Source organism: Manis pentadactyla, chromosome 2, assembly GCF_030020395.1.
Source record: "Manis pentadactyla isolate mManPen7 chromosome 2, mManPen7.hap1, whole genome shotgun sequence".
Lineage (NCBI taxonomy): Eukaryota > Metazoa > Chordata > Mammalia > Pholidota > Manidae > Manis > Manis pentadactyla.
In genome coordinates, this window is record NC_080020.1 from 222308583 (window position 1) to 222452761 (window position 144179).

The 144179-nt window shown below is 40.9% G+C and overlaps 2 protein-coding genes, 1 long non-coding RNA gene and 1 other non-coding gene across 9 annotated transcripts; 3 read left to right on the forward strand and 1 right to left on the reverse strand.

Moving 5' to 3' along the window:
* Positions 1-20635: 20635 nt before the first annotated feature.
* LOC118910551 (uncharacterized) lies at positions 20636-68290 on the reverse strand. Of its 3 annotated transcripts, none has more exons than XR_005024029.2 (3): positions 68196-68290; positions 65178-65385; positions 20636-20861 (listed from the first exon to the last, which is right to left on the reverse strand). It is a non-coding gene; the product is annotated as an uncharacterized LOC118910551 (long non-coding RNA). The 3 variants fall into 3 exon arrangements; XR_008995944.1 differs by lacking the exons at positions 20636-20861; positions 68196-68290 and adding exons at positions 63342-63683; positions 67767-68187; XR_008995943.1 differs by lacking the exon at positions 20636-20861 and adding an exon at positions 63516-63683.
* NT5C1B (5'-nucleotidase, cytosolic IB) lies at positions 41109-65417 on the forward strand. Of its 4 annotated transcripts, none has more exons than XM_036881794.2 (10): positions 41109-41141; positions 44118-44207; positions 44546-44728; positions 45293-45434; positions 46649-47109; positions 47380-47547; positions 48648-48777; positions 51116-51238; positions 51636-51820; positions 65085-65417. In XM_036881794.2, exons 1-10 carry the CDS (start codon positions 41109-41111, stop codon positions 65415-65417), a joined length of 1848 nt encoding a protein of 615 aa, XP_036737689.2. The 4 variants fall into 4 exon arrangements, with proteins under 4 accessions (XP_036737689.2, XP_036737690.2, XP_036737691.2 ...); XM_036881795.2 differs by having other exon boundaries at positions 45293-45430; positions 46651-47109; XM_036881796.2 differs by having other exon boundaries at positions 44118-44206; positions 44596-44728; positions 45293-45430; positions 46651-47109.
* On the forward strand, positions 48178-48288 carry LOC118910638 (U6 spliceosomal RNA). Its single transcript, XR_005024084.1, has one exon. It is a non-coding gene; the product is annotated as a U6 spliceosomal RNA (small nuclear RNA).
* Positions 68291-68423: 133 nt separating the features above from the next.
* Positions 68424-73121, forward strand: RDH14 (retinol dehydrogenase 14). The gene is made up of 2 exons (XM_036881798.2): positions 68424-68821; positions 72079-73121. Exons 1-2 carry the CDS (start codon positions 68438-68440, stop codon positions 72694-72696), a joined length of 1002 nt encoding a protein of 333 aa, XP_036737693.1. The 5' UTR covers positions 68424-68437; the 3' UTR covers positions 72697-73121.
* Positions 73122-144179: the final 71058 nt, after the last annotated feature.

Sequence of the window (144179 nt, forward strand, 5' to 3'; positions counted from 1 at the left end):
TGTGTTGTTAATACTAGAATTTCGGGATTTCCTATCTAATTCAGAGGAATCAGAAGAGTTATCAAATACATTTCCTGATTCTGAAGCCTTGTGTGATATTCAGGTCTCACTTACAGCATAGTACAAAGCAGGACAATATAAAGTAATGGTGAGAACCCTAAATAATATGAAGTCACTGTTTCCTACAGTCCTGGGAATAAAAGGGAAAAGGAAACACAAGAACTTGAAGACTGTGCCAGAAATTCCATTTTAGAAGGAGGATACTGTCTTCAAAGCAGCCAGTGCCTCCCACTTTTTTCTCGTTTGATATACAGCCCATTACCAACTTTGCTGAAACTATTTCTTATCCCATACAAGAACAACGTAAGGATCAGACCCCACTACTTCTGGGGAAATGCCACATCTCCTAGGACAAGCGAGAAAAGGACCTTTCATTTATGGCAGCATGAGTAAAAATGTCATCTAAAGGAGCCTGGAGAAAAAAGATAGAGAAGCAAAATATTGTAAATGAATATTCCTTCTTCTTCAGTGTCTTAGAAGGAGAAGGAAAGAATTTGGGGCCAGATAAGGAACCCAAGCCAGAGCTAGTACAGCATTTTATAGCCTGAGGTCAACAGGAGAGGGACAAGGGGAGGCCAGGATAGAAGAGTAGAGCAAACGCTAGGCCAAGAAGTGTAGGGGAAATGTGTGGAGTTAGTCCTTGGAGGCTATGGAGTGAGAACAGGGAGAAAGAAATGGGGAAGCAGCCAGTGAAGGTGTTTGGGGCTGCTGGAGAATATCAGGTTTCTTTCTGAGAACAATTGGTCAACGTGCACAGTGACAGACTCTAAATCAAGAAGAAGCTAGAAACACTTGGCTAGCCCAGAGGGCCATTGCTACCAGGAGTCTTCTATCTTGAGGCAAGATCGGTTAGTTATGCCAGACTGTTCCATCCCTGGAAGGAAAGACATTTGTACATTCGGCATATATAAAGCAAAAAAATATCATATCATAATTCTAAATCTGGGAATTGATTGAAGAGTAGAAGTGTACAACTTCCAAGACTTGAAATGGTGGGGAGATGACATGAGTGGTTATGAAATTACAACTGAAGAGTTGTACCATTTATTCAGGAGTTGGTGAAAATTCCCAGGAGGGAACATGTGGTCAAGTTGGCTATGATGAGCCAGGACTGTATTAACCAATCTTGTGAGTGCAAGAGGAATTCAGAATATTCCAAGAAAAAGCATAATGAGGCTACAAACTGGGACCAGGGGACTCTATCAGATGCACATCTTTCACTAAATGTTCAAGGCATTGGAAGGCTTTTGAGTCTGCTTGTCTGTTTTTCTCATCTAGTTGAGAAAGCTGAAGTGTGTAGCATGACGGTTCTCCTACTATTAGGTTGAGAAGAATAAATAATCCTTTCCTCTCTCCTACTCCTGGGAATCAGGAAGTCTCTCTAGTTCTTTCAGCAACAAATTCTAGGATATCTTCATTGTTTACTTTCCAACTTTTCAGCTTTTTAAAATGGGTGCTCTCCCAGACCATCCAGAGACAGGTCTCTCTCTGAGTTTCCATTTCACGTGTCCTATTCACAAATTTGTAAGCCACAAGCATGGACATGGGTGCAGGCCTGGAACTGCTAGTGTGTATTCTAGTTACCTTCAAAAAGGTCCATCCCAGAGTTATAGGGATTGCTGGGTTCCTGAGGACCACAAGAATAACTTTAATAAAAATAATGAGAAAGTCAGCATTTATCAAGTATAAGACATCTAACACATAACCACTTTTCACCCCCACAGCAATCCTATGAGGTAGGTAGGTACATTTATTAGCCATATTTCATAAGCAAAACCAAAGCACAGTGAGTAAGCAGTTTGCCAAAGATCATATACTAAGATTTGTCCTCAAGTAGACCAGTGTGAGAATCAATTATATCACTATGTAATAACTTGCTGATTTATATCAAACACTATGTAATAAAGTGTGAAAGAGGGTGCTTTCAGGGTTGTGGAACAGTGTACTCTGTACTACAGAGGGGAAAGTCTTCCCTAATTTTGTAGTTATTTTCATTCATGGTAACAGACATTTCATCCACACAAACCCATTGTACATCCATACAATCATTTGCTCACATACGTTTGCTAGCCTGTGAGCTACCTAAAAGCAGTGACTATATCTCTCATCTTAGTATTCTCAAATCTAGCATAGGGCTGGGAACATCATAGATAGGTAGTCTATAACTTTTGTTAAAGGAGTAAGTTAAAGTCAAATTATTTTTCATTAAATATTTACTACATGCCTATTATGACCAGTCATCTATACATTCATCTATACAGGATAAAATCCACAGTCTGGTCTCAGCATGCTCCTATACTAAGCATAAGAATAACAAACTGAATTGGTCATAGTTCTTGTCTTCAAAATGCTCTCAATCTCACTGGAAAATCAGATGAATAGATGAAAAATTTCAAGAGAGAGTAAAAAACCCTTTGATATAGTAAAGTATATAGTATTATAGAAAAAGAAATAAAAAGCACAAACCTAGCCTGAGATTGTCAGTGAAGTTTTCCTTAAAGAGATTTTTTAATACTTCTGTGCATTATGCAGGCAGCAGGGATAGCCTGAGCACAAGCCAGAGAAAACATTCAGGCATTTGGGGACTTTGAAGTGATTGGACGTAGCATAGATGACGAGGAGTAGTCCATTGGAAAAGAATGCTAAGAGTACAAATAGAGGTCAGATTTAAAGGGCAAAAAATGTGAAAAATTGAATCCCCTGCAACCCTGCCGAAGATCACAGGCACTCGCTGGTGTGTGGCAAGCAAGCAATAGAGTGGTGCTAAAAAGAGATCAGTTCCATGTCAGGTGAGTCAGCAAGAAAGCTGGCACTTAAATGTTGGGAATAAACAAAGCAAATGGCCTGTCAGGAGTGGAGAGGTTACAGCACTGGCTAAGAAGTCGAGAGGTCAAGTGCTGGAAGAAAAGGGGCAGAGGTGGCCAAGGGCAGTAGCGGAAACAGCCAGGATGGTACTTGTATCTCAGTTCTTTCGTGGAGTGCTTGTATGACTTTGCAACTCTGGGTAAAATTGCAATATTTCCAGAAACTCTCGCCTGGCCTTAGTGCATCTCCATATCAATGGGTGGTTCCAAGAGGCGGAGAGAGGTAGTCTGTCACCATATCAACAGGCAATTACAAGGGCATGGTGATTAGACTGTAGTCTGTGACTCTTCTGTCAAATCAAGTCTTGGGCATTTCTTGTAGTCATGCCTACAATTGGCAAACTTAAAGTACCCAGTATACTGTCGCAGAACACGGTGAGTTCTAAAGACGCATATATATAAGAGAAGAAACTCCGGCCCTGATAGAATAGTTGGGCACTTTTACAAAATGCAGTTTGAAGTGGTAAAAGGTACAGCAGTAAAAAAAATGTCAAAACATTATGGGAACACCAAGTGAGAGCAAGTATAACACAGGTGCACAACTTCCTCAAATAATAAAGTAACACACTAAATGTTTTACTCCATTATCTCATTTAATTATCATAACAATACTATTACATAGATATTATCATTATTGAACCAATTGAGGACCAGAGCTTACGACTGTACATCCACCAGGCACATAAGAAAAGACTAGAGTATAAACTGCTGAATCTATGCAGTACCTAGATTAGATTTCAGGAAGGATACAGCAATACCTCACTACACACAGTCATCTAAATCTTCAAAAAGGAGGCAGAATGAACCTAGCAGATTCAGTGATCAGTTTTCCACCACCAGTCCCCAAATGACCTAGGAGTGTGTGTATGTAGTCTTCAGCTGGCTATGTCTCTGCTCTCCATGAATGCCCAGAGGTAAACGTTGGTGGACACATGAGGACTTATTCTGTAATTGGGAGTTCTCAGTATTCCAATCCCCATGACAGTCCATATGTGGCCACTAAGAGTTCATTAAACTTTCAGGTTGTTTCTCTTTATCCCTATATATGGTATCTTCATTGCTCCTTGTACCATTCCATCAGGGTCGAAAGCAGCCATGAGTCTCTTTTCTCCTTGGAAAAGCTTACTTCTTCCTGGAATTTAGCTCATTTACGGTTATTTGCATGCTTAACTCTTTTCTAGGCTTTAAAATAGCTGTGATTTTGTGACTTTTCTTTCTGTTAAGGTAAAAGTGGTTGTATCGTGCACATTTCTGCATCCTAATCAGAATCGAAAGTCTCCTCCCTAAATATTTGACTCTGCAAACTCAACCATCATCCACAGAGTGACCTTTTAAAATACATTTTACCATGCTATTATCTGATTAAACCTTTAAAGGGCTCTTTAGTGCTCATTAGCTCTTTAGCAAGGCTGGCAAAACTTCATAAATGAGATTTTGCTCTTCTTCTCTGCTTTATTTACTGATGTACATGTTATAGCCTAAAAATACAGAACTACTTCTAAAGTCCATTTATTCACCATGATGTTTCTATGCATATAATGCCCTTTTCCCATATTCTTCATGGAGTTAGCTCTTAATCGATGCTTAATACTCATATCAGACATCACCTTAACCAGGGAAAAATCCTAACACCTGCTAACCCCCAAGGAAGATCAGGTACCCCCCACTTCGGTGGCCAGAGAGCCCCATATTGACTGCAGCCATACTAGCTAATATGGGTTCATTTGATCATGTTCCTCTGCTTCACTAGAAGAGATTTCCATTGAGACAAGGGTAGAAACCCTACTTCATGCCCCATATATAATAGTTCACTGTGTATTTACTGAGAAAATAAATGAATGAAAATGAGAAAAATCAAGGTTTTTATCCCCAAACAATAATAATACCTGCCAGCAGGCACTGTCCTAGGCACTGAGTATTGTGTAAGCACATGATAAAATCCCTACTCTCACAGTTTTATAATACAGAAAAGAATTAAGAATATTGAACATCAGGACTTCTAGGTCAGGCCACTGATTTGACAGGATGCAATACAGGATAAAATCCACAGTCTGGTCTCAGCTTTACCATTCCTCAGAAGCCCACGCTCCAAGACCACCCTGGGCTAATCTACCAGTCATATTAAGTGACTCTCCACTATTTTCATGTGTACCCGCTTGGACCATGCATTACCTGTTCTCATTTTTCAGGCCCTTTCTGCCCCTAGTGAACCACTGACCATATTTTCAGAGAGTCTCGCCTCAAGCCACACTTCCTTTGATTGCCATCTTCCAAGTATAGGTACTCTTTTGGTCACTCAACCTGAATCACTTTTTGTAGATATCTGAATGCCAAGATAGAAATTTCACCGCAAACCTTAAGGCAATAGATATCAGACATCTTGGTGGGAAAAGAGTGTGGTTATAGCTGTGAGTGAACAGGAGGAGTGGGATAGGACTTTCTTCTTTCAGGTGGGGAAAGTCTTTCTGGAGGGGCCACATTTCACCTTAAACCAGAATTAAAGGAAAGCAAAACTATGGGAGGAACCATTTTAGGCAACAGAAGCAAGTGAAACAAACATAAGCTTGGTGACACGTTGAGGAACAGAAAGAGAAGAATGGTGCAAGATGAGATCAAAAGAGCAGGGTTAGAGCAGAAAGGACCTGACAGAGGAAGGAGGTAGAACTTTATTCAAATGTTTTGGATGCCACTGAAGAGTTTTGAGTAGAACATATAAAATATGTTCAAACTCACTAATAATCAGGGAATGTATGTTAAACAAGATGCTATTTTACAACAATCATATTGTCAAATGTGAAAAAGTTGGACAATACCAAGAATAGGTAGGTGTGCAAATTATTCCAGCCACCTTGGGCAATAATCTGGCAACATCTAGTGAAGTTAAAGACATATATATCCAGTAATTCTACTCCTAGTGCATGAAAGAATGCTGTTTCTCAAACTGGGGATGTTGGCCCTTTAATAGTACATGAAATAAATGTTGTAGATGAGGAATAACACTTTCATAAATTAGAATCACATTACATAGCATAACATAACACAACAAAGGATAAGAAATAATCACAAATCATCAGAAAGTAATCAGATAAGTATCATTTCATGAAATTTCAGTTTCAGTCATATAAAGACATATTATGAACACAAAACATAAAAGTTATCATTTTAAAAGTATGTCTTGCTGTAGTTACATTAAAAAATGATTAAAAATCTCTGCCTTAGAGAAATTCTTGCACATGTGCACAGGGAGATGTCCAAAATGGTCAATTATAACATTCTTCATATTGAGTAAAAATTTGAAAATGATCTCAACATTCATCAACTCAGAAAGTAACAAATAAAACTGCTATATGGACATACAGTGGAAAATTATACAGCAGTGAAATTTAAAAGCTAGAGCCAATGGCAAATCTTAAAAACAGGAAAGAGAACAATGAGGAAAGAAAAAACTACTTGATTCAAAAATTATAATACAATTTATACAGTTAACAACATGCAAAAAAATCTGTATCTTGTTTAATAATATAGTAAAAACATAAATACTTTTATGGAAACGACATTTACTATATTTTTAGAAAACAATGGTTGCTTTTAAGGCAGAGGATAAAAGGATAATGGCAGGACATTCAAGAGGTTTCACTCTTTTATTTCTAAAATTAGGCGATACATAGGTATTCATTACATTGTTCTTCACGATTTCTGTGTGCTCAATATGCTTCATAACAAAGAAGATAATTCTGCTTGCATGTGATGAGTATGTGGAGATAAAAGTGAGCAGGAAGCCCACACAAGGCCTATTAGTGGTCCAGAAGAGATATAATGAAGGTCTAGGGTTCAGGAGGCAGTATACAAGATGGAGAGAAAAGGAGATATTGAATCTAATTTGGAGGTAGAGTGAAAAGACTTGGTCATGAATTAGGTCGGGGAAAGGAGTGGGGAGAAAAATATAAAACCCAAGAATGACTCATGGTTTTCACCTTGAGTAGTTGGGATAGTGCTTATTGACATAGGGGGTGAAATAGACTTGGAGGGAGATACTAGAGTTCACGTAGGGACTTGTTCAGTTTGAATTGGCCATTCATCACCCAATGGAGAAGTTAAATAACAACTGGATGTATAAATTTATAAGTCAGGACAGAAAACTGCAGATTTCGAAGTTACAAGCACACAAATAAGGCAGTGGTCTGCATCATGCACCAGCATCCTGGATGGGCTAAGTTCCACTTATCTCAAGAAGACATTTCATGCACTTTGCATTTTTATTTTTGCCTTGAGCCTTAAGATTTTTAAAAATTGCTTTTTATCTTTAGTCTTTCATCTCAAAAAAGCTTTCAAACATACTTCAAGAATTTATCCACTGATAAACATTCTAATTCTAAAGGAATCTAGCAGCCATCAGCAATACTATGCTAAACAGCCACTACTGCTCTTCTATTCATTGTCACAAACATTTATGGAGCATGAGCATATTCTATGTACAAAGCACTCTACAAGTTGCCTTTGGGCATGACATTCTCTCCCACACAACCACTTCCTTGAGGACGTAAAACATAATGGGAAATAGAAGATACAGATAACAATCATCCAACAACATCCAGTTTCTGTTAAATATTTTGGAATTCCTAGTACATATCAGGTATTACTCTAGATCTGAAGATTAACAATGAGCATACAGCAAATAAAAATAAAGCTATAACTCTGACAGCAAATGTAAAGTGTATGAAAATAAGGAGTCTAATAATTAAAATAGTAGAATACTCTCTAGATCAAGGGTTAACACATTTTTTTCTATAAAGGTTCACACGATAAATATGTTAGGCTCTACAGGCTATACGGTCTGCTGCAATTACTGAATTTTGCCATGATACCACAAAAGCAGCCATAGACAACACGGAAAAAATAAAGCATGGATATGTATCAATAAAATATTTTTATGGACACTGAAATTTGAATTTCATGTAATTTTTACATGTCATGAAATACTAATCCTCTTTTGATTTTTTTCAGTTACATTAAACATAAAAACTATTCATAGCTCAGAGACCAAAGAAAAATAGGAGGTAGGCTGGATTTGGCCCAGGAGCCAATGCTTGCATACTCCTGCTCTAGAACAATTCACAATTCTACCTCAGCTATAAGGATAAGTTACATAATTTTCAGGGCCCATTGCAAAATGAGAATGTCAGATGTTGAAAAATTATTAAGAATTTCCAGACAGCTACAGCAGAGCATTAAACTATGTGTGAGGCCCTTCGAGGCACAGGACCTTGTGCGACTACACAGCCCATATGTCCGTGAAGCCAGCCTGTCATGTATTTATATCTTCATTGAATTTATTTCCTGGATATAAATTGACTGACATGGATAGCATTTTAATTATATGCTTCTAACACATAATTATGTGCTCCTAGTATTTACTTCTGCACCATTAGAACCTAACATAGTACTTGGCACATGGCAGGTATTTGAACCAAAGTTAGTAGGATGAATGTAGAATGAATAAATTACTAGAGTTAAGAGTTTTATACTTTCTGTTTCCTAAATTACACAGAAACAATGATAAGCTACTATCACCTAAGTTATAGTTCCCTTGAAAACCCACCTTGAGGTCTTCATACATGTATTTCTGGAATTTGCTTTTTAAATAAGCTTAATTTTTCCTTGCAGCATTAAGCTTTCCTGATCCAACCTCATCTCTTCCTTCTACTGCCTGGTACCGCATCCTCCAGACAGAATAACCCAAGTCAGTTCAAAGGTGCCATGTTCTCCCAGCTCCTGGAGTTTCTGCAAGCTGCTTCCCCTTCCTGGGGGGACCTCCACCACCTCCACCTGGATAAGCCTCGGCTTCCTTCAAAGCATCTTGTCTGGGAAGCCTTTTCTTCCACATGCTCCTGCAGGTTGGATTGGGTGCCCCTCCTCCATCTCCCTAACCTCCTATCCCTGTGCCAGAATGCTAATGGGGAAGGATTATGACTTTCCCTTCCCTTGCCTCCTCCAAAAGACCTGGGCCAGCTATTTGCAAGCAGGGACCCTAGGGTATTCACCTCTCTCTCTTAAGTACTTGGCATACAACAGGTGCTTAGTAAATGGCAGCTAAGTCAAGAAGTGAATGAGTGTGGATGGCAAAGCAGCGTGGCAAGTCTGGTCTGACCAGGTCTTTTAAAGAATCATTTCCCCTGGGCAAGCCGAACCAAGACAAAGGGCCTGAAGCCCTCCCCTCAGAAGAAAGACATGTACAGAGCTCTGCAGCAAGGTATGCCCTGCAAGGACTATGGCCCAAGAGGATGGCGAAGGCAGCTGTGGCCACCCAGTGGTCACTGTTACAGTTCTCAGCAAAGCCTCAGCAAATCAGAAGGAAATGCTCGGCATTTGCATCCCTCTCCTTTCATCACTGATCCATTCATTCAACAAATATTTACTAGGTCCCAGGCACTATTCTAGCATAGGAATATGTCAGTGAACCAAAAAAGTCCCCTTTCTTACTAAGCTTTCTCCTTAGTGGTAGAAACGGACAATAAACAAATAAGCACACTATATAGATCAGATGCTAACAAGGGCTAGGAAGCACAAAAAAGCAGTGACATGGGTGGGGGAGGTCAGGGAAGGCTGCTCCCCTTAGGTGACAACTGAGCAGAGACCTGAAGTAAGCGCAGGGTGAGTCAGCAGTGGGACTCCCCGGAAGAGGGACTGGAAGCTAGAGTCCTGGGGCAGGAAAAAGCAGCAAGCAGTCAAGAGCGGCTGGAGAGCGAGGGAAAGGGACCAGGGGTGACAGAAAAGAAGTCAAAATCTAGTCAAGGCGTGATCAGGAGGATCTCAAAGCCCACGCTGAGGACTTTGGATTTGTTCTTAATTCATTCAATTCCATTCCTTTTCTTTTTAAAATAATAATAATAACAATGCAGATTGGAGATCCCCCATGACTCCTTTGTCTACTTTGTCTACTTTGTATACTTACCTTCTTATCCTCAGATTTTCACAATTTTTAATCTTTGAAAGTACCAATTTGAGCTAAGTAAAAGAAAACATGCAATTTTCCCTGATGCTTTCTAGAGAACCTCTCAGTTAAGAACTCACAGATAAATTCTCCAAATACCTTTGGATAGCATCCATAACACAGCTGGTTATCTCATAGCCTTACAGGCAAACAGCCATATCATAGCCTGCAAGACTTATTTTCATGAAGTATGATTCATGTATGAATGGGGCTCTTCTAACCATGACCAGCATTAAGGACACCTCCTAGAAAAATCCTGGTGTACATTGTTATCGCCTGAAATAGAATAACATTCATGTTACGCATTTACATTCTAAAAATTCTATATTCAAATGTTAATCCTGTTGAGGGTCCAATCTCTGTCACACTGTGTTATTATGAGAACTGAAAGAGAGAAATGATCTTGTAAATCGTACAGCACGTCTCACTCTGCAAGCAGAACTGGGTTCAAGTTCCAGCCCCATGACTTCCTTACCTGGTATTCTCAGGCAAGCTTTATAATCTTTCTCCCTCAGTTGTGTCTGTAGAATGGGATGCTAATAATAGCACTCACTTCACTGGGTGACTGGGAGGGTCTGATGTGCCTACATCATAGGAGACATTACATAAATGGTATTATTAATGTTTAAAATAATGTATGATTATATGTTGAATTCTAAAATACTACTTATGAAAATTTAAAAGAATCAAGTCACTCATTTTCTCTAACTGAAATTAATCCCATTTTAAATACTTCCAAACCCCAAAACCAATACAATCATCCACTTCTCTAGACTGTTTCTCTACCCATAAATGAATAGTTCGGAATAAATGAAATCTAAGTACTCTTAAGTAAACAATTTTAAAATTTCTGTGATCAATCAGAGTAAATCTATCCCCTAACGTCCATATGATTTGGAGGGTTGAGGAGGTGGATGGGGAGTTTGGGTCGTCCCTGTGTATTTGCATGCCCCAGGCACCCCTGAGGAGGAGGAGGGGAGTAAGGAAAGTGCTGACTGGGTGCTATGAGATCCAGCACAGTCTGAGAATGTGACAGTCACAAAATCCAAGATCCTGTAGTCACACTGTCCCTATAACTGTTCAAAACTTACAGAGGGCTCTTGAAAGCAGATTCTGCTTTAAGAATACAGTGTGAAAATTAATTTTAATTCATTTGATATTTCTTCCTTATACAGTGACCTCAATAAATGTTAGGACAAGAGATCAGACTATTCTCTCCGGCTTTCTGCTAAGACTTTTTGAACCTGTGCAGGAGACTCTGAGCGCACCTCTCAAAGGCCTAACACAGACCACCTTTGCTCCCAGAGTCTTAGTACTAATGCAGAATCAGAATTCACTTTGAAGATAATGAACACCAACTACCTTGAAAGTTTGGAAGACAATGAATGGCCCCTAAGAGATCAGCATTTAGTAGTATGTCTGGGCTCAGGATCTTGTTGAGACACACAACTTTTAAGTGAGAATTCATAAATTCAGTGTGTCTTTTATTGAATACCAACTGCATGTTCATCGTGAAGACAATGCAGTTACAGAGATTAGAGAACAAGTAGAAAATATCTCTATGTATATGCACTCAACACACATTCCATTCATCAAGCTTCTACTCATTGCCACACACTCAACACTGTAGCAGTCATTCCCGGGATGATCAGACACACGGTATCTGTAGTCATCTTGCTTTTTTCTGTTTTCTCGTGTTTTGCCTATCTTGCCCCCACCGTGAGATCAAGGGCCATGTTTAGTATCCTTAACAGGCAGGACTGGGCAAACTACAGCCCACGGGTCAAATCCACTCCACCACTTATTTTTTGTAAGTAAAGTTGTATCAGAACACAAAGCAAACCTATTTGTTTATGAATTCTATTTTCAACTACAGCCCACAAAGCCTGAAATTCTATTTGGCCCTTTACAGCAAGAGTTTTCCAAGCATATAGTAGGTACTTATGAACATTTTTGTTTGGATTAATGAATGAATGAATGACTTTCTTTAATCTTCATGACAACTCAATTTCATATAAATTTTAAGTGATAGAGCTGAGATTTGAATGAGTTTATTGACCCACAAACCCATGCCTATTCCACTGAACCATAATATTTCCTTTCTAAAATAATTCCATATGTTGAGTACTTTACTATCTATGAGACATTGTTATACTATTTCATTTTTACATCAGTTGACAACCTCCTCAGAGAAGTTTCACCACTGCCATGCCCATTATTCAGATGAGGAAACAGGTTCAGAAAGGCAAACTACTTTGTCTAGCATCACTCATCTAACAGAAGGAGTCTGGACTGGGCCAAGTGCTACCCTTAGCCTTTACCATGTTTAGAAGCCTATTTATCTTCACTTATGATCTGTGCTCCTAAAGGGTGAGCATCTATCTTTATATACTCTACATCTAACATAGTTTGTGACTTACGGTGGACATCCCATAAATGGTTGGTAAATGAATGTAATTCATTTTCTTACTTGACAGAAGATAGCTAAGTCACATAACATTAATGTGTACAAGATTGACATAAGGGCAATCAGTATGAGGTTCATTGGCCAGGCTTGAAACCTGGCTGTATTCTAGTTCACAGATAACAACCTTCATAGGCTCTTCTCCCTAATTCCAAGTTTATTATTTATATAAGATAAAAAGCATGACTAAAGAGATTGCTTTCCAATCCAAAAATAACAAATATCACATAGATCTCCCTATTAATGTAGAATGATTTCCCTTTGGATTGCATATGCAGCATCTACTTCCGTTTTGAAAACTACACACCAATAGATCTACATTTCCTTAAATCATGCATGCACACCTTCCTTGAAGAAGGATGAGACATTCTTCAAACATTAAGATAACGGTAAGAGATGAAATGTTTACATAATCATTCTTTTTTGACAACTACCATAGAGTTTGCAGAAAACATAATTAATAGCATAAAAATTGCTTCTATCTTTGGCTAACTAGTATCCGGTAATGAATCAACTCATCACAACTGAAGATAATGTGTACTCTGTTCAAATTTCTTAAAGATGACATGATTGCCAGTGGAAATATTCCAAATCATGAAATATTTACACAGCAATGAAAACACAAGTTAAGACACAACGGGCAAGTAGGGACAGCATTGTTCTGGACCGAAAAATAGACATGAGAAATGTATGCTGACAGATGAACAGATTATGGGCCCTTCATAAGAGCCTAGGACCTCTCTCAAGATGGGCACGTCTTCTTTAGGAGGGACTTATTCAGAGTCCTTTTGTATTTCTGAGATGCAACAATCAAGTGATATTTGTTCTATGTTTTGGTTGCTAAATTGAGAAATAGCTAAATGCTAATGTGAGCAATAGCTGCTTTAGACATTGGTCAAGTGTCATTTAATGCATTTCTCTCTCTCACGTTCCTATCCTCCCTTGCTACCCATCCCCTCCTCCTGTCATATTTCCTCCTCGTCTTTCTCCTCCTTCCTCTCTCTCTCTTACATTGTCTCTACCTCTCTCTCTCTTCTACTCTCTGTCTCTCTCTCTCTTTACATTTTTCCTGTAATTGTAACTTTAGTAACTCAGGGATGAAAAATACATTAACAAATAATATTTAGGGATTATTTAAAAATATTATCAAACATAGAAGGAATAAATGATCAAACATGGACCAATTTCTACATACCCATTGTTACATTTGAACAATGTATTGTTACAGTGTCTAATCAACTTAAGACTCTAGGAACTGGTTCCAAGGTCCCACATTGAATTAATTATCAAAATTTGCACTGACCTAACTTCCCCTTCAGGGTATCCTCCCTTCCTTGTAGATTCCACTATCACTGAGCTAAAATAATCAAATTACTATTTTGTAGCAATAATCCTACTTTCTCACCAACACAGTTAATATAATTAAACAGAAAGAGAGCATTTGCAAACAGATATCAGGAGGCTGTTATCCGCATAAAATCTAGCCCAGAAAGTACTGGGTTTTCTTTGGTATAAGATGAACTGCGATATTTATTATTTTTTTAAAAAAACTTTCAACTGGAAATAGGATAACCTCCATTTTAGGATACCAGGTATCACTTGCCTTGAGTTTAAGAAGAATGGGTTATTTTTCTCCCATATTTCTATGACTCAGGAAATTCTTAATAACAGAAAAAACACACTACTGTATTTAATTATTGGAGTAAAATATAGGAAAAGATAAAAGTGTTTCTCTTACTGATATCCATCACTCTATAAAACTAGCTTATCCAGCCATGATCTTCCTTAAAAATAACAAATCTTGCACATATGCATGTTCTCCTAATGTTGATATCTCCTAACCTCTAAATATCATTACAGCCCTTTAAATAGGAGAACTGACAAATAGCAGTTGTCTGTAGGTTTAGGTTTATTCAAAAATTTTCAGTACTGATGTTAATGATTATTAATGCTATTACTGACATTAATCCCTTCCTTCAAGCTTCCATAGCTCACAGGCTAAACTGCACAATGCATTTACTCATATTTACCCAAAGGCAAAGAAATATAAATGACTTTCTGGTGACAAGAAGCATCAGATGCTATTCAGTGAAAGTCCATGCACTAGAACATCATGGTTCACTACTAAACACCAGCGGATGCTTCAGGGAAATTCCCTAAATCAGTCAATGGTGTGAGCAGGCTGTAGTCAAGGTACAGGTTGGCTACCTCCAAACTCAGTGTGTCTATTTGGCCCCAGCATTTACTGACTTTCACTAGAAACCAGTTATTTTCAGCTCCCCTAGGATGAATTCGCCTGTGGATGGGGTAGTTGTGAATGTGGCTGAAATTGTTCCCTTCGACTTATGTCAATATTGTTACCATTAAGAGTTACCATCTGTGATAAAATGCCTATATACGAGGCATTCCAGAAAGCACCTCAGGTATACTATCTCATTCAGTCCTTCAAACCACTAGACAGTTATAACCATTATCCCCATTTTACTGATAAGGAAACTGAGACAGAATTTAAAGCTTCAAGGTCACACAGCTCATAAGCATCAGATCAGTGTCTTAAATCCTAAGGTCTGTGGGACTCTATAGTCTAAGGTTTGTGGTATGTGTTTGTTTCCCCTAATTCTTTATTGCCAATAATATTTAGTACATAAACAATTATTAATATAGAAATAGAAAAAAGTGCACATAAAAGTCTTTTTCTCTAATGTAGTTAAAGTAGCCTTTGCACGAGCCCTCACCTTCATGTTGAGTTTATTAAAACTCTGCAGCAAAAACAGCGGGTCTGGAAGTGGGAAAAAGAATTCCTGGACTTGAATTTACCACCAACTTACTGTGTAATCTTGGGAAATCCATTTACCCTCTTTGGGCTTTAGCATGGAGATCTGCAAAATAATGGAATTGGATTACATCACCTCTAGGTTCACTCACCATTTTGAAATTCTGTCCATTAGTTGAGAAAACCTGGTCTTCATGAAAAGATATACTTTATCTCAACTGCATATACTTTATCTCAACTATTTTATCTCAACTCAAATGATCATGACATTTCTAATTAATGGGCTACTAAGAAATTATCTTCATCATAAAAAACTAAGTTACCCCCAAGAAAATTTGCCATCTGAACAGCTTAGTTCTGAAGATTGGAAACACCACACATTGTGGTCAATGCTTTCACTAATGCCTTATCAGTTCTGAGGTATGTCCCTCCTCCCAGTTTACAGAAAAGGAAGTTAAGGCTCAGAGAGCTAAGGTTTCTTGTCTGCAGTTAGAAAGTGGAACAGCAGTGGCTCAGACCCAGATCACACTCTGGACTCACAGACTGTCAGGGGTGGGAGGGGTTTTGAAGGTGCAGAGCCTAATGTTCTAAGTTGATACTGGGCTCCTCATGCCTATGAAGTAATTTAAAATCCTTTCTACTAGATAAAGATTTGAGATGTACACCCATGTTTTGTAAGAAGAGAGTAAGAAGAATAAAACTCATTTAAAAAATTGTGAAATGAAGGAAAATGCAAATTTAACACAGTGATTGAGAACTCAAGCCTTGCAGACTAACCTGGGTTCAGTCCTGACTCTGACACATAAGAGATAAGTGACAGACAGGCATTTACTTTAAACTCAATAAGCCTCAGCCTCCATGCCTGTGAAATGGGAAAACATTATCTGCTTCACAGCATCACTAGGAAGATTAAGTGGCACAATCCATGTTAAACTGCTTAGTTGAGTACCAGGCACAAACATAGAAGTGGGCTCAATTTATTCTTATTTCTCAATGAACTAAAGGGAAGAACATGGAATTATGGCCATTTATTAGCTCTGATCTTCAAGACAATCTGCCATTCACCCTCATCCCCCACTGCCATTATAAAAAAAAAAAATTACATTTCACTAAAGACAAATGGTGTTCATGGTTCAATAACTGACCTAAATGCTTTAACTAATCATTCCAGGTCTGAGCAGCAGTTGCATTAACAATAAAATATTTAAGAAAAAATCAGCAAATAAACCAGTACCACCTACCCCATGGAAGAGCTTCAACACCAATCTCAGCCTGCATGATGACATTATCAAAGACCTGGTAGCAACCTATGCAACCTCTAATCAAAAAATATTTGGCAAGAACTGAAAACATCAGAAAATGAGGAGGGAAGGAAGAGCATGAGGTAAGGAAAGTGCTTCAATCTCAAACACAAATAAGATGGATGGTGAGTAATAGGGCTGTGCCAGATACTGGTAGCATGGATGATTTGTCCTGGATGAGCTTGTCTAAAACAATAGTTCTTGTTTACATGCAACTTCTACAGTACTTTCCTTGGAAAATATGAAGGTTCTCAGCACAGTATCTTAAGTTCTTCCAAGGAACAATTAAAATAAATAGTTTTAGGGCTACAGAAAGGTTGGCGAGGAAAGGAATAATCAGAGAACAACCAGGACAGTGGGCAGCAAAGGGAGAAATGGCTCAGTAACAAAAACTCAGACAGCTGGAGGCATACAGGGAGGGCAATCACTCCAGTGGTGCTGACTTTTCCTCTCATTGCAGAAAGGACCTGGTTATTTCTAGATTCTACCCTCCAACCTTCTCTCTGTCACCTTTCCTTTTATGCTTCAAATTATGAGGGTCTGGAGGACAGAGATCACATCTTTCATCCACGTTGGTCTGACCATAGGAGCTCAGTAAATGCATGTTGAATGAATGACTGAAATCTGTGTAATGTACAAGCAGTGTACAAGTACCTAGTAGTGTCCAAGTACCTAGACACACAACACTCCATTTTCTTGCTTCTTAAGCTCCGTAATTACCATGTTCTACAAGTTAACATAGATAGCCGAGTCTCGCCTTTATTTTGTCTAGGAGTTGAAACAATTAAACAATGTGGTCAGGAATCTCTACTTGTGCTATAGAACCAAGTTCTCTGCTGCTAATGATCTCAGTGTCCTTGGGCTCAATATTTAGTCCTTCCTAACATCACTACAAATTAACCTGATTAAACTGTGAGAGAGAAAACATCTTTTATACCCCTTCCATTGAAAGATTCTGCCAAGCCCTTTGGAGTTTGGCTATTTTTTTAATTATGAAATTTGCATAAAACTATACATAAGATAGTTTTTTTGAATACAGGAAAGCAGTCTTGCCCAGAATCTAAAATGAAAACAAATGCTATAGGCAAGGTAACACGGTATATCAAAAAAGTCACGGAACAGGGAGATGAGACATCAGAATTCTGGTTCTGGCTCAGGTTTAACTTTTCATGTCATGTCAGACACATTATACACCTTTTCTGGATCTTTTTATCCCCATCTGTAGCTGAAAGGGTTAATGTAGGATAACCTCAAAGGGTTTTTCACAGCCTTAAAACTGAGAGTCTGGTGTTTTCACAGCCTTAAAAATGAGAGTCTGGTGTTTTCACAGCCTTAAAACTGAGAGCATTTTAAATACCAGACTGAGAGTCTGGTAATTATTTAATATGGAATCCAATTCACATCATACATATATGCAATGCTCCTGATTATAATAGCATAGAATGTGTGCTATTTAAAATGAGCAACTACACAAAAAATTCACTCTCATAGCTGGGCAAAGAGATGCCTTATGAAGTAACTTTACCAAGCAAGGAAATGAAAATGAATTTGGATCGGAAGAAGTAAATGAAGAAGGAAAAGATGTTAGTGACTTTCCAAAACTAAACTAAAGCCAAGTTGTTCAAATGAAAATTTAGCAATATTTATTCAAGATAAAAACTGCAGGACTTGAACAAATTGTTCTAATTTTAATACAAAATGAAGGCTTAAAACAGAAATTAATGCACGTACTCCCAGAAAATGAAGAAATCAAAAAAAATTGTAATTTTAAGCAAAACAGTGGTAAGTAACTTACAGAAGTATTTTAGCTACTTATGACTAAGAAACTGGTAAGTGTAATACATATATCAAAACTATTTCCTATAAGGCAATCTAAAAAGATAAAAATGCTTCACTTCTCAAAAAGAAAACCATATAAACATTTCCAAAATATTCTTAGTGAAATACACATTAAACAGTGCTCCTGAATTGTCTTGAAAATCTAATCAACTTTCACATAACACTGAATCCATGAGAAAATATTTTAGTTTCTAAATAAAGTGGAATTTAAAGTGAATTGTCTGATTATGGTCTCTTTAAAAGTTGAGCACTGTAAATCTCGAGAATAGCATCCTATAAATCCACAGAAGGGACCCACTAAAGGCATAAAATCTCCCCTATCTGTGTAAATCCTTAGGTCACCAATCCTACACTTCCCCTTCTGCCTACAGGCATGTTGGGTACAAAATAAAACAGAGCATGCACATTCTTTTTGCTCACTGTTTTAGTTCTAAATCACTCTTTCAGATACCTTTCTTGCAGTTGATTCAATAATGCCTTCCAACATCTGTCCACTAAACTTGCTGCCCACTTTCATCCTTACCTGACCTGCTCAATTTGTTGCTTATTTCCACTTTCCTAGCTTCAACCTTGGTTTTGCTCAATAACACTCCTCTGGTTATAATATGATTTCCTCTGACCACCGTGAAGGAACATCCTTGAAGAGTTCACTTGACCCAAGACTTCCTGTTCCACTGTACTCCACAGATGGGGCCACTATGAGCTCCGCCCAGCCCATTAGAGAAAACAAGACCGACATTTTTATAATATTCTAATAGTTAGGTTTTATAAACTGGTCAAAATCACATTACACTGAAATTGCCTTATCATTGCTTGAGCATTTGAAATACTGACTGAGCATACAGAAATAAGAAAATACTCATTTGGCAGTATCATACGTGGTTGTTTACTTGGTCAATAAATAATTATTAAGCACCTATGACATATCAAGCACTGTGCCAGGTATGGGGATCCGATGGTAAATGAGGTATACTCCATGACCATGGATAGTTTAAAACCCAGCAGGGATAAATTTTTGATAAGTAATTATAAATGAGATGAAGGTTATAAAGTAGAGGTGCAAATATTATAGAAACATATTTAAAAAAAGGACACCTAGTTTATTTTGGAATATTAAAGAAGTCTGGGTAAGGGAGGAAATCAGAGAAAGGACTTCATAAATTATTCCATCTAAACTCTCAGCTTACAAAGAAAGGCATTTCAAACAGGAAAAAGAAAGTGACCACCTTTCCCCATGAATTAAAGGCTAAATGGGTAGTGGCTAACTATATACCCTTATCTCTGTATCTTGCTACCTACTTTCTAAATAGAACCTTCCACAACAAGAAACAAGTTAAAAAGACTGCATTACAGAGATAAGTGCACCGTAGGCAGGCAATGAAAACTGTCATGGGAAATATTCACCAGTATTTAATTCAACTCAGTGAAATTATTAAGTAAAAGTAGACAGTGTGAAATAGCAAATATTATTATACACTGACAGTATAAGTATTCCTATTGGCACTTTAAACTCAGTTCATCTTTAAAGGCCCAACTGGTATTTTACATTCTCCAGAAGCCTTAGCCTGAGCCCAGGGAGGTCCTCAGAACTCCTGGCACATCTGGCTGGCTATACCACTGCTGTGGCAGTAGGGCCTCTTGCTGTGTCTTACCATTTTTTTTTTAGGCACTGTTTTAAGCTTCAGTATGACAGAAACTACGTATACAAGCTTTGTGCATAGTCCTTAGTGCTGAAGAGTAATCAAGGAATCATATCTGTGGTAGGCAGAAACATAAGACGGCCCTCCAAAATTCTCACCCCTGGCATATACACCATGTATAATCCCTCCCATTGACTTTGAGCAGGACCTTTGCATATGATGGATTCCAAAGGTAATGAGAGTTTCACAGATGTAATTAAGAACCTGAACCAGCTCTCATTGAATCAGTCAGAAAGATTACACAGGGTGGACATGACCTAATCAGATTTGGTCTGGAAAGAGACTAAAACTTTAAAAGAGACTGGAAACTTCAGAGATTCTCTGAGGAATTTGAAGGCGCCACCATGAAGTGTACGGCTGTAAGAACATGAATTCTGCCAAAATTCATGTGAGCTTGAAGAGCACTCTTAACCTCAGATGAGACTGCCATTCCAGCCAACACCTTGATTGCAGCTTTTGAGACTCTGAGCAGAGGCTCCAGCTAAGCTGTGCCCACCCTACTGACCCATGGAAACTGTGAGATCAGACATGGATGTTGTTTTAAGCCACAACATTTGTAGTAAATTGTTATGCACAGTAGAACACTAATATAATATCTGTGTTGACTGTGTGCACTTGTGCAAGATGATCTGGAAAGGGAGAAGCTGGTTTCTCCATGCAAACGGTGACAAATAGGGTATTTGTCAGCTTGGGCTGCCATAACAAAATACCACAGCCTGGGTGGTTTAAACAACAGAAATTTATTTTCTCATAGTCTGGCAGCTGAAAGTCTAAGATGAAGGAGCCAGCAGGGTTGGTTTTTGGTGAAGCCTCTGTCCTGGGTTTGTGGATGGTCAGCTCTCTGTCCTCACATGGCCTTTCCTCGGTGCCTGTGAAGGGAGGGAACAGAGAGACAAAGCTCTGGTGTCTCTTCCTCTTGCACGGATACCAGTCCCATCAGATGAGGGCCCTACCCTTATGACTTCTCCTAATCTTCCTGACCCTGTCTCCGGTGGTAAGGGCTTCAACATCTGAGTTCTGGGAGACACAGTTCAGTCCATAATGAACAGGTAGTGCAAATGGACAGCAGACGCAGGAATGGCTGGTGGTGGAAAAGGGAGAACGGGGTGGAGCCTGAAAAATGTATGAAGGAATCATTGGCAGGGCCTGATGCTTACTTGGATATTGAATATGAAAGGATCAACCCAAACTGAAGCAAAGTTTTCAGTCTTGGAGAAATCCACCAAAAAGGATTCAACTGAAAATGAATCATTATGCCTCAGGGGACTGTTATCCTTTTGTTTTTGAGGGAATTTTCAGGGTAAGGGGGCAGAAGCAGGGCAAGGCTTTGTTGAAATTAAGGAATCAGCAAGTTAGACCAACAGTTGTGTCTCCTAGACAAAAAGAAATACAAACTAAAAAGTAAATAAGAAGCTCACATTTTAGCCAAAAGAATTATTGATGTGTAAGTAGTTACAGAAAATCTTAATTAAAATTAGTGAAAAATCTTGTGAATTTTTTCTGTTTTTTAAAATATCACTCCATTATCTTGTTTCCCAATAAAGAATCAAACCTATTTTCTTTTGTTTGATACAGTTAAATGTAGAAGAGTGATGAAATATAAGTTCACTGAAACCTGAAACATTTCATACAGCAGTTCTAAAGCATGTTTTGTAAAACATAAACCTTACAAGGCAATCTATGACAAGAGCCTTGTGGTAATAAAAAGGGTATAAACTCTAAGCCTCTACAGAAATCCATGCTGCCCATTATCTTATGAAAGATTCTGCAATCGATGAGGATAATCACAAATTTGGTCACATAGTATCATCACTGAGGGATATTTATAAAAACGCAGATTAACAGGGTCCACCATAGGCTTACTAAATCAGATCTTGGTGCTGGACCTGGATACTTAGAAATTTTAATTGTCTTCAGAAAATCTGATGCATGGCTGGAGTATTGTTCTGGAACAGGTTAGCAAGACACTTCTCATGCTGATCTTGTGCTGTGCTTTCGTCATGATTAAGTAGGTAATGCATTTACAGGGTGTTATTAGCCTCATTAGACAAGGAGGAAGCTAAGGTTTAAAAGGTTAAGAAGTAACTCTTCCTATTTCTTGGTATACATGGTGCAGCCCAATCCAGGGCCTCTAACTCCAAAGCAGGCTCTTTCCACTATGCTAAGCTTCCTTCCAGTGTCTGAGAAATCTCATATTTCGTTCATAAATCTCTGAATGGATTCAATCAATATTTTCTTAGCATCTACACATTCAGCTACACTATACAACATGCTGAGGAGGTAGTCTGTAAGTTGCTTAAGGGTTAGTTCGGGGAAGGAGGCAGTAGTAAGTGGAGGGACAGAAAGAAAGGAGGGGAAATAGGGCAAATACAGATATGACTATGATGAAAGCAGCCATGGTCTCAGAGAGGTTCCCACAAATGCCAGGTCAGGAGGGTGGGGACAGAGGCTGAGGACTGGAGCAGGGTTAAGGTCTTAGCACATTTGATTGAGGGAGAGGGTAAAGAATGGCTTCATGGAGAAAAGGGAAGAGGTGTCTGACCTGGTTCTTTCAGGATGGGAAACAATATAATTAGAGTGCCCTCTACTCATCCTCTAGCTGCATGGGCCATTCTCTGAGGGTGCCTGGCACATAGCAGGTACTCAACATATGTTTGTTGAATAGAAATGACCTAAAAGAAAAACTTTTAAGAAGCAGAGCCTGTAAGAATATGATCTTGATCACTGCTATTTAAAAATCATTTTTATTTCAGACAAAGAGCTATCTTGAGGCTCAATTATGTGGCACCTACTTTCTGACAAGCATTGTGATAGCCCATAGTAATGACAGTTCATATTAATCAGACACAACCCAGGAGATAAAGGAACTTATAGTCTGGCAAAGGAGATGTTTGAGTGAATACTCACACTGTAATACGGTAAGTAGTAGGTAAGAATGAAACACAGAGCTAATGCTATAGGAATTCCAAAAAAGAAGTGCCTAACCCATTTGGGGGTGAGGAAGGGAGATGTGGGAAAGCAAGGGATGCTCAGGGATAGTGACAGTTGAGCTGGGACCAGAAGACTGGGCCTCCCCACTCTCACTGGAGATGACTGAACACACAGGCCTATATTGTTGATCTTAGCTCTCCCAGCAATGTTTATTTGAACAACTCAGCATTTCACTGAGTAGCAGGTGATTAAGCATGAATTTACAGAGAAGCGATCAGTAGGTGGCACAGTCAGAAAACAGCCACCGCCTGTAGTCAGTGGTTACCCCTACCAGGAATGAGATCTGAAAAGGCAGCAGGAGGGATGGTTACGATGAGTTTGTAACAGATTGGAATGCAAGTCAAGAAAGTACAAGACAGAGGACAAGGAGCTGCCCCTGACAGCTGTTCACAAGGAACCAACTCATCCTCAGAAAGGGCTCCTCAGGACACAGTGCTCTGCAGGCTCCAGATGCTCACGATGGCCCATTCTTCCTCCATACCTGGAATCTTGGAAGCTGCCCCATTCAGCATACAATCAATGGCCCCTCCTGCCTCTATCTCCTTGTATTAGTCAGCTAGGGCACCTATAACAAAACAGCACAGGCTGGGTAGCTTAAACACAAGAAACTCATTTTCTTACAGTTCTGGAGGCTGTAAGTCCAAGATTAAGGTGTCAGCAATGTTAGTTCCTTCTGAGACCTCCATTCTTGACCTGCAGATGGCTGCCTTCTCCCTGAGTCCTCACATGGTCTTCCCTCCATGTCTGTCTGCATCCTAATCTCCTTTTCTCATAAGGACACCAGTCATATTGGGTTAGGGCCCACCCATACGACCTCATTTTACACGCATTATCTCGTTAAAGGCCCTATCTCCAAGTGCACACCCCATCACACTTTCTAAGGCACTAGGTAGTTTGTAAGTTGCTTAAGGGTTAGTTTGGGGAAGGAGGCAGTAGTTAAGTGGAGGGACAGAAAGGAAGGAGGGGAAATAAGGCAAATACAGATATGACTATGATGAAAGTAGCAATGGTCTCAGAGAGGTTCCCACAAATGCCAGGCCTTCGTATGTAGGACTTCAACATACGAGTAAAGAAGAACCTCAGCTTGCAAACTCATCCTATAGCACCCAGTGACATGGGCACTTCTTTTCTGTGTCAGACTGTTTCTCTGTTTGTGAGGAATCTCAGAATTCTCAATGGGGAGAATCATCTCCCTGAGGTGTCAGCATCCCTTCAGAAGATATAAATTCTCTCCAAGATAATCAATGGAGCCTGGAAGGTCAGGTTTTGAGGAAGGCATAGATAAACTGATGAGGCTTAATAAAGCTTAGGCAGCAGGGCCTGCCATTTTGACCTCTGGGAGCCATGGAGTATTCTGGCAGGAGAGAAAAAGCAAGGCCACAATCAGGATGCATTCCTGTTAAATTGGCCAAGAGATTTCACAGAGAGAGATCTGGCTTTCCAAGCCTGTAGTAATGTGCTGTGATTATGTTTCATGTTCTTAATAAATATTTACTTTCATACCTAATTCTGTATTGACAATTTTGTATTCCTTCTCTTTCGTATTCTCACTCCCCTGAAAATTAGATCTGCCCTGTGGAGGAAGATGAACAGATGAAATTCCTTTCTCACAGCTTGGATATTGAAATGTCTAGAAATCTAAGATGGAGCTCCAGAGTTAGGGTGTTAAATATGTTGTTTACTAAGGAGAGACAGCAGAGAGGTGGGGAGTGAAAAGCTTCAGCAAAATGTGTTTTGTCTCTGGAATTCCAAAGATTGACACAGAGCGGACAGAACCCGCACACTGGTGCTGTCTATTCTTCGTGGAACGTAGCTACCTTTAAAATAATCATCCCTGGCCTGCTATCCATGTTCAAAAAGTCCTCTGTAGAGGGAGGGTAAAAAAAAAGCTTTCATCAGCAAATAGTTAAAAAGCCTATACACTGATTCTAAAATTATCTTTAACAAGATCTAAGAGACTTTTTTTCTTAGCAACCTAATCCCCATCTCATCCAAACCACACCTTTGCAAATCAGATCAAGGTAATACCCCGAGGACCACACAAGTCATGTCTGCCAGAGCTGGTGTGGCCCCAAGCATTAATAATCCCAGCTGCACAACTACAATAGACATGATGCCAACTGCCAAGCTTAAAGGCCAAAAACTGCAAGGCCCGTGCTTGGAAAGCGGGACCACCTCACGTTGGTGCTGGCGGTACAGGGCCTCTCATTCTCCTCTTGTTACTCTGGGCTCTAAGTGCCAGTGCCTCAAACTAGGCTCAATTATTCCTGGTCAATGAGCTTATATTTAGAGTTTTAACTTGTGATAATTAGGTATACCTCTCTCCCCAATTTGAGTTGGGGACTAGTTAAGAATTACACCCGGCCATTAGACAGATGAACACCAAACACCTGATGTACTACTTAAAATAACTGGATAGGAGGATGTTAATTAGATGAATCGTTACAGTGAACATTTTAATATTTCTGCCCAACTTCAATGTACCCATAAGCAATGTGGGCAACTAACTACAGGCATGGACAGCCAGCCAGTGCTGCCTTGGTAATCTGACCACATGGCAAAGAGAAGACCCAGAGGTGCCCTCTATCTGGGCAGCTACATCTGAAAGAAATTGAATCTAGGAGCTGAACCAAACTGCCTGCTTCCAAACTCACCCTATAGATAAGTCATGTCAGAAGGACTGAGCAGAGGCAGGAGGGCAGAAAAGCCCAGAAGGGTCCCTCTGGCCAGAACACTGAACCGTAAAGCCCAGGGAGTGTAGGCTTCCAGCCGTCAGCACTGGCAACAAATAGCTCATGTCCTAAAAATGTTTTCATCTGTAGATCAAGTAAGTGCATTTCCAAAAATATTTCCAAAGAAAATAATCAGAGATACAAACAAAGAGCTATGTACCAATATTCTCATTTTAACATGAGAGCAGGAAAAGAAATCAAAACACTAAGGAAAAAGACTAGGGTATCTCTATTAAAATGTTTTCTAAATGCTCCACAGCATCTTATGATGCTGATAGACAGTGGCTGCAATAGGGAAGGTGAGGACTTGATAATAACATTGAAGTCACAATGTTATTCATGTGAAACTTTCATAAGATTGTACATTTAATGATACTTTAAAAAAATTAATTAAATTAAATGTTTTCTAAACATTTTTCATAAAATGAAAAGAAATTCATGTTGAAATGGTGAATTTTAAAAAGGTAACAACATTGTATTGTAACATAATCCCAATGTGTTTCTGAACTGTTTCTACACAAAATATACGTAAGAAACACTACAGGTGTATTTTTCTTATATTATATGTAGTTTTTCTAAATGTCCTATAAAGAGCATATACATTAATGTAATCAAAGATTATCCTTTTTCAATTTCCCAGTATACCCAATCCAGAATATTTACTCTATATACTCATTTCATAAAATAAAAAAGAATTTCAAATTGAGGTATCACTCTTCAGTCATGAGTTACACAAAATCAAACCTAAACCTGGATAGCAAATTACTGTATCGATAACAAATATTCATATTTGTATGGATAGCCCCATATTTCTACAATTTAAAGAGAACATATGTTTTATCCTCACTGTAATTTACCTGGGAACAAACATCTAATATACCTATTGATCCTGATGGACCAATGATCGTATAAATTGTTATCTGTGAGCAAAATCAATATCAACTTTTAATTATTCATGTTTAGGATTTCCAAATAAAATAGTATGTTTAATCAAATTTGAATTGCAGATATGTAACTTTTTTATTATAAGTATGTCCATTGCAAGATCCAAATATTGCAATATTTGGAACACATTTATACTAAGAAATTATTCATTGTTTATCTGAAATACCGAGTTAACTGGCCACCCTGAATTTTTATTTCCTCAATCTGGCAACAGTATTCATGATGTCATTTCAGAAAGCCACATTCCCTGCTCTGAATATTCATTACTCTAATTCCTGCAGGGGCTAGAACAATTGAATTAACCACAAACCAGTCATCAAGCTAAAACTAGAGCTTTCTAATTCAAGGGGGAACGCTCCCAGGGAGGACACCTGAAGAGATTCCACGCTTATAAAACTTGCTGTGTAGACCGCACCATAATTGCCTTTGCAGACCTCTCCCTGGCCCCATCCCCATTACATAGTCCTAGATAAAACAGGAGCAGCAGGGAATCCAAGCACCCTCATTTCCAAAGTAATCTTAAAGAAAATATGCAGGAGCCCGGCAATCCTTCCCCTACTCTGAGAACAGCTGCAGAGGTGCGGCAGGTTTGGCAGGGGCCGGGCTGCATCAGCAGTGGTTCCTCTCTAAGGCACAGAACTCAGGAGAGCCAGGGGTTGCCATCATACCACCTGTCACCCCTGGAAGAAACAGGGAAGAAGTCATCTGGCTTCCTTCTTCTTATTCCAAAAACGGCTCTCTGTGACCTAAGTAAAATGGAGGCTGGACAAAGACAAGAAAGGCACCTGGACAATGGATGTGTTATTATCCTGGCTGTTATGCCATTGTGTGAACAATAAAGATATGCAGCAAAAGGTACAGTTACCCAAGCCCTCCACCTCACATACAGATGAGGATTCGATCTCCAAGACGTAGCCAGGTGGCCCTCTGGATCCTTTATTAAGTGCTGACCCAAACCCCAAAAGACATCTACTCGTTTGTTTGGTGCTTACTCTCAGGAAAGCTGTTTCAGCAGAAGATCAGCAATAACACTGAACTCTGAGAACCAGATCAGCAGGAGTAGGAGCGAATCCAGAAGAGGGCCTCAAAAGAGGGCATGTTCACTTGTCTGAGCTTTTAACCAGATGACCCACTATGTTAACAGAGTCTCACAAGAGCAGGATCAGGTTCCTTCCCTGTAACCTCTCCTCCCCTCAATTCTCCAAGACATACCCCATCCCAGCAAGGAGGTTTTATAGCCCAGTGGAGAAAGTGACAAATTGGTAAGTAGACAACAACATGGTTAACTCATGGTATTCAATCACAAGAATGACCCTGAGACTCAAGCTAATAAATCATACGCTTATCCCTGCAATTATACATGTATCACCTTGCAACTGTTCTGTCACCTGTCCCTGTCTTGCACACATAAAATAGGGATAAACACCACTGTCCACCAGCTTGAAATCTATACAATTAGCCCAATGCTGAGTAGATACAAGTAGAGATCATGCTTTCTGTATTCTGATTTTTGCAACTCAAATATCATTTGCTTTCAAAACTATTTGCACTTTTTTTTTGTATTTCACTGCAAAGCCAATATTATCTTGGTACATGTTTAGAGTATTTTGTTTTAGCTCCTTCCTTTACAATACTATATATACTTTAGCTATATATCACTAGTCTTAAGAGCCTGTGGAAACCTTGTTTCTAGTCCTCTTCAATCACTCTGCCTTCTCAATTGAAATTTTCTTACCTACCTTATCTTTTGAGGCTGATCATCTCCCATTGTCCTGTGGCTGGAATTTCCATTTAACCAAGCCAGACCAATAGTCCAAAGAAGCAGACACCTGAAAGGAATGACTCTAGCCATTAGAAATAAATTCTATTCCCATCTTTCCAATGTTTTTTACTGATACTAGCAAAGAAAGGCACTTTTCCATAAAGGGCAACAGCCAACTAGCTTTGAAAATCTTCAAGAAATTGAAAGATACTGTTTCCACCAACAGAATACTAATGACAGTTTGGAAAGCAAGCCTACTGTTAGAGAATATAAAAGTCTGGGCTCTCCAGGGCCTCAGGCATCCACCAGTTAGCTTCTTCCTCCCTGAATAAGGCTACTCTCCCTTCACATAAATGAAATCTGTGTTGATCTACGGTATATATTCATCACAAGAGTGAGACCGTTATTGCTGTACATCATAAAAGGACCAACTCCCTCCTGCAGCACAGTATTGGGGTGAGGGGTGGTCAGAGGCAGAAAGCCTGGTTCAATCCCAGGGCTTCTACTTGCTAGAAGTATTGTAAGAACACTGCACAAGGCTCAGATGAGTGTCAGCTTCCTCATCTATAACAGGAATGAAACCCTGCCTGCCTCCTAGGCCTACTGTAGGAAATGAATGAGATGATGTGATCGAAAATAGTTTACAGACTGTAATGACCTCAATAAAAGCAAATTCATAGTGTGTGAGCTCCAGCTACACAGGACTCAGCCTCTAGGGAGCCCACTCAAAGCATGAGCAAAACTTTAACTTGAAAATAATGCTTTTCTTTTCATGTAAGTGTGTTTTAAACAATATCTATCTGCACCAAACAGATATGTCACTCTGGGGGAAAAAATAGTATGCTGATATTTTCATTTTGTTTCTTTTCTACCACTCCTACAGAACAGCATAGCTCCTCTACCCATAAAAGCTTTTCCTGATCAATGTGTTTAACCTGAACATTAAAGAGGTTTTTAAATTAGCACATGATTCTCAAGTTCCTTCTTCCCAGAGAAGTTCCACAGAGTAACTTTCTAAATATTGCTTTTGTCTGGGCCAAATCAACTTGCCATGCCAAAAACACATTATTGCAAAGTTGCATTATAAGACAGTGCCATCAAAACAAAACGGTGAAAGCCAGAGCAGTTTTTATTAGTAACAGCAGAACCCAATTTCACGGGTTTTAATTTACCATTTTTACATTTTACTATGACATTATCCAGATATGAATTGTTATGATGAGAAGCTAGTCCCTAGGGACAAAAAAAGTTACAATTCTGCTTTTAAAAAAAGACTTTGCATATAACAGTGAAGGACACACTAATAAAGATTGGTCTGGAACATTTCTCTTTATGACGATTGACTTATCAGCAATAGTTATTGCAGCAGAGTTGGAAATTACATAATTGCCAGAAAGTGTAGATATTTGACTTGGCAAGAACCCTAGGTTTATCTGATTTATTTTTGTAAGAATTGGGCCCCGTGGATATTTAGAAATGTTTAAGGAAAGAACAGTAGAATATAAATGAAACAAGCAAAAAGCCTCTTTTCAAAGGCTGCATTTAACTCCATCGTCACTGTTGTGATAACACAAATAAACCAAAGACAAACCTTTGGTGATGGTGGTGGGTGAAAGCTCTACTCTAAATTAAAACATTACAAACTCCTAACATCTGGACATTCTCTCCCTCTTCGTAATCATTCTTGTCCATTCTCTGTCTACTGTTTATCAGTGGGCACTGCATACTGTGACACTGAGCCTTGGAACTTCTGCCCAGTAATAAGGAACACAGTATGTGAAGGGCCATATTCATGTACCAGCACGTTCTGACCTCTGTCTGCCCTGGGGGAAGAGGCCTTCCACTGCAGAGAGAGGGAGAGAGAAAAGGTTTTGCTAGCCCCAGACTCTTCTCTTGCTTTGGATCACAAGTGCCTGGCCCAGTGCTTGTTACAAAGCTGACCCTCACTGCTTTGTTGTTGAATTGAAGCAAATGAGAAAGATGCACTGACTAAGAGACAATGAAATAAAAGAAAGTAGCTAGATAAAGTAAGAAGAGATAGAATGAGAAGTCATGGTTCCTCGTCTGGGCTGCATCATCAACTTGCTGTGTGACTTAGGTAAGTTCTTTCTTCTTTCTAGGGCTCAGTTTCCTCCTTTGTAAAATGAGTTCATTTTTCTTGGTGGAATCTCAAATATCTACTTTCTTATCCATCATTTTTTTAAAGCCTATTGTCCCACGAGAGGGTCACACTTCCTCGTAATACAACAACCTGTTGTATTCACCAATGTATTTGCATGATGACTTCACTTACAAGGGGGATGCACCCTGCACAACAGAATTTCATCCATTAGCAAATGTTTCTCTTGGGTTTCTTCTTCATTTTCCTTCCTGGAATAGCTGAAATTATCCAAACTTTGGTGGGCACAGTCACACAGGGAAAAGAGTTCAAGCTTTGAAGTCCAACCAAACAGAGTCTGGATTTTGATTCCTCTATTTTCTCTGAAAGTTACTTAGCTTCTGTGAAACTTGCATCTGCAAAGCGAGATTCTTACTTCCTTCATCACTGAGTTGCTGTCAGGCTGAAATAAGATAAACACAGTCATCTGGCATCTAGCAGTTTCTCAGTATAGGTTTTTGCTTATAATCCATTTGTTGCCTCACAGGTCCTATTTCAGAATTGTATGTGTGCCCCTTCTTGTCTACACCTGAGCTTCACGCTGTGAGATCGGGCCTTGAAGCGAATGGTTTGAACAGAATGATGAAGCTAAAAATGCATCAACAGAAGCTAAAACTAGAGGTGAAAGTTTGATGAGGAATGGATATTAACACAGTCTCTCAATGCATCTCCTCACAATTACATATTACTACCAAGGGACAATTAGGAGAAATCTGTAGGACACAGAATTCAACCTGGTCATCAAATCAGTATCACTAATACTGGGGCCAAGTGACATGGTGATCCTCCTAATCAGAGGCACTGAGAATGACACAACATTGCTTCAGCAACATCACTGAATGCATAAGATATATAATCTGAATCTAACGATAAGGGACTGTCAAACAAACACAAATTGAGAGGTATTCTAGAAAATATTTTGCTAATCATTTTCCAAAAGGTCAAGGTCAAAAAGACAAAGAATGGTTGAAGAATAGTGCCAGAGATACAGGATGAAAGAGACATGAAAACTAATATAATGTGTGATCTTGGAGTTGATCCTGAGTAGACAAAACAATAAAAAGAACATTATATTGAGACAGTTACCAAATGTGAATATTGATTAGATAATATTACATCAATGCTAACTTTCCTGATCATAATAACTACACTATGGTTATAAAAGAGAATATTCTATCTTAGTAAGCAACACTGAAATGTTTAGTGGTATAAGGAACACAAGATATCCAACTCTGAAATTATAAAAAAAGAAAAAATCCATTATTACCTATCTGTCTACCTAGCTACCTATTTATCTACGTACCTATTAGGGAGAGGGAAAGAGAATTAAATGTAAATTAAACATAAACAAAAAGTGAATCTGAGTAAAGGGAATTCAAAAGTTCCTTCACTATTTACATGTCTACATTTCATATGACATAATTCCACAATATCACACATTTATTCAATAGAAACATTTCTTGCTCTCAATCAGTTCACAGTATAATAGGGAGTATCTAAACCAATATATGAAAAACTTTACATTGGTAGGGATTTTAAATGAGCACTGGGGTGACTCCAAATAAGAAGTGGTCACCTCTGCTTAGGGAAGTCAGTGACCCTACCTTGTTCAGAAGTTCCTAAAAGAAGTGATGAGAGCTGGAAGTAGACAGTGATGAGGAGGGGGGAACAGATTCAAGAGATGTTATGGAAATGTAATCAGCAGGACTCAGTGACCAAATGAACAGCAGAAGGTAGAGCTAGGAAACGTTTTGCGTGACTCTTGTGTTTCTTGTGTTTCAATGACCCTACAATCTCTTTTATAAATTATAGAAGAAAAATAATAACAATAAATCAGTGTGCTTAGTGCTTAGGATAGGGGCTGCACAGGGTGGTGTGGAAGGGACCAGGTATGACAGTGAACATGCAATGGGGGGACATGCCTGGTTTTGAAGGCTATTAAGGAAGTCAAGCCAAAAGATGCTAATGAGTGACAGGAAGTGATAGGAAGGAAGACATAGGGGTCTGAGATAAATCTGAGATTTCATGTGAGCTACCAGGACGATGGTAATGCCATTCATAAGGATAGGAATGCAGGAGTGGAAGTAAGCTTTTTTTGTGTTACTGGGGAGGAGGAAGTGGACAGCTGAGGGGACCCTAGAAAATAAAGGAAAGGCTGTCATCTCAAAGCCAAATTGCAAAAACTGAAAAATGTCACAAAAGCCAATTTTGTCCATATGCATTAGCAAAAATACAGAATCCAAGCTGGACTAGACTGAGGGTTGTACTTTGAGCAAAGCTGCACTGAGGGACATTCACTGCTGACCTACATTTTTCAACAATACCGGGGAGAGGGGCACCTCTAGAAACAAGCAGCTCGCTCCTCAAATAGCAAACACACATATTTTCTCACCACCAACAGGGCTGTTGCCAGGAAATCACACAGACCCCAAATAAAAAACAGGCCAAAGGAAAACAAAGAGACAAGACTCCTCATCTCCTGTTCATGGGGCATTGAAGTTCAGGGCAAAGCCCTCCCTAGGTGGCCATGGGGTCCAGAGAAAACCCTCCCCAGAGCCCCTGAAATGTGTTTATGCAGGTGAATTGGGAGGCAGGGGACCTGGGAAGAGGATGGTTGCTGAGTGCCTGTTCTGTGCCAGGCACTGTGCTTCATCCTTCACATTCCTGTTTCCTTTTTCGCTAGGAGGTCAGTGTTATTATCATTCCCATTTTAAAATGAGCAAGCAGGCTGTGAGGCTGAGCCACCTGCAGAGACCCCGAGGCAGTGGCAGTGCTCATGCTCAAAGCCAAGCCTGCAGACAAGAAAGCTGTTGCTTTTCTCAGCAGCATGTTGCCCCTCGAGTGGAGGTAAATGTCCGACCTGGCAGCTCCTGGTGCCTGGAAGTAAAGCACCTATAGATGCCACCTCCATGCAGGAAATATGCGACGATGCAAGACATGTAATAAACGTTTGTATGTGTGAACATCTCAACACTCTTTTTTGTTCTTTTTTTCCCTCCTGTTTTTAAAGCTACATAATAGAGAAAGCCCCTTACTTTGTCCCCGCAGTCCTTGCCAGAGTTCTCCAAGCAAGCTGATAAACTCCTAAAGGTCCCAGGCCAGGAGATATTTCCCTGCTTTGTTCTACTCAAGACTTGGCTCTGGAGAGCAGAAGCATCAGAACATCACCCGGGCCCAGACAGCTTAAAGACAGCCTCTGTGAAATCCAGGACACACGGTAGTCCCAGGTGCTGAGGCTCATGTGCGGTGAACATGAGGAGGGGACATTTAAGTCCTATTTAGCACTTGGTTCCTCTGGCTGGCATGCAGCAGGAAACTGGATGAGGCACAGTGAGCTGATTAATGATGTGAGGGAGAGTGAGCTAAGGAGGGGAGTTCTATAAATGTTTCTTTTAGGAGAGCCACAGCAGGCACTGGGAAAGAAAGGTGTGTATTGTAAGCGGGTGGCAGGCAGTGTTTGGCTAATTAGGGTTTGGTTAATGCTGGTGAGTGTCGAACATTCCTGCTAATGGCTGTTACTAATGGGAGAAATGGGATCATTTGTTAACTTTACTTAGGAAAGTAGGTGTTGAAGGGAGGGTGGAGAAAAAATGGTGAGCATGGACCACAGCGGCTGAGCCAAAGGAAGAGTGGAAAAACCACTTCATGATTTTCTTAAGAGAAGCAAGACCCCAATTTCACACTGGCACCAAGCTCCCTCACCTTTGTAAGAGGGTGGTTAGCAACTTCAACTTAGCCTGCCCAACTTTCAAGCCCTTTGGCCACCTTCTAACTGACCGTTTCTCCCTGTTCAACATGCTTTTTAAATGGAAGTCATCTTGGAGGCACGTGTTAAGATCTTATAGTGAATTGTGTTATGTGCTTTTACTCGCATGATTTCATTCAACAAAATTGTGACATGTACATATGCATTTAAGTCCTATTTTTCAGATGAAGAGATTGAAGCTCAAAGTCTTAATCCACACAATTAGCTGGCATTTTTGTTTTTCAAGGCCCTATATTACAGAGCATCTTTACCTGTAAGATCCCTCGGGATAATTTTTTAAATTTCCTTTCTAAAGTGCAAGTGTTCAACATTTTTAAAATTCTTTCCCAATCCATCTAACACATTCCATCCCAGTATCCCATAGAAAGACTCTCTTGGTCCCCTGAATCCATGGTAACCTGAGTCATGTTTGATAATCAAAAGAGACTGACTCAAGAAATACAAATTTCAAAAAATCACTTATTCTTCACTGGTGAATTCTGAATGGCATACTCTCCTCTCTGGATAACCTTCCCAGAACTTGTACTTTGCAGTCTTGACTTAAATGCTGACATAACCACCATGTGGGCAGAGCCTGGTATATGCATATTGGCTCCCAGTCAATATTCTGAACAGGAATTTCCACTTAGCAGCTTTTGACCTGAGTACTCTGCACATGCACCATGAGCCTTGCTGAGAGAAGCTGCTCCTTAACCACTCTCTGAGACTGACAGTCACAGTCAGGGCTTAGATTTAGAAACTGTGAAGACCTGTCTGATCCAATTCCTCAGACTATTCAACCAAATGTGTAAGATTCCAGACTGACCAGCTGTTAAGCTGTATGAAGAACCGGACATGGGAGCAGCTCCCTGAAAACGAAGTGCAATTAAACAAATAAAACCATTTTTGTAAGCTTCAGCAGCAGGTAGGATGGGGCTAGAATCTTAATCCTCCAATTGTCAATTTTGTGACTTTGGACAAGTTGTTTTACTTTGGTTGGCAGTTAAAAAGCAGTAAGTAGTATGAAATATATAAAGTGTCTAGTATACACTCAATAACATTAGTTCTCATTGTCCATCTTTTTCTCATTCATAAAGAGTTCAAACCATCCATATGGCAATAGCATCCCAACAGGGAAAAGGCAGTTACTGCAAGCCTTTGAAGGCCTGGGTTCCAGAACTTACACTATGTTACTTCCCCAGCATTATGACAGACAAAGCAAGTTATAGGCAGGGCTGAATTCAAGTAGTGAGAAACAGACTTCACCCCCTGATGGCAACCGCTGCACGTATTGTGCATGACTCAGCCACAGAACCAGATACTCTGGGCCATGCACATTATATGTATTACCCATGTATTCTCCCTAAAACACCCCCAACCTAGGTATCATACACCTATTACAGAATGAAAAACAAGGCTCACACACATTATGGACTATCTGAGGTTAACCAAGTGGTTCCTAGCAGGGCTGGCTTTAAAACTCAGGTATGACTCCAAACCAACACTGATACCTCAGATACATATTTTGAAGGCCAATCATGAGAGGTGCCTCCTTTTCCACAGGAAGGAACTAAGAAGGTTATATCATTTTATTCTCACATTTATTATTTACTATTTAGGACTAATCCCAAGAAAATATCTTGAGTGTATAAACTCTCTATTTAGGTGACAAGGTGCTCTTAGGTTTGTTCCGCATCTGCCTCAACAATCACAGACCTCAGAGGCTACACGGAAATGTCCACCACTTTTCACAAAATACCCGAGCACATGAATCTAAGGAACTTAATAACAGGCTCACACACCTCTTCATATATTATCTTTCCCAACCCATCCTCTGAGAAAACTAGGAAATTTCTTTATATTAAGTGCCCAGAGCAGCTCCGGTTAGCACATATTCCCTGAGATAGATGATGGTGGCCACCAATTTACAAACCTAGGTTTTATTCATTTAGCTTTCCATTTTGAAAGATCTCCAATGCCAAGCTAGTTAAATGAGTATTGTAGGCAAAATTCTAAGATGACTCCATAAAAGATCCTCATCCTTGAATAATTCCCTCCCCTACGAATACAATGGGACATCACTCCCATGATTATGTTACTGTACATGGCAAAAGGGACTTTGTAGCTATAATTAAGGTTACTCATCAACTGACTGAAAAGGAGTTTATTCAAGTGGACATAACCTAATCACATGGGCTCTTTAAAAACAAAGAGTTTCTCTATTTGGGAAGAGAAAAGAAAAGCAGCAAGATTCAAAGCATGAGAGGAATTCAATACAAGGGAAGTTCTCCTAATGAGATGGAGGGGAATAGGATAAGGATCTGAGAATGGCTGAGAACCTAAGAGTAGTAACTGGCCAATATCAAGTAATTGGACCTCAGCTTACTATCACAAGAAACTGTTTTCTACTGAGAACAGGAACAGGCTTGGAAGCAGATCCCTCCCCAGAGCTTCCAGGTAAGAGCCCACCAGCTTATACCTTGGCTTCAGCCTTAGGAGAACCCGAGCAGAGAATCCAGGTAAGCCCACCTAGATTTCTGGCCTGCAGAACTGTAAGATAATAAGCAGATATCATTTGAAGTTGCTAAATAAGTGGTTATTTATTATGCAGCAGTAGAAAATGAATCCAAGTGGCAGATGCAGGCAACAGAAAAACCTGAGCATTACTCCTTCTCCACAGCGCACTCTGTCATCTCAGAAAAGGTGCAGCTGTGTTGACTATTATTCCCCCAAACTACCTACCATGTAACATGGACAGTGTCCATGGTTCATATATTAAATATTCTAAAATAGCCTTGATTTGAAATATTTCATTAGACCACATATTCTCATTTTCAATGAGTTACCTTATCTAGTTGGTAAGGATTGGTCATAGAATCACAGCAATGCTCTTTGTAAAATTCTATGTTCATAATTCACAAAAACAAAATGATAATTAATACCCATTATTGTTAGGCATCTTATTATACAACCAGTAATCCCTATAGTTTCCCTGACAGGTAGATATAATTCCTATCTTGAGGGCAACAACACTGAAATCTGAATGGACTACAGGTCCAAAGACACTGAGTAGGACTGGAACCCTGGTCAATCTTACTCCCAAGTTCAAAGAACTCCAAAGTTCAAAACTCTACTTAAGGGTGGTACATAGGTCTGTAAAATGGGCTGTGAAGAAAGTAGATTAGTAATTACTGAGTGCCAGCCAGGACATGGGCAGATAGGGAGGTAATATCCAAAAGGTACTAGGTACTAGGTTTATGTTGCAGATGATGAAACATTCCAAAATTGACTGTGGTGATAGTTGCATAACTCTGTAAATATATTAAAAACCACTGAATCATACAATTTAAATGGATGAATTGCATGGTATGTTAATTATATCTCAAAGAGCCACTTTCTAAAGAAGACAGTGAGAAAGGTTTTGTAGGGGCAGCTGAAGTTATAAGGCTAGGGAAACAGGTAAGGAATGGATGTGACGCTAAGTCATGGAAAGCCTTGTATATCAGCCTATTCTGACCAGAATCTGTTCCTTCAAAAATAATGGTTCCCGTAAAGGGTTTTAAATAAGGGAGTGAAGATCCTCTTAGTTTTAGAAAGATGCCTGTAGTGGCTGTATAAGGATAGGTTTGAGAAGAACACAGTGCTGTAGACTAGGCCCGGTGAAGAGACTCTTGCTTAGCTCGTTCTAAAGATGAAGACGACCTAAGGCAAATGGAGAGGAAGGAGGCTTTGCGAAACAACGCTGAGAGAAAAGCGATGCACCTTGAAAAGAACCTGAAATAAGGGAGAGGTAGGAGTGAGAGAAGACTGGGGGTTCTAGCTTGAGAGTCCAGCTTTTTAAGGATGCTACTGCCCAGCCCCTCTGTAGAGTCTGGGGAACTGGACCCAAGGTAGTTGTGGGGAATGCAGGGGGCAGTTAGGTATCTAGAAATTCTATTTAGACCCTGGGCTCAGCCCTCCACCCCAACACAAATGATACTGATATGTGGGTCCTATACCCAGAGAGTCTGATTAAACCTGCCTTTGAGTATGGTCTGGGCAGTGGGATTTTTAAGAGCTCCTATGTCATTCTTGCACGCAGCCAAGGATGTGAACCTCCAGCTTGCACAGTTCTTTTCCAGTTGAGGCAGTCAGAAAAGTCAGAGTCACAGCTGTTGCTCATGAACTGCGTGAAGCCCGGCCATGCAGACTTGCTCCTGCTGAACAGAGGTGAGCCTCCATCATGAGCACCTGCAGTGTAATGGACCCGTCCCAGAGACAGTTTCACTGATGATGGGCTTCACTACAACTCATGAGATTTAAGATGAGGAAGAGACTATTTGAAACGGTTCCCATGGAATCAGTGGGCTAGCTAGCTCTCTCCTGTGAGTAGGAAGCATTCCCATTTGCTCTGGTTCACTGATCATCAATGTGTGGTCCTCAGGCCAGTATTATCAACTTCATCTGGGAAATCATTAGAAATTCAGATTTCTGGGCTCTAACCCTAACGTAATGATCAGAGACACTGGGATTGAGGCCAACAATCTGTGAGTATTTTTTTTAATTAATAAATTTCTTTTAAATTTTTGAAATAATTCTAGATGAACAGGCAATTATAAGAATACAGAACAAACCCATCACCCTTTGCCCAATTTATCTCAATGGCAATGTCTTGTAAAACTACAGTACAATATCACAGCCAGGATACTGACACTGATAAAACCAAATTAAAAACACAGATTATTTCCCCCACCAGAAGGATCTCTTGTGTTGCCTTCTTATAGTCACATCTACTTCCCTCTTGCCTCAGCCCTCCTTAGTCCCTAGCCACCACTGACTCAATTTCTATAATTTTGTCACCCAACAGTGTTATATAAATGGAATAATATAGCATATATTTCTGGGGAATTGGCTTTTTCACTCAATGTAATTCTCTGTAGAGTCATCCAGGGAAATATGTGACTCAGTAGTTTGTTTCCTTGTATTGCTGAGTAGTGTCCCACTGTATGGATGTGTCAACTTGTTTGACAATTCACTTCCTGCAATCTTGTTTTAATAAGCTATCCAGGTACTTCTGTTGCATGCTTTGAGAATCACTGATCTTTAGAAAAAGAATTTAAAATGATAGGAAAGAAATACAGCACTTTTCCAGTCCCACCTCCCACTCACTGACTCATGAGCCTTTTCAAAGACATGAGTAAATGACTTTTCATCTTCACCACTGCTGCTAACACAGTACTCTGTATCTTGCTTACCACTCCTATGCATTTTTTTTAAGGACTGATATACTCACTCAGCAAATATTTATTGTGGTACTTCCTAATATTCTAGGCACTAGGAATACAGCAGTGGAAGAGGTTTATAGGTCCTTGCTCATGAACAGCTTTCATGACAGCAAGACCAGAGGAGGCAAAAAACAAGTAAAGTTAGGTCAAAATAAATGCCAACTGCTTAAAGCCAAATCAAGCAGAATTCACCCTGATGAATGGAGGTGAGACTCCATCATGGAGTCTTGGGGTCTGATGGGCCCATCCAACTACACGTTTTAATGTACTAGTCATCGTGGAAAGATTTTGTACTGAGCAACTTATACTTTAGTTAAAGAAAGGAGATACTTGAAAATATTACTTATAATAGCAAAAACTCAGATACCCCAAATATTCACTAGAAGGGAAATAGATATACAAATTATAGTATGCCCCCTCTAGAGCATGATGGAGAGTCATTATGATTATTCAAACCAAGTAACAGCATAGAAAACACACGTTTAAAATTATACAGGAAAAATCAAGATACTGAATTATATATACTATATAATTCCAACAATACTGTACAAAAGAGAAAAGGTTAAACTTTAGACAAGTGAATGAAAAATTTTGCAAGACTATAATTCTAACTATCTTAGGATAATGAATTCATGAATACCTTCTTTGAACTCTCTAATTTCTACTAAGTTTCATTATTTTTGAGCCTATCTGTCTACATCTACACACTTTAAAACAGTAGTAAATGTAGTTGATGTTATGACATGTTTGTGACTTTTGTATCTTTCGACTTAGGGAAGAAAAGTTACAAAGGCAATAGAGCCACTTCCCACAATATTAATGTCATAGATCAGGATGCAGCAGGGTGGCCATAGTGTGGAAGAAGATTCCCTGGAGTCTTCCCAGGATGCTAGTTCCTAGCTGTATTACAGAATGAGTCCTACGTTATGAAAACCTCCTGGCTAAAGAGGAGTCTACTAGTGTTCCCAGAAATTTTGAATAATATCACAACTCCCCAAGAAAATAGGAAATAGCAGAAGAACAGCCAAGTAGGAATCATGTCCCATAAGTCACTCGGAATATCTTCTTAGCATTGTCAAGGTAATGAGTATATTACTCTCAGAAGCCTTGGCAAGAATCAAAACAGATTTGCTGCAGATAGACGGAGAATGCCTACTTAGACTTGCCCATTTTTACAGTGCTCTAAAATGTCTTTGAAGTCCTTTTATGGTTTTTTTTTTCTCACAACTAGAAGTGGCAATGATAATTTCATTATCAAAACCAACTTCGGGTGATATGGGAAAACTGCATAACAACAGCATAACTTCGTGGCATCTAGGAAGCTTGGCTTTCAAGAAAGATACTGCTTTTATTTTCTTCAGGCACATATTCAGAGTCTGTTTGTTACTATGGAATCACGTATGATGTCATAAATTTGACATTCTAAGTGCCAATAGACTGGGCCACAGAAGCAAAAGGAAATGGAGCTGAGGGGATGAAAATCTGCACAACAACAAAAGAAGTTCAATAATTAAAAGAAATGAGTCAAACATCTCTGAAACAGAAAAAGAAGGTGAGTGAATTGAATGACCTAGAATTTTGCCAAAGACCTGAGGAAATATAGATGTCAGTCCATCATTTACCTCAGGGATTGCTCTACAACAATCAAATAATTTCAGATAACAACGTGTTGAGAAAAGGGGAGGAAAAATAAAAGAAATGAAGAGTGGGGTGGAGAAGGAGAGTAAAGCATACAGTATAAAGCAATCCAGTAAGTCAGCATTTACTGAGCATTTGCTCATGTGCTGGTGGTAAGAGGTGAAAACACAGTTGCTGTCTTGGAAGAATGCACAGCCTAGTAGGAAAGGGAAAACAAAGTTCAACTCAGTGCTCAGTAAAAGTATGTATAAAAGACACAGGCAACACAGAGGAATGTTTAGCTTTGGGAACTTCTCCCAGGTCACGCTGAGCTGAATTTTTAAAGAACATTAGAGGGAAGAAGAGGTTACAAGGAAACAGAGTGGTATAGGCAAATACAAGTCATTTAGCAGAAGTAGAATACAGACATAAACTGTAGAGTGGAGGGCAAGTCGGAGGTAGACAGTATGCATCAAGAGACTCCTGGTCTAATTAAGTGAATGAAGAGTGTATCCAGAAGTGAAGCATATTTAGACTTATATTTTACAAATACTATGCTAAATAAATGGGTAGATGGATCTAGAAGCTGGGAGAATTTGAGGCCATGAAATCTAATCAAAAGGCTATATTCTAAGAATGAGGCTTATGATAATTTGAAGCCTGGAACAATGCAATGATAATAGGGATGGAAAGGAAGGACTGGATTTTAAATAGCTCTTAGAATTACATGGGAAGATTTTATGATGATGGCATGGGGGTGATGCAAGGATTTTAGGATTAGTTCCAGGACCACACAGCTATGCCATTCTCTGCAGTCCAGATGAAATCAACTGAATCAACTCACATGGATGAGATTTTTCCAGGGTGCAAGGCACACAGCATAAAGGGATGAACAGACTCCCCCTGAGCACCTTGGTCTAGACTAGAGGTTAAGCTCCTTAAACAGATAAGTAGCACTAATTTGATCACATTACAGCTACTGAATTAGCATGAAACAATACAAATAGTACTCCAACACAACAGTATTTCCTACAATTGAAAATGAAAACAAATACTTGGATAGGCGTCTGTGATGTTATTTTCTTGGCTCTCCTACATGGCCTTCTCTGTTAGTTTATTAATAGAAATCTCTTTTCACTCTAGATGCTATGAGTAATTAGATAATATGAACAGAAGATATGCCTTCAATAGATCTGTACAGGATTAAGGTCCTTGATTTTAAAAAACAGACTAATATTGTTGAGGCTTAGATCCACAGAAACTTGGAGCTACAGTTCACTAAGAAAACAAGCAAGAGATGCTTCAATTCTACATGGCAAAAGAAAAGTTCCATAAATAGCAATCTTCAGAGTAATGGAGAAAATTGAAAGTTATTTTGTGTGAGCAACTTTTTTTTTTACTAAGGTATCATTGATATACAATCTTATGCTCAGTTTTCACATGAGCAAAATTGTGGTTGCTACATTCCCCCCTATTATTAAGTCCCACCACATACCCCATTATAGTCACTGTTCATCAGCATAGTAAGATGCTATAGTTACTACTTGCCTTGTCTTCTCTTCTTTGTGCTAAACTGCCTTCCCCATGCCCTCCCCCCCATACTATGTGTGCTAATCAAAATACCCCTTAATGCCCTTCTCCCTCCTTCCCACCCACCCTCCCCAACCTCTTTCCCTTTGGTAACCACTAGTCCCTTCTTGGAGTCTGTAAGTCTACTGCTGTTTTGTTCCTTCAGTTTTTGCTTTGTTGTTATGCTCCACAGATGAGTGAAATCATTTGGTACTTGTCTTTCTCTGCCTGGCTTATTTCACTGAGCATAATATTCTCTAGCTCCACCCATGTTGTTGCAAATGGTAGGATTTTTCTTCTTATGGCTGAATAATATTCCATTATGTATATGTACCACCTCTTCTTTACCCATTCATCTACTGATGAACACTTAGGTTGCTCCATGTCTTGGCTATTGTAAATAGTGCTGCGATAAACACAGGGGTGCATATGTCTTTTTGAATCTGTGATCTTGTTTTCTTTGGGTAAATTCCTAGGAGTGGAATTATTGGGTGAAATGGTATTTCTGTTTTTAGTTTTTTGAGGAATCTCCATATTGCTTTCCACAATGGTTGAACTAGTTTACATTACCACCAACAGTGTAGAAGGGTTCCCCCTTTCTCTGCATCCTTGCCAGCATTTGTTGTTGCTTGTCTTTTGGATGTTGGCCATTCTAACTGGTGTGAGGTGATATCTCATTGTGGTTTTAATTTGCATTTCCCTGATGATTAGCGATGTGGAGCATCTTTTCATATGCCTGTTGGCCATCTGAATTTCTTCTTTGAAGAAGTGTCTGTTCAGATCCTCTGCCCATTTTTTAATCAGGCTATTTGCTGTTTGGGTGTTGAGGCGTGTGAGCTCTTTATATATTTTGGATGTTAACCCCTTGTCGGATCTGTCATTTACCAATATATTCTCCCATACTGTAGGATGCCTTTTTGTTCTGTTGGTGGTGTCCTTTGCTGGAAGAAGCTTTACAGCTTAATGTAGGCCCACTTGTTCATTTTTGCTTTTGTTCCCCTTGCCCAAGGAGGCAACTTCACTTTTAAATACAAGTCCTGCTGACCCCAGGAACTCCTCCCATGACATTTCCCGAGCTACCATTTTTTAAGTGATAAATGCCTCATTCCCCAAATCTATAAACCAGCAAATTTCTATGTTAAAGAATATTTATATAGTTCTCTGATGTGTTATTTTGTACTCATGCTTGTTAAAACAGGGGGAAAATGTCTAAAATTTATATGTTTTTCATATTGGCAAAAAGACAAGTTCTGATTTTTATTTATCCTTTTACTTCCAAACCTAAGGCTTGTAATGCACCTGAGATTAAAAATTAATAAACATTCTTGGTTTCCATATTAAGAATGAAACTACAACAAGGTACTCAAAAGACAGCCTTGAAGCAGAGAAAAGACGGGACTCCGGGAAATCAGGAGGTCGTCTCAGCACTCAGGTGAGCCGACCTCTTCAGAGCTCGTGAGAGAATTAAAGAGCAGAAAGCACATTAGGAAATATTAGGGGGCAGGGGAGTTCTTTGTGAGAAGACTGAGCTGTAAAGATCTGTATTAGGGGATACCTAATATCCTCAAGGAGAGGCTAAGGGAAAACTAGGAGAAGCTGGGCCCTGCCTTCCCCTCCAGTGCACATCCCCATGTTCACGCAGAACCTCTGGTGTAGAAACTACAGCCATCTCCTCTGCTCAGCCGATGGGAGTAGACTGGCCTTTGCTCAGATCCGGGAGGGAAGGGGAGTCTGACCATCACACTGACCATTTTCTGCACAATCTTCCAGATGAGGCGTGCAGTCAATCCGAATCACTCGCTGAGATGTTGTCCCACTCGGGGTCACTCGTCGTGTAGATGCTGCCTTTGTGCAGCTGAGGGAACAGTGCTTCTTGGCCCCTGCCGCACAATTCGTGTGTATATTCACATGTGCCTGTTGTGGCAGCAGGGCCAGCAGATCACCATGATCAGGGTGAGCACAAATTAAATTACTGATTTTGGAGGGGAGCCACAGGCTACCTGGGTGAGGGGAAGGACACGGGGAAGAGAAATTCACCCACTTGTCTCTCCACGATTTCCTCCACGCTTTTCCCCCTGAAAAGGAATGCCCAAGGGCTCTGTTCCTTGTGTAGGTGCCAGCTGCTCTCACCTTTGAAGTCTTATAAAAATTGGCAGATAGGTCTTTCTAGAATTTGCCAGCAGGCTTATCCTTAGGGAGAAAGGAGGAAAAATGGTCAACTCTACTTGTTGCCTATAAGAGCTCTGAGTCACATGTGAGATACGAGATTTGGATTTGTTTCGTGGTTTTGGATGCTCTTCTGGGTGGATCCCCACTTTGTTGTTCCTCAGAGAAGTCAGGTTTGGGCCAAAGCTAGAATACTACACAAGGGCCAAGGCTGAATTAAGGGACATAGAGGTCAGGGACCTTCTCTCTGGGCTTTGCTGTGGTTAGCCTGACATTGTTATTCTGTAGGCACACGCATGGAAAGAGTGGGTGGTGGGTATTACACTCTTGGGTCTCTTCTCTCCTCAAAAGGGAGCACAAGAATTATCCTTGCCAAAGGAAAACTCCAGAGGGCACCTTGGGCGAAATCAGTGGTCCCGAACTGCACAGAGCCCCTCCACCAGAGCTCCATCAGTAGACGAGCCAAAAAGCAGGAACACCAGTCTTAAGGTAGAGAAGAGATGAAGGGGAGGAGGACATAACAGAATAATAATAATAAACATTCATTAAGGCTTTTTATGTGCCAGGCCCTATTCTATGTACTTTATATGTTTTAGCTACTGTAGCCCTCACAAAAAAAGCCCTGTTAGCCCCATTTCACAGTTGAGAAAATTGAAACAAGAGTTATTTGCCTAGAACTTCACATTACTAGCACTAACAGAGCTAGATTAAAACCCAGGGGCTCTAGGTCTTTAAACTGCACACTTCATGTTCAAACTCTATGGTTCTCATTCCTTTTTTCATTTACTCAATAACTACTCATTGAGCACCCAAGACTCAGGAGGGGGCAGGGTAGAAAGATCAACAAAGGAGATAAATTGTTGAAGAGTGTTAGATTGTGCAGCACTTGGGGCTCTTAACTAGGTCTAGCCCCATAAATTTTGAGATTGAGTTTTTGGATACAGAGAGAATACAGACCCAGCCACTACCAACCCATCGGTCTCTGTGAGCTCATTAATCTAACCAAGAATATGCCTTTTGAAACAATTACAAAAACAAATAATATATGGACGCTTAATAATATATTGTACACTTCAGTAATGGAGTCCTTTCTCTAGAATGGTTTCTTCCTATTTATGAAGATGCTTCTCCCCATTTGAAATCCACTGGCACACAGAGCTCTGAAGGCAATGGGGAAACACTCAATACCCCAGCCTACCAACCTTCCCAGCAATCATTGTATTAAACACTAGGCAAATGTGGAAGGAGATGCCCCAAGGGGCTTTGTAGGAACATCTGGTCTGGTTGCTCATGGAGTTAACTGGAGGTCACAGGTGGAGAGAGTGGCTAGCAAGGTCCCTTACTTAACCTTTCTGTCCAAACTGAAGGTTCTAATCAAGCAGGTATACCAGAGGCAAGTGACAGAACTTTGCAAACTATGTGCCAGCTGTCTTTTAATGGCAAGGAAAAGGACCTGTGCTCTATCTACTCCAAGAAACAAACAAAAATGTGAGGTGCTGATAGAGATGCTAGGGGAAATGAAAGCAGACTGTCTCTGTCCACTTAACAGAAATGTTTAATACCTTGCAGCACAGAGCTGAGATTATCCAGGATCTATCTAAGGGCTAGGAATGAAACAGAAGGGGACAGGTCCTTGACTCCAGCTGATCAGAGATGGGGACAAACACCCCAGAGGAGCATCCAACTCAGTTGCCACTTTCTTGCTCCAGCTCCCCCCTAGCTCTGCAACCTCCCAGACTTCACCCACCTCCCCCAGCCAGCAAGAGTCACCCGGGGAACTGTCAGCAAAGCCATCGCTGCCCTCACCGCCCGCGTCCTCCATGCCTTTCTCACGTCCGCCCACGCCCCCGGATCACCAGTCCCAGGCGGGGTCCCGGCGCAGCACCAAGATGCACGACAATCCGGAATCCGGGGCTCACGGCATGGGGCAGGAGATCCGCGAGTCCCGGGACGCCAGGGACACGCATCCCCGGGAATACCCGCGCACGCCCCCCACAGAATGGAAGTCCTTTGCCCAACGCAGGGCGCTCAACCCGTCCCAGATGGACCGTGACTCCGTGTCCGACCAGACCCAGTGGCGGGAGGAAGAGGATGACTACGACGAAGCCTACTGGGCATCCGTGCGGACGCTGTATGAGAACATCCCAGGCTGCTCGCGCCCCGGGCCGGTAAGGCCGCCGCCCTGTGCCCCGGGCTCCCCTCGTGGAGCCCCGCGGCCTGGGCCTCTCCCAGCTGCCCCCTCCGGGTGGTGTGGGGAAGTCCGTCCCGGCTCCCCGCTTCTCCTCCCCAGACCTCCCACCTACGCTCTCAGGAGGGGCCCCGCCCTCGGCCCAGCAGCCCAGTGCTCAGCTGTTCTCTTTCCGCGCCCTCTTGGGATGAATCCTAGTCCCGATCCCTTCGGTCTGTGTGACTCCCGTCCCGGTGGCCCCTCGCTGCAGCCCAAGCCCAAGCATGCCATCACCGTCGCGGTGTCATCCTGGGCACTCTTCAACATGGCTGATGGAAGCAAGATCTACGAAGAGGAGGGTCTGGAAAAGTACATGGAGTACCAGCTTAACAACGAGAACGTCATCCTGACCCCCGGGCCCGCCTTCCGCTTCGTCAAGGTACCCTGCGAAGCCCTGGATGGCGAGGGAAGGCCCTGGGCAGGCCCTGGATCTCATCCGGGTCCCCTTATAATTCCTGGTCCGCCCTTACTGTTCTCGCCCTTTGAAAGTTGACCCCAGGGCAGTTTAAGCTTCCGTAGAGGCTCCAGACTGTTGAGGAAGGGACTCCAGCCCTAGATTTGCAATGCTGAGCTCTTCTAAGTGGAATCCTAACCACCAGACCTGGAACAGAAACCTCTGTTCTCTCCTTGGATGGAGCAGTAACCAGAAGCAATGAGTTTACAGTTCTGAGTAGTAGAAATGAAAGTCCTCGTTAAAATTAGATGAGATTTCACTTTAGCTTTTCATCCCCAAACACAGCATACTTAGAAAACCAAGATGCTTTTGGCACCTAGGATAATGATTTTAATACAGAAAGGAAGGTTTTTCTAACCTTATACTGAAATGTATAGCACTTAAAAGTCTGGTCCCGTATATAACTTATACAAATATTACACAATAACATCATAACCAGGCAGTAACAAATGATACCTCAACAAGTTGTGAGCAGAAATTACTTATGGGGCATGGTAACAGTATGGGAGGAAACGACAAACCTATTCCAAAGACTCATGTCTACAAGCAGACAAAGTGCTCGCTTTGGCAGCACACATACTAAAATTGGAACAATATGGAGACCATTAATTAGCATAGCCCCTGTGCAAGGATAACATGCAAATTCATGAATCATTCCCTATTTTTCACAAAATAATAATCAGATGATCGAGAGGCAGATTTTATAAAATCCTCCCCCTCAAAAAACAGAGCAAAAAGGGGTTAGCCTGATCTTTCTAACTACCCAGTAGAGATAATTCTAGTAAATCAAATGTTGTAACAATTTTCAATACATATTACCCATCTATTCAGTAAACATTAACTGAGGTCCTGTGTATCAGAGACTGCAAAAACAGATACTAATGGCATACCCTCCCATAAAGGAGCCATAACCTTTGAGTGAAGTCTTTAAAGCTTGAATTTGACACGGATGAGATCTTTTCTCTTGAGACCCAATGCCCACCTTGCCTGTAGTCTTCACACACATTTGTGTTTGTGACTCACAGGCACTGCAGCACGTCAATGCTAGACTCCGTGATCTGTATCCTGATGAACAGGACTTATTTGATATTGTGCTGATGACTAATAACCATGCCCAAGTGGGAGTGCGGCTTATAAACAGCGTCAATCACTATGGTAAGTAAAATAAATACCATGTGGAAGAACAGCTCGCTGCTCTGGAAGAGAGAAGCCATGTTATTTTGCTAACTGTGGCCTAACTAATGCAGTGTCTTTGATACTGAAACCCCCTTCTGCGTGAGGAATGTTTATTTGCCTATGTCAGAACAAGAGAGGCCATGCTCATTTTTAACTTCAGCACAGAGTTGGGCCCAAAGCTCTGGACTTAACTTGTCAAGTGTGAATTTCAAAGTCTTAATCCCAGATCCTGTAATATATTTCTCTGTTTTATGTTTTTCACTTCTGAACTTGACTTCAAGGAGCCGTCAACCCAGAGGCTTTCTCTGGGTGATCAAACTTCTTGTTCACCACAGATACACGTTAAAGGTTTAAAGTTTTTCATTCTTTCCTTTGCACTCTTAAAATATGATTCTCTCTCCACACGCATCAAATCCATATTCATGCCAGGAAAATTGTCTTTATTCCTTTACATGGAAAATTTGATTGACTCTTGTGTCTTCAGAGTGTATCCATCAGTGTGTTAGAGACTTAGTGTCAATTTTTCCTGTTAGGGAATTACCTGACTTCTTATCTGGAGACCTTTGGCCTATTTTCTAAGTGACATATATAGAAATGTCATGTCAAAATAAGGTTTAAATTTGGCATGTTTAAATTTATAATTTAATTTATAATTATACTTTAATATTTATTTTATATTTATATATATATCCATAAGTAATCAAGATATATTTGCAACTTACGAATTTTATATTATCCTAATTATAAGGCTGATGTCTTACTGAGACATACTTTTAAAAATGTTTGCACTTCAAAATGCAACCTTCATAGGATTATTACATGAAATGAGAGAATGTATATAAAAGCTTTAGCATAGAAGAGTGGCATAATCACTCAGTAAACAGCAGTAATTATTTTCACAACACATAGTCTTGTTCCATTTAGTAGGTGATTTACATCTATCTATCCTTCACAACACTAAGCCCAGCCAGGCTAGTAGTATAATGAATTAGTTATTTACGTGTTAATTCTGCTAATGAATGGACTGAGCCTAATTTTCTCACGCAGGCTTGCTCACAGAATAACAACCATTTACCTGAAAGACTTAGGTACTTCCCTCCTCAGGGTGCTGAAAATATTTTATAGTTCTCTCTTGTTACATAACAAGTATGTTTATATTCCTGGCCCTTCAATGAACTGTGATCTTGAGAAGACAGGTGATGTTTCAATCATTTCTGAAATAATTACTGATCATTAAATTAATATTATTTAAGAATTCGTACACTTTTGTGCCACTTATGCCTAATGTTGGCTTAAGTGAAAAAGTGAGACTATTCTGTTAATACCACAGCAAACACTCCCACCTTAACTGTTGATGGATACTATCTACTGTCTTGGTCCACATAGATAATAAACAACTGACTGGACTCAAAATTCTGCTTTCTTTCATGTGCTTTCTATCATAGGTCCTTGAATGGGTACGTAATGTCTTCTATGCATGTTATACTTTGACTGTTTTCACACTGTTGAACAATGTTTTGCTTTTATAAATAATCCTGCCCTAAGAACTTCTTACATAAATCTTTATCAAGAGTTTCAGATTTCTCCAGAATAAATTCCTTAAAAAAAGAATCCTAAGTCAAAAGGTATAAACCTGTTAAAAGCTCCTGATACATATTGTCAAATCACTTTCTAGATAACCTGTACCAATTTATACTGTCATCCATAAGGTTTGTGGGTGCCTGTTTTACAAACCTCTCATCTAGTGGGTTTTTTTTAACTGTTGTTGATTTGCAAGGCATTCAATGTGTATTATCAATGTTTAGTCTGCTAATAATTGCATTTAAAATTTCAAGTCAGGGAAGAGACGACTTTAGACCTTTTGCTGATTTTAGAACACAGTTTAAATCCCAGCATTATTTGTTATTAGTATTGTATTGTTATTGAAAAAATACAAAAATGGTACTTAAGATAGAGTTGCATTTTAACTGGTCCTTTTGACAAGTGAGGAGTTCTATTCTAGACAGTCAGTGTGAACCAGCGGACTTAGATATCCAAGTTTTTATGTCTCAGGTTCCTTTTTAGTAATGAGGATAAGAATGCCTGCCCTGCCTCTGTGAGAATAAAATGGCACAGTCTACATGGATGTACTTCAAAAGCTGTCATGCACACATCCACTGTCATAAAATATCTGAGACATTGTCCCATACTGAAACTTTGAAAGCAGCTCTAAAGCCTCAATAGGCACTGTTATTACTAAGGTGACTTTAATTTGTATTTACAGTAAGTATGTTGTCTTCGTCTCTGATATAGCAAAATCCTTCTTGCCCAATAATAGGCTTACTAATCGACCGCTTCTGTCTGACTGGTGGAAAAAGCCCCATTGGCTACTTGAAGGCATATCTTACCAACTTTTATCTCTCTGAGGATTCTGAAAAAGTACAAGAAGCAATACAAGAAGGTATTAGTTTGCTTTTACCCCTCTAGTTAATAAAGAAGTTTGTTGGTTTCCCTTCCGATGGGTTTCATATATAACTATGTGGCTTATGTCTTTGTTGAATTTTCCACAAGGGGTCTCCATGAGTGGCAGCCCTTGAGTTTGTCTTTTAGAGCTTTGACCCTCGTGGAGGTGGACACCCTCAGTCATTGTCCCACAACCCATTTTACACTTTCCCATCCCTTATAGAGACAGAAATAGTGTAGACAACTGTTTTGAGATGTGTGGTTGTGAAGAGGAATTTAGTCAGCAAGTAATAGCTAAAAAGGAAATGCAAGCTCTGGGAACTTTTCTTTTTAATGGTAGAAACTAAAACTCATGGCCCTGAGAAGAGTATTAATCAGTCCTCATGTTTGGCCAGGGATAGCCTCTGCAACAATGTTTGATGGAGTCAAAGACATGGCTTACTGTGACACCCAGCTCCGTGTGGCCTTTGATGGGGATGCCGTCCTCTTCTCTGATGAGTCTGAGCACATTGCCAAGGAGCATGAGCTAGACAAATTCTTTCAACATGAAATACTATTTGAGAATAAGCCTCTAGCTCAGGTAGGTTCAAAGAGCTCTAATTAATTTTGGTCTGCTTGCTTTCCTATATATATATATTCATTGTAATGGCTTCTACATTATTTTAGGAAGGCCACTCCTTACTTCACCTTTTCATTTTTCTCCTTCTTTCATAAACTCTTCGTTTTGAAGCATCTGCCGCTGACATTTTTTAAACTTCAGCATTCTTCTGTCTACTGTTTTGAAAATGTTTCTATGATCTTCTCGTGTAGTCCTCAAATTATGAGTAAGAGAGGTAATACAGCTTACCAGTAAGCCATTTGTCCATAGCAGGTTCTCAAAATAGTAAGGTCATTTCCAATAGGTCAGTAAATCTTTCTGTCCATAACCTCAAGCTCCATAACAGCATCACTTAATTGAAAAAATCTGCAAAACTGAGAGCTTAAACTAAATCAAATGAGCTTCAAACAAGTACAAACTATGAACACTTAATCAAAATGAAACTAAGTATTTAGGTGTTTGGGGAATCAATCCATGTATTAAAGTGTTGAAGTCATAGTCTGAAATGAACAAAACCTATAATTTCTTAACAAACAGAAATGGAAACCATCAAAATATTCTCCAAACTGAATTTGAACTGATAGATCATTCAGTTTTAACCTATGAATCATACCAAGGATTTAATCAGCCTTTTTCCGTCAGCTCTTCTTGAATTTAAGATCAACTTAAATATACTATTTTCACTTAAGAGCATGAATAGACTAATTGAAAGCTGAAAAGATTTACAAACTCGTCTCACATTACTGCAAGTGATATTTAAACTGTGTGTGTGTGTTTAACTTCATAGTTCCTTCCTAAATAGCTTCCTTAGAAGCTTTGATCTTGTGTCATGAAGTCATTCAGTGTTAACAAAGTTTTGTTATATTTTACATAAGTCTGTTTTACTGAAATTCAGAGCCCATTGTTTATTAGCCTTTATTATTGAAATGTGGAAAAGCTCCAAAAAAAAGAACAAGAAAAAAAAAAGAGTTACTTCAAGATAAGCTTCAATTAGCATTTTTTCATCTCAGGGAAACAATCCAAATATCTTTTTGATCTTGCATTTATCAGTTCCTTTTTCCAAATCTTCAATCATTTTTTTCCCAGTAAACAACTAAAATTGTGAAGCCTAACACTAGTTATTGCAGGTATAAATGACAAACTTCTATTCAGCATACTTGTTTTCATTACGCAGTACTTCTGGCAGTGGATAAAAATGCTGTTTTTTTACATTAAAAGGGTAGCTTTTCTGTAAAAATCAGATTTTTCCAGATGTGTTTCACTGATGAAAAAGAGGTTACGAGATACTATTCCTACCCAAGGCTTTCAAGTTTGTTGGTATGGGGCTTGTGGTTTGGTTATGACAGTGTCCCATTCGTCTCATATGGAGGAGCTCTGGAAGTCACCAGCAAAAGGGACAGCTGGAGAGGATTAATTTGGCTACTCTCAGCTGATAAACCTTCAGTGAGGTACCATGACTAGTAATGGATGTCTCTTGATTTGATACGAACCTAGTCCCACCATTCTGGAATAGTGGTCTCCAAGTGTATGTTAGTGAGTGGGTGTGCTTTAATCTGAGTTTTTGAGGTATAACTTACATATAGTAAAATTCATCATTTTTAGTGGAAATGCATAGTTGTGAAACCACAACCAACTTAAATACTCAACATATTCGCAAAATTCCTTCATGCCTGTTTGCAGTCATCCTAGCCTCCTGCCTCCAGGATCTATCAACCACTAACCTGATTTCTATCCCAAGAGTTTTACCTTTTTCAGATGTTATATAAATGGAACCACACAGGATGCAGTCTTTTGAATCTAACTTGCTATATTTAGCATAATGCCTTTGAGACTTATCTGTGTCATTCCATGTATCGGTAGTTTGTCCCTTTTTATTGCTGAGTAGTATTTTGTTGTATGGATGTACCATCTTTCTTTATTCATTTACCTACTGGAAGATATTTTGGTCTTTTTCAGTTTTTGGCATTAATACATAAAGCCACTTAGAGCATTTGCCTGTAAGCTTCTGTGTAAACATAAGATCTCATTTCTCTTGGCTGAATACCTAGGAAGACGATTACTAGGTCACATGGCAAGTCTATGTTTGACTTCAGAAGACACTGCCAAACTATTTTCCAAAGTGGCCATACAACTTTGCATTCCCAACAACACTGTATGAGAGAGTTTTTTTGTTCTGCATCTTTGCTAGTATTTGACATAATCAGTGGTTTTCTGTTTGTTAGTTTGCTTGTTTTAAGCTTTTCCAGTGGTTATATAATGGTTTCTTACTGTGGCTTTAGTTTGCATTTCCCTAATGACAAATGATATTGAGCATTTTATCAGGTGATTATTTGTCATGATATGTATGCTTTGGCAAAAACATCTGTTCAAATCTTTTGCTCATGTGTACTAGGTTTTTTTTATCATTGAGATTTGAAAATTCTTTACATATTCTGGATATAAGTTCTTTATCATTATCAGATATGCGTTGTGCAAATATTTTCTCTCTGTGCTGGTGTTTTCATTCTCTTAATATCCTTTAGTGTCTTTTGATGAGCAGAAACAATTTTGATGTTCAAGTTACGAATTTATTGTTATGAATTGTTTTTAATGTCATATCTAAGAACTCTTTGTCTAACCCAAAGTCACAAATTTTTCCCATGTTTTTGTACATAAGTTTTTTAATTTTAAGTTTTATCCTTTTAGTATTATGATTTAACTTAAGTTCATTTTTCAATTTGTACAAAGTATTGGTTGAAGTTCATTTTTACTAGTTATGGATATCCTTGTTGTTCCAACACTATTTGTGGAAAAGACTGGCTTTCCATTCCTTTAGTATTGGTATCTATCCTCTTACCAATATCACAGTCTCTTGTCTTGATTATCATAGTTTTATGGAAAATCTTGGGCAAGGTGGTATGAGCCCTCCAAATTTGTTATTTTCTAAAATTCTTCTGGATATTCTGATTCCTTTGCATTTCCTTATACATTTAACAATTAGCTTGTCTTCTTCTGGAGGAAAAAAGTATCCTGCTGGGATTTTTATTGTGATTGTGTGGAATGTATAGCTTAATCTTGGGAGAATAGATATCTTAACAATATCAAGCCTTTCAGTCCATGTGCACATATATCTCTCCATTTTACTCATCTTTGATTTCTTTCATCTGTATTTTGTAGGTTTCAGCATGCAGATATCACACTTATCTTTTTAGATTTATACCTCAGTATTTTATAATTCTTTGGTGCTATTAAAAATGATACTTTAGGACCATTGTCTAACCCCATATACAAAAGTAAACTCAAAATGGATCAAAGACCTGAATGTAAGTCATGAAACCATTAAACTCTTGGAAGAAAACATAGGCAAAAACCTCTTAGACATAAACATGAGTGACCTCTTCTTGAACATATCTCCCCGGGCAAGGAAAACAACAGCAAAAATGAATAAGTGGGACTATATTAAGCTGAAAAGCTTCTGTGCAGCAAAAGACACCATCAATAGAACAAAAAGGAACCCTACAGTATGGGAGAATATATTTGAAAATGACACATCCGATAAAGGCTTGACGTCCAGAATATATAAAGAGCTCACATGCCTCAACAAACAAAAAACAAATAACCCAATTAAAAAATGGGCAGAGGAACTGAACAGACAGTTCTCCAAAAAAGAAATACAGATGGCCAACAGACACAAGAAAAGATGCTCCACATTGCTAATTATCAGAGAAATGCAAATTAAAACTATAATGAGGTATCACCTCACACCAGTAAGGATGGCTGCCATCCAAAAGACAAACAACAACAAATGTTGGCGAGGCTGTGGAGAAAGGGGAACCCTCCTACACTGCTGGTGGGAATGTAAGTTAGTTCAACCATTGTGGAAAGCAGTATGGAGGTACATCAAAATGCTCAAAACAGACCTACCATTTGACCCAGGAATTGCACTCCTAGGAATTTACCCTAAGAATGCAGCAATCAAGTATGAGAAAGATCAGTGCACCCCTATGTTTATCGCAGCACTATTTACAATAGCCAAGAATTGGAAGCAACCTAAATGTCCATCGATAGATGAATGGATAAAGAAGATGTGGTACATATACACAATGGAATACTACTCAGCCATAAGAAAAGGGCAGATCCAACCATTTGCAGCAACATGGATGGAGCTGGAGGGTATTATGCTCAGTGAAACAAGCCAAGCGGAGAAAGAGAAATACCAAATGATTTCACTCATCTGTGGAATATAAGAACAAAGGAAAAACTGAAGGAACAAAACAGCAGCAAAATCACAGAACTCAAGAATGGACTAACAGGTACCAAAGGGAAAGGGACTGGGGAGGATGGGTGGGTAGGGAGGGATAAGGGGGGGAAGAAGGGGGATACTAAGATTAGCATGCATGGGGGGGTGAGAGAAAGGGGAGGGCTGTACAACACAGAGAAGGCAAGTAGTGATTCTACAACATTTTTGCTATGCTGATGGACAGTGACTGTAAAGGGGTTTATAGCAGGGACCTGGTATAGGGGAGAGCCTAGTAAACATAATATTCGTCATGTAAGTGTAGATTAATGATACAAAAAAAAAAAAAAAGGGAGTTCCTGTGTGGTGACCTCCAATGAGTTCTATACAAGGGTATAAAGGGCATATAAAAGTGTAGGCAAAGGGTCTGTTGTTGTTTATACAGAGGATCAAAGCCTAATTTGGCTACCCTGAAAATGAACTAAGATACGATATGAAAAAGAACTTCCAATATCAGCACTGTCTGGAAGACTCATGCCAGAAGATGATCATCAAAAAACCCCAACAAAGATCCACGCACTGCTACAGCTGTAGATGCACTCACCCCACCAGCTCCTGGACTTGCCATTGGAATGAAGAAGGAGATATCTAAGCTGGCCTGTGCATACAGTAAAACAACAAATTTGACTGGATCTATACTGTTGGAACTCAAACAAGAATTAGGAGAAGTGCAAATTGTAACGCTCCAAAATCTTACAACTACAGACTATTTACTATTAAAAGAACATAAGGGATGTGAACATTCCCCAGGAATGGGTTGTTTTAATTTGTCTGATTTCTCTCAGACTGTTCAAGTTCAGTCGGACAATATCCACCATGTCATAGATAAGTTTTCACAAATGCCTAAGGTGCCTAACTGGTTTTCTTGGTTTCACTGGAGATGGCTGGTAATTACAGGTATGCTTTGGTTATGTAACTATACTCCTATTATGTTAATGTGTGTGTGCAATTTAATTAGTAGTTTAAAACCTATACATGCTGAAGTTACTCTACAAGAAGATATGTCAAAGAAATAATCAATCTTCCCATGTTTTCTTCCGCCTGCTACTTCTATAGCTTTTCTTCTTCCTTCCTAATTACAACCCTTAAATAGAATTCGTGCCTCATATCAAATTTACAGAGTATCATAATTCTTCCAAGTGGTAAAGACACCTTAAAACAAATGCTGGGCATAGAAGCCACAGGGCATAAATATGCAAAGAAGTAAAAAGCTAACCTTTTCAAACAATAAGGCTTCTCTCTCACTTACCAACTTTACATTTCCCTGTATGGCCCCGGAAGATGACTGGTTAGCCAGAGACGGGTAAGATTCCTCAAGGGAGGAACAACCTAAGACAGGCACAGTCGCAGGGGGGCCATCAGGTGAGAAATTGGGGATCAACAGAGGTGAGGCTTAGAACCTCACCCCCCCCCTGTTCTGAGAGAAATCTTCTGCATACGTGGATGTTTTATTGCCCTTGTCTATCTTGGATTAACACATAGTCTACAGGCACACACCTGATCATCTACATTTGCTCTCTTACAACACTAAACTATGTTTTCTACCTTTATCTTGTATCTACCTACCACTTCAGCATTTTATTAAAAATAGTAATAATATAGAGAGAAATGTGGTATCCACATATAAATCAAGTATAAAAATCAAATGAGTATTCATATTTGAACTGACTGTTTATAGTTCATAATGCATGAGCAAACAGAAAGTTTCTGTGATGACTGCCCTTGTACTGTTCACCATGTAACTTATTCACTATGTAAGAATTTGTTCTCCATGTAAGAACTTGTTCGTTATGCTTCAGAAGATTGGAGACTGACGAAAATTAGGCTTGGGGTGGATTAATGATTGTGCATTGAGCATTGACTCCCCTATACAGAATTTTATTGTTGTTAACAACCATTTGATCAATAAATATGAGAGATGCCCTCACAAAAAATAAAATAAAATAAAATAAATAAATAAATCTAGGTAACAGCAAAAAAAAAAAAAATGATACTTTAAAATTTTTAACTTCCAATTTGTTTACTGCAAATATATAGAAACACAATTATTTTTACATAGTGACCTCATATACTGCAACTTCTTTGTTTAAGTCACTTGTTAGTCACAGTAAAATTATTGTAGATTATTTGGGACTTTCTACACAGGGAATGTTGACTGTGAATAAAAACACTTTCATTTTTTTCCATTCTTTATGTCTCTGATTCACCATTCTTGCCTTGTTACCCTTGTTAGTACACTCAGTACAATGTTCCACAAGAGTCATGAGAATGCACACCCTTGCCTTCCTTGGTCCCTGATCTTAGGGGAGATCTTTCAGTCTTTGGCTCTTAAGTACATAATCTATAGGTTTTTTCAAGATGCCATTTGCGAGGTTAAGGGAGTTGCCTTCTATTCCTATTCTTTGAAAATTTTTATAAGTGCATATTGACTTTTGTCAAATGGCTTTTCTGTATCCGTTAAGAAAATCATGTGGCTTCTCCAGTTTGTTGTTACATAAATTATATTGATGGATTGTAAAATGTCGAAGCAGCTTTGCATTGCAGGTAGAAATTCAAGTTGGTCATGTTGTGCTATTCTTTTCATATACTATTGGATCCAATTTGTTAAAATCCAGTTTAGAAACCTTTTGACTTTATATTCTGGAGAGATAATACTCTTTTAATATTTTACAGAATAATGCTGACCTAATAAAATGAGGTGGGAAGTATCTTTTCCCCATCCATTTTCTGGAAGACTTTGTGTATTATTTCTTCTTTAAATATGTGGTAATATTCTCTAGAGAAGCTATCTGGGCTTGGACTTCTCTATAAAGGAAGATTTTTAACTAAGAATTCAATTAGTTTTAATAGATATAAAACTACTATTCTGATTTTCTTTTTCTTCTCCTTCCTCTTCTGCCAATTTATGAGTTTGCATTTTTTTTTTCGGACCAAAAAAAGTGAATTTGTCCATATAAGTCATTGAATTTATAAGCATAAAGTTTTTCACAAATTATTGTGCTCTTACTATTTTTAGGATCTCAAGTGATGCATCTCTTTTCATTCCTGATATTAGAAATATTATTTGTCTTCTCTCTTTTTCCCCCGCATTGGTCAATTTGGGTAGACTTTAACAATTTTATTTATCTTTCCAATAACCAGCTCTTCTTAAGTTTTTAAAAGGTGTATACTTAAGGCCACTGATTTGAGGCTTTTCTCTTCTAAAATAAGCATTTAATACTTTAAAATTTTATCTAAATGTTGATGTAGTTGCATCCCACAAATTTTGATAGGTGGTTTGTAATTTTCATTCAATTTAAAGCCTTTTTAAAAATTTCTCTGTGATTACTTCTTTGATCTATATGTACTTTAAAATGTATTTGATTTACATGTATTTGTAAGTTGGGTAACTGTCAAGTATTTAGAATTTTCCCAGATAGCCTTCTGTTATTGATTACAAGTAGAATTCTCTGGTAGTCAGAGACTATATCTTCTATAACTTCAATTCTTTAAATATGTTGAGGAATGCTTTATGCCCAGAATATGTTTCATATATACTTGAAAAGAATGTTTATTCTGCTATTATTGAGTATTTAATAAATGTCGATTGATTAAGTAAATTGATAGTGTATTATTCAGGTCAGGCTGCCCACGTTTTTAATACTGTCAGTGACTGTCTACTTCTTCTATCTACTATTGAGGAGGTGGCATGGAAGTCTTCGATCATCCCTCCTTTCAATTGTATCAGTTTGCTTCATGTATTTTAATCTTTGTCATTCAGTGCCCAAATATTTAGGACAATTACACCTTCTTTGAAAAATTAATCCCTTTTCATTATTATAATGCCCCAAGATTCATATAACCACTTTTGCATTTTTTTCATTAATGTTTGTATATATTTTCTGTATTTTTTCTTTTAACCTATTTATTTTTACATTTTAGTTATCTCTATATTTAAAGTGTTTTTTTGTAGATATTACATACTTTGCGTTGCTTTTTTGTACAATATGACAGTACCTGTATTTTAATTGCTGTTTTTAGTCCATTTACATGTAATGTGATTATTACTTTGATTGGATTAAAATCTACCATCTTCCTACTTTTTTCTATATATTCCATCCATTCTTTCTTTTTCCCTTACCTTTTGCTTTTGAATTTATTGTATGTATTGTGTTTTTAGGATTCCATTTTATTTCTACTACTGACTTTTAACTGTTTTTTAGGGTTACCCTAGGAATTACAGTATACAACTTTAAATAATTACAGTCTTCTTTCTAACAGTATTATGTTGCATCATGGATAATGTGAGACCTTGCAACAGTATACTCTCAATCCCTCCCTCCCATATTCAGTGTTGTCATACATTTAACTTCCACCTGTACCATAAACTCACAATACCTGGCTATTATTTTTTATTTGGTGAAACAATTATCTTTAGAATAAATAAGAAAAAAATATGTCTTTTGTATTCATTTTCATTTTAACCATTTCTAGGGATCTTCACTTCTTTGTGTAGATCCAAGTTTCTCCATGGAATCATATTCCTTTTGCCAGAAGACCATCTTTTTTCTATTAGTAGAGTCACTGATCTACACTCTTATGAAGGTTTCACATGAACAACATTCTGATTTCCACATTCATGCATATTATCAATTCCTCACCTCCCATTCATTGCAGTCATTGCCAAAAGACCATCTTTTAACATTTCATGTGGAATTGATATGCTGTTGCCAAAAGGCTTTGCTTTTTCTTTTCCTGAAAATTTTTATTCTCCTTTATTTTTAAAATATACTTGATTTTGATTGGATATAGTTTTCTGAATTTACCATATTTTACTTTCAGCACTTTAAAGATACCCATCCACTGTCTTTTGATTTGCACAGATTCTGAAAACAAATGGTTTGAGATCCCTATCTTTGGATTTCTGTATAAAATGTATCTATTTTTCTCTGGCTGCCTTCAAGATTTTCTATATTTCTCTGTGTTTTAGCAGTTTAATATGGTGTGTCAGGGGGAAGGGGTTCCACAGGATTTCAATGCCCTGCTATTTTTTTCCCCCCACTATTTTTTCTATTTATTTTCCATTTAGGTAATTTCTGCTGACCTTTTTCAAGTTCATTGATTTCTTCCTCAGCATTGACTCTACTGATAAATCCATCAAAAGCATTTTTCATTTCTGTACTTTAATTTTTATTTCTAGCATTTCCATTCAATTCTTTTTTTCCATTTCTTTGCTGAAATTACTAGTCCCCTCATATGTTCTCCACATTCCAAAACAGTTATGATACCATTCAGTTCTCTGCAATTCCCTCTCTTGTGTTTACAACATCTAAGTAATCACTGAGTTTTCTTCTGTTAGTCACTTTCTTTTCAAGGTTGTTTGCTCTTTTTGTTTGTTTTATTGCAATGTCATAAAGCTTTAATTAATTTCCAATCATAGTGTGTAGACTGTAGATACTTGATAATTAGTTATTTTGCCTGATAATAGTTATGCCTCCTATTCTGCTACCAATTAGTATAAGGATTGAATTAATCAAATCAGGAGTTTGACTAAGTAGGCATTTTGTTGTTTCTGTTGTTACCTTCATTTCACCCCAGACTTCAAATTCCTCTGGTAGGGAGCAAGAGGGTTCTTCACAGTATTCCTCTTCTACTTTCAGTTTTAGGCCTTTCCTTTGTGTCCACACCTCACAGATGGTCTCCATGTTGTTATCCCTCTCTCAACTATTGCTTGTTGTCTCTGCAGAACAGTTTGGTGAGGTCATGGGGAAGGGCATTTTCTGTTGTCCTAGCTTAGCCTAAATCTCAGACAAACTGTATCTTCCTAGGTTTTAAGGAAGAAATTTTACATTGATCTTGCCTTTTCCCCAGTGACAGGAGATATCCACTGGGCTGGGTGTATAAGTCTCCTTTCCCTTTCCCAGTGGTTGAAGGTTTTCCCTTCCCTTACCGATAGTAGTAGATCTTTACCAGTGCCCTGGGGGTAACAGTGTCTGAAGCCCTTCTTCCAGCAGTTTAAGACTTTTGTTTTTTAGGAGATATGAGACAAAGTGGAGTTTTAGTCTTTTCACACAGCGGGTAGTTGCTTCCTCCCCTCCAAGCCTGCACCAAAGGTTGCATTCTTTCATCTCTCACCCTGCCTGCAGGGTTTCTTACAGAAAACTAGGGAAGTACATATAAGGGAAAAAGCCTGTATGGGAGTGTGTATTTGTTTTGTTTGTGGCTTCCAGGGTTTGTATTCTCATTAAACCATACTTGGACTTTACCAGTTGCTTTTAAAAATTACCTTAACTTTTTACTAGATTATCTGGCTTATTCTTATTGTTAGGAGTAAAATTCTTTCCAGCTTTCTACTTCCTAGGCAGATTCCACATATTTTATATCATACAGTTCCTCAAAAAGGTATTTGAATAACTCACCCTCATATTCCTATGTTTTATTGACAAATTATACTCTTGTACTACTGCACAGATACACAAATTATAAAACGTACTAAAAATGGAAGAAAGAAAGGATGATATGGATACCTGGTTTAAATATGGTGACATACACTGACCAGTCCCTAATTATTCCCTTTGGTAATTACTCAAAGCAAGATGAACTGTGTTCCTCTACGCTGTAAAGTCAAACTATGAGTGGAGTGCCTCCTGCTAACAGTCACTACGTTCCCTTTGCTGTTTTTGACAAAAAAAAAGTTATAGATTTTTCACCTATGTATATGCCTCTCACCATAAGCAACTAATCTTTTTGCATGTTTTTCCTGATATATGTAGCCTCAGAGAAAGAAATACTAAACAAGTGATCTCATAAGTAAGCCACATTTGTAGAAAAAGACATCTTTTGCAAGACAGCAGGAAAAAAGAGCTTTTGAATTGTGAAAATGTCAGTCTCAAAATGCTCCTTTAACATTCGCCAGGAACCATCTTATTGTTAGAAGAAAAACCAGTCTACTTCAGTGATGAATAAAAAAAGAACCAGCACAGAATATATGCAAAGATACAATGAAAAATAAAAAGAGCAAAATCTATTAACACATGAGAATTCTCACTAGAAATATAAGCCAAAGTATAGGTGAACATTGTAACTAAATAATTCTCATGACTTTCAAACTTAAAGTATGGTCACAAAGCAAAAATACAAGGCAAGGAGGAAATCATAAGACACTGAAGTGTAGAACTCTGGAAATGACTAGAATTGAAAAAGAAAATTTGGGGGAAAATAAATGGCAAAAATAATAGATCACAGGTAAAGCAAATCCAACATAGGCATAATTGTAATCCCTGAAGAAAAACAGTGAAATTATCTTCTAGAGAGAGTTCTGTGTGGTATATACAAAATACAAATTTATATAAAAAAACATAAATCAAGAAAACATCCTGAATTATCAGAAAATGTTAATTCATACATTAAACAGTTAAAAGATTAAAGGCCACATTATGTAATAGAAAAACAGAATAGCATGGTCATCACTGAGATATGCCGTAGTAAAATTATTTAACTTCAAAGATGAAGAAATGATTATATGGGCAGCCGGCATACACGAGTAGGGGGAAAAGTTCAAGCTGTCCGCAGTCTTCTTCACAACAGCACCTGATAGCAAAAGACAGTGGAGCACTACTTACAAGATCATATGGAGAGAAAATATAAATTCTATATCCACCCAAAGATTCATTCAAGTGAAAAGGAAATAGATCCACAGTTGAGAACATACTGCATTCTCAGGGATTATTATTTCCATAACGTTTTCATGAGAAGACTAGTGATAGAGCCAATATGTACATGACAGGAAACACAAAGGCACCAAAGGGCACAGAATATATTTGCCCATAGAAAAATAACTGAAACAATTGTAGGGATTAGGGCAGCAAAAAGAAAGCCCATATTATCTTCCTAACGATGCAGAAATCATGTAACTAATGAAAACTGGGAAAATGTGGAGGAAAAAGGTCAAAGGAAAAGTAAGTATGCTGATACCGTTAGTTACAATAGCTGATCAAAGGATAAAATGTAAAGCTGATAAACAGAAATATAAGAATCTTTAATAATCCAAATGCAAACACTGAGAAAGATGAAACAAATAAAATTGGATGGTGAGAAGAAATAGAGGAAAAGAGAAAGGTAAAGAGGTAACCTAATTTCATTATTTCTTATGTAATAAATAATAGTTATTGGATTTTTAAAAAACAGAGGACTGAGGGTACTATAAAAGTTCTAGTTATAAAGGTAATGAATAGAAGGAAATAATAGAAACCTTTTTAAATATTAGAAGAAACACAGATGCACATGTGCACAAAGAAAAAGGACACTCAGTGAACAATCCTTTAAAATTTTTAAACCCAAAAATGTAATAAAATTATAAAGCAGAACCATTATCACATATATTTGTAATACCAGTAAGTATAAATGGCCTAAAACTTAACTTTCATTTCAAAAATTAAGACTATCAGATTGGATCACATAGCAAAATAAAGTTCTATGCTCTGTACCAAAGATACAGCTACAACTAAGTGTTCAGAGAAGCTGAAGATAAATATGGGAAGATACGCAAAATAATTATAAATAAAACACAAGGTTGGATTGAAGAAAACCCTGAGTGAGAAAATGGCATATACTTCATAAGGTTAAAATGTGCAATTCACAAAAGGCTAATTAAAAGCAGTGCTTTTTGTGACTGAATTTTATTTAGTGTCCCGTTTTGCTATCATTTGGATAGTTTGTTTTTTGCCTGATTTAACCTTTCATAGAAATTTATTTCACTTTTAAAATATCTGTGTTTAGACGTTAAATTTGTATGGTAACCCTACATTTATTCCACGAATGCAAGGATATAAAGAAATATGTTAATATAAATGCAAGGAGTTTCAGTATTGCGCCCTTAGCCTTATAATACCGCCAATTTGCAGTATTATATCCTTTCATAAGCTCGGCTTTTTTAGCATTCCATTCCTTTGGCACAGTAGATCACAACTGTGACATATGTTCCTTTTGCAGGGTCCCTTGAAAGGCTTTCTGGAAGATTTAGGCAGACTGCAAAAGAAGTTTTATGCCAAAGATGAGCGGTTACTTTGTCCTATCAGGACCTACCTGATTACAGCCAGAAGTGCAGCCAGTTCAGGAACCCGTGTGCTGAAAACCCTTCACCGCTGGGGTCTAGAGATAGATGAAGCTCTTTTCCTTGCTGGAGCTCCCAAAGATCCCATCTTGGTGGAAATAAGGCCCCACATCTTCTTTGATGACCGCATGTTCAACACTGAAGGGGCACAGAAATTCGGCACCATCACAGCTCAAGTACCTTATGGAATTAATGAAAAAATGAACAATTAGGTATGGGGAGGAGAAATAAAGCAGTCAGTCTGCTAGTACAGAAGCCACTTCTTGTGGATCTCCTCTAGGGTAGTCAGGTATTTCTGAAGATTGGACATCAGAACTTAGTCCATTTGGAACGTTTTTCCCTTGATTTTTCTGAAAACATTTAAACCCTCAAGTTAACCTTCAAGTTAAATGACTCTTTAGAATAAATTTAGAATTTGAATGCCTGAATGCTTAAAGAGCTATTTCAGAAGCCTATTTAGTTTGACAAAGGATTGCTCATTTTTTGATGTTGGTAGATAGAATGAATTATAGAATGGTGGTCTTCAAAAGTAGAAAGAGTAGGATTAAGTATACTCTTGAAAATTAGAACTTTTTAGTATGTTGACCTTATGACCAGCCTTTTAATCAATGCAAAATGAAAATGTCTCTCTACCTGCATGGGCGTACCAATTTTGACACTGCTCATTTCAGAAATAAATCAGCTGGTTATTCATACAGGGCACTTTCCATCTAAGATGAGCTCCAGACAGAAAGCTCTTGGGAAGGGTTCTTTGAAATTTATCTAGTGGGTTTATCACCACTGGACCACAGAACCTCATATTTGAAATCTCTGGCTTTGGGCCTGGCAGTTAGGCCCAATGTCTGTATGGGGAAAGGGAAGCCTTGGCCACCACTTCAAAATGTGACACAAAGTATAGTATCCTGGTCTTTCACTGTCATTCCGTTGTGATTTTTGTTTTCTTTTCCAAAAACATTGATTGGTTATTAACTATAATCTACTACTTGTTAGGTGCAGTGCGCTGGTTATTTTCATCTTACCTCATTTTGTCATTAAACCAAACATTTGTGACATGCTATTATCATCCTTTTTATCAATGAAGAGCCTAAGATTTAAAAAGATTAAGCATCTTATCCAAGGACGTACAGCTAATAAATGATGGGACTAAGATTCAAATCCAGATCTGTTGATACATGCTGTCTCTTTTCTTTTATGCAACCTTCCAAATCAAGTTATTAGTTCCATGCCATTGGACCTACCCTGAACAGATTAGTCATTCCAGTTAGTGCCTAAACTAATAGAAGTTACACAGCAGGTCTGCAGATTCTCTTCCTCTCTTCTTCACACCCTCTCTTACTGATTCTACCCCCATCTCTATCTTTACCACAACCACATACACATATTCCAGCTCTATGTCTAGTTAAAGACTACTGCTGTCATATATCTCTTGATCTGCTGCCTAATTTGATATAAATCAGTTCAAAATAAACCAATCACGACACTAATTGTGTACCTGCTGTTATCCATGCATTCTTCAATCTGAAGACCATAGACTCAGACATAATCCCATCCTTTCGGAAAGGTAAAACTTTATCCCAGAGGAAGTCAGATGTGCAAACTCAAAGAGCCAACACTAGAGGGCAGTTTGACCCCCATGACAAGTGAGGGTCACACCTGAGGTTGAGGCTGAGATCTGTAAGGGCTGGAAGAAGTCAGGAAATGGGAAGAACTAAGGAGGGTTTTGAAGGACAGGAAAGGTATGTACAGATAGAAAGAAAGAGGAAACAGAAGTGCTTCAGGCTCAGTAAGTTTGAGAGGCAGCTTCAAATCACAGAGTGGAATAAAGGCTCAGCCCTGGGGATTTTTGTTCTTGTGCCTTAGTAATAGTGCTCCTTCCCACCTCTGATTCTCACCACACATAAGAAACCTTCTGGCATTTGACCCCTCTTGTCTTTGTAGTGTTAGTATTCTTTGCATGTTACGTCCTTCCCAAATGGAAGCCAGCAAAGGACAGTCAAAATCTTCAAGCAAGTTATTTCAGTTATTCAAGCTGTGTCTGTTCTCTTGTCCTGAAGATTCTAGAATGGGCATTGAGTCAGGGAGGTCTCTGTACCAGACAGTGAACTACCTGAGGGCAGAAATGGAGTCCTACTTCTCTGTGACTGTCACAGGGCACTCGGCCTGGCACATATTAGATGGGTGAGTAGATGAATGAATGACAAGAATAGCTTGGTCCAAAGCTATTAAGTTTGCAGCTTGAAGATTGGTCCCCGTGGCAATATAACCACTGACATTTTTGAAGCACTGTAAGGAGTACAAAGCACTTTCCCTTCCATTGTTACATTTAATAGTCCCATGGAGGGGGTGGAAAGGCACTTGTGAATTGGACTGCTGGGAAGTCTGTTTACAGTAAGCCCAAGCTTTCCCACTCTAACTCTGCCAGTGTCAAATAAGACAATTTGAGGTTAACTCTTTCTGTAGGGACCAATGCCATAATGGTTCTCAAACTGTGGTCCCCAGAGAACCAACAGAATCACCTGAGAACTTATTAGAAATGTAAATTCCCAGGTCCCAGCTCTAACCTACTTTATTCGAAACTCGGGTACTGGGACCCCGAAATTTCTTTTTTGTTGTTGTTTTTACAAGCCTCGCAGGTGATTCCGCTGCAACGCAAAACTTTGCGAACCGCTCGCCCATTCTATTTCCAACTGACTGGTGTTGCTAAGTTCTTGGCCCCGTGAACGAAAATAGAGCCATCCCTCCGAATTCGGTTGGGTCGGGTCCATTCTCCGGAGGGTGAAATTAAATTGAAGTGAGGGTTCACAAGTCCCGGGAGCCCTTAACGGAAAAAAACTAAGCCAGTCCGGTAGCGTGGAATTTGTAAACCAGCCTATAAAGAGATTTGTAAATTCAAAGTATTCATTAGATAGTCCCACAGGGAAGACCACCACCACTATGATAATTCCACGGGCAGGAACCCCAGCAGGTTGAAAACTCGGGGTTGTGCTCACCGTCCTCTCTAGCTGGGAGCCGGCTCGACCGAGGCACCACGACCCAGAGGGATGTACTCCCCCAACCAATCAGCGCCCTCGGCGGGAAACTACAAGTCCCAGCATGCCCTGCGCCGCCCCGTCGGGGACCGCAGGCCGCGCCCCAGAGTTCTGTGCGTACAGGTGGAGGCCTCCGCTCGCGAAACGCGGCGACTCCGGAAGTCGCGCGCCAGGGCCGGTGGACGCTTGGCCCCCCCGCTGCGATGGCTGTGGCTACACTCGCGGCAGTATTGGCTGCACTAGGCGGGGCCCTGTGGCTGGCGGCCCGGCGGTTCAGCGTACAGCGGCTGCCCGGAGGCGGGGACTCCGGCCTCATGCACGGAAAGACCGTGCTGATCACGGGGGCAAACAGTGGCTTGGGCCGAGCCACGGCCGCCGAGCTGCTGCGCTTGGGGGCGCGGGTGATCATGGGCTGCCGGGACCGCGTGCGCGCCGAGGAGGTGGCGGGTCAGCTCCGCCGCGAGCTCCTCCAGGCCGGCGGCCGCGAGCCAGGCCCCAGTGCCGGTGGGGCTGGCGAGCTCGTCGTCAGGGAGTTGGACCTCGCCTCCCTGCGCTCGGTGCGGGCCTTCTGTCAGGAGATGCTCCAGGTGTGGGGCTCCGGGAGCCCGCTGAACATCCGGGGACGGGCGGGTCTCGGCGGGCAGGCGGGGAGGGGTCCGCCCAGCAGGGGACAGCGGGAGCGGACTTCCCTGAGTCAAGGGTGTGTGACCTTGGAAATGACTGGGACTAAGAGTAGAAACAAATGAGGCTTATGAGTTGCAGGAAAAGTGGCAGGGCAGTCAAATAGGTTTCAGGGCTGTTGACAACAAAATGAGCAAAAGAGGAATGAATATAAGCAGTTTGAACATTACCTTTTGTTGTGTGAGGACAGCCTGGGAGGAGATACACCAGGTTTCTGGATTGGTTTTCCCTTCTCCGAAGTGAATCTGCACCAAGCCATCTGCTCTCGGAGGACCTGAGTGCACGTAGAGGAAGATGGTAGCCAAGGACCTTGGAGCAATCTTTCTTTTTTTCCTGCTTGGGTAGGAAGTTAATCTCTGCCACCAGTGGACTCATTAGCACCATATTCTTAGCCAGGCTCTGGCCTGATTTCCAAATAGACGAGAGCAGGGAATCCCAAGAGTCATGTGCTCAAAATAGGAACAGAAATAAAAATAATACCTAACATTTATTGAAGGTTTCTTATGTGCCAAGAGCTGTTAAAGGTATTTCAGATACTTAAAATTTGAATGGAATTAAAATGCCCTTGGCTATTACTATCAGCAAATATTAACAGTAACTCTGAGGTAGGGTTTATTGTCCCTATTTTACTTTTGGCAACTGAGACAAAGGTAAGGTAAGGGAATCTGCCCAGAGTCTGTCTCCAGATCTCTTGCTTTTAACTCCTATATTCCTGCCACCTGCCAGTGAGGTGGGAGAGTCCTTTGTTTAGATGGTAAATATTCCACTAAAGTGGATGTCCTCTATTGAAATTAAGGTAGAAGCATTTTCTGCAGAAGTGACTGGCAAGAAGACATTCAGAAGAGTGTAGTTTAAAATTAGCTAATTTAGGAAATGCAGTCTGAATCAGGATCAGAGGTTCCTGAACACTCTCATCTTTTCATGATGCCCTTAGGCCAAAAAGACTATCCACCACTGTATTTATATAGTAATTAGATTCAGACAACCTGGCTAAGTATTTATGTCCTAACAACTTAGTGAATTGTTTGAAAAAACAATACACATAGTTGAAAGCAAAAAAGGTAATTTTATTTCTTCAGTAACCATAGTTACTAATGGGAAATGTGCACCTGTTCACTGCACCAACTTCTCAGACTGGAGTCAGATCCAACATTGCCTCCCTCATTTCTTGTTCTACATTGGTTTTTAACTGTACTTTAATTATATTGCAGTAACTGTTAAAAAAAACAGCTTTGCAAAGATGTGACATCAAAAGGAATACAGCACAAAATAATGTAATTCAAGCTGTGAACCACCTGAAGCTATTAGCTTTTGAGATGTTGAGCAGAGTATCACTTTGTTTCCTTTGAATATTGAAAGTTCTCCATTAGCACCTTTGAGAGGTCCTTGTGACACTACGGAGCACCTTGATATAGGGTTTGGGGCTGTTCCAGATCGAGAGAGGTTTTTTGTTACCTTTACGCTAGTATTTCACTACCAGGTAAAACAGGCTAAGAAGTAAGAAATAATAGTGTGTAAGAGATGTTAGAAGTGTTAATGTGGGTCTTTCTCTTCACTAAAATGTAGATGGGGGCAAGGTACATTTCTCATTCCTAATACCTATGGTATTTTACAACTTTGGCCACTTGAGACAGAACTGATTAAAAGTTAAGTAGATAAAGACATAATTAGGTTGTTGCTCGTGCTTCAAAATATTAAGTTCCTTCCTGGCTCTGAAGTTCTGTGACTAACCAGATTTTATAAAAAGAAAAAATGTAAGTGTAAATTTCTCACAGTTTGGTATTCTTGGTATTTATGTCATTTATTTCCTAGAATTTTAAAAAAATAATAAATGATAAAGTCTTGAAATAACACAAGCCCAGCAAAGAATGATGTACCAGAAATGATTAATACAGGAAACTCTTCCAAAGGATTAGTGAAAAAGAACACTCCTTTCTTTTCCCCACTGGTGAACTTTTGCCTTCTTTTTGAAGTTGACTATTGGAAAAGCTAAATGTTCTAGACAGACAAAATGAGAAATAGTTAATCCTCTGACAGGTAGGTTTTGATAACAGTTGTGAAATTTAACACATTTTTCTTTTCACTTACAGTTGGCAAAAGGGCCAGTGAAATTTGAAATTTGACCTCAAATTAATTTAAATGTAGGTCATCACTATGTCTTTTTACACCTGGAACGTGTTGTACATTTCGTTTTCTTTTCCCATCAAAAGAATCAGAAAGGAGCCAGGAAAAAGCAAGGGAAAACCAACTGATGTGAATTAGGAATGAAAGACTTCCCTTCGAGGACAGTCTATAAATTTTAAGACTTTATGTAGAAAGATGCAGGAGGACATGGTCAAAGTGTAACATTCTGACTATATAAATCTTCTAAGTTGGGAGCCCCTCAAAGTTTGAAAGAGGCAAATTTCACTTAGGGAAAAATGAACTGTGAATTTAGATCATAATAGACATAAATAGTATTTGTTGGTTCCGTCTCTTCTGTTAACTCTCTTGCTATTATTGTGAGACTTAGAATTTATGCTTCATGTGTTGCTTCTGTTATTTTTATATTACCTGTTTGATTTTTTTTCTCAATGTTAATTTGTTTATGATCTCTCCAGTCTTAACTTGCATTCCTGACCCTCTCTATTGCTTGTCCCAATTTTTAAAAAATGACTTGAAGTTGCTCCATCCCTATGGTTCCTTTTATCCTTAGAAAACTTAAAAAATAAAGCAATCCTTGTTTGCCACCAGGGTTGATACTAGAGCTCTGGGAATTGATGGCCTGTCTTCTGCTGTATGTCTACACTCTAGCTCACATCAGCTCCAGCTCACATCAACTCTCTAACAATGGCCTGAAAATCCCATTTAGAAAAGCAAGCCAGTTTATTAATTAGGAGCAGGGGCATTACTTTCATATTTCATCTTGAGATTTTTGTCACTTGGGAGCACTAACTTCAGTGCTTCAGCTTGTTGATAGAGTTGTTGAGAGCAGATGAGATAGTGTGAAAAGCACAAGGCCAGGCTCCTATTAGGCATGCAAGTCATTTTTTGTCTCTCTAACTGTTGAAAACTCAGGCATTTTATAGAAGTTTAGTAGTTTGCAAAAATTGTTCTAAAAATTATTTTAGGTACATTTAAGGCCTGTGTTCATAATTCTGCAATCCTTTTTTGACATTTAAAGGAAGAGCCTAGATTGGACGTCTTGATCAATAATGCAGGGATCTTCCAGTGCCCTTACATGAAGACTGAAGATGGATTTGAGATGCAGTTTGGAGTGAACCATCTGGGGCACTTCCTACTCACCAGTCTTCTCCTTGGACTCCTCAAAAGTTCAGCACCCAGCAGGATTGTGGTCGTTTCTTCCAAACTCTATAAATATGGAGATATCAACTTTGAAGACTTAAACAGTGAACAAAGCTACAGTAAAAGTTTTTGTTACAGTCGGAGCAAACTGGCTAACATTCTTTTTACCAGAGAACTAGCCCGCCGCTTGGAAGGCACAAACGTCACTGTCAATGTATTACACCCTGGTATTGTGCGAACTAATCTAGGGAGGCACATCCACATTCCTCTGTTGGTCAAACCACTTTTCAATTTGGTGTCATGGGCCTTCTTCAAAACTCCAGCAGAAGGTGCCCAGACTTCAATTTATTTAGCCTCATCACCAGAGGTAGAAGGTATGTCAGGGAAGTACTTTGGCGACTGTAAAGAGGAAGAACTATTGCCCAAAGCTATGGATGAGTCTGTTGCAAGAAAACTCTGGGATATCAGTGAAGTAATGGTCGGCATATTAAAATAGGAACATGGAGTGAAAGAGCTGTTTGTAAAACTGGATGACAGTTACATCTGTGGTCAGGAATGGTGTGGCTTGTGTGACTTGCTACTTGAAAACAATTTTGGTTTTACAGTACATGCTATGAAGTCCATATGGAGATTTTGAAGTGACTAAAAACAAAATTTCCGAAAAGATGTTTTAAATATATATATTAAGCATATTGAATAATTATAATGAACAATTAAAATTGAACAAGTATGGATTACCAATGTTAAAGAATTCAGTGATTTAAAATAGGCACCTTGAGAAGGTTTTCAAATATCTTAGAGTTTCATGGCCAAAGCGTTCAATATATTTATTACAATACTGGCTTCTATATGATAATATGCCTGTTGTGTGTGCACAATTCTTGGAATAAATTTACTGATGCAAGTTAAGTTTCACTGAAATTAATCCTTTATCATTTCATTGTGTGGTATGTCCAGTGTCTTTTCTTACCTCAAATTTTGCATGCTTTTTTAAGAAGTATTTCTAAATCCCAAATCTGTATCATGGTGTCATGTCCCTGCTTAGACACCTGTGGTGATTTTCAATTGCCAATAACGGTAGGTTTACAGCCTTTTTTTCCTTTACCTCTTACCTCTTTTTTCAAGCTGCAGAATTTTTTTTTCAAAAGAAGTCTTAACTCACATGTAGAAGCTGGATGGGTAAAACAGGTTATAGCATTGCTACAGGAGTGGAGTCCTGAGGCCATTCCTGAGGGGTCTTTGTAGAATATAGTGGTTTATAAACCATTTCTACTTGAAGTTTAAATTCTTTAATATGCTGCCCACAGGCTTACCTTTTTACTCTCACAGTAAGTGCTGTCCACTAGAACTTTCTGCAGTGATGGAAATAATTCTGTGTACACTGTCCAAAATTGTAGACTATGGGTAGTAAGTACTTGAAATACGACAGAACTGAATTGCTCATCTTCTTGAATGTTGATTTAAGTTTAAATAGACACCTGTGCCTCGTGACTAATGTCTTGAGCAGCACATCTCTAGTCATTCCATTGTATAACTTAGGTCCTCGCTATAGGTCCGTCACCTGGTCACTTGCCTCAGCCTTTCTTCATACTGTTCTTTCAATCTGGAATACCCTTCTCCTTTGTGCTGGAAATACTACCTAGCCTTTAACATTCTCTTCAAATGTATTCCTTTTCAATCCCTGTAGGCAGAATCAGTTTTCTTTCTACTTTGTTTTCATTAATCTTGGCAACTTTACTGGGAATTTAGTGCAATAATTACTTGTTACCAAGTCTAGACAGTTGGAGGAAGCCTCCAAGGCAAGAGTTTATTCTTTTATTTTCTTACCAGTTTTCCTTCCTCAAGAATCAAGTATAATACCTGACACAGAGTAAACATTGAATAATGATGTTTGAATCAATAAGTAGTGAATCTACCAACAGTGTGCTTAAAAATAGTTGAGCCTAAATAGGAATATTGTAGGCATCAAAAATAATTATTCATCTTAACGATCTCAAGGTTGGAAAAAAAGGAATTATAACTAAATGATAGACGGAACTACAAAGAATTTAATGACCATTTTGGTCACGAATAGTCTATTATTATTTGTAATAATATTTATCATATCTGGTTACCAGTATCACTTTTTGAGAATGGCAGGACCTTGAGCAGATCATACAGAAGGTTTGTTTTCTCTTAGAACATTGGGCTGTGAACGTGAGGAACACTTAAGTGTATCATCACAGGTGTGTCTGTGCAGGTGTAGTACGTATAGCTGCATCCTGCTCTTTGAAACATCTTTACAAATAATCCTACAAAGAGACCTGCTGAACTTAGAAATATGGGCAGGAAATACACCGCAATGCAACTTGGAAAAATGGAAGCTAATAAATCTGTCCTACACCTTTACTTCATTAAAAAGGGGCTTTTTTTTTTTTTTCATTTAATACCATCTTTTCTGACTGCATTTTGATACCTGATGCTTTTCAGGGGATTTGAGCCTTTTGTAAGACTTGAGCCTTTTAGAGTTCTTGTTTGTGGCACCATAATAAAATAGGATATATTAATTTATCTTGATGGAAAACCAGAAACTCATCTGGAACACCAGCTCCTAAGGTAAAATGAGCTGCCATTTGGAAGATGTCCTTCCCACCCTGTGTTTGATGGAATGGAAGAGTAATAGCTATAGTGTGACGAGTTAGATTTTAAAGATTATTTAAACCCTTTGCTCCTCTCTTCTCCTTTTTGCTGACTGACTTGTAACTATTTCACTGCTGGGCAAAGGAATAAACAAAAGACAATTCTGTTACTTTGATACTTATTCTGACCCTTTGCAAAAAATATTGTTAGAAGCCTGTGCTAACGGAATGACTGAGCAGGAAGCCCATTTTCGTGTTGGTTATTGGCTTCATCTTTTGAAATACTTTTATTTCAAGCAGCTTGTTCTAGGAAAGGGCAGATTGCTGGGTCTTCTGCCTCAACTCAAAGTAACTATTTTGTATAGTGGGATTGTAAATTGCATCTAATTGGAAAAGGGGTTTCACTGTTTAACCACATCACTGCACTGAGCCTGGTTTACAACTCCACTACTTAATTCTCCCTTGACATTGGCAAATTACTTAACCTCCCTGAGCTTCTGTTTTCTCAGCTCTATCATTGAGATAATCCTTTAAAGGACTGTTCAGTGACTAAATGGGCAGAGTATATGAAGTGTTTAGCAAAGTGCCTGGCACATACGGTCACTCATCTATTTCCCGTTCCCCAGTGTACCTAATCATTACTATTAATAGTAATAATAATTAGTAATGTTTAGATACTAATGTTAGTAATGTTCAGCATATATAGGACTGAAACAAAGCTAAACCAAGTCAGCAAACTTCTTATAAAAGGCTAGATTGTACATATTTAAAGATTCTGCTGTGAGGAACAGCAGTTATCTGCCTTCAGCTCCCTCCCCTCACAAACCTGCTGGGCCTGGCTGGAGATCTGAGAGAACCTATATTTGAATATTTAATTGATTCCAAATGCCCTAAGGAACACTGAAGGCACAACATGTCACTCATCACCCTTCAGGGGCTTGGCCCCCACAGACAGCTTCAGATGTTTCACAAACCTCTGGACCATTGGGAGGTAAATTAGTTACAGGTTAACATGGTAGAAGGTAGTTTATTCCTAAAGGAAAGTTAGGAGGAGTGCTTGGTTTTATGCTGACAGTAAGGAAGGGTTTTTGCTAAGTTAAATGTTTAATCAAAGAACAGTGGAAGCACTCTTAATTAACAATCATCTGACAGACTTGCTGTAATAACTGATGCTCCGTTCTTTGTAAAACATACTGACTGATGCCCAGGGCATGCTGATGTTCTAAGCTGGCAGGCTGCCCTATAGCACACCCCTGGCATTTCTGCTCCCACCTGTTCTATTATATACTTAGGAAGAATGCATTAATTTATTCATTCAACAAATACTTACTGAATGCCTGTTATGTGCCAGGAATTATTCTAGGCTCTGGGGACACAGAAGGCAATGAAGAAAACCCAATCAATCCTGTGTGCAGATGGGAGCTGTGCTTATTATTAATCATAATAAGAATTGTTGGTGATAATACAAACTCATGAAATGTGAGTACAAAGAATGTCTATGAAAAGTAAGCTGACTTCTTTGTAAAAACTAAATGAAGACAAATCACTAGAAACTTTTGGTTGAATAAAGTGTAAAATCAACTGTGAAACACTAAAAATATATATAAAAATCTAAAATGTATCTATAGTTAGTGCTTTGCAAGTCACTTTAAACTTGGACTCCATTTTTAAGGACACAGGCTGGAAATCATTGACTATGTTATTTAAGAGAACAGTGTAAAAAGAGTTCCAAGTGAACTCTATACTCTGAAAAACAACAAAGGTAAGTCCTTAGCCTTATATCAGAAGATAAATGAAGGAGCATGTTATATGTTTTCAGTTCAATAATTCTGTGGTGCCTATGATTCATCTTTATGATTTCCTTTTTACCCAACTTTTTCATGTAACCCACTGATTCCAAAGAAGAGGGCATCTTTGTATAAAATAGAGCTACCAATGACATTTCAGGGAAGTTTCAACTTGGAGTGAAATAAATGTGTTTTGTGTACTGAATCACATTTTCCTGAAGATTTCTAATCTAAATTTGGATATGTTTTATTTTCTAAAATGTCCCAAGATACTTATTTGATTATTTGATATAGTTGGTCCCTAGTGGTTTTGCAGCCTAAAATCTATTTTCATCATCAATCCTGTGTTTGCTTCTCTCATTTAAAGCTCCTATTGTGTTAAATAAGTAAGTTCCTGATTATTTAATAGAGTTACTTTTCATTGTCATTTTATCTTAAGTGGTTGCCATACTACATATGAAGTATTTCAGCCTGGTTTCCCCTAGGTTGCAGATTTTGAGGTCTAGTAAAAACAACAGTAACAACATCAACAAGAGCACTTCTTAACCTCTATAAATTCTGAAATAAGAAAATCCTTGAATCTTTCCCTTCTTTTTTTTGGTATACCCTAGAGATCTAGATAGTTATCCAGTTATTAGCCGAATGGTTCTAAATCCTAATGGCACCATTTTTGCTACTATGAGAGCAGTAAAGCTGAGTAAGTAGAAGTTTAAGTTGTAAATAGATTCCAAAGATTTTTATCTGTGCAGACCTACATGAAGTATTGGCACTTTAGGATACATCTTGAAGTGTACATATGGTTTGAGGATACGCCAAGCACAGAGAAATATATAATCATTATTAGTCTGTGAAAAAAGGAAAGCGAATTTCTGCCACCAACCCATGAAAGCACAGGAAATGGCTTCATGTAGTAGGTGTTCGAGTCTGAGCATTCTGTTGACAGAAGCAGGCTCTACCCGGGGGTTTTGTGTTAATGTAATCAAACACTTCAGAGCTGCAGCCTCCAAGCTCAAGTCCACCCACCTCAGAGTTTATCTTTAGCTCATCTGGAAGAGTTTATTTTAAACATTGAACATTGTTTGCTGCTGTTGAAATGAAAGTGAGAGAGTTACAAGCTTTCTTCCACTGCCATCTGGCAGATTTACTGATGGATCGGGTTCTTTAATCCATGTAGCCCCGTGTGTGGGAGCTATTGTCTTTGTGTTGATCATGCAGCTGGCTTGGCTGAACTTTAAAAAGCTCACACAAAGCTATCAAGGAGCCATACTATAGATAAATGAAGTTGGGGGTGTTGCAAAAGTCACCGAAGCCTTTTGGAGGAGGGTGGAGAAGGCTTGGATGTATATTTTTTTATTTCTCGCTGAACACACATTTTTACATCCCTAGTTCTCTTTGTGAACTGGAAGAGAGGAAGGTAACTATTTGAATATTTTGAAAGAAATAATTGAAGCTACAAAAAGATGACTATGCTTACATTGGAAAGGTATGCAGCACAATAGAAGGGAAAGACAAGCAGATTTTGGACTTTTATCTAATTCAAGTCCATTTGGATTTAAAAAGGCAAAGGAGTGTGCTCTTCTTTTCAGTGGAACCTTGTTTTACTGATTTTTTATATTATGTGTGACATGGGTACGTTCATTAATACATGCATCACATACTTAATCATTAGTTGTAGCATCCATTTAGAACTATACACAACCTCACACAGTATACTAATTATACAGTTATACTAATTATAATTTACGACCAACTCCAATGCACAATTTTGATCATATCCACAAACACATACACATCCATTAAGGGATTACATGTGAACAGGGGGCCATGTGCAAGGTAGAACACCTTCAATAGGACTTGTGTTAAATTTATGAGAATATCAAAATGACCGAAATGTTCTGATAAAACAAGGAATGGGTGAGCATGCCAGTTCTTCCCCAGCACATAGGAGCCCTTCTCTAGAGGCTGCCTCCTCCGACCGTGTGCCTGGAGCACCATGCTGGCCTCCAAGAGGAAAGACACAGGAGAGAAAAAGACACAATCAAGAGAAATGGGCACGCTTTTGGAATTTGGAAACTGTGCACTTTTGTCAATTTTTTTTCTGTAAAGGTCCAGATAGTGAATAGTTAAGGCCTTGTGGGCAAAAAAAATTTTTTTTTTAATTTGTAAGAATATCAGAAGACAAATAGAACCTGAAATATCTTAGGTATGATCTATTGACATTCAGTTTTCTTTCTTACTTACATCTAGAGCACCTTTTTTTATCATGCATAGGCTGGAGATTTTGAAAACAGAAACAAAACCTACATTGTTTGTGCTGGATGAAAACCAGTTTTGAGATTTTGAAGAGAGAATTGAAAAGGAGGCCTTATTCCTACTGTCCTTGGCTACTTTCTGCTGCTTGTGGAAACAGAAATGTTTCTATTCGGTCTTGTTTCCTCTGCTTTGTTTTGAATAACAAAAGGCATTGGGGTAGGCCTGTCATTCTGTGTCCACTCCCTTCTTCATGAGTGTTGAGTGGTGGTGGCATCCTGCTTCCAGTTTCCCAATCTCTGAATCATGGCTTTGTGTTGTATGTCAGTATTTCCATCAGAATCCTTCCCACCTTTCTGATTATGGCAAAAGTAATAACTTCCTTTTGTAGGTCACTTCTGTATTATTTCTGGATTCATTCCTGTTACTATAACCTACCCCACTCTTTAAACCCTTCCCATTATTTTGCATGCACCTACATTACTATATTCCATACCTTTCTCCTAAAATATCTGGGAGGATTCTATTTCCTATTTGAAAAGGATGGATTAACAGGATTACTGACAGGAGAGAAGAAACATAAGTTTGCAAGTAAAAACCACCTTGCAAATGAGCAAGCAATGGCATATATAGCAGACACAGGCTAAAAATAATAGTAAGTATTACAGCTTGAGAGGGAGGGGGCCGATGAGAGAGAAATCACAGCAGTGTGATGCTTGGGCCTTAGCTTAGCAGCCTCGGATGTCAGCTGACAAAGAGAAACTACCAACAGGACCGGAAACCTCTTTCCTTTGGGTAGCACCATGTATCCCAGTGAGGAAATCCACTTAGGAACAGTTTAGAATCAAACTCTTGATTAGCTTTTATAGCATCAGAGGTCAGGAAGTTAATCTGAGGTGGAATGTCTGGTGACATTAGCAGTGATCCTCTATTAGGCGACTCTGTAACGCAGGAGGTTTGTGCTCTGGGTGGCCGCGGCTCTTGGGGTGGGCCTTGTAGGATGCGCTCTGGTGCTGCTCACTGTACCACCTTGTAAGTTACGTGTTCATTTTTCTTTTTTTAAGTATGTGTCTATCATCTAAATATTGCTCTTCTGGCTCAAGAAACATTTTGCCTCCAGTGTACCTCACAGAGAGGTAGAAGGGGCTAAGTGAATTAGCCACACTCAAATACACAGCTAGGGGTAGAGGAATATATTATTCATAGTTAGAAAGACTGACAGTTGACAGAGTATCTGAGAATCTTTCCTAATATAAGATTTCTGCAGGACGGATTAATTTATCACAGCTGTTTCCCATTTAATGAAAATGTAATAAATAAATACTAGGCTTCCTTCAGCAGGCAATTTGATTAAGATTGTAGAATGACTTGGGATGGATAATCCTGCATAAGCGTTTTGGGTATAGTGTGAATGGATTAGAAAGACATTCATAACTGAAACTCTGACTACCCTAGGAATATTTATTTCTGTTTATCTGCTGCAAATCAAATCGGAGAGCTAAAGGTAAGAGGGGATTTAAAGGTGAGTTTTCAAAAACCAGACTATAGTATGTTTGAAGGCAGGGAAGTGTTTGAACATTTTCTGCTCCCTACTAACATCTGGCATGGGGCTGTAATATATTAATTTCTCACAAGATATTAGGCTTATTATTTAATTAATTAATATTTAATTAATTAATCTACCTCCCTTTTGATGGCTGGGTTAAATGGAGCTGAGCTAACTGGCCTGTCAGATGGTTTTTTCCTACATCCTAGAAAATGAGTCAGCCTTCATAGGGAGAAGCAGGCCCTTCTGGTTTGTGAAAGTAATGCTGGATTTTCCTGCATACTTTTATTCAAAACACGAAATGATATATATGAAAGAGCCTTGAGTAGTGTGTCATCATTTTTTACAATTGCAGTCAATGGTAGTTGGGAATTGGTATAAGGGAAGCTAGAATGTCAGCAAAGAACGCTCACAGGCTAAAAAAATATAATCTCGCCACAGGTTCCCATGGCAGCTTCTATACAATTCAGGCAAATTATAGACTACTGCCTTCCAGTTCTCTGCAGATTGCATATCCTAGTAAATAATCTGCCTTCAGTTGATTAGACATGATTTGTTAAAGCCAACACAATTAATTCTGACAAAAACCAATATGTATTTTACTCCAGCCCATAATTAATTTTCATAAGTCTGTATGTATAAAAAAAATAATAAAAAGGCCTTTTTCTTTTTAAAATAATGCCACATTCTTGCAAATCCCTAAGACCAGGGATCAACAATCAACATGACAAATTAGCAGATATGCTCAAACTCACTAGAGAAGTTCTTTCTAGAACAGTTATTATTTATATGAGATACTTTCATATCTTACTTCTAATCCTGTAGCAACACTTCAAGGTATTATTAGTGCTAATTTATAGTAAGGGAACTAAATTTCAGAAAACCTGATGAACCCAGATTTGAACGAACATTTTTAAGAGTTTAGAGCCTTTTGTTCCTTCCTAACAGTGGACAATTCTTTTACTGGACTAAAATAATATACATAAAAAGTTAAAATTCTCTAAAGTCAGAACAATAGTAGATATTTAATTCTCATATTTGTAATCATTATTATCCCCAACCTTTCCATTTAACATATTCATTTTCTAAAGTAAATAACATTTTAAATAAGTTTATTTCTGTCTGATAGGTTAAGAATGTGTTTAAATTTTTTTCATTGACTACTATATTTAGTTTATCTGTCAACACAAGCTAATTGAAAAGGTGTCTGCATAATATCCCCAAGTGTAAATTATTTATCAGGGTGGTTACATAACCCAGTGCCCAATCCAGTCTTGGTTTCCTGCCAGAGGGATATATATCATCTTTCATGGGTTTGGAGAAATTGCACAAACAATGAAGATGTCTGAGTTAAATCATAATACAATGATCAAAAGAACTGTATTACTGTACTTTACAGTAAATGAATCTATTTCTTTTGAAATATAACAGTTTTAACTCTCCACCATCTGCTGAGAATTCATAGATTGCACATATACAATTAGTGAAAACCCATTAATTAAAAATTCCAAATACTTAGAATAGTTTTCCCACTATGCAACTAACACACTTGACATATCAATATTATTTCAAGTAAAATTTTCTGAGTAAAGTGTGAGGTGACAATGTGTTTCTTTTTCAAAAGAAAAAATGGGAGGGAACTTTGGCCTCTGGAAATGACAAGTACGATATTTAGACCAGTCCTTATTTAAAGACAACTATTAATTCTCCGGATAACAAAAGAAAAAATAGATATTATCTTTAAAAAATTAAAGTGCTGGCTAGATGGTGAGAAACTGTTAGCTCAAAGTCAGGCAGACATGAGTGTAAAGATTCTAAAATTAAGGAGAGAAGACAAAATTACTTCTCCCAAGAGGATATTTGTCTTCCTAAAAAGAAACAATGATGAATGCAAAGTTTGGGATTGACTGCCTATAACCTGAAGGAGGATGCAAGGGAAGAAAGCAAGCACAAAATCTGGGGTTTGATAGACATCCACACAAATTCACATGAAGCTGGGAATTCGAAGGACTACACATTCAAGGTAAGGGTGAGCAAAAGTAAACATCATATTATACTCCCAACTGTCCTTGAAACAGGAGAGTTGTCTTAGCATTGAGGTGAAGAGGGAATATACAAGAAGAGAAAGCCTATCTCTGGAAGGCTGGAAACTAAGCCCTGACCCTGTGCAGACATACAAATTTGAGTTCACCAAAGAAATCCAAGAAAACTCAAACTATCAATTCGGTCTAAAATAGTTAGGGACTAGTAGTACCCAGATGAGAAGACCAGCAGGAGTAAACCCAAATCTTCTTCAGAGGAAGGTACCTTCATGAAAGGACTTGGACAAACTCTGCAAATACTGTTTTCAAGGTTGAGTAGTGCTGAGGTTACAAATGCAAGCACCATGACTGAGAATCGGCAGCACTCATCCAAAAATTTCAGGTATGGGTATTATCAGACATAGGTGATATAATAAGTATGCTTACTATGTTTAAGGAAATAAAAATGAGCTCGAAAGTTTCAGCAGAGAGAACTATAAAAGAGATGTTTAGAACAGTATTGAACTTCTGACAGTGAAAATTACTATACCAAATGAAAAATGCAGAGAAGGGGTTTAGCTGCAGATTGAACACAAGGGTATTAATGAACTAAAGAGACAAATCAGAAAAAATTATCCAAAATGCTGCAAAGAGAGACATAAGGATGGAAATATTAGGACAGAGATTTAGGAAATGCAGTAGATAGAATGAAAATATATAATACATTTTTTTCTGGAATAGATACAAAGAAAGCAAAGAAGGAATAGGGAGAAAGGCAATATTTGAAAGAGATAACAGGAGAGAATTTTCCAGGACTGACTAAAAATAATAATCCACAGCTTCAACAAGTCTTTAATTCTAAATAGGAAAATAAAAAAGTCATACATTGAAAACACATCCATGCACAAAAACTGTACAGTCTATTTATAGCAGCTTTATTCATAAGTCCCAAAACTTTGAAGCAACCAAGATATACCTCAGTAGGTAAATGTATAAGTAAATTGTAGTACATCCAAACAATGAATTTTATTCAGTGCTAAAATGAAATGAGCTATCAAGCTATGAGAACACAAGGAAGAACGACAAAGGCGTATTGCTAAGTGAAAGAGGCCAATCTGAAAAGGCTACATACAAAAACATAAGTGAAAGATAATTAATGGACTGATGAAAATAACTGTTAATCGAGAATTCTATACCCAATCAAGACATGTATCAAGAATGGGTGTTTTTTAAAAAAGTTAGCAAACACATCAAAATGGAGAGAACTGGCCACATCTGAACCACATCAGAGTACATTGTACACAGTTCACTTCAGGCGTAAGAAAAGTAATTCCAGATGGAAGTCCTAAGAAACAGGAAATAATCAAAACCAAAGAAAATATTAAGTATAAAACTGGTAACTATAATAGAAAATAAGAATTACATAAACACTTATTCTATAAAAATAATAATGTATATGAAAAAATCATATTAAAGAATAGCCTTATTATTCCTGATAATATTCAGATAGAAATCAGGAAGGGGTGAGTTGAGTTTAAGTGTTTTAAAGGTTGTCCATGATCCAGGAGTAAACTAAAAGTCAAAATTCAAAATTGGTATTCAAATTTGTTAAGTCAAAGATATATAATGATGTACAGAGGAACCACTGAAATGATCGTTAAAAGTTATACTTTCCAAACAAACACAGTAGAAAAAAAAATGAAAAGAATATTTCTAAAAGTAAATAAGAAGAAAAAAGTGGAAAATGTGGGACAAATATAGGACACAAAATAATATGATAGATTTAAACCAAAATGTATAGTTATAATAAATGTAACTGATTAAATACTCATATAAAAAGGATACTTTTAGAATTTTAAAACAACCCAATTGTATGTTGTTTCAAGAGATACATTTTAAGTGCAATTATGAAGATACTGAAAGAAAAAGAAAAGTAAAAGAGGCATCAGGAAAAGAGTCACCAAATGAAAACCGGCAAAACACTATTAAGAAAAACTAAAACTTAAGCCAAAAAGCATTATTATAGGTAAAGAACGTCAATTTATGGTGATAAAAGTTTTAATTTGCCAGATAAGACAGGTATTTAGAAAAAAAAATGCACAAAATTGTATGAAAATTTAAAATTACAAAGGCTCCACACTCATAAAGTAAAAATTTTAAGAAAAGCACTTCTACTGGGATTTTTTTCTTTAACACATCTCTCTCGGTAATTGATTTAAAAGCAGACCAAATGTCAGTGAGTCTACAGAATATTTGAACAACAATTTAACAAAGTTGATTTAAGTGGACAGACACAATAGAAGAATACATCATCTTTCAAGCAAATGCAGAAAAAATTCAAAAAGTGATTTTATATTGGAGTACAAAGTAAGTTACAGCTGGGATTACGAGGACCTGGGAGTGGTGCCGTGTGGGAGGGGGTGTCAGGGGGAGCTGTAGACCCGGGTGCGGGGTGCGGTGCCGGACGGGAACAAGGACCGAGGAGGCGGGGCTGTGAGTAAGTGGACTCGGGGGCTGGGTCGGGGCCTGGAGGGTTGCGGGGTTTGGGGGGTTGCCAAGCCCAAGCCCACAAGACTGAGGGGGAGGGTAAGGCTGGGAAGATGAGTGTCTTGGGGTTTCGTTGGGCAGGCCTGTGAAACAGGGCATCACGGTGGGAGCGAGGCCGAAAAGACAGGACAGCAGGGACAAGCCGTGAGGCGGGTCGGGGAGGAGGGCTGGGGCTGGTGGGGCCGAACGGGAGCAGGGAGGCCGGCGGCTGTGGGCTGCCGGGCGATCCCCGGGCGGTGGAGGCGGGCGGGCCGGGCCGCGGGGGGGCGGGGCGCGGGGGCGGGTCCCGGTGAGCGGTGCCCGGCCGCTCATGAATACCTCATGAATTTGGAATTACATGGGGTGTATCGGCTCATCACAGTGCACTTAAGGTAAGTGTCAGTAACTAAATGATAATTAGAAATTTTCCTATGTTTTAAAGTTAAGATATATACTTCTAAAGTATGATGATTCAAGTAAGAAATCAAAATGGAGATTTTAAAATATTTTGAAAAATGGTAATAAAATGATAACCTTGAATGAATGTATTAGAAATAGAGAATAATTAGCAATCAATTATGCATTTACTTCTAGAAGTTAAAGAAAATACAGCAAAAACTAGCTCAAGGAAAGCCAAAAGAAAAAAATTCAAAAGAGCCGATATTAATGAAATAGAAAACAAAGATACTATGTTTGAAAAGGTTTATAAAATTGGCCTACCTCCCATATACAACAAACCCACAGCCAACATCATACTTAATATCAAAAAGCTGAAAGCTTTTCCAGTAAGATTGGGAGCAAGACAAGGATGCCCACTCTCACCATTCTTACTCAACATAGTACTGGAGGTCCTAGCCACAGCAATGAGACAATACAAAGAAATAAAAGGCACCCAAATTTGTAGGAAATAAAGTCTCACTACTTGCAGATAACATGATATTATACATAGAAAATCCTAAAGACTCCACCAAAAAACTATTAGAATAAATGGATTCAGCAAAGTTGTAGGATACAAAATTAATACACAGAAATCTGTTGCATTCCTATATATACTAATAATGAACTAGCAAAAAGAAATCAGAAAAACAGCTCCATGTACAATTGCATCAAAAAGAATAAAACACCTAGGAATAAACATACCCAAAGAGGTAAAAGGCCTATACTCTGAAAACTACAAGACACTCATGAGAGAAATTAAAGACACCAAAAAATGGAAATCTATCCTGTGCTCATAGATAACAAGAATTAATATTGCCAAAATGATCATTCTGCTCAAAGAAATCTATAGATTCAATGCAATCCCTATGAAAATACCAACAGCATTCTTCAATGAACTAGAACAAATAATTCTAAAATTCATATGGAACTACTAAAGACTCCGAATAGCCAAAGCAGTTCTGAGAAACAAGAACAAAGCTGGGGGGATTATGTGCTCTGACTTCAAGTTCTACTACAAAGCTACAGTAATCAAAACAATTTGGTACTGGCACAAGAACAGACCCATAGACCAATGTAACAGAATAGAAAGTCCAAATATAAACCCATGCATATATGATCAATTAATATATGATAAAGGAACCATGAATATACAATGGGGAAAAGACAGCCTCTTCAACAACTGTTGTTGGCAAAACTGGACAGCTCCATGTAAGAGAATGAAACTGGATTATTGTCCAACTCCATACACAAAAGTAAACTCAAAATGGATCAAAGACCTGAATGTAAGTCATGAAACCATAAAACTGTTAGAAGAAAACATAGGCAAAATCTCTTGAATATAAACATGAGCAACTTTTTCCTGAATACATCCCCTTAGGCAAGGGAAACAAAAGCAAAAACGAACAAATGGGACTATATCAAACTGAAAAGCTTCTGTACAGCAAAGGACACCATCAGTAGAACAAAAAGGCATCCTACAGTATGGGAGAATATATTTGTAAACAACATATCTGACAAGGGGTTAACATCCAAAATATAAAAGAAGTCATATGCCTCAACACCCAAAAAGCAAATAACCCAATTAAAAAATGGGTGGAGACTCTGAACAGACACTTCTCCAAAGAAGAAATTCAGATGGCCAACAAGCACATGAGAAGATGCTCCACGTCACTAATTATCAGGGAAATGCAAATTAAAACCACAATGAGATATCATCTCACACCAGTTAGGATGGCCAACATCCAAAAGACAAGGAATAACAAATGCTGGAGAGGATGAAGAGAAAGGGGAAGCCTCCTACACTGTGGATGGGACTGCAAATTGGTGCAACCGCTGTAGAAAGCAGTATGGAAGTTCCTCAAAAAACTGAAAATAGCCTCCACATTGCTTGGCATCAGAGAAATGTAAATTAAAACCACAATGAGATATCACCTCACACCAGTAAGGATGGCTACCATCCAAAAGACAAACAACAAATGTTGGCGAGGTTGTGGAGAAAGGGGAACCCTCCTACACTGCTGGTGGGAATGTAAATTAGTTCAACCATTGTGGAAAGCAGTATGGAGGTTCCTCAAAATGCTCAAAATAGAAATACCATTTGACCCAGGAATTCCACTTCTAGGAATTTACCCCAAGAATGTAGCACTCCAGTTTGAAAAAGACAGATGCACCCCTATGTTTATCACTGCACTATTTACAATAGCCAAGATATGGAAGCAACCTAAATGTCCATCAGTAGATGAATGGATAAAGAAGATGTGGTACATATACACAATGGCATATTACTCAGCTATAAGGAAAAAACAGATCCTAGCATTTGCAACAACATGAATGGAGCTAGAGTGTATTATGCTCAGTGAAATAAGCCAGGTGGAGAAAGACAAGTACCAAATGATTTCACTCATATGTGGAGTATAAGAACAAAAGAAAACTGAAGGAACAAAACAGCAGCAGAAGCACAGAACCCAAGAATGGACCAACAGTTACCAAAGGGAAAGGGACTGGGGAGGACGGGTGGGAAGGGAGTGATAAGGGCAGGAAAAAAAGAAAGGGGGCATTACGATTAGCATGTATAGTGCGTGGGGGTCACGGGGAGGGCTGCACAACACAGAGGAGACAAATAGTGATTTTACAGCATCTTACTACGTTGATGGACAGTGACTGGGAAGGGGTATGTGGGGGAGGACTTGGTGAAGGGGGGAACCTAGTTAACATAATGTTCTTTCTGTAATTGTAGATTAATGATACCAAAATTTAAAAAATTTAAAAAAAAACAAAACTGAAAATAGCAATACCATTTGACCCAGTTATTCCACTTCTAAGAATTTATCTGAAGAAAACAAAATCCCTAATTCAAAAAGATATATGCACCCTATATTTACCAGAGACCTGTTTGCAATAGCCAAGATATGGAAGCAACCTAAGTGTCCATCAATAGATGAATGGATAAAGAAGAGGAGGTACATCAACACAATAGAATATCATTCAGCCATAAAAAGAAAAAAAATCCTGCCATTTGCAACAACATGGATGTATCTAGAGGGTATTATGTTCAGTGAAATAAGCCAGTCCGAGAAAGACAAATATCATATGATTTCACTTATTTGTGGAATGTAAAAACAAAGTGAAACAGAAGAAACAAAGGAGCACTATAATCAAAGACACTGAGAAGAAGCCTAGCCTAGTCTAAGCCTTAGCCTGAACATGAGAACTAAATGCACGGACTAGGCCTAGGCTAGCCTAGCCTAGTCTAAGCCTTAGCCTGAACATGAGAACTAAATGCACGGACTAGGCCTAGGCTAGCCTAGCCTAGCCTTAGCCTGAACTTGAGAACTACATGTATGGACTCAGCCTAGCATAGCCTAGTCTAGCCTTAGTCTGAACTTGAGAACTAAACGCATGGACTAGGCCTAGCCTAGCCTAGCCTGGCCTTAGCCTGAACTTGAGAACTACATGTATGGACTCAGCCTAGCCTAGCCTAGCCTAGCCTTAGCCTAAACTTGAGAACTAAATGCATGGACTAGGCCTAGGCTAGCCTAGCCTAGCCTTAACCTGAATTTGAGAACTAAATGCATGGATTAGGCCTTGCCTAGCCTGGCCTAGCCTAGCCTTAGTCTGAACTTGAGAACTAAATGCATGGACTAGGCCTAGGCTAGCCTAGCCTAGCCTTAACCTGAATTTGAGAACTAAATGCATGGATTAGGCCTTGCCTAGCCTAGCCTTAGCCTAGCCTTAGTCTGAACCAAGTGGGAGGGGAGTGGTCAGGGGCAGGGTAGGTGGAGGGGGACTGGGACTGTTGAACCACTGTGATATACATTTGATAATTTTTTTAAAAAGGGCCTACCTCTTACAGATAAGGTACAAATAAATATCACTCACTGCAGTTCAAGTCCTTGCTGGCAGTCTTTAAAACCTTTCCTGCTTCACTAACGATCTCTTTAAGACCCTTCCAACTTCTGCCTGCTATCTAGTCCCCAAAGCATGCCCCCGTTTTGTATTCTAATCTTTTTTTCATCATTCCGCTACTAAGTACCAAAATGTATTCTGCTTCTCCATTATTGTGAAACAAACCACTCTAAAATAAGAGCAACCACAGATTCTGCTTGTGAGTCTGCAGCTTAGAACTGGGCTCTGCATGGGTGGCTCTTCTCTTCCTCCTGGCATTAGATGGGATGCAATTAGTTTGAGGGGTATGAGACCTGTGAGTTGCAGAGGGCCTCATGTTTATAAGATGGCCCTATATTTGGGTTTTAATACTCTTCAATCTCTGCCTTTAAATTCTTGATAATTTTATCTTTGAATTTGTGTTTTTTATGAATTCTGATGGGACAATGGAGCATTCAGTGAGGGTAAGGAGCCTGAGGTCACAGGTAGGCTAGCCTTCTGCCACCTCCCAGCCTTCCAAAGAAGGTTCCTAGCTGCCTCGTTCCTACCTCCACCAGGCACCTGCCTCAACCATCCCTATTCTTTCAGGGGTCCCAGGGAACTTTGAGGGTCTGCAAATGTTTCCCTGTGCCAATGGGTAGACTACATTAAACAACAAACAAAACACACTATGACACATCAACCAAAAGGCCATAGAAGAAAGAAAAGAGTTGTTCTCATCCTTTAAAAACAAAGATCTCTGAATTTTCAGTTTGTACTGGATCCCACACATTATGTAGCCAGGCCTAACTGGGCAGCTTTCCTGGGCTAGAAGATCCAGTTTCAAAATGGCGCATTCATGTGGCTGGATTGCTGGTGAGACTCTCAGCTGGTTGTGCAGGCAGGACTGCTGGGTGGCGGCCTTGATGTTTCTCCTTGCAGACCCCTCCATGTGATGGCTTGGACTTCTTCTAGTATGGCATCTGGATTTCAAGTGGCAGCTGCCAGTTTCTTCAGGGCTGGGTCTGGAAATCTGCATAGCATCACTTTTGCCAGATTATATTAGTTATACTAGTTGTAGGTTCCATTCAGATTTGAGGTGAGGGAACATAAACCCCACTTCTCTGTGGGGGAGTTTCAAGTAATTTGCAATCATCTTGATCTGCTGTAAACATATAGGTGGTAAACAGTATGGCAAACTAAGGAAATGGATATTGCAGAAGGCAGGATAGTGAGGAACTACAGGAGAGACAGAGCTGTAATCACGAAGGGATGTCCTGGGTATTGGGAAGGTTCCATCTCTTGAATGGCTGGGTACAGGTACTTTAAACTATTTGCATATGTGCTATACTTTTTTTTTTTTTTAGTATGTTATTTTAAAAATAAGAAAGTAAAAAGGGGGAGTATTTGAATTTAGAACTCAAGTTAGTTTTCAAATGCTTACAGTATAGCTTAAAGCTTACTAAAACTATTTCTAAGTCACATTTACAACCTACAAATGCATCTTTTTTCCTAAAGTAATTGTAAATGGAATAAAACCTTAGTATTTAGACTTAGTTAATTGAGAATTTTTAATAGTACGTTTGGAGGGGAAATGAGTTGTCTTTGCATTCTCTAAAGATAAAGTGTAAAAAAGCAAAAAAAAAATGTTTTTCAGATAGTGACTGCATTTTACCAATCTTTTGAAAAATAAGTTAAATTTTTTTTAAAAAAGGGAAGTGGAAATCAACAAAAATCACATAATCCTAACACACATTTGAGACTAAAGTGCCAAGTAATGGATACTCAAAATATTTCTTTTTGTTTTTGTCAGATGAATGATGAGATGAATGTTGTGAAAGCAAGTAATCTATTATGTTCATTGGGCTTCAGTTCATTATCTCTGTGTCCAGTTGTCTGGTATACATATATATATATATATATGTATATACACACACACATATAAATGAACATAAACAAAATGCTAGAAATATTATTTCTAAGATTATACCAAAACAGTAAGGGCTAATTAGAAATTTTATAGTTTATAATTATCTAGGACCAAGCATTCCTTATAACATATCTATATTGCTAGTTCACCTTAAATATATCTGACTTTCACACACATGTAAGAAACATATGTATGGAAACAGGAATCTGATTTTGCCTTTTGATCTCCACAGTACTTAGGTATTATTAGCCCCCTTCTAAAGATGCTGAAATTGAGGCTCAGAAATATAAGTGGCAGCTAATTAATGGTACAGTAGGCCATCAGCCCCAGACTTCACTTACTTGTCATCTGCCAACTTCTAAGTGTTCAGGTCTTTCCCTCAGCAGATTGCCATAAATCTCTGTCAGTGTGATACTATAAATCTGAAGGTGAGACTCACCTCCTTCTCAGTTATTCTGATTTTTTAAAAAGGTTCTCAGAGACCCATTTGAATGATTATCTACTGGTAGAACTTCAAAAACAATAAATTAAACTAGAAAGGTGGGTGGCTACTCCTAAATCCCATCTTCCTATACATTAATCCCTGTTACCAGGGAAAAAAATCTTGCTCGGGAGAAAAAGGTTCCAACCTCTTCTAAATAGTGGGAAACCTTTTTTAACTGATCACCATCATCTTAAAGGGCTTCCAGAACTGCATAATACCCCCAGAATTAAATAAATTACATGTGCAGTTATGAGAAAGTTAAGCACTTATTTATCCACATCATTAGTCATCGAAATTCTTGTAGGGAGGAAGAGCCCAGCCTCACAGGTCAGCCTCTTCATGTTTCCTTAACACTTCCACTGTTTTTTAAACACCCGCCTCTTGATTTATGACTGTACTGTGGCCTCAGGCTGGGCCTAATAATGCAGCACGTACCACCCCCAATCAGAGTGACACACACATTCCCTCGCACCAGTTTAAATCATCCCATATGTGGGCTCTCGCCTTTTATTCTGCTATCTGGAAGTACATGAAAACAGGTGACCTGTGCTGCAAGCCAAGGGCCTTCACTTCAACGTGAAGACTTTCAGCAAACGGTACTTACTTCTCAGGTAACTTCAGCCCCTCAGGATTCCTGAAGCTTTTTTGGTGGCTGCTTATTTTTCTCCAGTTGGGCCACTTACTTCCACTGGGAATGCTGCCCCTTGTTTTCACCCTCCATGGGCAGGGAATTGTTTTCCACCTCCTTCATAAGCTCACTACTCATGTGATGAGCCCCAGATCATGTGTCACCTCTATAAGAAGCCTTTCCCACCTCCAAGTCGCCTGGAGCCCTTACTGCACTATGGTAAACTGGGTCTGTTTCCAGGTCAGATCCATGTGCATCTCTGTGCCTGGCACACATTAGGCATCCAGAAAAATTCAACAAATCGTTTTTGAGTATCTATTATATTCTAGGTACTGTTCTGGGGGCTGGCGAGACATTGATGAATAAAGCCAATTTTTTTCCCATCCAGGTACTCCTAGTCCAGCAGGTATAGATAAATACACGCCTACAAAATAGCTATAATACTAAACGGTTGAGGTTATGATTAAAGAGCTCAAGGGACAACTAATAGTGGTGGGTGAGAGAGCTTTGGCTGTATGTTGTTTTGAGCTGGCCTGGGAATTGTGGGTTCCTCAGGGAAGGAGGGACAGGAGACGATTACAGGAGAGGGAGAAGCACAGGCCGAGGCCCTGGGACCTGGCCCTGGGGTTGCAGGAGAGTGGAGCCTGAAAAACACACTAGAGAGAAGGACTAGACAAGGGTCATGGATGGTAGGAAGGGCATGTAGGGCATGTAAGGGATACAGAGATGACCTCGATTTTTTTAGAAAGCAGGACATCATGGGAGTTTTACCAGAATGGCATGGTTAGCTCTGTATTTCAGACAGACTGTGATCACAAGGATAAGGGTAATGTTAACGATGGGGACCGTGGTGGCAGGCAAACCAGTTAGGAAGTTCGTGCTCTAGTCCAAGCAAGGGCTAGTCAGAAGTGGCAGCTACTTTAGAATGAGAACTGTCAGTTCTGGGAGATTTGCTGGGTGTGGGAAGAGAGAGCGGAGGTGAGGAAGACCTGAAGTGGATTCAAATATCCAACTCTTGTCCATTTAAATACAGGCAACCCCTCAGCACCCTGCCTCCACCGAAATGGCCAGAGGGGAGCTCCACCACCGCAGGCAGAATCCCCACTCCAGTAGACTTCAGCGAGCTCCCAAGGGTCTCCCCCGACTCACCAGCGGAGGAGGGACAAGGAAGGGGGCCGTGTGGGTGAGAGGTCCACCTTGCCCTGGGAAGCACACCATTTTCCACTCACTCATTCTTCCATTCACTCTTTCCTTTGTTCATCAAATGTTTATAAAACAGCTTCCATGTGACCTTGAGGAACTTGGTGGAGGAAATACATAGGTAAATGGATGTTATGGGCAATATTGTGGCCCCTCAATATTCCTATGTACCTTAGAATGTGACTGTGTTTGGAGTTGGGCCTTTCAAGAGGTGATATAAGTAAATTGGGTCCATACAGGTGATCCCTAAGCCAGTATTTTTGACGTTCTTATAAAACAGGGCAGGCAGGTCACAGACAACACAGACAGAGGGACGGCCATGAGCACACAGCAAGAAAGCAGCCATCTGCGAGCCAGGAGAGAGGCTTCAGGAGCGACCAAGCCTGACACACCTTGATCTAGGGCTTCTAGTTTCCAGAACTATGAGAAAGAGCATCTCTGTTACTTCAGCCACCCAGTCTTTGGTAGTTTGTTATAGCAGCCGTAGCAAACTAATACAATGAAGCTTTAGTTCTAGTTGTGGAAGACATCAATAAAGAGAAAAATTAGTAAGTCAAATTATTTACTAAGGAAGTGGTAGGCAACAACCGGGGAGGGCAAAGGGGTGAGAAGCTGATAATTACGAAGGTCACAGGGCACCTCTCAGCAAGAAGATAACACTTAGGCAAAGCCATGAAAGGTGAAGGACCTGGTCAAAATAAGTGCGGGCTGTGTTGGGCATTGTTTGAGGCACAGCCAGCAGCCAGGAGGACCGTGTGGCCTGAAAGAAGTGAACAAGAGGTAGGGTGGTGCAAAGGCACCTCAGGACAGCAGGGGTTGAGTGTAGTTGGGCCTTGGGAGCACTTTTAAGGATTCAGGTTTTTATTAAGGAAAGCAGGAGCCAGTGCTATACTTGGGGCAGACCAGCGGTTTGGTCTGACCCCAGGATGACTTCGACTGCAGGGTGAGAATAGACTTTCCTCTATTCTCCGGAGGAGAAGAAAGCTCAGTTTCAATCTGGCCATGTCTCCCTCTAATTGCAGAGTCAGAGGTCTTAGAGCCTGCTGTCCATGGTGTCCTGCAGCCCATGAACACAGTGACTCTGTGCTTAGCAAGGTCAGTGGCCCTGCCCTCCTTATCCCCCACCTGGAGTATTTCCTAGCAAGTAGTTCATGCCTGGGGAATGTTTGAAAGGTCCCCTTGCCCAGCACATCCCAGCCCAGCCTAATATGGGAGAATGAATGGACTTTGTGGGCTCTTTTAAGAAGCCCATTGGCTTTTCCTTACAGACGTTTTTCTCAGTTTCCTTTATACCCAACCGATGTTTTACAATTTATTTCATCATCAAAGGTGTTAAAATGAAGATCAATTAGATAAGCCACACATTTAAAAGTTCAACATTCTCCTTCAAAGTTGAGTTTTTTTGCATGATAAAATGATGCCTGTTTCTAGATGACATTTCTATGTCCAAGTTGGCATTATTATTATTGTCAAAAATGTTCCCTCCTTTCCTCAGGCTCAGGTCTCTACCCTCAGTGGGACAGAGGCTGTTTGGGAGCTGGGCAGCCCCTGCAGAAGGCCCAGGTCTGGGGCACTCTGAAGGGGCCAGGAGCGGGGACAGGGGGCAGGAGGGTTGATAGGTGGCAGGTGGCGGGGAGGAGGTAAGGGACAAGACTGGGAGCATCCCTGCTCCCTGAAGCCTGGCCTAACTGTCACCTCCGCCAAGAGGGCCTGCTTCTGATGCGTCATCACCTTTGAATATGTAAGCTGCATGGTGTGTAGGAAAAAGAAATGGCGATAGAGCCAGAGACCTTGGTTTCAGTCTCAGTTCTGCCATCACTCGCTGTGAGCTGGGCTGAGTCACATCATAGCTCTAAACTTACCTCATCAGCATGTAACGTCTGTGAACAGGGGTTAACATGACAAAAAATACTCAGGGTAGGGCATGGCACACAATAACTCTGAATATTAGCTCTATCAATAAACATTTAGATTCAAAATCCCCTACTTCAAAGCAGTCCTGTCCCTTCTCGGTGCCATGAACCTGGGCCAGCCATTCTCTTGGGATCATCTGTGAAATGGGCTAACAGGCCCTGACTGTCTATGAGCACTATTTTGGAGACTGTGATGCCATTGATGTGCAAGTACTTGGCACACTGTAATGTTCTCTACAAATATATGGGATTCTTCTTGTTACAAAGCAAAGAATCTCATGGAGGCTTTGGACTTTGGGAAGTTTTTGATCTGAGCAAACTGACAAAGGAACAGTCTGCTTCACAGACTTGGTACAGTTAGCACAGCAGCCAAGAACTATAGCTGGGGGACCCTAAGCCAGTAAGGATTTAATAGGGGGGTGGCCTGCAGTGGGCCCCCTCAACTCAGTTTTATTTAAATGGATTCCACGTGTTACCTGAGTCCTGTAGACACCATCCTCAAGCGTCCTCCTGATCTGCTGCTATTGCAGTACTCAAATTTTGGGACACACTTACTGCCATGCAGCCCAGGGTTGAGAGTCCAAGGAACCAAACAGCAAACAGGCAGGAGGTAATATACAGAAAGTGATGGTGCATAAGAGGCTTCTGTGGGAGATGAGGCCAACCTACCATGTTTGGATTCCCCCTCAGGCATGTAGAGTTGTACGAGGTGGAAAGAAACACAAAGTCATGGTAATAATGGAAATGGCCAAGACTTTTTGAGTGAATATAAGGTCAGGCATTTTGGTAAAGGTGTAATTAATCTTCACAATATTCCTATGAGGTTGGTATTGCTTTCTTCACGTCACAGATGAGGATTCCTGTGCAGAGAGGTACTCTGGCTTGTTCCAGATCACACACTAGCAAAGGCTGAGCTCACACATGTGACCTGTCTACTTCCATTCTCTGCAGACTCCCATGGCTTGGCCTCATGGGTCTAAGTTTATCTGGGGAAGACGACATAGTTCTAGACTGTACCATGAGCAGCAGATGCTGCAAATAGTGGAGGGAGGTTTTCAGAGGAAGGGGTGCTCTTTGAGGATCAGGTCTATTTTGAAAAGCCTTCCTGGAGTAAGTCAGAATGAGCTTGGCTGGAATATTGAGGAAAGAGAATAGGAGAGCAGTAGGAAGTAACTAAACCCTAAAGGGGCTGATCACTCCCTTTTCCTTGCTTAGGATGAAGGGGATGAGGGCATTCTTGGGCTTTCAACATAGCCTGCTTGAAGAAGTCACCCTTGAGATTCGTCACTGCAAGGACTGCACCCATGGGTCAGATCTGTGTCCAGTGGGCTTGAAAACCCAACTGAAATAAAGACCAAAGATGTGAATAAACATTTCTAAAAAAGGAACCCTGAAATACAATGAACATGAGAACCAAAATAAGAAGATAGAAATCCATTTCCATTTGTTGCTCAAAAAAATTAAGTGGTCTCACAATCAAATATTACCAAAGCTAGTGGTAAACACAAATACTCATATACTGCTAGAGAATTGATGAAGTGGTTCATTCTACTTGGAAAGACAACTGGCCATAAGTCATGAAACTAAAAATGTGCATCCTCTCTATCTCTGCAATTCCATTTCCAGATGTTTGTTCTAGAAGAATTCTCAAAGATGTGCACAAGAAACATGTGCAAGAATATTCATTTTAGCATTGTTCTCAACAGTGAAAGATTGGAAAACACCCAAACATTCATCTATAAATAGATGCAATGTACTATATATGTAAATTCTATTCATCTGTTAAAAAGAATGACCTAGATCTAAATATACAAATCTCAAAAACGTATGTTAACTTCCACTGATTATGACGCAGTCGCTGTAGTAGACCAGTGTTCTAGCTGAGAACAATAAGAAAAGGAGGCAGTCAAGACTCACAGGACTAAGCTGCGTGCACAGGTTTCTGAATACTGCTTTGATATTGTGCATTTGCCAATTCTTGGTGCAGGAAGAGAGGCCAAGAAATTCGGCAGAGGGCATTACGAAGAGGCAGTCATAAGGTGCTGGGCAGGTAAACATTGGAGTCCAGAGCTGCCAACGCAGCTGGGACTCACTAGGGAGAGTAGAGACTCCAGGAAGTGACCCAAGTGGTCTGTGGGCACTTGGCCATAAAGATACTGGCACTATGGTACTTCCATGAGTGCTGGATACAATGATGTGCCAAATACCATCCTTTGTCAGCAGTGATCTCCCTGAAACAGGCAATGGAATGTGCCAAGTGTGCCGAGAATAGAGGAACAGCTCCTTATTAGAGGATATGCTGCTGAATAAATCACATATGAAAAAGTTGTGCATTTTGGTCCTGATTCTAGCTTCTTTTCTTTGCCATCCCTTTCTCTGAACTTCCATATGGTTTTGTATATTGTATAGTGCGGAAGAAATAAGATGAATTTAAATATTGTACACGTAATGATCAAAATGTGAAATAACTCAAGTCCCCCAGACTTGTAAAAACTGACAAGTACATAATGATAATAATGCTGAATTAGTTGTGAACTATTTTTCCCTGTTGTCCAATGGCAACTGTAATGTGATAGGGGTCAGCATAGACCAATCCCTTACCTGTCCACTACCTGTCTGCTGTTACCCAAAAAGGGAGGGGAGGCGAACTGTTGCTGTTTCTTTCACTACTCTGTGTCTCATAACTGGACTACTTTTCTGTATCTTCTATCAATGTCGTCCAAGGGTGCGTTAAGTGGTGGAGATGATGCTTCTGCTGAGAAACATTCCTGAGAATAAAAACACTAGGAAATAGATTCAGATGTGATAAAATACTAGGAAGATGACCAGATATCTGCCAGGAGAACTCACGCAGTTGATTTAGACTTGATTTAAGAAAACACTAGCGCTAACCCCCAAAAAACACAAACCAGCATTAAGCAGACATCTCTAAGTTTCCTGAAAGCCTTTAGTTATATAGTAGGCAGCTGTTCTTTTGAAAGTAAATTCAAAGCAAAAAATACAGTTTTTTATGGTACTTGTAAATTTGTAAGTCTCAGAAATGGATCTTTCATTCTTTACGCCTATAAGGAAATTAGTTTTGAATCATTCAGGTTTGTAATTATGTGAGTCTGCCCTAGTCAATCACTTGATTTTAGAAAGTGGGTCCCCCTGTGCTGCCCTCCATGTTCGTTCTTGTACCCAGGCCCATAGCTCTGTGCTGATGGCCTTCCTCCCACCGGGAGGACATCCTGGGGGCAGCCAGCCAGGCCGTCCTGGTCTGCGTCCCCGCCAGCACCGCGCAGGGCCCAGGCTGGTTCTCCATCTGGGGAGTTTTCCCATAATCCCTCTCCCTGCTCAGTCGTCGGAGGGTCTTGGAGGCAGCACGGCTGCCATACCTTCCAGAATCCTCACCCTGGGCGGCCTAGGGGACAAGCCTAAGATTGCAGGGCTTCCGATGAGGCAAATAAAACTGATGGCTAAACCTTGAGAAGTTCAAGTCTAGGAACCCGATAAGGTGGTGAAAGCTCACTGCAGATGACGGCCGTATTCCAAGTCTTGATAATTTCAGTATGTTTCTTAAACTCCAGAGATAAGCCCGGCCTCCAGCCAGGTTCTCACGATGACCTTGAGGAATGGCGGCACCCCCCTTGGCTGTGCCTGTGCCTGGACAGTCCGCCCAGGGAACTTGTGAAATAGTTTAGGCAGGGAGGCAGCAAGCACAAACGCAGCTAGGAGTGGGGGCTCAGCGAGTCCCTCCCGGCCTGCCTTGCAAACCCCCTCTTTTGGCCTCCGTTTCCTCATATGCAAGGGAAGCCTGCATGAGATTATTTCTGAAGCCCCATCTTTCTTTACTGGCATAGGAATACAGAAAGGAACTATCTGCTGCCCCCACCCCCCAAAAAAGGAACGTGAATTTTACAGCCCTCCAGACCCACACTGAACCTCCCTTCTCCCCGCTGTGCCTGCTATCTCGGGTTTGGAAAGCTGGGACCTTCCCTGGGCTTCCCATTTTATGATTTGACCTTGACAGAGTCCAGAGAAAAGGAAGAAAAGGACCATCCCTCTGTCTGCACGTGCTCAGCTGTAAAATGAGAATAACAATCACGACCATAAGGAAATAGTTATCTCCAAGGGATATGGGGAAAGTTCATGAGATAATGGGTCCTGTAGCTGCCAGGAGGGCAGGAAGGGAGTGGGAGCCCCTCCCTGAGGTGCAGTAACTCCGCATAGGAGGGAATTGCTCCAGGGCCCAGGTCAGACCACAATGGGAGCCTCGGAGTGTGGAATCACTTTGTAAAGCTTGGGTTCTCTGCCTCTTCCCCTGCCTGCTGGGAGGTGTTGGCATCCCTCCTGCCTGGACAGTCCATCTCTCAGTGCTTCTGCACCTCCCCAAGCTCTCTTTGGGGCACTGACAATATTCTGGAAGACGTAATACATGGACACTTTGCCCCAGCAAAACTGCTTCTGAGTTTGCATTAAAAAAGCCAACTTTCTTAAATGAAATGAGGTTTCCATCCCACTGCCCTAGTCCTGTTGGGCACCCAGGCCAGGGTGGGGAAAGGCCTGTTTTATTTTTAGGTACGGATACTGCCTTGCCTTTCACCACAAGGAACCTGAGTCTTTTTGGCCTGTGGCCACACAGATGTCCTCAAAGCTTGGCCATTGCTGGGCTCTATCAGCTCACACCTGAATCACTGCATTAGCCATGATCCGGTTCCCTCCAGCCCTCACTGCTCACTCCTCTCGAGTGCCACGCCGGCCCCAAGCACCACAACACAAAGTGCAGCACCTCCCAGCTCAGAGAATCAGCTCACTTTGAACTAGGTTTTCCTGTGGGCGTGTGCGCTCTGGGCCTTGCAAGTATGACATTTTGCTTTTTCACCATAATGATGTTTTGAGAGAGGTGGGCAGTGTTATTACTGCTCCTATCTTAAAAATGAGACATTATGGTGCAGATGGAAGTTTACCCCAACATGGAGCATTGCAAATGCCAAGACCAGAACCCAAATCCAAGATTTGTGAATCTCACACCAGGGCTCTTTGCGGCCTCTTGTCCTTTCTCAGCAATTCTCAGCCTCAATTCAGCATCTGAGTCATCTGAGGGGATCGACAAAGAATAATAATTGCCCCAGCCCATCCCCAGAGATGCTGATTCTGGAGATAGGTATTTTCAAAATGATGGTACTGTGCTTCATTCTAAGTTGAAAACCACTCTCCTGTCAAGTAAAGACCTGTCTTTCCTGAATCCACTTACCATTTCATCTGAATATTAAACCTTGGGTCTGGCCAGGCTGGGAAATCCACTGTGCTCTGAATTTCCCTTGTTCTGTCCAACTTCTGTTCCTGTGTGCCCGTGGGACCTTCCGTTTCAGAGCCCCCCACCCCAGTCCTCCACGCTACCCCGTAATTCCTCTTCCAGGGCGGCCATCCATCCGCTCCTTCCATTAAGCTGCCAGGACCGCGCAAGCCCACAGGGACCAGCTGCGTGGAATCTTTACCATTCACAGCCCGAAGCATTTACTTGGGCATTTATCACTCATTGCTTTATGTCACTACAGAAGGTTTTTAGGTTACCCTCGTCCCTGCACAGGGACTGCAAGAGGCACAGACAGTGTGGATGAGGCTGGAGGGGCAGTGCACGCAGGGTCGGCGCCTGCGGTTCTTGCTGCACTGACCGCCAGTTACAGGCCATGGCTGCTTCATTGCCATCTTTAGTATTACTTGTTTCTGTCCTTCAGCTTCAGTCATCTTCTTTTATATAAAAAACAGATAATGATGTTGTTCAACTGTCTCAAGGTTATATCTCAAAAAGCACTGAATATTCTTACTCACACCGACTAGGTCCTCAGTATTTTACAGGTCTCCCTCTAAGCCCTAAACCCAGGTCTTCTGTTCAATTTTGTTCTCTTTGTATCACACGAGGGCCAAGGATTGGATTTTCAGAGGCAATCACAACTGGAAATGTGACTTCTCATCATATCTTAAATTCAGGAGAACCCCAGCTATCCTGTAAATCTCACCTGTAAATAGGTGTTGAACGAAAGGATAAGTAAATAATGTGCAATTGGAATTCTGCAGGAGATACGCTAAGAGGAGGAAGGGAAGGAATGAGCCCATCTGGCGAGAGGGTTGGAGAAGACTTCTGTGGAGTCACACTGTTTGGGTGTTGAGGTCTGAGGATGCACTAGATAACTTCTCCCTTTCCCCACAGGATTCACAACTATTAAGCAAGAGAGACGGAGTCAGAACGACGGAGCTGAAATCCTCAGTGTTCCTGCTGCTACATCAGGATGGGAGAACATGGCCCCCTCCCCTGCCCCTGTAGCTGCTGTAGCTGAAAGCTTGGGGACCCCTGTGAGGGTAGGGCTGGGACTGCAACACAGAGGGGCACACCCTGCCCCCTGCCCCCTGCAGGGGTGGGACATGCACAGAGCGTGGGGCCTCATCGCTGCTTCTAGAAGGCAGCCCAAAGCCCCAGCCAAAGGGAGCCTGGAGGAACCAGGAAAGATGCTGTTGATCTGCAGACAGACGGAGCCGGAGTTCAGGGAGGGAAGGCGGGTTGAGCCCAGTGTGCTCAGGTCTTGGTCCCAGACACTCCTCTTCCCATAGGGAGCATGAGCGAGAGATGGAGAGAAAGGCTGGAAACGTCCTCCACCTTCTGCTTCCTTGGAGAGAGTGGCGAGATGCTCTGCCTTGCCTCCCCCTCTCTACAGAAATATGAGGGGTGCAGAAGCATTTCTCTCTAAAAATGCTCATGACTGTAGCAGGCAGACATTCCAGAATATAAATTTCATGCAGAAGAAATTGTGTGCATAAAGGCTTGACGTGAGAAAATGTGGGATGTGTACATGGAAAGGGGGTGCTCTGTGGTGACTGAAGCCCGGGGTGCTTGGAAGGAGGTGGGGGAGTATAAGGCAAGAAAATATTGCCAGATTTGGAGAGCCTCGAATTCCAGCCTAGGAAGGTGACTTTGACCATTAGGCAGTGCCAATCCAGGCCTCTTGTCGGAAACATTAAGCGTCTGCCTCCACGGGAGCAGGGGGCAGTACGGGTTCTGGCAGGAAGAGCTGTCCTGAGCCATCCCCTCCATTGTACCTGCTCCTGAGCAATGCAGGCTGCACTGTCCTAGGTTCCACAGTGGCATCACGTGGCACATTTACCTAAAATGTAGGAGCTCTGTAACCAAATATCCTTGAGGCAAAGCGAGAAACAACAGGAATGCAAACAGCAGGTGATTGAGAACGGGACCCCTGGTCGGGAGGGGTGAGCTAGGAAGAAGCAGAACACAGAGCAGCCTGTGGAGTGTCCCGCCTCAGGGCTTGGCCCCCTACCTCCTTTCTAAGAATGGGGGGCACTGCAGGTGAGGACTGAGGGTCAGAGGTAACATGCAAACTAGCTGTGGATTTATGAACTCAAGTCAGAAATAACATCAGGGAAAGCAAAGTTTGACCCAGAAAATAAGAGGAGTTTTATGCAAAGATAGAAAGAACCACACCAATAATACAGTTTAATGGATGTAATGAACCAGTCTGAGGATTATTCCTCCAGTTTCTCTCCTGAACTGATAGTGAGCTCTTTATATTCATCCAATTTACAAAGGCTTTTCACATGACTTTATCTCACGGATCCTCACAAACAACCTGAATTAAGGAGAGATCAGTTCCATGACCAGGTCCAAAACCAGGCCAGCTTTCCCGCGGGCTCCATCAGAACCCTATGCTTCTGTCCATGGGGGGCCTTCTTTGAGGAAGATGATGGAGAGATTGATCATTAGCTTATTAGTCTGTCTGCCATATAGAGGTCGGCAATAGAGAATGTTGCTATGATCCTTCATTCTGTATGGCACCATCCATACATACTACTTCCAAAGTGACTGGATTAACTCATCTGAAGTGGGCCAGGAGAATGGCAAATAGAACTGTATTTATGAGGATAGGATATTCAGGATCAACTGGGCAATTTAGGACTTCTTATATCACCTCATTTATTTTTCTCCTTTCTCAGTCTTTTAAACAGGCCTAAAGCAAACTAAATATAGATGTAGGGATACAAATCAGTAGCCTTCAGGCCAGAAGATATTTAAAGTAGTGTTTTAAATAACTATTTTTTGAACACCAAAACCAGGTTATATACCTTCCAGTTTAACATAGTCCCTACCATTCCCTAATGTCTCACACCAGGTTCACTCTTATTCACTCATTCAGTCAACAGATATTTATTGTGCACCCGCTCTGTGCCAGGAAAGTCCTTATAATTATGTTTGCTTTGTCTGCCTGGACCCTGCAGACATTTAAACAACTGATCACCACCCTACAGCAAGACTGAGGAGAAGTAACGTTAGATGAATGTTCCTTTATTTATCTTACTGTAGCCATTGTAACCTGAAGTCTGAGTCACTTTCAGGCTAGGACATTGTAACTAATGTCCACCGAAGTGTCCAGAGAATGGCCTTTCTGAAGTCTTGCTGTTTTTCTTATAACATCCCCATGGCCAGTGACAAATGGTAGGTGTTCCTGTCTCCAGAACCCAACCAGGTGACCGATATCAGGAAGCTTTCAAGGACTTGCCCAAGGCCCCAAAGCAGCAGGGAGGCCGGCCTGGACAATAAGTGGGTGGATTCCAGGCTCAGAGCTGATCTGTCCTTCAGGGGCTTTGGTTTTGGAGCCTGCCTGGGAGAACAAAAGAGATTTCAGCTGTCACATCCACACAGCCCCAAGCTGCTCTCTCTTCTGACTTGGCTGGCTTTCCCTGTGTGCTGTTTCACATCAAATACCTCCTGCCCCCCTCCCCTCAGATGATTGGTTGAAATTAAATATCCTGAAATTACATTGTAAAGGGGGAAAAGCTAATACCAAATTTTAATCCAAATACAGGCTTAACAGTTCCCAGCCTTTGAAATTTGAGGGGAACACTGGGTCCAACAGGGACTCCCAGCCTGTCCTCAGGTGTGAAGGGGGACGTCGCCTAAGAGAATTACAAGTAAACCAGCACGTTGTGAACCGGGGATTTCCAAATGCAGGGGGACCTAGTCTCCCTTTCCACAGTGCACGGGCAGGCCAACCTGGAAACTGAACTCTCCCTGGGGACGATGGAGGAGGAGACCCTCGAAAGAGGTCTGGGTTTTCTTCCCCATCCTCACCGTGCCTTGATCCCTAAGTGTGCAACAAGGTTATACGGGAAGCAAAGGACTGGATGCGGCTTCCAGGGGAACTGAAATCCCCGATCAATCAAGAGCGGCACTGACGGAATGGGGTGGGCATTGGGCGCCCTCTGGTGGAAGCAGCCCGCCACACAGTCCGGAGGATTTCTTCCTGGATTAACTCTATAAATAGACAGATGATTTATTAAACAGATTTGAGGCTCATTTGAGGCGCTGGCTCATGATTGCTTCAGGGCTTAAATAAGGGAGTGCTTCGGACCCTGCTTCTTATGCAAGCACCTGGACTTACTTAGCGAGTCAATAGCATGATCTACATTACAAGTGCATCGGCCTGTTGGCTCAGCCGCTCCCAGCCAGGAGATGCCAAATTCTTCGTATATAAAAGGAGCTTTAGTAACTCAAGCAAAATAAGCACACTTTTTCCCCCCACCGCCTTCCCAGAGACTGAGACGGCAGGGTTTCTGGGAGGATACACAATACCTTGTTACAAACCATGTAATGTTTTAAAAAGTATCTATCTGACAGCCTTGGCTAAAGCCAGATCTTCTATCTCGATTACTTCAATATGTCACATCCATATCGCACCGCGGCGTCCTGGCTTTCCGAGCCAAGGCCTCTCTGCCTTGTCCAACCTTTCCATCTGGAAGCAATGAGCTTAATATTCTGGCTCTCCCCCCGTAAAAGCTATGTCACAAAAAAGTAGCAGCTGTGAACTGCCTTATCCTCCCAAGACACACCGGAGCTCACTCTATTCAGTTACACTTAAAGACCGTCCCCAGCCCGTCCCCTCCCCTGCTGCCCTACATCCCAAGTGGCCTGCAATGCTCAGCGCAGTACCAGGAGGACAGAAGTGGATTGACAGTCATTTACACTTTCATCCCACTTTTGACATTTTAAGGGCTGCAGCTTAAAATATAGTGGAGGTTTAGGGACTCCCTCTGGACAAATGCATTTGCTAGGGAAGAAGACATCCCTTTGGAAGCAGCCTACTGTGTCTGGTGGCCCCACGGGGTCCATCTGGTAGCCCCTTGCCCACTCACTGCAGCTGCTCACACTCCGCCGGAGGAGTTCTATGTGACTTCAGTGTTTGGTAGTTCACGGTGCTAATACTCTCGCTACGATGCGTGCCTTATTTGTTCGCTGATACTCTTCCTCATCGGATTTTGATTGAACATCTGGCATATCCCTGTCGCTATGCTCTCGGTTAAGTTGCGCTGCCAGATGGGTGCCTGGTCTCCGGGTGACCAAGTATACGAAGAAGATAGACCTCAAATTCGGAACAGGTAGAAGCCTAGTCCATGGGAATCCATGGGGTGCTTGTCAAGCATGCCTGTTTTCTGGCTCCAGCCCACACCTACTGAATAAGAATCACTCAAAGCAAAGCTCAGGAATGTGCATGTTTGACAGAACCCCAGGTAACTTCCCCGCACATGAAAATCAGGAGACTCACTGAGTTAGGTCAGATGAGGCAGCAAATGATGAAGTGTGACATTCGAGGAGAAATCATGTGACCTCAGCGGAGAACTGAAGTCTTTGACTGGAAATGATGTAATGCCGCTGCTCACCCTCCAGCCTTGGGGTTTGAAAGATCAGTGGGAGTGTAAACCTCCCCGCAGCTGAGCTCCGGAGATATGTACTCCTTTACGGCTCTCTCAGCGGGCAGCGCCTCGGGGCAGGGGCTGGCCTTCCCGTGCCAAGGCTCTTGGGAAGGGCCACCATGTACTGGGAGGGATTTGAGAGAGCAACTCACCCAAGCTTCTTGTTTTAAAGGAAGGATACCTGACCTAGGAAGGGAAGTAGGATGCCCAAATTCACACAGACTCTCCAAATTTATTCAGGCTAATCCTCTGATCGGAGATATCAACATTTGGGTAGAAGCCAAGCCCATGTTTGTTAAGGCCCTTATTCTCCAACTTCTGAAAGCATTGCCCATTCCCTAGCTTATACTAGAGAGTTTTCCAAAGTGCTCATCCGAGAGCCGTTTCACGGGCAGGGCCTCAAGTGGCCCAGCCTCTACAGGTCACGTGCACAAAACCTGTTTCCAGAAACGCTACCTTGCTGCACTGGAGTTAACCTCTTTTTGGCAAATGAGTCCATGACCTGGGAACAGTTAAACGAAAGCGTAGGCGCATCAAGAGGAAGCCATTTGTGTTCTGTCTTTTTTTAGCTCAGGCCTCTGATGTGTTTATTTGGAAGTTCGGCTCAGGCTCGCTGTCCCGCTCCTTAATCCTATGTTTTCTTTGAGCTACCTTTAAATCCACGCTGAATGAAAAATACTGCCTGATTTTGAAAGTACGTGGTATTATATAAAGAATCCCACGGTTTATGATTTCAAACGTATTGTCAAACGTATTTACTTCTCATTTTCCATGTTTCTTTTTTTAAGCTCACTCCAGCCCGGACGTCTTTGAGTCCGAGTCATGGAAGTACAGGGATGCAAGATGAAGTGCAGCGTCTCCCGGGGGAACTCTTGGCCCTATAAAAGAGCCCACAGAGGGCACTCCTTAGCTACCGTCTCTTGAAGAGCAAGGCATTTTCAGGAGGCAGTGACCATGTCTGAGCCACTCTTCTCTCCTTAGTGCCTGACATGGGGTTTGGCACCCGGCGCACGCAGCAAGGGTTGGCTGGATTGATGGCCACTGACACAGGAGCAATGCTGGTACCTCTGTCCTTCTTGGTACTGGAATGGGTTTTAAAGAGCTGAAATATTTGTGTTATTTTCTTACATGTCCATGTGACAAACTTTCTCTAAGAAAAAATGGGCTCATCTTTTTAAAGCAGTTCTGTACTTAGCTAAGTATTCCAGAAATGACTAAAACCATATAAATATAGACATGCACCTGATGTTTGTTTTCAACTAGTTATTATAAAGCAAGACCCAGGAAAAATTAAAGTTGCTTTTTATAACAAGTTTTTAAAACTTTAGAGAAATATTTTAATCAGACCTGTTCTTCTCCATAGTTGCAGGGCTCCGGATTAGTTGACTTACACACTCTGGAGTGTCCTCGGTGAGACAGGGAGGGTTTACCATGTCCTTCCCAGGATACGAAGAAAGAAGGTTCTTGATGCTTTAAGCGGGAAGGGGGGAGCAGAAGTCACAGGGAGATCCCAGAGCTGCCCCTCTTTCCTCAGCCAAGTGGCTTCTGTCATCTCTAAAAGGTCATGGGTGTGATGTGTGAAGAGGTTGGAAGGTAAAAGAGGAGGCACTTGCTCAAAGACAGGTGTGGAGACGCAGAAAGGAATCCACTGTGTCTCTCAGCCTCTCTTTTTTTCAGTCACTCCTGGTACCACACACACTAGCTCAAGATGATATATGAAGCAACACCAAGTGCTTTCACATGGCTCTTTGTTCTCAAGCTGGGTCACCTTAGACTCATCTTGAAGCTGCCATTGCCCCTGGGTTGGGCCAACACTGGCAGGTCTTCCTGGGTCCCTCAAGATCTGGCTATGTCTTCTACCACAGCCTAAGACAGTAGGTTTAATTGTTCCATTGGGCTCTGGGTTTTTTCCTGTGAGTCAGCCTTGCCTCCCAAGTCAGACTGTGCACAACATTCAGAACCCAAATCTGTGTTCTTTCCCCCTAGCTCAGTGATGGGGATAGTATGGGTGTTTGCTAAATGCTCAATAAACCCAAGACATCGCTCCTCAGCCTAGCTACGCCCATCACCTTCTGTGAGAATTGTTGGCAGATTACTCCAGGCAAGACGTGACCCAGAGACCTCTGGAAGATTTCAACAGGTGTTAGGAACCTGCAGAGTCCTGTAGCTAGTTGACCTCTGAACTGACTATCCATTTGGAAATAATGGTTAAAACCCACAAAGCTTCCTAGAAATGCTGTTAGACCGCATTAGGCAGACTGCAAATCACAAGATAAATATTTTACATGTTTCATTCTATTTATCAAGACCTTGCCTTCTGTGGCTGTGGTATTTACGATGGCTTGACTCCTGCAGGGTTAACTCGACTCCATTTGGGCTCACTCTAAACAAGCACGCATTCCAGCCCTGCAGCCTCCGACGCGCACATGTAGAGCCCTCTGCACGTTCCATGCACCTTTCACATCTGAACCGTCCATCAGACATTAATGTGACAGAGCCATCACCAGGCAAGTTCATTTTGCCATTAATATCCTGGAATAAGAACACTGAATATACACATCCTGAGATTTAATCTGTAAACAGAGCCCCAAGCATCTGGAAGAAGAAGGTGTGTTTATGCTTCAGCAGTGCTACTACCACACAGCCAGACGGGGCTGTCTTTGGCACTAACCAGAGACACTTTCTCGATGGTCGGAGGGCAAAGTCTGCAATGACATTTTGATCTGCAATCTGTGCACGTTCCGACGGCTGGTCAGGAGCTCCAATGCTGTCCAAGGTGCCCCGACAGACCTCTGTGAGTCCCCAAAGGCCGTGTCAGCGCAGTGGCCCTTCAGCCGCCTCCGTGGGGGAGTCGAGTTGATTCTCTCCCCTTCTTACAGGAAATGACCAGAGTCCAGTGGCAGAGTCATCCTCTGTGGTCCCCAGGTTCCAAACAGTGCTGTTAGCAGCCCTTTCTTCAGAGTGGAAGGTTCAAAAGCAAATTTGAAAAGTGTTTGTTTATCGTTTCTGAAGTACTGAAGTGTACGAGAGACTTGGACGCTGAGAGTCACTCAGAGGAAATCATTTCCTGTTTTACCCTTTCCTTCCCAGGCCCAAACCTAGCCTATCCTGCCCCTTCCAAGAGTAGCCGCTTCTGTCTCTTTCTTGTACCATTTCTGTGTAGGCTACCTGGGTCTGTGGCTAGAAATTCAGGATGAGGAGATGTGGGAAAGGAAGAAAAACTCATTTTCTCAAAAGAAGGAAAAGAGAAGCAGGAGGAGGAGAACAAGGAGGAAAGAGAGAAAAGAAGGCAGCAAGGTGACTGTCTGGAACAGGGGGAAGCATGGCCTTGGGAGCTGATTCTGAGCAGCGCTCCTCTCCGCAAGCAGCCCTGGGAGCCCCGGGCCGGCACTGCCGGAGCCTCCCGCTCCCCCAGGGTCTCGTTGGGCTCCACCATGGCCAGCCTGAGGAGTCCCTTTGGAACAGAGGCATGCATTTGGCCCTGACAAATTTACTGTTTCTACAAATGTGCCCTCTAACACCCAGAGGGAGACACACTCAGGTCTGGGGGGGGCCGTTAACCCTTGGTAGCACAGTGGATGCCCTGTTTAGACAAAGGCAGCTCCTGCAGGGATCCCTGGCAGAGAGTCAGGTGGGCACATGAGTGTTCACTGCTGCTCCTGTTTCTGCGTCCATAGATGTGCTGACGCCTGCATCCTACATGGTGCCAAGCACTCCCACCACACACACACACACACACACACACACACACTCGCACACGCTTTCCCACTTTCCCATATGGCTGCATGGGGCTGAGCCTGAGTAGTGACTAGTCTCCTTTGGACAATACACGCTCTTCTGTTTGCCAGACTCACACAATTTATCTGCCTAGTTCTATAGGCATTGGGCTTTGTAAGCGGCCCCAATATCTGCCTGGTTTTTCAGCTTCAAGACTTTGCTCTCCTTTTACTTCTGGAAGGACACTGAGAGTCATGGTAAAGCTCACTGAATACAGGGATCTCTGGCACTGGGCCCAAGGCTGGTGCAGCCAGTGACCTGCATGTCGGCACATTCAGTCACTTCCAGTCTGCTCTCCCCAATCAGGGATCCCTTCCCCTGCGAGCCCGATGCACAGAAATCCTTTCCCTGTGGACACTCCATGGTTAATATCATTTCCTGCTCCTCTGTGATCAAAAGAAATTCTGTTTCCTCAGAGATGCTGGAAGTTCCCTACGGAGAAAGAAATATTATCATTTCTCTCTCATCCTCTTGCATTCATGCGCTAACAGTGCTACTCAAACCTCAAGGGCCCTGGTCACAGTCACCAAACCAAGGAAACAGCAGCTGGGAATACAGCCCAGGAACGTGTTCCCAGAGGTTTAGGCCCTGGCTCCCAAGGACGGCACCTCGTCTGTGCCCAGCCTGTTTGTGTACACTCCAAGCACGTGCTCAGCGGGATGTACTCGGATTCTCACAACAGCCCAGCTGGCCACCGGGGCAAAGGGTTATTATCCTCCCAAAGTACAGATGACAGGCTGGGATGACGGTCCAGAATCACCCAGCAGATAGTTTACGTGGGGCTGCAATTAGGGACCCAGGTTCTCTGGCTTCTTCCATCATGCTTTGCAGTCCATAATGCAGTCTTTCATGTACTAACAATCTTAAATCAATAATACAATTAATTTTAAGCTAAAAATAGGCTTTGAGCTATAGAAAGGAAGAATTTGTGAATTCATGGTTTAAAAATATTGTACTAATCATGTATGTGGTTAGTGAGGGCAAGGAATGGAATGAATGGTGGGAGGTGGGGGCAAAGCAAGAGGCAGGAAAGGAGGCCATTTAGACTTTTGGAAATTTCATCACTTTGGATTCTCACTCACTGCAGGATAGAGTGCAAACTGGTCCCATCCTTTGGAAAAACAGTTTGGCATCAGCTCCTAAAGTTGAAGATTCATGTATCCTATGATCCAGTCTTTCTATCCCCAGCTGTATGTACTAGAGAAATTATGGCACATCTGCACCCTGGGACACATGTAAGTATGTTCACAGTAACACACATTGAAACACCCAAGTCTGTCAACAGTAGAACAGTTACATGAGTTGTGGTAATTCCATACTAGCGGATTCTATGCAGAAAATAAAATAAATGAACATCAGCTACAGGCAATAACATAGATAAATCTCCAAACAATGCTAAAATAAACAAGTCTTTACAGGCATTGACACTCCCCAGGAAAACGCAGAAACGATTGTGACTACAGTTAGCAGAGTGGTTACCACTAGTGATGGGAAGAAGGTTGCTATTGGGTAGAGGCAGATGCAGGCTTCCGGAATTCTGTAAATGCTCTATTTCTTGACCTGGGTGCTATTTTCACAAGATTTTCCTCCTGCAATCATTCATTAAACTGTGCGTATATATTTTATGCCCCTTTAAATAAATATCCTACACTACGAAAATGTTATGCACTAGGGAGGAGGAGAGGGAGAGAGGAGGAAAGAGGGAGGGATGTGGGGGAGGGAGGCAGGGAGCTGGACAGACTTAAAGGGTGCAAATGTCAGAGCCCACCCTTCCCTAGAGTTGCTGTCCAGGCTGGGGGGATTTGCCTATTGTTTGGATGATTGGATATGTCATCATCGTTCTGGATACCTTCCTCTGGAACACAGAAGGTACCATTACTCCAACTTGGCAGTGCAATGGAACTTTCCAATGCCAGATTCTATACCGACCTCAACCTTTCACCTCTGATCTCGATAAACTCCAAGCCAACGTTGCCTTGGATTTTAAGAACCTGAGTTTGCATTCTATGTCTATGAGGAACTGCCAATGTTTTGCCCTCAGGCAAAGAGGAAACCTGATTTCTTTCCTCTGACCACATCTCAGAATGTCCAATTCCAGCAGTTAAGGTCTCTCCCTTGTTGCAGTTGTTAATTAAGAACATATTCAGTCCCATCTTTCCTGTTCTCTCTCCTTTTCTCTACATGCCTCTTTCCCTTCTTTTAACAGCATTGAATCATTTCTGATTGTCCCACTTGATGATGTCACTCAGTGAGGCTTGACACCTTCAGGTATGAAGTGTCACAGCTTTTTTCCTGCTTGAAGCACTTTTTTTCTTGTCAGATAAGGAGAGAAATGCTATTATCTTCCAGAATTTCAACTTGTGTGGGGATTTATCTTTTAGTGGCTCCCAAGGAACTGAAATAATTTTATACATACTTTAACATAACTTCAATGGCAGCCACTTTCTCACTAGGACAATTTAGAAATGAACGGATGTCAGGTGAACAGGAAGAATGTGAGTATAGTTCTTTGGTTTTCTGGAGCTTCTAGCATTGGGGGAATAACAATTTGTTGACCAACTACTTACACTCAGCTCTCAACTGACCATGCTAATGAAGTGAAGGGGTGCATGTCCATGGTCCTAACACATAAGTGGTATAAATAATTTGAGAACTTTCTGATTTATACATAGACATATTTTATTGTAGAATTTCTTCCAGCTAAAATGAAAATAATGATAATAATCCTATTAACTATTAAGCCTATGCTATGTATCAGGCACTGTACTAGTTGCTCAATACACACTATTCAATCTAATTTCCAATGGTTCTATGTGGATGTATTGCCTCTTTGCAGCGGAGGTAACTGAGGCTCAAAGAACTGAACTGAACCAAGCTTACAGTGTGAATGCTGCCACTTCTTCAAGAACTAGGATTCAGGGGTACCTCTTCTCTCAGAACCTAGAGATTTCTCTGGCTATGCTGACCTTAGGACTCCCTGCTCTCTGAAAAGAAAGTTCTCACCGTCCGCACTGATAGTCCCTCTGACTCTTCAGCAATCTTGCCTCACAACACCTCTTACTATTTGATTATCACTCAGAATTTTATGGATGCTTACCCTGATTCCCCAACCTGATTGAACAAGAGACTATACAGGCACATTCTAGCTTTTGTTACTTCTCATCATTTAACTCAGAGAGGGCCACAGAGAAACAGTGGACATTTGACCAAACGTGAAGGGCATTTATGAATGAACAACAGCAAGTATGAAAGCTTGATGACTGAAAGCACAAAATAATTTTCTAAGCACCCATCAGCAGGTGTGAAGGAAGATGGGGTGAAACAGTGGACTCGGCCATATGACTCTGTCTGCATTTAACTTATACAAGGATGCTTAGGAATCATCACAACACCATTCTGAACTGTCCTCCATGGGGTGAACATTAAAAGGTTCATTTCCTTCAAATAAGAAATTTTAATTTAGTTGGGACTTGGAGATTTAACCAAGCCTGGATATTATTTTGAACAAAACATCAAAATGCAAAATACAAAGAATTGTGTAAGTTATGGGGCATTGAAGAGGATGGGGAGTTAGGGGTAGTGAGCCTAGAGATTCCTAAAATTATTATATGTTACCCTAGGAAATGACTAATAGTAACTTCCAGTTCCAAAAACTTCCTTCACTTGTCAACTTAAATGTGGAGATGGGTATGTCACTTAAGTCCATCTTAGCAAGGATGCGTGTCAATAGTGTTTCTCGTTTGCTTTAAAATTCTTTCATTTTTTCCAAAATCCCTTCAGAAAACCACTCACACCAAAAATTAAATTCAAGGAAAGTTTCCTTTTTGCAATTTAGCAGTTTGGAGTTTTTCGTGCACGGGCGCCACTCCACGCCATCCCACTCCATCCTAAATTGAGTTTGAGGCTTTTTTGTTTTCACTCTTGCATAACATAAAAACGAGTGAACACATTTTACTCAAAATTTCCATCTCCAAATCTCCTAAGTGGTGTGAAAAATCCTGGAAAATCTCAGAGTAAAAGAGGACACTAGGAAAAATCAGGACAAGTGGAAACAGCAGTGAGGGATGTAACCTAATGTCTGTGTCAACATAACCAACATTCCCCAAAGAGGTCCACTCTCCAGGGAGACGGGGCTTCAAGAGCAAAACCACGAGCTCACCACTGCTCAGCAGCAATGGCTGTCAATCAACCCACCCCCATCCACACCTGACACACATCTACTTTGTCCCTTAGGGACTCTTGGTCTGATGCCTACAGCATGTAAAATGGCCAAGATCCCATAAAAATTATATCCCCAAAGAAGTATTGGTTCTAAATGAAAAACAAAACTGGAAAGTTGGAATCAATGTGGTCAGTTAAGTATCTACAAAACAGAACATTATGTTAACTAGTAATATAGAACTCAATTCATATACACACACACACACATATACACATATTTATATGTACAATATATGTGTATATGCCGTTCTCTCCATATGGAAATATGCATATGTATACCATATTTAATTGAGATATGGGTATATTTTAGTATGTTTGATATAATGTGGCTTGAGCTTCAAAGTATGGTCTTAGAACAGCCCAGCATGCAAACTTCACACTTTATTCTTCCTTCATTCAGATGAACAAATGTTTTACGTATGTGTCACTTAAAGAAAGGCAAATAGACTTCAGTTTATGCATAGTTCTTGAAGGTATATCCCTTGACTCTAAATCCCACAAAAATATGGTTGATATAACTAGTCATTTCATACCATAAATTTTGGTATAATTTTCATACTATAAGTTATGATGATATTTTAAAAAGATAACTGGCAACAGAAGAAAACAAAATCTGTGATTGGAGAAGATACATGCACCACTATGTTTATTGCTGCATTATGCACAATAGCCAATATATGGAATCAACCAAAGTGTCCATCAACAGATGGATGAATGGATAAAAAAATGTGGAACATATAAACAATGGAATATTATTCAGCCATAAAAAAAGAAATTAATCTTGCCATTTGCAAGAACATGAACAGACTTTGAGGGTATTTTGCTAAGTGAAATAAACCAGGTGGAGAAAGACAAATACCATATTTCACTTTTATGTGGAATCCAAAAGCCAAACAAAACAAAATGAACAAAACAGCAGTAGATTCATAGACATCAAGAAGTGACTGGTGGTTACCATCGGGGAGAAGTGGGGTGAAGGAGTGAAATAGGTGAAGGGGATAAAGAGGCACAAAATCTCAATTATAATATAAATTAGTCATGGGTATGAAAGTACAGTATAGAGAACATAGTCAATACTTCTGTAACATCTTTTCTGTAACATCTTTCTATATTGGCAGATACTACAGTAGTTGGGGTGAGGATTTAATAATGTAGATAACTGTTGAATTACAATGTTTTCACATATATTGTACAATATTGATGTACAATATTGTACATCATATATTGTACAATATTGATGTACAATATTGTATACCAATATAATATTGTACATCAACTATACTTCAATAAAAAATATATATTAAAAAAGATCATTGGCAAATGAGTGATAAAAATAGGAGAGAGAGAAAGGGGTGGTTTGGGGACGACTGTGGGTAAGGCCTTAAGAGAAAAGCTGGGCCTTGGGTTAGGCTGCATAGTAAGGCTGAAGACGTGGGTGGAGGCAGTGGGATATGTGTTAGAATGGAGGGAAAGATACGGAAGGCAGAGGTAAGGTCTAAAGTGCAGGGGCAATGGACTCACTACCATCTGTGAACTTGGAGGTGCACATCCAAGAGGATGCTGAAAAGAGCTTATGTTGGTAAGATTTGCAATGTTCAGTTATGTGAATATTATTTATTTAACATCTTATAGGTAGATTTTTCTCTCCCACCTACATCTTCAGGAAAACTAGTGGTTTCCAGAATAAGGAGCCAGTAATGGGCCTTCAACAAAGAGGCTGACAACATTTGGGACTTATTTTCTTTCCACAGCTAAAACAAGAATACGTTCAGGGCCCAAAGAGCTCCTTCTTTATTCCATTCCAGGAGGTCTTCAGAAATCCTTTCTTAAGGGATTTCCAATGGCACATCGTTTCGCACCATGCTACTAGGACAGGAGATATTTGAGGGACTTTTCAAAATGAACTTTTGTTGATAAGCCCCCCCCTTTTATTGTCCTCTTCTGCTATGGATTCTGCTACCTTCAGAAGAAAGAGTAAAGGGATCATCAGTTCCTCTTCTGAGCTCCCGTTCATTTTTCTATATTATTATATAACGAACACTTCATGCCTTGTGTTAGTTATTTCAGGGCACATTTGAATCCTCCATTGGACTGTGAGCTCTGTGAGCGAGGTAGTGGTGATGGAGATGTCTTATCTATCTTGGTATCCACAGTGCCTAACACAGCATCTAGTGGTTAGTAGGTGCTCTGTTGGAGGAACAGGTGCCAAAAATCATATCAATAAATGAAGAAAATAAAAATACACATTTCTACAAATGATGTCATATGTTCATACAACCATATATGGAGAGAGAGACAGAAAATTGGGGTCAGAGAAAAAGAGAGAGAGAACTTCAGGTTGATACGAAGTCAGAGATGTTCTTAAAAAAGCAATCAGGATGACTGACACGCCTACATTGCAGAAATTATCACTGTGAACCACAATTCACAAATACTAACCCTGAGTATACTAATGAACCTTTGGTCCCAAAGATTCAGGACTGAATTTGCATTTTTTGATCTCTGATTACAGACATGATAAAGTCTGATTACAGACATGATAAAGTTAGTATTGTGAGGCAGGAGAATTGGATCAAAGAACTCAATGAGGTCCAAATCCAGCAGTTCAGCAATTGGTTCTGTAATTTCAGGAAGTCGCCCCCTCTCCCGGAGGATTAACCTCTCCTCTGTGGAGTTAGAACACTAATGCTGTCACTATCTACAGCAGTTGTTGAGGAGGTAATACACGTGACGGCACCCAGTTAATTGTTCAGCATTATAAAAATATAAGAGGAAAGTATTATTTTTGTCTCAGATTCAGAATCCTTTGCCCTTTAAAAGTAGGGAAGGGGAGGGGAGGGAAGGAACGTGTCCTACAGGTTGAAAACCATCCGAGGGCTTGATGTCCCAGAGCTCATCTGTCTTCCCCAGAGAATTTTATCTCGAACTTTCCCCCATGTCCTGGGTGTGAATTCAACAGATTTCAGAAATAGAAGAGAGCACCTCGTTCAACTCCTAACCGTTTCCTGATGAGGAAACAAAGCTCGGTTAAGGGAAGTGGCTTGTACCGGTTCAGAGTGAGCTCCTTCATCCGGGGATCTGAGCAGGCCCTGCCTCTTGACACACCCCTTTCTCCTGGGTCACCCTGTCCTCATGGGAGCACAGTGTCATGTTCCTGCATCTGAGGTTGTCTATCCATGGTTGCTTTAGGCACCTTCTTATGTGAACAAGAAGTATGTTAGGGTTTTGTAGGGAGGAAGCTGAGGCCAAATAATGCTTTTGCTTATTTTTACACCATGCACCATGAAATTAGGATAATAGAGGTTGAGACGCTGTGGATTCTAACAGACTATGGACAGGAATCAGGCCTGGGTTTGCATGCTGACCCTCACCCCTGTCCCATGCCTACCTCGTTAAGCACAAACAACTTACTTGTTTTGTAATCATGGGGAGGCTATTGAAATTTTTATGTTTTAGTTCTTTTGTAAAATGGAGGGAATTCGTACCAATTAATAAATAGAATTGTACTGAGGACAGTTGATTGAGTTCACATTTGCAAAGTACTTAGCACAGTGCCTGGTGTGTAGTTAAGAGTCTCACAGTCGGTGAATGTTACTGTTTTATTATAATAGTATGATTAAAGGATTTCATGCTATAGTTAATCATGATTCTCTACTTTATCTAATAATGGGATAGTTTAAAAATTCCTGGAATATGTAGAAAAACAAAAGAAGACAATTAGATTTCTTATAAATAATTCGGCCTAACTTTGGCTAGTTCCTAAAATTCTTGAGATTTTTTTTTAAGGTTGACCACTAAATGCTATTATGATTATACAAATGCATGGAAAGAACATTTTGGACTTGTAAATGTCCGTTAATAATTTAGAAATAGAAAACAAGATTTATCAATGATAACAAATACCACCATGGTAACAAATTTCCACAAAACTTTGAGAAAAATTGAAAATTTGGATATATAAAATAATATTCTACCCCCACATAAGAAATGCATTAGATACACATTTATGATGATCAACTTTGGATAAATCACCCAGAAACGAAGAAGGATTCTTTAAGCACCTACACAGTTGTCCCCCAAAAACACACATAACAGCAGTTCACCAGGCAGTCCACAGTGCCACAGTACTAGCGTGAAGTGCTGCTGCAGACTTTCATTACTGTGTATGCCAAGTGGCATGTCATGCATGGCTAGGAGGGAGACGCTTTCATGTGCCCTTGCGCTGGTTAGAATGCAGCCTACAGATGCAGTATGGCCCTGGCACTTACATGTAGTACAGCTCAGAGATGAGAACCAAATATGAATCAAGCGATGGAAGAGAGTTGTCATATGACCCTTGTGGTATCAGGTGTAAGCTTAGGTTTGTAGTAGATGCTGCATTGAGGAAGCAAAGTATTTCTTTCTAGGGTCCTTGGTTGAAACATTATGCAATTAAAATTTTATTTTTTTAAAGCAGTTTTAGGTTCATGGCAAGATTGAGGGGAAGGTAGAGAGAGCTCACATATATCCCCTGCCCCACATGCATGGCCTCTCCTACCATTAACATCTGCCACCAAAGTGGTGCATCTGTTACAACTGACAGAGCTACTCTGGAACACCACCATCACCCAAAGTCCAGAATTTCCATTAGGGTTCACTGTTGGTACTGTTCATTCTGTGCGTTTGGACAAATGTGTAATGGTTTGTCTCCTTCATGATAGTAATTTCACAGCCCTAAAAATCCTCTGTGCTCTGCATATTCATCCTGCCCTCCTCTCTGACCCCTGGCAACCACTGCTCTTTTTATTGTCTCCATACTTTTGCCTTTTCCAGAATGTTGTACAGTTGGAATCATATAGTATGTAGCCTTTTCAGATTGGCTTCTTTCATTTAGCACTATGCATTTGAGATCCTCCACGTCTTTTCATGGCTTGACAGCTCATTTCTTTCTAGCAACAAATAATATTCCATTTTCTGGGTGTGCCACAGTCTATTTATCCTTTCACCTACTGGAGGATATCTTGATTGCTTCCAGGTTTTGACAACAAAGCTGCTATAAATACACATGTGCAGGTTATTGTGTAGATATACATTTTCAGCTCCCTTGGGTAAACTTTGCTTGAAGTTAAGGGAATGCATATATCTTTACTTTTCTTAATGCACTAAGAATAAGTTTGCCTTTTTATAACAACAAGAACAACAAAAATTCCAGAGGCTTTAGGAAGGTATACATTTTGTTTGTTTATCTATTACTTAGGAAAACTAAGTAGTTTGGGGTTGGCACAGTAACTTCAGTGTCATCAGAAATAGTCCAATTCTCTTCATATTTTCTACTTTATGAGCATATAGTTTCCATCCTCAAGTTTAGATCATTGTCATAAGTTGTTGTCTGCAGTTCTAAGCATCACATCTACATGCCAGGCCGTGGGGAAAAAGAGGAGAAACACAGATTCTCACATCTCTCAAGTGAGTCAGCCCCAGAGCCTTCTGGGAAGATCTGCCTGCCTCTCCAATACCTTGACTTACCTTATTTATATCTAATTGGCAACTTATAGCTGCAAAGGCTGAGAAATACAAGCTTTTAGCTGTGCATTTTGCTGCACTGAATAAAGTGAGGTGTTTGTTAATAAAACAGAGGGGGAAAATGAATATTACACAGACAACTAAATTGTGCTTCGAGAGCCGAGCCTCACAGTTCACATTCAAACCACCACTGAACCAGCTGGTGTGATTTCCTCAAGTCGGAGAAAGAATTTCTTTTATTTTTACAAACAACCAGTATTTCTGGCCAACATTAGTGATTGATTGATTTATGGTTTACAAAGAATCTTCATGTGTATTACCTATTTGATTCTTGCAGTGATCATAAGTAAATATTTTGTGGATACTACTATCAAAGAGTGAAATCAGCTCAAAAAAGCTTAGTACCTTACCTAAGGTTAAGATGTGACAAGATTTAAACCAGATCTAACTGACTCCAGAGCCCATGCCCTTTCATATGGAAATTAATTAACAAGCTATCAATTCTCCCTAATCATTTTAAAACTAGTGAGTTATGATTTTCCATTTATTGCATCCTTTAGTTGTAGCTTTTTCTTTTTAAAGGGGTTAAAAAATCAAAATTATGTACTCTAGGGTAGAGTAGGGAATGAAAGGAAAGCAAAGAAGGAAAGGAAACTAACTTGCAAACATTACTTACAAAGTTCTTTTTAAAGGCATGACTTCATTGTACCCTTTGAGCAGCCCTGCTGAGTACATGATACTGTTCTACGGATGATAAAGCCTAGATCAGAGAGGTTGTGAACCTCTCACCTAATCAGGGCGTGACAGATGGGGGTTTGATGGCAGCTCTTTCTAACTCCCTACTTGATCTTTCATTTCATTCATATCTCAAAATATTTGGAAGGTTGTTTCCTGATTATTTATCTATAAGACATGACAATAACAAAGGATCACAATAGATACTCTGTATATAGAGAGAGTAGAGCCTAGTTGAATTACTAGCTGACTAATAGGACTTCTGAATAATAGACGGGAAATCAAGCAAAGAATAAGAAACTGTGAAAGATTTGAAGTGTTCGAAACTGGTTCTTTGGAAGACCCCAAATATCTCTGCTTGGTTTGTTTTAAACGTCAGTTTGCTTTAAAGACAGGAACTACACATGGTTTTCACAACTGGCTCTTTCTTGCTCTAAGTTCACAGTAATAATAGCTACCACTAAACACTTGTACTATTATGACTAAGGTCACTAACAACTGGATGGGACATACTTACACTAAACAATTGTTGTTTATCTTTAATTCTAATTTAACTGAATATCCTGTTTTATTTGCTAAACCCAACAACCCTATATATGACAGATATATGTATTACTTCATTTAACTCTCACAATTCTTGAAAGGGTTAGATAAGGCGATGCATTTCCAGAGAGATAAACATTACAACATTAAAAAGTGGTCTCAGAAATCACTGATATATGGTCATTTCACTGCCTATGGTGATACCATATTTTCTAAAGGTTTGCAAATGAGAACAAAGTTGACATCCTCTAACAATTAAATAATTGAACTATTTATTGATCGTTCTGAGGGAAGGAATCACATGAAGGCTCTTAAAAATCCAAAATCTGTCTCCTGGACAATGGCTAACGCATGTGATATTTTTAATGTCTTCCAGATCATTAGGAGAAACCAAAGAAGCCAAGAAGCATCCTCTCTGGAGAATCATAAAAGCAGTGATTCTCAACAGGGGGTGATTTTGTACCCAGGGGGATATTTGGCAATGTCTGGAGACATTTTTGGTTGTCGCGACTGGGGGTGCTACTGGAATCTAGCGGGTAGAAGCCAAGGACGCTAAGCTTCCCACACTGCACAGGACAGCCTCTCCCCACCAACCAAGAATGACACATTCCCCAAATGCCGATAGTGCTGAGGTGGAGAAACCCCAAATGAAAATAATCTGTTGAGGCTTTAATGTTTTCATTTTAATTTTAAGTTGCTGCGCTACACACAGAGAGCTGGAGGACAGAGGTTTGGGGCTTCCGTGAAGAGTGAGTTCTATATTCCAGTAGTCACAAAACCAAAATCCCCCCGTGGCATTCTCTGGAGCATCCAGGGTTGAGGGTAGCGGGAGCCTTTTGGAAGCTGGCACTGTCTAACCGTTCCACCACGTCTTAGAAACCACAACAGGGCTGTCCAGGGCTGTCCTCTCTGTGCGTCCCGATGGCTGGGTGTTCCATGCCGTGACACTGCGCTGGTTTCATGTGTGGGCCCTTCTGGACTGTAATTTGAATCCAACTGTGTCTTAGTTTTGGACAGCTCAGTCCTAAGAGCCACGTGTGAGCACACATGGCATCAGGCTGAGATTCCAAGGCCCCTCATTTGCATCTGTCCTTTCTGTCCTTGGCCCCACATTGCCTCTCCAGATGGTGCTGACTGTGTAAGTATGGGGGAAAGGGAGAATGTAGCTAAAGGACACTAGATCAGTAGTAAATGAATGAAGTTTAGAGTCAGGCCGACCTCAGTGCCGTCTCGCCCCTTCTGTTCTCTGACTACGTAACCTTGGACAGTTTTGAGCAGCTCTGAACACTATAGATCCCATCTGCAAACCGCAAATAATTTTGCCCATCTCGCCAGTTGTGTTAAGAATTAGATAAGACAAAATATCCTTAAAAATATTTAATAGTTTATAAATCATCATTAAAATAGATTAAAGTCTGCCCAGACTATTTGCAATGAGCATTTTAAAGCATATGTGTTAGTTTACAGCAGCCGTGTTCATAGTTTATTCATGCTATTGACCAAGTTATTTTTATGTGCCATAGTGTAGGGAGCCTGCCCTCCCACAACGAAAGAAGACTATGTGAAATTTGTTGGTTTAAACACTTTCTCTTTTTTTGCAGGGCAAGTGGTTAGAGAGAGCAAAATAACTTCTTCCTCAAACAAACAAATGCAAGAAATACCCAATTCTAGTTGACAGAACTTGGTAAACAATGTCCGACTTTTAAATGTTGATGGCCTTGGGATACATTTGATTGCAAGCGGTTCCTTTAGCATCTCTTGACAGATGAGAATTTATAAAGTGAGAAACACCAGACTGACCTTGGCTCTGTGTTACTAAACTCAAATAGGACATCACTTTGATGGGGAGAGTGGTCCTCTTCCAGGGGGCTGAGAAGGGTTTCCAGGCCAAACCCTTCAGGGGCTGGATTCTTTAAAGTTTTCTTAGAGTAGAGGTTTTCAAAAGGGTCTGATTCATTTCAAGATTCTTCTCTTTCTGGTCCATGTCAGATACAGAACACCCAGAGCCAGAAGGGGGCTGATGTCTGACATGGAAAGATGTGCAAGAATCTAGAAAGTATAGCCTAAAGTCAGATTAGATGTATTTCCTGTTTGCTTCTTTATCAGTGTGTTTCTTGCAACTTACCACACTGTGTTATGATCTATTTGCATGTCACTATTGGGGACAGGGAGCAAGTCTTACTCTTTTGACCACGGCGCTTTGTATGTAAAGCCAGTTATGTAGAATAAGCCCAGTGAATAAGAGGAAAAAGGAAGGGAGGAAAGTAGGAAGGAAGGAGGGAGGGAGAAACCGAATCACTTGCTCAAGTTTGATCTTCAAACTTGAATAAGAAAATACGATTCTTCCATCCAATGAAGCTCATCAGGTAAATGGTTATTACCTCAAAACAACTGCTTCTTCATGATAAAGCATAAAATATAGACTCCACTTCCGTAGTAATTGCCCAGAACCCAGGTCTGCATCATCACGAGCCTCATCTTTCTTGTCTCACCTTCCCACCTGGTTCTCTCAGGAGCCTCACGAACCAGCAACGCTCCATTCCTTGCTCATTCGCCCGTGCTTGCTGGCACGCCTTGTCATTGTCCCCAGTTGACTCTGGTGATCCAGTCCTGGACACTCTGCATCTGTAATCTGACAGGAAACCCTCAAGGACACGGCTTCCAATAATAGCCCAGATTCTTTAATCATCAACCTGGGCATCAGGGTACAACTGGCACCAAGCCATGAATCCTGCCCCTTAGAAAGGGAATTGGAAGGTAATGTTTTCAAACAACGCACCTCACCAGGCATGAACCACACATGCTGACAGTTCATTCCTACATCAAGTCACATCTGAAGCCAGCCCAGACAGTCAGGAAAGTTTCCAGCTCCCCAGATTTTCAGCTGATTCACCTATGAACGGAGGTCAAAGTTGCTGTGAACTGAATAATCTTTCCGGCTGCACTTTATTTGCAGTTGTTCTTTGATGGACACAAACCTTCAAGCCCAGAGCCTCCCTTCCTCCAGTCATCAGAGCCCCACCGCTGGACAGCTAGTTTCATTATACCTTAAAGGCTTTCAGATGACACAGTAATAAAACACAAGCTTATCTGAAGGTAGCACTAACCACATTTTTTGTGTAGACTAGGCTGAGGTAACAAAAATGCCCTCATATGTATCATTCATTCAGTAGTTTATTACTAAATCACTTCATGTGCCAGGATGGTTCCGGGTCTGTGAATGGGGAGAGAGGGGGGCTCTGCTCCGTGTGGTGGTTCAAGTACTCCAGGACGACAGCAGCTGTGCCACTGTTCATGGGGTGCTCACGAGGCTATGCTGGGGTTGACTACACTGACTGTGGTCTACCCGCAAGGTAAAAAGGTGTGGAAGGGCATAAATGACAGGAATTAAATCTGGAAGAGGCACTCATAATTTCATCCACTAGAGCCTAATTGCATGGTCACAACTAGAACAGGGAATCTGGAAAACGTAAGCTACTTCTTTGCTCAGGAAAAGTCGGGGAACCGATTTTGGTATACAGCTAGGGGCATCTGCCACAGTAAGAAAGTTTCTATTAAAGGGGAAAGAGAATTGGTTGATTTCTGGATAAGCACAGGTTTCCTCCAGAAAAATGAGAGAAAGACAATGTGCCTGGGGGTTAGAGTAGATGGGATCAGTAGGAATAAGGGACTGAAAGAGAAAGTGAGATGGTGGCCAGGGCCGGCTTTGCACCTTCTACATAGGTCTGATCATCAGCTGGGAAGCAAGCACAGTCTCTCGGAGTCCCATTTTTGCCAAGAGGCGGTGAACATAACTCTTCTCTTCTTCTTTAAGCGCCATGTAATTTGGTGTCTTCTCTAAACAAGAGTAGAAACCAGAGTTGTAACTGCAACCTCTAGGCAATCTTGGCTGTGCCATGAGAGAGGACGTTAGTTCTGGAGCCAAGATATTTCCAGGGGTGGTGGTAGTTTGTAATTTAGCAGGGAGAGACGGGCGCTCTACAAATCGCTCTTTGAAATATAATTTATGGCACTCTGAGAAATAGGAATTCTACTTTGCAACCATTTGTGAATGTCAAACAGATCAAATCCAAGTTCAAAAGGATAAATTTGATTTAGTAATTGAAAAACAACGAAGTGAGAGATGGTAATCACCACGATTCCACAAATCCTTAATGTGCCCCAAGGCAGTGAGCTTTAAAAAACCTGCATGCATTTACAGATTTTTTTTCCCCACTTTCTCTACCATTTTAATTCTAAAACCAAGATATAGGTGGAAAATTCTGTCAGCATCTGGGTAAGGCATCCTGCCAGTCTAGAAAAACTTCATTAATTACTGAGATGCTCACCCCCAGTTTGTAAAGAACAATGACTTACCGTCAGTTTGTGCAGCAGTCAGGGCAAAGGAAACCGCATGTTGAATTTTCAAACTTTGCTTTCTTAAGAGTGTCTTCACTTCTGGAATGTAAGACTGCTCTAAGTGAATATGCATGTGTTTATGAGAGAAACGGAGGGAAGAAAAGGAAAGTGAACTGCAACTGAGAAGTAATATTTATGTTAGCATTTCCCTTCCTTTTCAGTTTGAGGTTTAGTCTTAAGCACCTTTGTTCCCAGGGAAGAGGCTGCTCCTGAGAGCTGTTGAAAGTCTCTCTGATGGCCTGTACCTGGCCACTTAGCTGGAAATGCCCTGGGTCACATCATCTCCATCCCCTTCATCCAGCATGTTCTGGGAAAGACACAGTGAGGCAAGTAGAGGCGGTTGAAACACTTGGGAAGCAGGAGAGGGGTGATGTGACTGTTTCCCCCTTCATGGGAGACACATACGACTGAACTCATCGTCACAAAATATGTAAAGCAAATTTGATTTTAATTCACCTCAGCTGGCCCTGAAGTTACTGTTTGGAGGAAAAACAATCTACAAAATACCTGCAAAAAGGAGAGATGTTGCCAAGCTTTTCAATCTATGCTTAAAAGCTTTGGCAAAAAAAATGTGAAATACATTGATAAATTGGAAAACAAAGTTGGCAAGGAAATCAATAAAGGACTTATCTTCTCTTCCTTTTAATGTTTCTGTCTTTCTAGCCAGAAGTTACGCTTTTCTTCTGTATGTCATCAGCTCTTCCTCAGAAATTTACAGACCAATTGGTTCATCAGTAAATGAGTTAACATCTCCGTACTTGTATCCAGACACAGAGAGCTGTGCTACCTAATGTCTGGGCATGTGAGAAGACAGTTGTCTCTTTCGGCACGTGGGCCCACCCGGCCTCCACCTCTTCTGCTCAGGTGATTGTGGGGCGTTGATCTGTCTACCGTCCTGGGCTTGGGCTGCTGTCTCTCCTGTGAGGAGGTGCACACATAGTCTGACTTGCTCTCTCGGGTCAGCAGCTGCAGGACGTGGAAATGGAAACTCTTCAATGTCATGGAGCCTCTTGCTCTGCCAAAGAACAATTGATCCCTGAAACTTCTAGCAGCGGGAAGAGGCTTTCCAAGGACAGCAGCAGAAAGAGACAAACTGACTCAAATGGTCAGCGTCCCTTGGGACAGGGAGGAGTCTACCATCAGAAACAGCAGAGGAGAGTGGGCAGGGCGGCGGAGAAGGCTGGAGGGGCAGGATGTCCTGTCCCAGGCCTTGGGCAGCCGGGACACAGGAGAGGTCTGGGAATCCTGCTGAGACACCGCAGCACTTAGTAGGACTCTTTCTGTCACTGGATTCCTTTTTAAATGTGTTGTGGAGAGTGTTATTGGGATCTAAGGAGATCTAAGTCCAGCCAAGCCATAAATTATTAAGACGATACTGAAAGAAATAGCCGCAGGGAGTTAGTCATTCAACACAGGGGCTCACAGGGGAGCACTTGTGCCAAACAGGCGTGCTGGAAGCCACGCGCATGAGCTGGCCAGCCCCACACAAAAGCGGGAAGGAATTCAAGGTTAAAAAGGAACCCCTGAAACAGGGCTAAGTTTACGGCTCACATTCTAAAGGAAATATTCAACCGTGTACTTAAAGCAACAAGAAAAATTAACCCAGAAGGAAAAAATGGGATTCAACAAGAAGTAATCTGAGAAAAGGTGATGGTAAAAATATGGTGCTGTGTTAAAATCTTATCAACCCCAAATATCAGTAATATTTGGGGAAGTTAACATCAGAGTGGGATGTAATTACAAGACAGTAAAAACACAGAGGGTGAGAGAAGAATATTGCAAGAGACATTAAAAATTTCTAAGGTTCTTGTCTTATAAGGAGGAGAACTAGATATTAATGTTAGAGTTTGTTAGAAAGACCCAAATTTAAGTTTTCACGTTACTCAGTAACAGTTTTTCTCTTATAAACAAAACAAAACACAAAACTCAACAAAACTCCAAAACCAATATAAGATCAACACTGATTCATTCTGAGTCCTGATTATATATGGGCAATATTTCTGTATCTTAAAATTGTTTACCAAACTTAAAAGAGACAAAAAAGTGAGGAATAGTAAGTAGAGAGGGCCAGGGGAGAGAAAGAAAATTCAGTTTTATAGCAAAGTAGTCAGATTTGAGAGAAAGTTGCAGAACTAAGTATATAGAAGGCCATTGTGAGGCTGACTCTGAAAGAGGGCACCGCCCTTATGTAGGGCTGTCTGAAGGGGACAGAATAAGGCAATAATAAATACCAATGCAGACAGAGGGAATATGTGACCTAGGGTAAGTGACAGGGAGACAAACACACAAGTTCTAGCTCCTCCAGCTCTCTGTCTAGGGGTTCCCACAGGAATTGCAATAAGCAGAATCTCTAAGCTCGTATCAGTAGAACTCCTGGGCTCTTGCTCTGAAGGCAATGTATGCGTTGTTCCAGTTTGCAAGTTGTGTCCAGTCTCATGGTGAGGGCTCAGTTCTCATGCTTCTGTCATATTCATCATGCCCCACATTAAAAAGCCCATGGGGTGTTCCTTTGGAACCCAGATAGTTACTAGGCCAGGTAGTCATGGAGGCTACAAGGAACGGTTTAGCCATTCTCAGGAAGCTTCTGGCCTTAGCTTACAAAGCATCATCATTCCCCACAAAATACACAGTAGCCTTTAAACCTCAACTCAAGCTGGTTTCCCAATGGGTAAGGTCCTAGAGAAAGACTACTTGGCCCAATGGGTTCCCTCCAGTCATCCTGAGTGGCCTCAGGGGGACCTAGCTTGGCGATGCTGTTCTTCTCAATAAACCTTAGAGTCAGAGTCTAAGTGGAGAGGTGAGAAGATGGGCATTGGACTGGTGTCCTGGGAATCGTGGCCAGACATCCTCATACCGAAGGAAGAATCCTACATATGTGGTCTGCACCATACTGGTTTGCCCAGCAAGCACTGAGTGTGTGTGTGTGTGTGTGTGTGTGTGTGTGTGTGTGTGTGTGTGTGTGTATGTGTTTACCAGGCACATGCTTGATGTGTCCTTATTTATTATTTTTTTAATTCCTCACAACTCCAAGAAGTTGCCTGATCACGTTAGGTGTAAGAAAACTAGACCCAGCTGTCTTGCTGAAGGGCGTACAACTTGTGAATGATAAGAGTTGCCATTAGAAATCAGGTTTGTCTAAATCTGAAGTTCATCCAGCTGACTGGGAGGACAGACAGAACTGTGGATAAAGCTATGGTCAGGGAAGACCTAGCAACTCTATTGAGAGAATGGTTTTCATCTGAACATAATTTTTCTAGGCTTAGGAGGACGTGGGTGGAGCTGAAAGAGATGGAGAAGTTGAATGTCAGGTGAGGGTATCCAGAGAAAATGGCTAAAATGGTTATTTTATACTCAAATCAACGGTTACTGTGCACTACTGGTATTTATTTCAGTCCCTAACATCACATTTTAAAGCAGATTGTTAAACATTATCTTGTTAAAGCCAAATAGTTACCCTGTAGGAATGAAATTTTGTACATTTTCTTATTCTCCCAAGTTATAGTGAAGTTTAAAAATTGTCCATTACTCATTGTAAATTGCAAAAAGGAAAGGCATGGAGTAATTGTTCATTTTTCATTTGGAAGTCAGCTTGGAACTCAAATGAATAAACACTGAAGTACACTTAACTTAAGATGAACTTTGGGGTGTTAGAACTAGAACACAGGAGGGCGGTCACTGGGTCCATCTTCTGCTTCTGGAAGGTCCTCCAGTTAAACAGACACAAGTCTCTGTTCCTGCAGTGGTTCTCAGCCAGGGGTGATTTTGCCCTGTTCTCTGCACTCCCAGGGAATACTTGGCAAGGAAGTTCTGAAGATGTGTGTGGTTGTCTGAACCAGACTGAAATGCGCTACTGTCATCTAGTGGGTAGAGGTTAGAGATGCTGCTAAATAACTGACAATACATGGGACAGTGTTTACAACAAAGAATTATCTGGCCCCCAAATAGCAAGAGTGGCAAGGCTGAGGTACCCTGCCTCACTGAAATTAAGAACAGGAGGCCTCCTTTGGAGTAGATTAGGAAGATGGAGACACTCAAAGTGGCGCTGCTGCTCATGTCTATTACTTTCTAGATTTAACAAGGCAGAGTCAGCCAAGGAAGTGACCACGCTAATACTTGACCCAAAATGCAATATGCATTTTATTACGTGAGCCTTGGCCTGACCTCTGATCAATTTCCACATGTTTCTTCAACACAATAAAATCTAACTCCACTAAGTCACTCCTCTTCAACATGGCCCGCAGTTAAGCCCTGCCACTTGCAATGTACTTGAGTTTCTAGACAATACTTCTATGCACAATGCACATCTTAAAAAATAATGACTTTCTGCCAGTGAGTTGCTGATCACAGCCCACTGCAGGAAATTAATAACTTCTCTGAGCAGCTGTTCTAACCTTGGGTTCAAGAAATGATATTGTAATATTAAACTGCAGATTACTATCTTAGGGGAAATAATCTCTTTTAAATTGTCCGTTCTCTGGTTTTAATGAGAAAATTGGCCATTCGGAGATTGATGCCAAAAGAACTAACTCATTACTTCTTGGAGTCTCCAACCCCGGTGGGAAGGATGTTTTAGGATTTACATCATGTCTAACTCAATTCTGTACCAAGGTTCAGAGATTTAGGGAAACTGAGGCACAACCACTCATGAGCAGCAGAACAAAGGGTTAATGCATGGAGATGGTAGACTAGCTTCTGAACCCTTCTTAGCCATGACCTTTGAGAGCCTCCTGCTGGCTCATCAGCTGCTTTAAGCAGTCTCAGTGAGAGGGTGGCCGAGCATCTGCCCCAGTTATGGCTCACTGGCCTCCGTTCCACCAGCAACTCAAAGAACATTCAGGGTACTCCCCGCGGCTTTTAACAGCAACTTGGGTAAATGTGGACAAAATGTTCTCCTAGTGCTGATGAGTAGCCTCATTGATTAGCAGCAGAAACTGATTTGGTTGCCAGAGCCTGTCCGGCTTCCTCTGGGATAGTCAGAAGCTTCAAGGGAAGGGGCTGTAGCCCTGCCCTGGGAGCCAGCACTCTGGCACTCCAGGCTCCCTGCCCTGCTCTCCTCTGCTTGGACACCTTCCCTGCCTGCTTGGCATGCCTCATGGTTCAATGTGCTTGGGGGGCCTGAGCACCCCAGCCTGCATGCTCAGCGAGTCCACAAGGCAGCAGGATGACACGGGTCTGCAAGCCAGGCCTGTGTCTCCCTCTCTCATCTCAGGAGAGCTTGGAGAGGGAAGGCTGCCTGCTGAGGGTCTCTGTGGGGCTCTGGGACCCCGCTGTAAAAGGCAGCCTTTATGCTGGTCCTGGAGGCTGAGTGGTGCTTTACAAATCCGAGGTGGTGGCGAGTGGGGCGAGCCATGGCCGGGAAGAGATGGTGCGGGAACAGGCATGGTCTGCCTAGGGAAGGGCAAGAAATTCAGGCAGAGGCCCCATGTGTGTGGAGGACAGGAAGGAGTGAGTGGTTGAAAAGCGGGTTGAAATCGGACTGTGGAAAGTACTGACTGCTCAGTGAGGAAGGTTGGACTTCACACTGACTTGCCAGGACTGTTCACATCTCTGTTAGCACTGTCTCTTCAGCCAGTAGGAGCCTCAAAGTCAGGGACTCTGTCCTCTCATCCTCAACAAAGACCTCAGACATGGCTGAGGTGGGCATGGGGTAGCGGAGCCAGTCTGCCGCCTTCCCATGAGGCTGCCCTGGGAGAGCCCTGCCTCTGGGTCTGCCATGGCCAAAGGGTCCGCTGTGCTCCATGTTTTCAATATGGAGCCCAAACAGGCATCAAGCTAGTTATCGGAGTCAAGCAGCAGGTGAGATGACCATGGGGTATCCCACCTTCATTTCGTTTCTGTAGCTCTGAGTCTGTTTTCCTGATCCTTCTCTGAAAAACAATTCCACATGTGAACCCAGGGATAGTAAGAATTTATCAGACTGGCCCAGACCCTGATCAGGTACCTCTTTTCCAGAGTCTGAATCCAGAGTAGGACAGTGCCCAGAGTTACCAGGAGCTGGACAAACTTGGGGCCCCAGTGTCCTTCCCAGGACAGAATCACTGGGCAGTCCTGTTGGGCTACAGGGAGGCAGCCGGGATGGACAAGGAGACAGGACCTGGAGGCAGCAGGCCAGTGCGAAGTGAAGCCACATGAACCATTTCTCTCTGTCTGTATCCAAATGCAGATTACTCTACTCTGAGCCACCTGCTCCTCAAATTTATGTAGGGATTATAAACCTACTTTGAAAAAACGTTGTAAAAATTAAACAAGATAATGTATGCAAGCTACTCAGCATGGGGCCAGTTGCCATGGACACTACATGGATGCCATGTGGACATGTGAATGGCATTTCATTCAGTCCATTCAGTTCAGCACTTACTGACCAAATAGCTTAACCAGCCGAATCTGACTCTGGGTCCTCTGCATTCTCACTGGTTTTATAGTCCGTTGATGGCAGAGCTGTCTCCCCATTAGCATGGGAGTGCCTCTGAGCCTTCTGTGTTTCTGAGTCTTTGGTTCCTAGCACTGTGTAGGCAGGAAATTACAAATTACAATCCAAATCAAGACTTTTTAAAACTAACTGCCTTCTATTTACTAGGGCAGGGCTTTCTTCAGGGTTGGTTACTGACCCCCCAACCTGACTTTAAGAATCTAAGGAGGAAATGCTCTGTGCCCAACTCTGTGAGTGATCACGCATCTCGCTGGGTCCCTGGTAGGCTTCCACAGTCACCTGCTGGCTCCTAACATTTGGCACTGACCTCACCCATTCCAGGATTCAGTTTCCTCATCTGTGAAAGTCCCTTTTTCGGTCTTGCAAAATGTACTTCTGTATTTTCACAAGAACATATTGGACCAAAGTTCTTAGGGACACAAACTGTCAGGCCTACAAAAATCTTCATGGGCATTTGGCTCAGGTTTTGTTACTTGCCTTGTTTCTCAGAACTTTTTCAGAATCTGATGAAAACTGAATGTTCCATCTGGAAAAATGCCCCAAGAGGCACAATTCTGCATGCAATGTCAGGGGTGCCCTGGCTCCCCTGAGGCCCCTCCGAGAACCCTAGGCTGAAACCCCGGTGTTAGGTCAGAATCTGAGTTGCAGAGTGGAAGAGCCATGTTCAGGGTTGCCCAGTAAGTCTGTAAATACAACTTCAGCTCTGGTTCGACATTTTGCCACAATTGCCTCTCACATATGCACACATTATACACTACTATCTGAGAGCACTTCTGTTTTTTGCATCTGTTTTCTTGCAACAAATTCATAAACTGGGTCCAATTGGTACCACCATCATTATCTGCAGTATGGGGAACCACAGAGACTATATCACTTCCCTAAAATCCTAGTTAAGTGGAAATACGGTTTGGGCTTTAAATATGGCCATGCTGATTCAAATCTGCATTCTCTCTGCCACACCGTCTTTCTATGAGCAATCTAGTCATCTGTTAGGCAGAATGAAAGTTGTGCAGGAAGAAGCTTGACAAAGAACATCATGAACAATATATGTGGCTGACATGGAAGATCTAGAAAGCCCTGTGAGCTTTGAATGGGATGGTAGAAAGACAAGGAGGGAATTTTCTGCCTGAGGGAAGCAGGGTCCTTGGCACAGTACTGTGGCTGGCACAGTCAGAGCATAAGGAGACCTGACTGCATCACGGGGTGTGGGGGCACGCAAAGATGGGCAAGCTCCTCAGTCGGGGAGGTGGGTAAAAATAAACAAATAGAATCATTACATGTCCGCAACCTTAGAAAGCTCAACAGTCAACGCCATTGTAGGTCTCTCTTTCCCTCCCTCTGCCTCTCTTTCTTGCTGTTAATTATTTATTATTTAGTGTACTTATGTATTATTATTATTATATTTTATTATTATATTAACTCTATTATATTTATAAACGCAAAATCCTGCTCTATATACCATATATTCTGTTTTGGAAACTTGTCCCCCCCAGTCAATTCTTTCCCCTTTTCCATTTCAGTAAACATTCAGTAAATCTAACATGCAGACCATATTCAAATTTCCTCATTTCCCAAATCACCACCAAATGATCATTTACAGATGACTAGGGCAAACTAGTTTCTTATCCGGGATCTTACTGCACTTTGGATAGTTGTTTTGAGGCGGCTACAGTTTGGTTTAACATTTCTCAACAGGATTCACGGCTTGTCTCCTTTCTGGGAAATCTTTTCTTAGAGCAATTACTATTCTGCAACAAAGGGAGAAGTTTATCACAAGGATAATGTGCTTTCTGTTTACTGGGTCATTCAGATTCAGCCACCTGCTGACAACATCACATTTAGTTGATTTTGGTAACATGTATGAATGCTTCAAATATAAGCATCTATAGGTGTATGCTTGTGATGATTCTAGAGTTCAGTTCATCACAAAATTTAGTCCTGAGTTCTGAGTATCTGGAAAAGGAGGTTTCAGAATCAAGTGAAGTAAGTTTTATACTCATTGTTCTTTTAAGTGTCCCAACACACTTATTCACTGCCTCAGGAAGGAAGTATTAACTTCACCACCCAGGAGAAAGCCAGCTCTCTGCAAACAGGACTCTTTCTCATGTCAGCCTAACCACGGTCTAAGTAGTGGGGAGGACCAGCGCATTTCCATTCTAATGCTCTGAAACCTGTAGTTGGTTTCCAGAAGCACTGATACAAATTCACTTGCTCATTTACTCATCAATTCATTCACACATTCATTTATTTAGCAAATATTCACTGAGCATGGATCCCATGTCCCTTGCTAGGGACACACTAGTGAAGACGGCAGGCGTGATGCCCACCTCCTGGAGCTTACGGGGCAGGTGACAGCATGCACAGGCGCAGTGGGTTCCTCCAGTTTCATGATCCCAGGCCCCTCTCTGATTTCCAGACCAGGGCTGGTGTTCTAACTTCGATCTGTGCTCCAGAGCCCATTTATTCTGTTCCTCCCGCTAGCAGAAAGCCTTTCCTGACACCCAGCTGGCTTCCAGCTCTCACCCCTTGTGACTTGTAGGGTCTTTACCTAAGGTCCTCTTTGAAATCTGTCACATACTGCTTGTCTCTTCAGTTAGACACCCAGATGCTTGTGTAACGGGTCTTATCCCTGGTACATATACAGAACAGATATGACGAAAATTCACTGTAACCTAAGTGTGAAGCCACTGGACTATGATTTCTTTGGGCAAGGCAGGTTAGTGTAATGTTTAAGAGGTGACCTCTTAACTCAGACTACCTGGGTTCAAATCCTGGCTCTGCCCTTTACCTGGTGTATATGACTTTCAGCAAGTTACTCAATCTTTCTGGACCTTTATTTTCTCATCTGCAAAGGGGAAAAAATTAGTACCACTTTCTAGCATATTTTCAATAACTAAATTACTCCATGTATGAAAAGTATATAGGACAGTACCTGACACTTAGATGGGCATCAACAGTTATTGCTGTCTTACTTTTAAGGATGAGACACCTAGTGGCAATACCCCATCTGATTCTAGATGAGTAGATGTGAGAAGGAACAGAAGAAATTTGGTTCACTCTCCTACCTGATCTTTATGATTGGCAGTGAAAGGATAAGGAAATAGGCCTAAGATTATTAAAAATAATCTTAAAGTCCTTTGTGCATCTTCAGATACCGCAAACTAAAATGAGCATATTTGGACTCATGGGAATCCTCACCGGTGAAGCCTCAGTCACTGTGTGAGCACTTTGACTTTCCAGAGACTGCCCTGCTGTGAGGCCCAAATTAGCCCAGATGGAGAGACCACACTGGAACGTCCCGAGACTACATGAAGAGAGAGAGAATGGAGGGAGGCGGGGAGAAAGGGAGAGAGGGCGGGAGATGCCCCGTAAGCATCTACCGTTTGGTGTCAGCCTCGGCTTCTCCAGCTCCTGGCAACACCCGCATGTGATCCCCTGCACCAGAGCTGTCCACCCATCTCTCCCCAAACTCCCCACCCTTGAAAACAGTGAGATATAATAAAATGAATGCTGTTACTTTATGCCACTAGGTTTTGTGATGATTTGTTAAACATGAATAGATAACCAGACCTTCGTTTCTTGATTGAAATCCTTCTTCCCTTTTTCCTGCGTGCAGGAATCCGGTGCAGGAATGAGTTCAGGAAGGAGAGGGTCTACAGTCTTGTTAAAATGGCCACTTCTTTCTAGGTCTTTTGTACACTAGAGGGGAGGGGAAAGGTAGCCTTATTTATAAGAAATGGAACTGTGGGCTTTGTGTTCAATAGAAATCCAAGAAAAACATATAGGTAATTCCCCTCACTTTAAATGTAAACCCACTGAATCTCGGTTTATCATTGGGCAGAACAATGGTGCCCATGTTACATAAGGTGCGTGTGCCTGACCCGAGAGCACGGGATCTTCTCTGGGCCTTGCCGGTCAGTGGGGAGGCCTGCTGCTCAAATGCCCTCTCTTTCAGTGACTCTGTCCAAAGGTCCCCGTGCAGGTTCTAATGGCGAGTGCACAACTGCATTCCTCTCCGGACCCCTTCCCCGTTTGACGAGCTCCGAGGAGGCAGCCCATAAAGCCGCACAGGAAATGCAAGACATCTGTCCTGGAGCCTGGGAACACGCTTCCCCAGTCCCCTTGCTGGTGTGGTCCTGGCATGGAGCAGGGCCTCTGGAGAAACGAATTAAAGAAACAAGTCCAGTGGAGAACATGGGATTCCACTTCCATTCATCTTCCTTATTTTGCAAACACCACATTCTGCAAATCCCATGCCAGTAAAGCTCTTGGATCAACCCTCAAATTCTTCTGGATCCTTAAGGGAGGAGATGTCAGGGCTGGCCAAGAATCTAAGTGGAAACTGATGACAGAAGCTGACATTAATCAGCTACACAGTATGTTCTTCCCAGCAGGTTTCTTCCAATAAATCAAAGGCCAGCAAATCCGAGGGGTGTTTAGCCATGAGAGAGCAACTGTTTGCTGTTCTCTTCCTTTGCTAAAGATGATGAATTTAATGTTTAATTGAATCCAACACTGGTGGCCGTGGGAGTGTTTGCTGTAGGTGTTGGGTGCACATACCACGTACAGTCACATTTCCTCACAGGCCAGGGGCTTTATCCAAGCATCCCCTGCTACACATGGTTCAGCGTTTATGTTAAAGTTTCCTGGCCAAATGGAGCCACCACCCTTTCTAGTGATCTGAAACAGACTCACTCTTTTGAGTTGGAATCCTCGGTCTGTTTTTGGTGACCAAATAATTTCTTTTCCTTCCTGCAAGACCTAATTAAGATACTTAAAGATATTAATGCAATCATCCTTGCTTAAAATCCAGCAAGCGCCAAGTTCTTTCAACATCATTGTGTGTGTGGGTAGAATGCTGAGCTCTGAGAACAGGAGAGCCTTGGGTCTGAAGCCAGCCCTACCCATCCCAACTGTGCCACCTTAATGGCATCATTTACATCCTCTGAGTTTCTTGCTGTTATCTCTAACATGCAGATTAAAACCCACATCACTGACTGGTGATAAAGATGAATGAAGAAAATGTGTGTGAAGGCAGTTCTTACACTACAAAAGCATGATGAACATAAAAAGTTGGATTATTGTGATTTGTATTATTAATCGTAAAGTACTAAGGATCATGAAAACTGGGACTGGATCTTAGAGCAGGAAGTTCTTGGGGAGGAGCATGAGAAAAGCAGATGCCACAGCTTAAAATCCAATACAAAACTTTCTTCTGGGACAAATACTTGACGGAGATGAGATATTCATCTCCAAGACAAGACTCATAATAAATCTACACTAGACCAGTAAATGGGAAAACTATGGCGAGAATTCAGCTACTTACAACTAAATAACAAATCCAGGATCAATAATTCGGCTACTGAAGGTAACAGTATCTTTGGCCATGAATAATTTAATAGCTAAACTACCTTGACCACATAGTTCTGGAAGGTAGACCTCGCTATGTTGATGTGCTTCCAACTCTTTTCAGACTCTCTCCCACAAAGGTCTTGGCCTTGATAAGGAAGAGAATATGAAATTTGCTATTTTGTATTTCCTTAATGATTGTCAAAATAGTTAACATCAAAACATCATCACGTTTATTATGACATTGGAGTTTTACAGTTGTCTTGAAATAAGCAGGGTGATTATCATACCCATCATTACACAGAGAAACCGAAGTATAGGCAGGAAAAGTGATCTCCCTGAGGTCCTTAGATACCTGGTAGTAAAGTCAGCACTGGGGCTGGCTTTTTTGACTCCTCATCAAATCTCTCTGTGCATGATGCTTTTACAGTCACCTTATCTGGGCTTAAAAAGAATAGGAAATCTAATTTGCTGAAGACAATCTTGTGACATGCATTGATAGGGGTAAGAATCTCATCCTAGACATCTCACAAAAATGTGTCAAAGTACCCAGCATACAGACCCGTGCTTAGCATCTAGAAATACATTCATGAAAATTACTATGGAGGCATAAGATACTAGACCCATTACATTCTCCTCCCTCAAAGACAGAGTAATATAATGTCTACACAGAAAGGTTTTGGAGCTGAACAGATCTGGTGCGCATTCTTATTGGGCCATTTACTGCTTGTGTGACTTAGCAAAGTTCTCTCAGGGCTTGATCTCTTTCCATATAAAATGAGGCTAATATCCACCTAGCAAGGTTTTATGGGGATGAAACCAGCTAGTGCATGCTCTTCTTCAATCATTTGGGTCTCAGCTCTCAGTTTTCCTCCTCAAAAGAGGTCTTTTCTGACTCTACTAGCTAAACATCACCCCCTCAGCACCCTTTACTGTTGATGCCATTATCCTATTTTCTTTTTGGAGCACTTTGCATTCTCTGGATGTATATTATTTATTTATTTGTTTGTTCATTAATGTGTTTATTGTCTGCCCAAAGGAGTAGGGACTTGACTCTTTTCTTGACTTCTTCTCAAGGATACTATAATGTGATTGGACACCAATTCAGGGGACTTCGTTCACACTGCACTGACTGTTAATAACAGTAAGATGCAATCTTTCCAGTTGTATAAGTATCAGCCAGACTGCTTTGCAATGAATTCTTAATAAGTCCTTTTGTGCACAATATAAGTGTACAACAATAACATCAGCCATCTATTTTTTGGCCAAGTTCTGTAATAAGGCCTGGAAATGCAAAGATGAATGAAACACAGTCTCTGCTCTTCCCAGGCAACTTACTCTGGCAGGCACTGAAATGTTTTCTTACCCCAACATGGTTCTAAGTTTCAAATACAACAAGATAGCTAATTTCATATAACTCCATATATGGAGAACCTGTCTGAAAAACATTTTACTGTCTCATATCATTTATCTTCATTATGATCATGATCATCAAAACTAACACATGATATTCTTAGTAACTGCTTCCTGCAGAGTTCTGTGCTAGTCAGTATGGGGTACAGAAATGACTACAATATCATCCTCTAGTCACTATATCCTAAATGTGGTTAAAAGTTCTGATTTTTCAGATTCATAGAAGATAGAAAAATCTGTAACTTTATGACACCTGAGAGGCACAATATAGTGTGGGGATGTGGGCTTATGGCCAGCACACAAATATTCCCAGCTTAAGTAATGTAAGGGAGGACCAAGCTGAAGCCCCTAACACCAGCTGAAGCCCCTCCCACACCCATAGGCCCCCTTAGCTAATGACCTCGTGCAGAAAGACCAGTGTTTGCCTCTTTAATCCCGAGTCTACAGGAAATCCAGCATGAACACGGGAGGATTCCAGACCAGTGGGTAAGGCTGAAGGAAGACGGAGGGTATCTGGAGTCTTGTTTGGAGTTCTGCAACCTTCCTTTAAGGAGGGAAGGCTGTGATTAGCAGAGGGGAATGTCTTTGTTACCCTACACCGAAGACATTGGCTCACATTGCAAAATCAGCACCCTGCCCTTTACGAATCAATTCTGTAATCTTAGAGAAGCCAGTTCTTCAAAAGCTATTGAAGCCAAATCCCCAAAGAATAATTGCTGTAATCAGCAACAAGCGTTTATGTCAAGATATGCGACAACCCCCAGTGGTGGTGCTGTAGCCGCTCACGTGTACGGTAAAGAATACAAGACGCACCACACTAGCTTCCAAGGACACATTCAAGGGCATCGAGAAATGGGGGGAAAATTTCTTGAGCAGTACTTCAATGCCCTGCTTAAAATCCAAATCCTCTTTCTCTGTTCTCTAATGCTTCTTCTCCCAAACCATATTCACAGTCCTAAAGCATGTGTCTCGTGTGTCAGAGCTTGATTTCTCCTTGGTCCTCCCTTACATTAGTTCAGTTAATGTACTATGATCTCATTTCATATTTCACAAGCTCATACAAGGGACCTCAGAGACCATCATATGCAACCCTTCAATGCCTAAGTGAGGATTCGAGAGAAGTGTTGATTCCCAGAAACGGCATGGTTTTCTAAAATAAAGGATTGCCCCTACCAGGAAAATGAGAAATCTCTACTGTCTGAAAAGATAAATGCAGGAGGAGAAGGCAGATCTTGAAAAGAATCTGGAGGCTGTAGAAATGTCCAAAATATAGTAACTCACAGATTTATTTATGAGTCATGCAAATTTATGTAGTAGTGAGTGAGCATACGGGGTGAATGAACAGGTCCACATGTACTCCTGGGTCGGAGGCAGAGTTTATAAGGACAAGGTCATTCCGTTCTCTCCCTCCCCATCTCTTTCTGTCTGTCTGTCTCTCTCCACCCACCTCACCATCACCCCCACCTTCACCACCGTCATCGTTGTCATTCACAAACTATCAGAAAAACTATCAAAATCAAAGTAGAGATACTGGCAGAGACAAATAGAAAATGTAATGATGTAAACTGAGAGAGCTAAGAGGGAACATTCAGGGATGAAGTCAGATTAGGGAAATGGAAAGATAGCAGAGTTGTCAGAGGGAATCAAAGATATTTCTAGAAACAAGGCCTGCTGAGCCAAAGGGAAATTAAATGAACATGCCGATGTTTACTTTCCCAGCTTTCCATAGGAAATGGAAGAAGGTTTTGTGAAAGGCAAGTGGGGAAAAGGTGAGTCTATAAACCATTATCCACTCGAAGCTTTGATTTAAAACATTTGCTTCCAAGCACACTAAGCATTCAATATTTAGCTGTTAAAAGTTACAAAGCGATTTTTTTTTCACAATTTGTTTGAATAATATACCTTGAGGAATTGGAAATATGCCAAACAGGAAAAAAGATGTCCAGCTTAAAGGCATACTGTTGGAATTTAGGGGCTACAAGCCGGGGGCTTCCCTCTTCGAGGGCACTTCTCCTTCCCCCACCTCCCACCTTTCCACCTGAGGTGACAGACCGCTTGGTTTTCAGAGGCCACAGAAAACAGATGCCCGAGCACTTGGCTTCAGAATATCTTGGATGTATTTCCAATCACAGGTTACCTTTTTATTGGTGGAAAAGTGAGGACAGCGAGGCTGCAGACAAAGTTTTGTCCTAGCTTGAATGTCCTGGGAGGATAATGCTGGATGACATTCCCATGCGTGGCCTGCCTGGCTAACTGGGATATGTGGGTATTGGGGAGGGCTAGGTCTAGACTGGGAGAGAGCAATAGCATAGAAGATGGAAGATGAACTTCCATCTGTCCCCTTCCTGCTCCCCTGCCTCTCCGTCTTCTAGTGACACCTGGTGGTCCATGAGTCACAGAGTCAATCATTCAGAAAAGCGTTCAAAATCCACTGTGCCCTGGAGCCATGACTGGACAAAGCACAGGGGACCAGACGGCACCATTGGATGGAGTATATGGTCCTTTCCTCAGTTTCTGCTGGGTACAGGTCAGGAGACTCCTCTGTAAGCCACCAGAGGAAGGGAAGAAAAATATGGATTGTAGAACTGTTCAGGGGAAAAAAATGAAGCTGTCAAATGACTACAGCTGGAAGAATTCTGAGGTCAGTGGTTCATTCCTCTCCTCTGGCTGGCTTCTACACCTGCAGTGACGTTAGCCCTCAGGGTCTCTGTGGTGTGTGTGGGGTGGGGGAGTGGGAAAGGAGGTGCCTGCTCCAGTCTCTGGATGTCACTGGCCACTGCAGGCAGGCCCAGCTTGTGAGAAAGAAGGGATTGCAGTGCATCCAGTGCAAAAATGCCATGGTCATCCCTCAGAGAACACCCAGAGGATGGCCAGCAATGGACAGGAATGGACAGCCAGGAAGGAGAACAGAGGGAGAACAGAGATGAGAGACGAAGTAGTGTCTGCAATACTGAGTGGTAGAAACAGAAAACAGACCCCTGTGTACCTCAGCCCTCTCTGTCCCTTCTTTCCTGAACCTGTCAGTAATGAAAATGCCTTCATTACCTCCAAACTGTGATGTACAACTTCTAAGACTTTTCAATCTGCTCTCTCCACATTATATTCCTCACAGTCCACCCACTGTAAAGTCAGCCTTCGCAATCCCATTTTGTGAATTAGGATACTGAGGCTCAGAAAAGTTCAGGAGCCCCTGGAGTCAGGTAGCGAACGAGGGGCTCACTCAAAGAAGGGCCGTGCACCTCAGCCGTCGCAGGAAAGGACAGAGGGCACAGTCATTCCTCTAGAGAGCCACAAAAGATGTTCCCATAGCTCAGGACTCTCGGGCAGCAGCCAGGGGAACGGAGACACGTGGTGAGAGGTCTAGAGCAAGAAATTTGGAGGAAAGGCCACAGAGACGAGCGGTTAAGGGGAAAGAGGTGTGAAGGACAGAAAACACTCTGTCCGCAGCAGCTGCCTCTACGTCATTGTGTTTCACTTAACAGACCATGTCCAGGACTGGGAAATGGATGAGAAGATAAACATCCCCCAGTCAGGCTGCCTGAGGCCCCGGGGCGGGGGTGGGGGGGCGGACAGCAGCATGGAAGGGAGCCACAAGCAAATGCTCACCCAACCTTCACTTGGTGAGAAGGAAGGTGCCTGGGAGACTGTCGGTTGTCACCAGGGAGGGCAGGATGTGGGTGAGCCTGGTCCAGCCCCTGTGGAAGAGGCAGGGGCCGAGGGAGGCGCAGCTGCAGCAGGTGTCTCCCCCTCATCAATCGCTAGTCCTCAGCCCTGATTAGCCTCCCCTGAGCCTCACATTCCAGAATGAGTCAGTGTCATCATTGATTCCTGCTGTGTATTCACAGTGCTGGACAGGAGAGATCTGGCTTGAACAGAGAAGGCCCCTCAAAGCATGAATTTGGCCCTGAATGTACCCAAAATACTCTATTCTTTGCAGCTGTCCACATTTATGGGATTCTGTTAGCTAGAACACCTCTCATGTTGTTGCATCCCTAATGTTTTCTTAACAAAATTTTGATTTATTTAGTTATTCACTCACTCATTCACTTGTTCAATAAACATTATTGGGTGGCAGGTATCTTGCTAAACAAAAGAGGCATCTAGCCTTGAAGGTTCTCATCTTTTGGGAGAGCACAGCCTGGAGGGCAGCCAGGCAAGTCAGCAGATGATTTCATTCTAGTGTGGTAGGTAAGATGTGATTGAGACAAACCCTGAGGAGAACTGCACTGAATCTGATTGGAGGGTGCATGGTGGGTGGAAGGAGAGTCTGGGGCGTCCCAGGCTGGCTTGAGAGCCCCACAATCCTGTAGCAACCAGTCCATCCCAAAGATCACTCCATAGTACCTGGAGTCTACCTTTCTCCTCATGGCCCAAAATGGCTAATGGAGCCACAGCCATCACCTCTTCATACCATTAACATAGGCATGAACAGTAAATTCGGTGGGTCTCATGTCAATTGATAGTCGTAGGAGTTAATAAGTGTTTCCTTTTGCACTTTATCATCATTAATGCATTCATTGCTTTACTCTTCCTTCAAAGTGTTCTTCTAAATATGGAGCTTACACTGTACAAAAGACTGCGGCTGGAACACCAGTGCCCTCCCACCTCAACACACACACATAAAAACATGAATTGTATGTTGGGATCATGGAGACTTGGAGCTCAAAGACATCACAAAAGGTTCCAGCCATCCCTGCCAGCTTTCAGTTTGCTGAAGATCCAGCCTTACTGTGGGGGTGGGCTGAGAGGCAAGGGTAGGGGCTCAGGTCCCCCACTTGGTACTTCCCACAGCTAGTGAGTTGACTCAAGTTGACCAGACTTCAGTATGGTCATGGGCTTTGATGATCTGATCCAATTTGAGGCTTTATCTACAGATTTATGCCCTCTCTACTTTTGTGCCACTGCATCTTTCTACTTGGAAAGAGTAAGCCCACAGCCTGACAATTTATACACATGGTCTAAGTACTGAACGTGGAAGCATTCAGGGGCTCTCGGTCAGGCTCTTAGAAAGTTGCATGGTCTGAGATAAGTCACTTCAGCATTGAGCCTGCTTCTTGTTTTTACAAGAGATGAAGATAGTAAACCAGAGATGCTAATCATTCCTGCCTCAAGGTTTTTATGAACATTAAATGCAAATAAGCCTAGCAGAGCTATTCAATAAAAATGATAGGCTTCTTTCTTTTCTTCAAAGAGATTTTCTCTTCCAAAGTATTTGCAGCCTATTAAATGAAGGGTCTCTGATAAAAAAAGAAAGGAAAGTCACTAAAACTCAGTGTCGGCCTGGATTTGAGGAAGCTTCCATAACTGACAGCTCAAATTTCCTTCTCTCTTGGCTGACAGAATTGGAGGCCAGAGCCTGATACTTATCTCCCTCCATCTGTTTCTCTGTGCAAACTTATTATAACAGGATGTTTCTATTCCAAAACAGTGGCCCCTTCTATACAAGTGTACAAAACATTTCTCTTAATTTCCTAGTGCTCTGCTCTCAGACTTCCAATTGCAGAAACAAGAAGTGCTAAAAAGATGGCTTCTTCCTGACTTCTTTGCTGAGAGGCAGCCCTTGAGGAGCGCAGAGCCATGAGGCAAGCCCTGGGGTGGGAACGGTGTCTGCAGAGGCCTCTCTCCCTCCCCACCACCTCCAGGGTCTCTCACCTCTGCCTGAGCAC

Excerpts from the sequence above, each read along its gene's own strand:
- NT5C1B (XM_036881794.2), top strand. The coding sequence starts at position 41,109 with ATGAGTCAAACATCTCTGAAACAGAAAAAGAAG. Across the intron at positions 47,110-47,379 it reads GCTGCTCGCGCCCCGGGCCG|CCCAAGCCCAAGCATGCCAT; the intron begins GTAAGGCCGCCG and ends CCCTCGCTGCAG. Across the intron at positions 47,548-48,647 it reads CCGCCTTCCGCTTCGTCAAG|GCACTGCAGCACGTCAATGC; the intron begins GTACCCTGCGAA and ends TGTGACTCACAG.
- RDH14 (XM_036881798.2), top strand. The coding sequence starts at position 68,438 with ATGGCTGTGGCTACACTCGCGGCAGTATTGGCTGCACTAGGCGGGGCC. Across the intron at positions 68,822-72,078 it reads TCTGTCAGGAGATGCTCCAG|GAAGAGCCTAGATTGGACGT; the intron begins GTGTGGGGCTCC and ends TGACATTTAAAG.